The 144,179-nt window shown below is 44.6% G+C and overlaps 1 protein-coding gene and 1 pseudogene across 1 annotated transcript; both read right to left on the reverse strand.

Moving 5' to 3' along the window:
• Positions 1-9,722: 9,722 nt before the first annotated feature.
• Positions 9,723-27,409, reverse strand: LOC130044237 (sulfotransferase 2A1-like). Its single transcript, XM_056136892.1, has 6 exons — positions 27,303-27,409; positions 23,594-23,802; positions 17,492-17,618; positions 12,881-12,975; positions 11,650-11,830; positions 9,723-9,835 (listed from the first exon to the last, which is right to left on the reverse strand). The coding sequence occupies exons 1-6, from the start codon at positions 27,370-27,372 to the stop codon at positions 9,723-9,725; spliced, it is 795 nt and encodes a 264-aa protein (XP_055992867.1). The 5' UTR covers positions 27,373-27,409.
• A 4,154-nt stretch (positions 27,410-31,563) lies between these two features.
• Positions 31,564-95,956, reverse strand: LOC130044047 (myosin regulatory light chain 12B-like; annotated as a pseudogene).
• Positions 95,957-144,179: the final 48,223 nt, after the last annotated feature.

Raw genomic sequence — 144,179 nt, forward strand, 5'->3', positions numbered from 1 at the left:
TTATGCGTGAGGCTCATCCAAGTGTGTGGAGAGTGCTCCCAGCATGGCCTTGGCTGGGCCTCGGTGGTCTTCAGCTGTTGGGCCCTGGTGGAGACAGTCAGGCATAGGGTAGGAGACTCTGCCTTGTTCTCTCCCAGGAGCTGAGTGTCATGATCTCTGGATCCTGGCCGTTGTTGGAGTTACACGGCAGTTGGTGGGTGTAACTGTCTAGTTACTGGCAGGTCCAGTCCCAAGCTGTGCAGGCTTGGAGATCTCAGCCCCGGGTCCCACACACCTGGGTTCCTCTGTCAGTTCTTTTATGCGTGAGGCTCATCCAAGTGTGTGGAGAGTGCTCCCAGCATGGCCTTGGCTGGGCCTCGGTGGTCTTCAGCTGTTGGGCCCTGGTGGAGACAGTCAGGCATAGGGTAGGAGACTCTGCCTTGTTCTCTCCCAGGAGAGAACATAGCAGTAGTAATTAAGACAGCATGGTACTGGGCTTGAAACAGACCTGCAGACCAATGGAACAGAGTTGAATATTGTTTCACAGACCCTCAAATATATGACCAATTAATCTTTTACAAAGGAGAAAGAAATGTGAGGTGGAACAATGAAAGCCTCTTCAACAAGTGGTGCTAGGAAAACTGAATAGCTACCTGCAAAAAAACGAACTCTGACCTCTATCTTGTGCCAGGCACAAAAGTCAGAACAAAGTGGATTAAAGACCTCAATATTATACATGAATCCAAAAGGTACACAGAGGAAAATGTAGGCAGAACTCTCCACGACAGTGAAACTAAAAGCATCTTTAAGGATGAAACAACACTGACCATGCAAGTGGAAGCAAACATAAACAAATGGGACTACATCAAACTAAGAAGCTTCTGAACCTCAAAAGAAACTGTGACCAGAAAAAACAGAAAGAGCCCACAGAATGGGAAAGAATATTTACCCAATAATCATCTGATAAGGGATTAATATCCAGGATATACAAGACACTAGTAGAATTGTACAAGAATAAAGCTTCCAACCCCATCAAAAAATGGGGAGAAGAAATGAACAGAACTTTCATCAAAAAAGAAATATAAATGGCCAAAATGCACATGAAAAAATGCTCCACATCGCTAGCCATCAGGGAGATGCAAATCAAAACAACAATGAGATATCATTTCATACCACAGAGACTGGCACACATTAAAGGAACACATTCAAAAGCAACCAATGCTGGCGTGGATGTGGGGAAAAAGAGACACCCTTTCACTGTTGGTGGGAATACCCACTAGTCCAGCCTTTCTGGAAAACAATATGGACAGTCCTTCAAAAACTAGAAATTGAGCTTCCATATGACTCTGCAATACCACTTCTGGGAATATATCCCGAGGATGCAAAAATGCACAGTAGAAATGACATCTGTACCTATATGTCCATTGCAACACAGTTCAGAATAGCCCACATCTGGAAACAACACAAGTGCCCTAGAACGGATGAATGGTTAAAGAAACTTTGGTACATCTGTCACTGTCACTGTCCTCCCATTGTTCATCAATTTGCTCGAGTGGGTCCAGTAACATTGTGAGACTTGTTACTGTGTTTGGCATATCGAATACATCACGGGTAGCTTGCCAGGCTTTGCCATGGGGGCTAGATACTCTCGGTAGCTTGCCGGGCTTTCTGAGAGGGGCGGAGGAATCGAACTCGGGTAGGCCTTGTTGGCTGCGTGAAAGGCAAACACCCTACCTGCTGTGCTATCGCTCCAGCCATGGTATATCTACACAATGGAATACTATGCAGCTGTCAGAAGAGATGAAGTCATGAACTTTGCTTATACATGGATAGACATGTAGAGTGTCATGCTAAGTTAAATGAGTCAGAAAGAGAGGGACAGACATAGAAGGACTGCACTTATTTGTGGAATATAAAACAAAATAACACGAGGCTGACACCTAAAGATAGTAGATACAAGGTATAGGTAGATTGCTCCATAGCTGGAAGCCTGCCTCATGAGCAAACGGGAGAAAGCAGCTGAAATAGAGAAGGGATCACTAAGAAAATGATGGCTTGAGGAACCGGTCGGGATGGGAGATGTGTGCATAAAGTAGATAAAGAACCAAACATGTTAACCTCATTATTGCAAACCACAATGCCCAAAGTAGAGAGAGAGTATGGGGAATATTGTCTGCCGTGGAGGCAGGGGGGAGGGTGGGAAAGGAGGGGTATACCGGGGATACTGGTGGTGGGGAATGTACACTGGTGGAGGGATGGGTGTTTGATCATTGTGTGATTGTAATCCAAACATGAAACCTTGTAACTATCTCACGGTAATTCAATAAATTTTTTTAATTTCCTTTTCCCTTGAGTCTTGATTAAGTTTCACAAGAAAATTTTGAAAGTGATAAGTAACTAAATAACTGTCAGGAAAATTCCTTTCTGGATGAAAACCTAGTCAGAGGATGAACAGGAGAGGGTATAGAAGGAAATATAGGTGTTAGGAATGCATTGTTGGGAAATAGAAAATCCCTGCAGAAGCATCTGAGCAACTTTCACACACAGTCCATCACACACAGCCCATCATTCCTCACCCCCATGAGCAGTACATCCAGGGGTGACAACAGTGGAGGACTCAGTGCCAATGTGACTCTCATGCATCGCCCATCTCTGGGGGGGGGGGGGGGACATGTCTTTTCAATATTCTCGAAAGGGGACAAGAACTACGATCATGAGTAAGGTTGTCTGAGGAGTGCTCATCCCAAGTGGGGCACCCCTGGCATGAGCTGTCCTTCCCCTAGGGACCTAACGTATGTCTGCAAAGATGTTGGTTTGAGACACAGAGGAGGAGGAACCGTTAATAAGGTGCCGATAGTTTTGGGGTTCCGACCATAAGAATCAGAGTTACCCTTTTCAGCATAACTTCATAACTCAGCAGCAGGAAGTTCTCCCGATCTCTCAGGGGTATCCAGCCATGGGTATGGTCGAACCACAATTCATGGGGCACTGCAGAGTGGGGAGGCAGAGGAAGGAGTGCGTCCCCAAACCATGGTGGTTAGAATCTACTGAATGTCAGAACTCAGGAAACATTGCTCAAGCCTCTGCATTCTGGGGCCTTCCCTAGGAGTCACTGGTTGAACAGGAAGAAGTGGCACACCATGCTCCAACATGCTGGGGGTCTCCTGCCCAAGTCAGATCTGCAACAACTTTTTATTCTCTGTAAAGTTCCTTCCCAGAAACCCATCCACGGATGGAGGGACACGGTTGTATTCTTGACCCTTATGTCTACTGTCCTTGGGTGTCAGTCTCATATTATGTTATGGTTTTATTTTTATATTCCACAATCTTGAATATATTGTCTCTCTTATGGCTTTGACAGTTGCTTTGATAATTATTTTCTCTTAGGAAATGATCTCTCTATATATCTCTCTTGTCTCTCTCTGTCTCTTTCTGCCTGTCTTTTTCTCCTATTCTGCTCTGATATCTCTGTCCTATGTTCAACTACTGTTTCCCAGGGAAATGTCTAATGTGTCTATGCAATAATGGTGGGCTTCCAGCTCCATTGATTCAGGACTTTTTCAGACATGTTTCCTTGGGAAATGACTTTTCTCGTGTATCATGTGACTTTGGAAGGTCCAGCATCCCCTAAGGGTTACATCGAATGACTTGTACATTCCTTGTTGGGTTGTCAGTAGGTCACATCCTGCAGTGTTTAGGGATTACTTCTGGATCTACTCTCAAGGCTTGAGGAGCCACATAGGCCTTCGGATCACATCAGAGTTGGCTGCATGCAAGGCCAGTTGCTTCTCCGCTAGGGTGTCTCTCCTCCAGTCCTGACGGCACTTGGTTCAGTGGCTATCGACCATGTCTGAGCTCTTCTGCTGATGAATGCTGGTTGAAATCACTGTGCCTGCAAGGAAATTGACACTGTAATCAAAAGTCTTCCTAATAACAAAACCCCGGTCCAGATGGATTCACTAGCGAATTTTACAAGACATTTAAAGAGGACCTATTACCAGTTCTCAAGATTTTCCAGGAAATTGAAAAAACAGAAACTCTCCCAAACAGTTTCTATGAAGAAAATATCTCTCTAATATCAAAAGGAAACAAAGACACCAAAAGAAGAAAAAACTACAGGTGGATATCCCTGATGAACACGGATGCGAAGATTTTCAACAAAATACTAGCAAATAGAATTCAACAACACATCAAAAAAAATCATACACCATGACCAAGTGGGATTTATCCCGGAGATACAATGATGGTTTAACATTCTGGAAATCAATCAACGTAATTCATCATATCAACAAAAGAAAAGATAAAAACCATATTATCATATCAATAGATGCAGAAAAAAGCATTTGACAAGATCCAGAACCCGTTCATGATGAAAACCCTCGCCAAAATGGGGATATAAGGGACTTTCCACAATATAGTTAAAATCATCTACCACAGCCTACAGCAAGCATGATTCTCAATGGGGAAAAACTGAGTCTTCGCCCTAAAATCACGGACGAGACAAGGATGCCCGCTCTCTCCACTGCTGTTCAATATAGCACCGGAAGTACTTGCAATAGCGATTAGGCAACACAAAGATATTAAGGGCATCCAGGTAGGAAAAGAAGAAATCAAGCTCTCACTATTCGCAGATGATATGATACTATACATAGAGAACCCTAAAACCTCTACCAAGAAACTCCTAGAAAGAAGAGACTTGTATAGTAAAGTTGCAGGCTATAAAATCAATGCCCAAAAGTCCTTGGCTTTCCTATATGCAAATAGTGAGAGAGAAGAAAGTGACATGAAGAAAACAGTCCCTTCACAATTGTGCCACAGAAAATCAACTACCTAGGAATTAGCTTAACTAAAAAGTAAAGGACCTGTACAAACAAAACTATAAAATGCTACTTCAGTAAATAAAAGAGGACACAAGAAAATGAAAAGATATCCCCTGCTCATGGATCGGGAGCGTTAATATTGTCAAAATGGCAATACTACCCAAAGCATTGTATAAATTCAATGCAATCCCTATAAAGACACCCATGACATTCTTCAAAGAAATGGAGCAAACACTCCTGAAATTTATATGGAACAATAAGCCTCCACGAATAGCTAAAGCAATTCTAGGGAAAAAAGAAAATGGGAGAAATAAATCTCCCTAACTTCAAACTCTAATACAAAGCAGTAATAATTAAAACAGCATGGTACTGGAACAAAGACAGAGCTGCAGACCAATGGAACAGGGTTGAATATACTGACATCTCCCCTCAAACATATGGTGATCTAATCTTTGATAAGGGAGAATAAAATGTGATGTGGAGCAAGGAAAGCCTCTTTAACAAATTGTGCTGACAAAACTGGACATGCAAAAAAATGGGCTCAGACCTCTGCCAAACACTATGTACAGAAGTAAGATCAAAATGGATTAAAGGCCTCAACATCAGACCGGAATACATAAGTACATTGAAGACAAAGTTGGCAAAACCTACCATGACATTGAAGCTTATGGTATCTTCAAAGATGTCACACCACTGGCCAAGCTAGTGAAAACAGAGATAGACAAATAGAACTATCTTAAAGTAAGAAGCTTCTGCACATCAAAAGAAACAGTGACCAAAATACAAAGACAGTCTACAGAATGGGAAAGGATATTCACCCAAAAACCACCTGACAAGGGGTTAATATCAAGGATATACAAAGTACTGGTTGAACTCCACAAGAAGAAAACATCCGACCCCATCAAAAAATGAGGCGACGAAATGAACAGAAACTTTCTCATAGAAAAAATCCTAATGGCTAAAAGGCACATGAGAAAATGCTCTACATCATTAATCATCAGGGATATGCAGATTAAAACAACAATGAGATATCATTTCACACCACAGAGACTGGACCACTTCCAAAAGAACAAAAGCAACCTGTGTTGTCACGGATGTGGCAAAAAATAGACCCTCATTCATTGCTGATGGGAATGCAGAATGGCTCAGCCCTTTTGGAAAACAGTATGGATGATTCTCCAAAAATTAGAAATTGAGCTCTTATTTGACCCGGCAATGCCACTCCTGGGAATATATCCCAGAGAGACAAAAAAGTTTGGTCGAAGTGACATCTGCTCTTGTTTGTTCATTGCAGCACTGTTTTCAATAGCTAGAATCTGGAAAAAACCTGAGTGCCCGAGAACAGAAGACTGGTTAAAGAAACTTTGGTACATATACATAATGGAGCACTATGTAGCTGTTTGAAAAGAGGATGTCATGAAATTTACATACAAGTGGTACTACATGGAAAGTATCATGCTAAGTGAAATGAGTCAGAAAGAGAGGGACAGACATAGAAAGATTGCATTCATCTGGGGACCATAAAGTAACAAAATAGGAGACTAACACCCAAGAATAGCTGAGATAAGTACCAAGAGGTTCACTCCATGGTTTGAAGGCCAGCCGCACATTATAGGGGGAAAGGCAGCTCAGATAGAGAAGAGATCACCAAATAAAGGGTGTTGGGAGGATCCTCCCAGGATGTGAGATGCATGCTGAAAGTAGAGTATAGACAGAACATGATTGCCACTCAATGCCTCTTTTGCAAACCACAGCACCCAAAAGGAGAGAGAGAACAAAAGGGAATGCCCTGCCACAGAGGCAGGGTGAGATGGGGGGATGGGGGGTGGGAGGGCTACTGGGATCATTGGTGGTGGAAAATGGGCACTGGTGGAGGGATGGGTCCTCGATCATTGTATAACTGAAACCCAAGCACAAAAATTTGTAAGTCTACAACTGTACTTCATGGTGTTTCACAAATAAAAATTAAAAATTAATAAAATAAAATAAAATTCCACTGACTTCCTGAGAATAGAGCACAGATTTTAGGACGATGTGACAATCCTGACTTGATTTTGCTCTTGTGATTTGTAACTCTCCCTGTGACTAGTTACTCAGTTTCTGGAGTTAATTTCGAGAGGGGGTGAGCAAAACTGGATGTGTTTAGGCATTACTCTTGGCTCTGCACTGGCAGTTCCCAGGCTGCCATAAGCTATATGAGAGATAAAAAGCTAGTCGGTCAAATGCAATGCAAGTGCTTGACTTAAAAATATTATTTTTTAATGTTTTATACCTATCCATTGAAATTTTTATTTATTTTTTTTGAAGGAGAAATTGGGACCACACCTGGTGGAGGGCAAGGAATACTTCCAACTCTGTGCTCAGGAGTGACCTCGAGCCATGCTCCTGTGAACGTATCTCATGCCTGAGATCTACTAGGGTTTTCCACATGCAAGGCAAGTGCTATCTCTCTGGCCCTAGTAATGAAGAAATTTTATTTGCTTGTTTTTAGGATACGGATCAAAATCAGCACTGAACACATGCAAGAGACGTGTTCTGTGAATGATTAACAGTCCCTGACTAATGGAGCGATAGCACAGCGGTAGGGTGTTTGCCTTGCACGCAGCCAACATGGCCGACCCGAGTTCGATTCCTCCGCCCCTCTCGGAGAGCCCGGCAAGCTACCGAGAGTATTCGATATGCCAGACACAGTAACAACAAAGTCTCCATTGGAGACGTTACTGGGCCCGCTTGAGCAAATCGACGATCAACGGGAGGGCCTTAATAACATATAATTTGGTTAAATTTTTCTGGGAAGTACACTATTCAGTTTGGCCAACTGACCGTGTAGCATGTGGCATTGGGACAGAGAATCCCACGAGTGCAGCCTGAATGGACACTTTGTAGTGGATTTGGGTAAATCCCATAGTCTTTGTGCATCTACCGCCAACCAACTTTCTGTGATGTTCTATATGATTTTCATTTCTAAATATTTGATTTGATTTCACTCTCACAAGCCACATTTAAGTGCTCAATTGGAAAGGAAAAGTGTTCCTAATTTGAGAGAATAAAATTATGCTCTTCTGTCTTGTGGCCCTTTTCTTCTCAACCTGAACACATAGGAGGCAATGACAAGGCAAAGCACGTCAATCTGGGGAGCAGTCAAAGGCAAGCTGGGGTTCATAGATTAAGGCAGACAACAGAGAAAATTCTTGCTGGAGGTTTTGTCAAGTCAGAGATTTCTGGAGGACACAGAAAAGTAAAAAGTAAAAGAAGGAAGTGAATGACTTGAATAGACTTTCATTCTGCTCCAACGGTGTGGGGTTCTAGGAAGCATGAACCCTGTTCCAAGATATCCCCTTCAATTCTATAGCAATTGATGCCTGATAGTTTTATCTTTATCTTTTTTTACTTTTTGATTGAATCACTGTGAGATAGACCCTTACAAAGCCGTTCATGATTGGATTTCAGTCCTATACTATAACAAACCACCTCCCTCCACCAGTGTATATTTCCCAGCACCAGTGTCCCCAGGTTCCCTCCCATTACACCCCACCCCCTACCCCTGCCTGCCTCTCTCTCTCCCCCACATCCCTCTCTCTCTCTCTCACCCCTAGGGGAAGTATAGTTTTCTATATTGATACTGAAAGGTTATACAGATTATCCCTTACCTGCTTTTAGCCCTCACATCTTGTCCAACATAATCATTCACAGCTCTTGTTGTCATGCAGATCTCTTCTGTCTCACCTACCCTCATCTGTGGTTTCTTAAGGCAAGAGCTTTTGGTCTAATTCAAAGAAAAAGACTTCATCTGGCTCTTGGTACCATTCTAAGTGACCTCACAGAGTAAAAGACAGAGCAGATAGCATTATCCTGTCTATGTATATAAAGAGAATTTACAAAAACGGTGTTTCTCACAAAAATGATTATCTCCAGTCCAGTGTGCCTTCCTCTTCACTTTGATCTAACCAGGACAGAGAATTTTGATGGGAGCACATGAGTCTATCTTGCCAGTCTGAAATTCACAAATTTCAGAATATAGGCATGCTTGTTCCCCAATTAAAATACAATCTTACGCTCATAGATATTTTGATATAGTCATGACCAAATGGGTGACTTTGCATTGATTTGTGAGTCTGAGTGTGAAAGTTGATGAGCATTGCTGATATGGTGGCTGACCATGTGGAAGAAGGGGGAGTTTCCGTGTCTAAGAAGACCTACCAGTGAGGAGTGTATGTGAATGTGTGTTGTGGGGTGGGATTGAATTTATTTTATTCTGATGTTCTTTGCAAATTGTGTCAAAATACCCTTTTAATTTTACTCTTTTTTATGGGGTCCTCACCTGGAAATGCTCTGGGCCTCTTTCTTCCTCTGCGATCAGGAGTGACTCAGGGTGGTGCTCAGGGTATCGATGATGCTGCAGATTTGAAAGTGGCAACCACACAACTAGCAAGCACTTCCTCAGCCTGGACACCTGCAATATTGGGAAAGGTCTTCCTCACGAGCCCCCAACACAACTCTCTGATCTTCGCACCTTGGTTTAGCCACATTTAGAATAAAACAATATTAACACCATTACTTGTAATATTTTTTAATATATCTCAGGATTCACTTTGTGATTTATTTACGGTTGCAATAATGTTTTACTTCAGAAAATGTCAAACTAAAATAAACAGGTTGTTCATTGGCTTCCCTGAACTATTGACATTTCATGTTTTCTCCGTCTAAGAAACATCCATCCATACTTCTTTTTTCAAAGTGGGTTGCATTATATGCAGAGCAGTACACAAATCAATGCAAGCAACGTCACCAAGATGCAATGACTAGTTCATTAGGGTACCAGGGAGAAATGAATGATCATAAACAATCATCCCCCTGGCATGCAGTTTTGCAAAGACTGAACGATGATCAACATCTATGTGAGATCCAGAACAATCTAGAACTTTATTCCCATGGGAACAGCTCTGAAGGAAGATCTTTCATCTTCTCCTGGTATATTTCATCAAAGGTTTCTGCTTGCGCAACTGTGAGGTGATTTTTCCAGTCTCCACATACACCTGATAAACATAAAAAAGAGACTCTGATTAGATGATTTCAGCTCTGCTGACACCAAGATGTCTTCTCCTGGCTTGGGTACAAAACTTACCTCTGTCATGTACTGATGCGAAAAGGAAAACTAAGATCAAACACTGTCATGCTGTCCTAGGTTTCTTCACTTTACTGAGTGTAACTGGTTAGGAATGTGAGAGAACCATTTCTCATTTTTTTATTTGTTTGTTTCTGGGCTACAACTGGCAATGTCAGGGTATCCTCTTGGGACTCTCTTCAGGAATCACTCCTGGCTCAACTCAGGTAGACGTTGCTGCACCAACCTTAGGTCGGCTGCATGCTATGCAAGTGACTGCTATCTTGTGTTTTCTCTCAAGTTTCTTCTGTTTCTTTAAAATACTAGATTAATTTTTCTTCAGACTAATCTTGGCCTGGAGGTCACTGACCAGGATTTCTATGTCATAATACTTGGGGATCTGAGGGATATTGCTCTCCATGACAGGAAGTGATCCTTCCAGTAATTACCTGGACATGCTTTTGTCCACTATCTGCTTATAAGGATATAAGTCGTAGCAGTCTAGGGCTGTGTCTTACTATCTCCTTGTGGTAATGACTCCTTACAGAATATATCTCCAAATCTAGTTCTAAAGTCCTGAACAGGGAACGGGAGTCACTTCAAAGAAGAAATTAGCCTGGAATGTGCCTCATTCTGCTCTCCACAAAATTATCGTCCTTCTCACACCAGAAAAAAAGTATTCTCACCCAGCTGCCAAAATGTTCCCACCCTCTAAAGCAACAGCTTTCCTCAAGTGGCCTGTGATTCATGTTACCTTTTTTCATATGCAACATCATGAACTGCAGAACACAGGTCTCTTTTCCAAAGGAAAGAATCAGAATCAAGCCAGACATTGCAGAAAAATAGTAGTTGACTAGGAGTCACTGAGCAGGGGCCAGAGCCATAGCACAGGGGTTAGTCCTTTGCCTTCCACATGGCCCTACCAGTTTCTATGTCTGGCATCCCACAGGGTCCCCCTGAACCACTAGGAGTAATTCCTGAGTGAAGTGTCAAGAGTAAATACTGAACATCACTGGCATGGCTCACACCATCCCTCATTTCCACCCACCCCCAAAAAAGAGAAACACATCAAATTCTCCTAGAGTTTAAGCATCAAGGAAAGCCTCTTATTCCTGCACAACCTCTAGGCCACCATGGTGTGTCACCTGACACCACAGCCCTGGGTGACAGCCTGGCCTGGCTGAGTATGGAAATCATTTCCTTCCTTCTTCTAGCCTCACATCCTTGAAGCTGGAATTTTCCAAGTCTATGCCTGAGAAACCCTTCATCTTGAGCCCGAGGGTAGGGAATTCATCAAATTTTATTACACAGGGTCTGACAAACTTGTAGGAACACAGCCTTTTTGCAGAGTAAAAAACCTAAACTGTCCTCTCAAAGGATGAAAACTCTAGACATTTATTAGTTCAGGACAGTGACAAGACCATGCCCAATTTCACTCTCTTCCCCAGGTCTTTCAGACTGGTCTGTTTAATTTTGGTCAGGAATTCACTAGGACCCCTTTGTAAGCTGAATATCTGCATGCCAATTTCTTAGAAGAGAGATAGATCTACTGACATCACAGAACTCAGATGATCCCAAAGCAGGAATCAGCATCTGCCAGTGCCTTTAGCCCACGTCATAACTATGAGAGATCTTCACCCAGGTCAGGGAGAGGGGCAATGAGTGATTGACAATGTCCATGCATGAACTTAAACTATTCTGCTATCAACCCTGTTGTCCTGCCATACACACAGCATTTTGCTTTACCTTTTCTCATCATGGTTGTTGTCTTTAGATCAATAGCAATGCCATCCATAAGAGAATAATTGGACATCTTATTGTCTTTCATAGCCTGGAAGGAAGAATTCTCGAGGACTGAATCCAGGGCTTCTGGTCTTAATTCCATGCCCAGAAATTGGCAGATCTTCTGCACACTGCTTCTTGTGTCCTTGAAGGAGATCAGATAAGAGCAATGATTTGAAAGATGCCAGAGAGGAGATGAGAGGGCAGAAACCCCAAAGAAAAATGGGGAGTAGGAGCAGAAGAGCACTTTGAAATTTGACCACCCAGGAAGTGGACAGGCTGGAAACAGTCAGAGGGAACACAGGGAGAGCGAAGAAGGCAGGTCCCCTCGGTTCTCTGAGGGGTAGGTAAGCCTTCCTGCTAAACAGGGTCCAGAACACAAGATGCTGAAAAGACTTTAGACAACTGTGGTCAGAGTCACTCAAGACAGGTCCAGTGAGAAGCTGACACAGTGAAAGGGATAAATTGCAGCTCTCGAGGTGCTGTCAAGGCTGTCCAGAAACCCCAACTGAGGAACATACATGTGCACAGTGTCATCCTATACAGTGTCAGTCATTGGACTGGGCGCATGAAGCACCAGTGGAAGATGATGAGGAAAACGATGCATCTCTGGAAGGACTTTGTTGTGACTAATGGACCTTACTTCTTCCCAGAACTAAGAAGCATTTTACTTTCTTTTTTCCATGAGTCTTGATTATGTTTCACAAGGTAACTTCTGTCATGAGAAGTGATGTCAAGAAAGTTGTTTTGGTGGATGGAAACTTCTCCAGGGGATGAGAGGGAGTGGGTGTCAGAAGGAACCCTCTGTTAGGAAAGTATGTTGGGTAATAGGAAATAACTGCAGATGCATCTGGGAAGCTCAAGTTGCTTCCACAGCCCAGCATTCCCACCCCCATGAGCAGCATTCCCAGTGGTGACCACATTGGAGGATTCAGTACCTATGTGACTATCACGCATCACCTGTCTCTGATGGGGCTGACACTCTTTGAATGTTGTTAAAGGGAGCATAGAACCACGGTCAAGTGTAAGGAGTCTGGGGAGTGCTCTTCCAAAGGGGGGCACCCCTGACACAAACTGTCCTCCCCCGGGGACCTACCATATGTCTACAGAGATGTTGGTTTGAGACACAGAGGAGGAGGAACAGGTCATAAGGTGCAAATAGTTTGGGGGTTCCGACCATAAGAACCAGATTTACCCTTTTCAGTTCTTCATAACTCAGCAGCAGGAAGTTCTCCTGGTCTCTCCTGGGCATCCAGCCATGGATATGATCGAACCACGATCCATAGGGCACTGCAGAGTGGGGAGGCAGAGAAAGGAGTTGGTCCCACACTATGGTGCTTAGGATCCTCTGAATGTCAAAACTCAGGCAACATTGTTCGCTCCACTCCATAGTGTGGCCTTTCCTAGGAGTCACTGATTGAACAGGAGGAAGTGGGGACACAGTACTCCAACATCCTGGGGGTCTCCTGCCCGAGTCAGCTCTGCAGCAGCTTTTTGTGTTTCTACGAAGTTCCTGCCCTGCGACCCGACCAAGGATGGGGAGACACAGAAGTGGATCTTGAATATATTGTCTCTCTTATGGCTTTGACTGTTGCTTTAATAACTACTTTCGCTTAGGAAATGATCTTTGTCTATGTATTTCTGTCCCTCTCTGTCTCTCTGTCTCTATCTCTCGGTCTCTTTCTACTTGTCTATCTCCCCTATTCTGTTCTGGGAGCTCTGTTCCATGTTCAACCACTGTTTCCTGGGAAATTGAATAATGTGTCTATGTGATAGTGTTGGGCTTTCAGCTCTGTTGATTCAGGATTTTCTCAGACGTGTTTCCTTGGGGAATGACTTTTCTTGTATATTATGTGATTTTGGAAGGTCGAGCATTCCACTAGGGGTTACCTCAAATGTGGTGTACTTTCTTTGTTGGGTTGTGGTGGGGAGGAGGGGAGACAGTCACATCCTGCAGTGCTTAGAGGTTACTCTGGATCTGCATTCCAGGCATGGGGAGCCATGAAGAACTTTGGATCACATCAGAATTGGCTGCATGTAAGGCCCGTTGCTTCCCTGCTGGGGTGTCTCTCCTCTAATCCTGACTGCACTGGGTTCAGCGGGTGTAGAGCATGTCTGAGCTATTCTGTCTGATGTGTGCTCTTGGGAATCCCTTTGCCTGTGTCTTCTGCTCACTCTAGTTGTCCTTTGAGAAAGATCCTAAATAAAGGCTCATTTTTCAAGTAAAATATAGACAGAATATCTCACTCTTCCAGAGACCAAGACATTTTCAGAAAAATACTATGAAACGTGGGCGGAAGTTTCATTGTTCTCCTTCCTGAGCACATTTGAGACTCAAAAGCCACTCTGAGAATTTTGTTGAGTGTAATCCATGTTTATAAATTCATTTTGAGAACATTTAAAAATGAGTTAATCATTCATTAAAGCATGTATCTTCCAAAATCTTGGATCCAATTGATCCCCATAGGCAATTTGACCCAACTTTGATTTCCTTTTGCAAATTAAGTTTTTCTGTGCACAGAGATATTTGCGTACTAATTTCCTGTCAGTAATTGCACATCAGAGTTGTGCATCGGACAATATAATGTCGATTGAGGAACAAGTCATCCTGGCTTCATTACAGAGAGTCTGCAGATGTCTGCCTTGGCCACAGTAAAATGGAAATTGATGGAGTAACTGACACTCAAGTCTGAGCAAAAAGCAAGCAACATAGCATGAGGAGTTGTGTAGGTAACATGCTTAGTCGAAGTTCTTGGGACCTGGGAGTATAGGATCTTAAAAATATGACATTTAGAAATGACTGGGGAAAAGGAGACGAAGAACTTTCCATTCATGTCGAAGAATCGAGGGGATAAAGGCAGGTGCAATAGTACAGCTGTTCGGCTGTTTCAAAAACAAACCCCCTCCCAAAACATAAAAAGAAACTAGAAATGAGGGGAGAGAGGAGAATGAAAAGTGTTTAGAGAAAAAAAATGGAGCAGACATAAAAGAAATTCCTCATATTCCTAGAACAAAATGCATATAATTGTTCAAGTTTCCTAGTAAATAATATAATCTTTTGACACTAAAAGATCTCTGTCCTGGCCCTAGGAAGTGACACAACTAAACATGATTGTTGCAAAATGCTATCAGAAAGGCACAGACAAGTGCTTTCCATGCTGGGGCCTGTGCAACTGCGCCTTTGCCATTTAAAGTCTGTCTTGACATAGGAAATCTTGTGTGTGCATCAGTTCCTTCCCTTCAATTCCTTACCTGCATCATTTTTCTCTCTTCACTTCCCACCTAGCATCACAATGAGCTTGAGCACAGAACTGTGTCACTTTTAAAACTAAGACAGAACCACATCATATTCCTTTGATGAGTATCTATTTATAGTTTTTCTACCTTGTGGTTATTTGGATTGTTATCTCTTACTGAGCTCATTTAAAATTAACTTGTATCATTGGCGTGAATGCATACATTCATTTATAGTTACCCTGTATCATCACTGTGAATGACTATGTTCGTTTATAATTAACTACTATCATCGCTCTGTGTAGAGGAATGAGGATCATTGTTGAGAGGTCATATGAGGCAAGCTAGCACGCATAGGGGCATTTATTGTCCCATAATGTATTGATAAGTATAGATTTCTGGGCATGTGTTTTCTCATGAACACAGCAATCTCAGAACAGGTGGCTTCCAAATATTAATATAAATCTTTTATGATTTATTAAAAGTGGACTGTTGAATGTAAAGGAGAATTCTGATTTGTTAAAATATGAAAGAGATCAGGAAGATAACATGACTTGTTTGTCATCACTGTCATCCCATATTCATCAATTTCCCCGAGCAGGCACCAGTAACGTCTCCATTCGTCCTAACCCTGAGATTTTAGCAAGTGCCACATTGGAGGCTCCTTCGGGGTCAGGGAAATGAGACCCATTATTGTTACTGGGTTTTGGCATATTGAATACGCCACAGGGAGCATGCCAGTCTCTGCCGTGCTGGCAGGATACACTCGGTAGCCTGTCAGGTTCTCCAAGAGTGAGAACTAGACGATAAATTAAACTGGGACCGGGGTTTTATAGTCCCTTGGTCTTGGCCATTGATGCGATAACAAGGCGCCAGGGGCAATTGGTGGGTGTAACGCCTAGCTACTGGAATATGGGGGATCTGGGTGAAGGAGACCCAGTCCCGATCCGAGAAGGATTGAAGATCTCAGCCCGGGGTCCCGCACACCTGGGTTCTTCTGCCAGTTCCTTCATGCGTGAGGCTCGTTTGTCATACTTGCACCCAATTATAGTTTCCAATAGTCAAAAGCTACTGCACTGCACTGTCCTCCCGTTGTTCATTGTTTTGCTCAAGCGGGCACCAGTAAGGTCTCACAACAAATTGTGAGACTTATTGTTACTCTTTTTGGCATACTGAATACATCACGGGTAGCTTGCCAGGGTTTGCTATGTGGGCAAGATACTCTCGGTAGCTTGCTGGGCTCTCTGAGAGGGGAGGCCATGTCAGCCACGTGCAAGGCAAACGCCTTACCGACTGTGCTATTGCTCCAGCCCAAAGCTACATCATTGATAAGAAAATAAATAAGCAGCTCATATTAACACCAGAAATATTGCATCCTATTTCAGCTATACCAGACAGATAGCAGGATGACAAAACTAGGAGCAGAGATGTGGCTCCTGTTTTGAATTGACACTCCTAGCACCTCAAAAATAAGCAGGTACAAAGGTAGTGAGGACAGAGGTCATTTGGCCAACATGAGGTGTAAATTTAGACTAATAATATGAGGGCAGATAGGCATGAAAATCACTGATCAGTAATATCAATTCTAATGTTCTGTCATTAAATGCAGAGGACATCAATTTTCTATATCAAAGCAATGAATTGTGTTAGAGGGAAATGAAGAAACAAATCCCATTTCAGGAATACCCAGAGAATAAGAGTATGTCAAAGACATGTGCAGTTAAGACAAGACACTGATGTGAAGGAAACAAAAATCAATAAAAATACACCTGTGTTCTTGGATCTTCGGGAGAATTGCTGTGGTGGATGTGTGCAGAGTACAGAGGGATCTAGAGAATCAGTGCAATTCGTTTCAAATTTCCATGACATTTCTGCAGACATAGAAATGTGTTTCTACAATATGCAAAATAGAAAATGCTCTAAGTAACCCGCTATTTCTCTCTCTCAAAAAAAAAAGAAGAACAAAACTAGAGGCTTCACACACCATGATTTCTACTCTAATAATAAACTTATGGCATGAATACGATACAGTACTGGCCTCAAACACGCATCTCATCTGGTAGGCTCAAGAGAAAGCAGACATCATTCAGTCAGCAGCATTTAGTGTTCACACATCAGAGTCATAAACAAGAGCAGCAAGAGTACAATAATGGCTCAGATCATTGTTCGATCAGTGTTGCTGCAAAAAGTGGATTTCAGGGTGAAAAAGTATGAACCCAACGTCTCCCTTACATCACTGAAAATCTTTGAGACAAAATGGGTCCAAAATTTGAGTTTTGATTGACATCTGGAGTACTCAGGGCTTAGTCCTGTTTCTGTGCTCAGTATTCACTCCCAGCAAGCTCATGGAACATGTGGACTAATACTCCAGTGTGTCCAACAGGTCCTGACGCTGGAGGTTTGTGAGACTGCACTCCAGCAGAGAATTGGGTCCTAGATAATTGGGTTTCTAACTGACAAACTGGGTGCTCATTTGTTGGGAAATCAATGAGTTATCATCAGGGTGTAACATGAGATCTCATAAAGGACACTGACATCATCTACCCAATTACTGTATTTTACAATCACTCACCATTTCCTTGAAGGAACCAATCAAAATATTGTTCCATTGATTCTGCTCCTTGAACATATTTTACACCTTTCCAGAACAAATGTCCAGACACAATAACATCTTTGGGATTTCTAATGACATAAATCACCTTCAATAGAAAGAGGAGGTAAAAATCAACCATTGGAATGATGTTCTATCCTTCCTTTGAAAATTCATTCATATAGAGGACATCAGTTTAGAATATGACCGTGTTTCCAGTGTGCTACAGAGGACATCCTTGCATCCGAGCATCCACACATCACCAAACAATCCCTCCCATTACCTGAACTTACCCCCTACTGAGGTGATCACCAATATTATTAATAGTAATTTTTTTCTACCTAAAGTCTTATTTTCATTGATCATTTGAGGTGGATGGGTGGAGACTGTGTGGGACACACATCAATTGCTTAGGGCATACTCCTGGCTCTGGTTTCAGGAATCTTTCTGGTTGGGCGTAGGGGATCATATTGGGCACTGGGGATTGAAGTTGGCACTCGTAACAACCAAACACCTTCCTTCTGCATTATTGATCCTGCTCTCTTTGCTCATTTTTTATTTTATTTTTTAATTTTTTTTATTTTTTGGTGAATCATCATGTGATACAGTTACAGACTTATAAACTTTCGTGCTTATGTTTCAGTATACAATGATCAAGTACCCGCCCCTCCATCAGTGCCCATTCTCCACCACCAATGTTCCCAGTATCCCTCCCACATCCCCACCCCCCCACCCCCGCCTCTGTATCAGGCGGACTCCCTTTTTACTCTCTCTCCCTCCTTTAGGGTGTTGTGGTCTGCAATGCAGGTGTTAGGTGGCCATCATGTTCGGTCTATAGTCTACTTTCAGTACACACCTCCCATCGAAGCAGGTTCTCCAAGCATTCTTTACTTGGTGGTTCCTTCTCTATCTGAACTGCCTTTTTCCCTAGCAGGTGAGGCCAGATTCAAAGCCGTCGTCATCATAAGTTACTTGTCTTTGTTGTGTGATTTGCTTCATAGAGCTTAAAACTGTCACGCTTCATATTCGACAAAACAAAACATTTGCTATTCTTGAGTTTGGTCGTTTTCCATTCTAAATGTTCACCTCTCTTCTTATATAATCCAAGAAAACACCATACAATACAAAATAAACATGGGTGGGGTGGGCGGGTGATGGAAGAAGATGGTGACTGCATGTCTCCAAGAGGCCAGAGCTGATAGAGCTCTCAACTCTGACAGTGGTGTGCTGCGATCACAAAATTTCTGCCTGAAAGAACATAAGTGTCCTTTTAATATTCTCCTCAAACACTGACCTTCGGAACCAGCCTGGCGCCCACTGTGGAGCACTGCCCAGGAATGTGCCCCTTGAAGAATGCAGAGGCTCGGCAGTTATGTGTGCTATGTCAGCAGGCTGCTGCAGTCACAGAACTTCTATGGAATAAACAGTGATCTTCAGGTCCTACCTGGCAACTCTGTGGCACATGGGCCCTTGAGTAGATGGCTCACACAAGTTCCCACCATGGAGGGGAGGCTTGATGGCCTCAGCTGCTCGCTTCCGCCAGGACTTTTCCACCCCCGCAGCACTGTCCCACCAGATCAGCTCAGGAAGCAGTGGCCATCAGTTTCATATCTTGGAGGAAAATCTTCCTGAGCTCCAACTGCCTGGAGACTTGACTCAGTACAGGGGCAAATGCCCCCTGGGAAGGTGCTCCTAGATTGGTTGTGGCCTCCTTCCAAGAGTATCCAACCCACAGAGTTTCTGGCCAGGGTTGCTACTGCCACCACCCCTGGGGCCCAAAGGCTGCAGCGCTGCTCTTGGGGCAATCTGGACCTGCTGGACAAGAGTATCAGTAGCCCGGTGGTGCCCATGGGCTTCCTGACATCCCAAACTTCGGCGCTATGCCTCTGGCCAGACTCCATCAACTAAGGAGATATTTTTCTGACAAATAGGTTGCCAAAAATAGGTAGACATGCCCACTAACCACCTCTGGTGCTGCCACACAAGGTCATTTATCAAGCTTGCTCCAAAGACTCTCTAAATAAATCTCAAAAGAGATTTTTTAAAAGCTTCAGTAAATTAAGACAGGTGCTTGTAGCATCATCCTCAATGGGGAAAAACTGAGAGCCTTCTCCCTAAGATCAGGAATGAGAAAAGGATGCCCACTCTCTCCACTACTGTTCAATATAGTACTGGAAATACTTGCAATACCGATTAGGCAAGAAAAAGATATTAAGGGCATCTAGGTAGAAAATGAAGAAATCAAACTCTCACTATTCGCAGAAGATATGATACTATAATTAGAGAGCTCTAAAACCTCTGTCAAGAAACTCCTAGAAACAATATACTTGCATAGCAAAGTTGAAGGCTATAAAATCAATACTCAAAAGTCCATGGCTTTCCTATACGCAAATAGTGAAAGAGAAGAAAGTGACATGAAGAAAACAAATCCGTTCAAAATTGTGCCCCAGAAAATCAAGTACCTATCCCTATTACGATACCCATGACATTCTTCAAAGAAATGGAGTAAACATTTCGGAAATTTATATAGAACAATAAGCCCCCACTAATAGCTAACGCTTTCGATTCCTCCGCCCCTCTTGGAGAGCCCGGCAAGTTACCGAGAGTATCTCGCCCGCATGGCAGAGCCTGGCAAGCTCCCCATGACGTATTCGATATGCCAAACACAGTAACAACAAAGTCTCCAATGGAGACGTTACTGGGCCCGCTCGAGCAAATCGATGATCAACGGGAGGGCCTTTACTTTATTACTTTATTAATAGCTAACGCAATCCTTGGGAAAAAGAAAATGGGAGGAATCAACCTCCCTAACTTCAAACTCTATTACAAAGTAGTAATAATTAAAACAGCATGATCCTGGAACAAAGGCAGAACTATAGACCAATAAAATAGGGTTGAATATACTGACATATCCCCACAAGTATATGATCATCGATAAGGGGGCAAGAAAAGTGAGGTGGAGCAAGGAAAGCCTCTTTAACAAATTGTGCTGGCAAAACTGGATGGCTACATGCAAAAAGGTGGGCTCAGATCTCTGCCTAACACCATGTACAAAAGTAAGATCAAAATGGATTAAAGATTTCAACATCAGACTGGAATCCATAAGGTACAATGAAGGCAAAGTTGGCAAAACCCTCCATGATACTGAAGCTAATGGTATCTTCAAAGATGTCACACCACTGGCCAAGCAAGTGAAAACAGAGATAGATAAATGGGACTATTTAAACTAAGTAGCGTCTGCACGTCAAAAGAAACAGTGACCAAAATACAAAGACAGTCTACAGAATGGGAAAGGATATTCACCGAATACACATCTGGAAAGGAGTTGATATTAAGGATATACAAAGTACTGGTTGAACTCCATAAGAAGAAAACATCCAACCCAATAAAAAAAAAAATGGGGCGACGAAATGAACAGAAACTTTCTCAAAGAAGAAATTAGCCACCACGGATCCCAGTTGGGCACTGGTAAAGGGATGGGTATTTGATCATTGTATAATTGAAACCCAAACACAAAATTTGTAAGTCTACAACTGTACCTCATGGTTTCTCACTAATAAAAATTTTAAAAATATATACATATAATAAAAAGAAGAAGAAATCAGAATGGCTAAAATGCACATGAGAAAATGCTCTACATCATTAATCATCAGGGAGATGCAGATCATAACCACAATGAGATATCATTTCACACCACAGAGACTGGCCCACATCCAAAAGAACAAAAGCAATCGATGCTGGCACGGATGTGGCAGAAAGGGACCCTCATTCACTGCTAGTGGGAATGCCGACTGGTTCAGTCCTTCTGGAAAACAGTATGGATAATTCTCAAAAAATTAGAAATTGAGCTTCCATTTGACCCAGCAGTACCACTCCTGGAAATATATCCCAGAGAGGAAAAAAAGTTTAGTCAAAGTGACATCTGCACTTGTTTGTTCATTGCAGCACTGTTTACAATAGCCAGAATCTGGAAAAAACCTGAGTCCCCGAGAATAGATAACTGGTTAAAGAAACTTTGGTACATCTACACAATGAAGTACTACATAGCTGTTAGAAAGGATGAAGTCATGAAATTTACATACAAGTGGTACTACATGGAAAGTGTCATGCTGAACGAAATGAGTCAGAAAGAGCGTGATAGACATAGAAAGATTGCATTCATCTGGGGAACATAAAGTAACAAAATAGGAGACTAACACCCAAGAGTGGACGGATTAGTAAAAGGATTTTTGCTCCATGGCTTGGAGGCCAGCCACACACCCTAGGGGAAAATGGAGCTCAGATAGAGAAAGGAGCGCCAAGTAAAGAGTGTTGGGAGGATCCTCCCAGGATGGGAGAAGCATGCTGAAAGTAGACTATAGACCAAACATGATTGACACTCAATGCCTCTTTTGCAAACCAAAATACCCAAAAGGAGAGAGAGAACAAAAGGGAATGCCTTGCCACAGAGGCAGAGTGAGTTGGGGAAATGGGGGTGGGAGGGATACTGGGACCCGTGGTGGTGGAAAATGGGCACTGATGGAGGGATGGGTGTTTGATCGTTGTACAGTTGGAAACCAAGCACAAAATTTTTTAAATCTACAACTATACCTCATAGTGTTTCACTAACAAAAATTTTTAAAAAAATGTAAATGATGGAGAATGGGCACTGGTGGAGGGATGGGTACTGGATCATTGTATAACTGAAACCCAAGGACAAAAATTCATAAATCTACAACTGTACCTCATGGTGTTTCACTAATAAAAATTTTTTTTAAAAAACAGGCGCATGATTGAATCCTCCCATGCATCTGGGAGTGAGGGAGTTAGCCCAGTGCATTCCCAAACAGAGTCTTTGGCAGCCACTTGCTCCCACAATCTAAAATCACCACCGTCCCCTGGACCAAACTTCAACATCTATGGACGAACCTCACCAAGATATTAATCTGCTGGAACTTTGGGTATGTTGGTTTAATGACTGAAATCTCCAGGCTCTTTTGCAGTTGGTATGTGCTAACTCTCCCCACTTTGCTGTAATTCCAGAAGCCCTGGCAGTTATGTTCAACCCAAAGCTACCAACCATTTAAAAATCCACTCCAGTTGTAGTTTCTCCAAATACTGAACTTCTTGAACAAACATATTTCTTCTCAGTGCCCATATAGTAAAGCAAAATGCTCAAAAGGAGAAAGAGATAGAAAGATTGAGACATTGTTGGTGAAAAATGTATACTGGTGAAGGGATGGGTGTTGCAACATTGTATGACTGAAATCCTCTAATAAAAAGGGGGGAAAGAATTAGCTCATCCCAACAAGGTTTCAAAGATACCCTGTCCTGGATCTCCATGCTACTGAATGCCAACTTTGATACTCAGAGTTTCCCCTGAACTGAGTTTGGGAGACAGAGGGGCTTCCAGGAAAACAAAAATCAGAAATCCCAAGACCCAAAACACCCTTCACTTCTCCATTGTTTTATTTAAGGAGGAAATGAGGGGATTGTGAGTTCAGGAGACATAGAAGAGGCCCAGAGATGAGAAGGCAAAGTTGCACCTCTCTATCCATAGAGACTCACTCTTCCTCACTTGGCTCTATTGTTCATCTCAAACTAACTCCTGTCTACATATACACAGTATATTACATTTTTTTATGATCCCTGTGGATCACCTGTCATTCCCATGACAGATATGTTAGACCTTTGGACTTAACAGACATTGACAATTAGTAGAGACAAAGGGGCAGAAAATTCAGGAAGGGGTACCAACCACTCATCCTGGCTTGAGGCTTATTCATGAGTGTTCCTAGTAGGCTCCTATGGATAGCTCTTTGGGCTTCGACCTTACTTAATTTAAGTTGCAACTTAAACAGTGGAATGACATAGCACAGAATAGAACTCTTTATTTGCATTTTAACTTGGCTACCAGAAATCCTGTGGAATGATTGACAGAATGCACTCAGAAATGCAAAGTAACATCATCCAACACAGAATCACAGACCCCACTCCAGGCCCTTGAAAGAGATTTTGCATCTCCACCACAGTCTTCGTTAACCTTTGGGCATAGCGAGATTTAAAAACCACCGATCACATATATGAGGACCATCAGGCACTCACCTTCACTTTGGCATTGGAGAATGACTTGGGCATAAATTGAATTGGAAGGTGGGAAGACATAAATCGTGGGCCTTTCTGATCCTTTAATACCTTAAACCCTTTGTTTGTCTCTAACCAGGGGGAACGGTCCCAGATCGGCACAGATTGAATCCACTTGGGATCGCCTTTGAAACGAATCAGGCAAAGAATCTCCACCATCCAGTGTGTTCCTAAATAAAGGACAGAAAATGACGATCAGACATTTTCTTTTATTTTTAAAAATGCATTGTACTAAATATGTAACAAAAACGACACCATTATCACATGTATACTGTAGTTCTATCAACAAAAATTGATATCTGAAGCACCAAATAAAGGGTGTTAGGAGGATCCTCCCAGGATGAGAGAAGAATGCTGAAAGTAGACTATAGACGAAATATGATTGCCAGTCAATTCCTCTTTTGCAAACCACAACACCCAAAAGGAGAGAGAGAGAGAACAAAAGAGAATGCCCTACCACAGCGGCAGGGTGCGATAGGAGGGATGGGGGATGGGAGGGATACTGGGACCTGTGGTGGTGGAAAATGAGCACTGGTGGAGAGATGGGTACTTGATCATTGTATAACTGAAATCCAAGCACAAATGTAAGTCTACAACTGTACCTCATGGTGTTTCACTAATAAAAATTTTTTTAAAAATTGAGATCTGTAAGCAACCAAATTCCCACTAACAGATAAGTGAATGAAAAAGAAGAGAACTGTACAGATAGTGAGGAATCGTAGTCATCTGGGAGATTAGATGAAGTCCAATTGTTCTCATCTCATGAGGGAGTAATGGAGAAATTAAATACCAGGTGACAGAGATGCAGCATTGAAATCCGGAAGACTACAGCCCGCCCGAGTTCTCTCCAGACCCTGTACAGAGTCAGTTCCACCAAGGCACCTCAGATGGACTGTGTCTGCCCTCTCTGCCTGCTCCAGATGAAACCCTGGTGGCTATGAGCTTCCAGAAGAAAAACCCAGGTGCTCGAGTTCAGGGACTAAGACTCCAGGTCACATGGTAGCATGGAGATTGGCCCTCCCTTCCTGACTCACTGCCTGCTTGGGGTCCTGGCCTGTCACGCCCACGGATCTGCCTCCTGGTGCCATCTCAGGGCATCATAGGCCTTGATCCATAGATGCCCAAATGAATCTCAAAATGGATTAGCTCCCTACAGAGATGCATCTGGACCCCAACCATTTACAATATTAGAATTCCAGAAGTATGTGGCCGCTTTCACAGCCGAGTTACCTATCATGATATTCATAATAAAACACTGTCCTCCTGTTGTTCATCGATTTGCTCTATTGAGCGGGTCCAGTAACGTCTCCATTTTGAGACTTGTTGTTACTGTGTTTGGCATTGCCGCACAAGCGAGATACTCTCAGTAGCTTGCCGGGCTCTCCGAGAGGGGTGGAGGTATCGAACCCAGCTCGGCAAGGCAGAAAATAAATTATCTAGCATCTGCATCTGTCAGGAGGTCTTGACTGGTGGTGGGAAATTTTGAAATAATGGTGGTGTGCGAAGGTGTAATGGTGGTTAGATTGGTATTGAAATATCGAATGTAATGAACTAATGTGAACAACCTTATGAAAATAAAATTAAAACAATAATAAAAATAAAATTAATGAATAAAAATAGATACCAGGAGATATTGCTGATAGATAATCAATCAAGAAAATATGAAAATAAAACAGTAAGACTCAGGAAAAGGTACCCCATAGCCTGCAGTCACAGTTTTGATGTTACAGAGGGACCAGTGGGTGAGCAGTGGTACAGGGGTGTTGGCAATTAGTGTTGGATTTGGAATGGTGCAGTGTATCTCCAAACAGAAACATTTGTACTCTTGAAACACTCTGGTACCTCAGTAAGCAAAGAAACAATCAAATGTCTCAGTGTTCAGGACATGTCTGGAGTTCTCCGCCCATTTCCCCATAGTTCTCTTTATAAGAAAGTCTTGACTTACGAGAACGAACTTCATACCTGGTTATAAACATTCAAGCAGGACCTTATACTAAATCCATATAAACTCTCCCTTTACATGCACTTTTAAATATACATATATTTAAATATATGTGTGTATATATATATAACACCATTATTACCATGTTTTTCACAATACAATTGTTTCAGGCATTAAATGTTCCAACAACATGCCTTCCTCCAGTATGACCTTTCCTCCACCAATGTCCCTGATAACCCACCCACCATCTCACCGTATCGCTTAGGAGGTAAATCAATTTTACTTTCTATGTTTTGTTACAACACAAAGGCTAATGAAATGATCCAAACTAAGGTCAATAAAAGTTCATTGGTTTTCCAATATGGACGATTCTCTAAAAATTAGAAATTGAGTTTCCATTTGACCCAGCAATACCACTCCTGGAAATATATCCCAGAGAGGAAAAAAAGTATAGTCAAAGTGACATCTGCACTTGTTTATTTATTACAGCACTGTTTACAATAGCCAGAATCTGGAAAAAACCTGAGTACCCGAGGACAGATGATTGGTTAAAGAAACTTTGGTACATGTACACAATAGAGTACTACGTAGCTGTTAGAAAAGATGAAGTTATGAAATTTACATACAAGTGGTACTACATGGAAAGTATCATGCTAAGCAAAATGAGTCAGAAAAAGAGGGATAGACATAGAAAGATTGCATTCATCTGGCGAACATAAAGTAACAAAATAGGAGACCAACACCCAAGAATAGCCGAGATAAACACCAGGAGGTTTATTCCATGGCTTGGAGGCCAGTCACACATGCTAGGGGAAATGGCAGCTCAGATAGAGAAGGGAGCACCAAATAAAGGGTGTTGGGAGAATCCCCCCAGGATGGGAGAAGCATGCTGAAAATAGACTATAGACCAAACATGATTGCCACTCAATACCTCTTTTGCAAACCATAACACCCAAAAGGAGAGAGAGAGAGAGAGAGAGAGAGAGAGAGAGAGAGAGAGAGAACAAAAGTGAATGCCCTGCCACAGAGGCAGGGTGGGATGGGGAGATGGGGGGTGGGAGGGATACTGGGATTGGTGGGGGTGGAGAATTGGCACTGATGGAAGGATGGGTATTTAATCATTGTATAATTGAAACCCAAGCACAAAAATTTGTAAGCCTACAACTGTACCTCATGGTGTTTCACCAATAAAAATTTTTAAAAAATAAAGTTCATTGGTTTTCACTGTTATAATTTCATAATGGTTTTACTGAATCATTGAAGATTTCCAGAGCAGGTTGGTGCTAGTTGCTCACATTCATTCTTAGCATCTCAAATTGATGAAACTTTTCTTCTCTTTAAATTGTCTTTATTCCACCTCACGACTGAGAAGTGATACTCTACTTACAGGACACAGCCTGATCACGGGACTATATGTAGTGTGTAGAGATGCTGTTACAGTCCCTGCAAATCAACAATCAAACTCCACTCTAGGTCTTTGATGAGCTCCCTTTAGATTTCTGCATCTTGTCCTTAGTTAAAACACTTGACATGGTCTTAGGATTCTGTCCTATCAGCTCCCCTAGAGCCTGGGTATCACCCACCCCAGCCCTGTTAGGATGTGTATGTAACAGGCCCACGTCTAGTTCCCTGAGCACTAGTGGTCTGGCCTATAGAAAGTCTCTCTTCTTTCCTAATACCCACAGACAGAGCCACAATCTGTCTCTGCACCTGCTCCAGCTGCCTTACCTGATTTAGGGTAGGTTAGCAGCAAGACATCTTCATCCGTAAATAAAAAATTATGCCACTCTTCTGTCATGAAAGCAGGTGTTAAAGTTGTCGGGAAAAGTACACCATTAATTATTTTATTTTCAAGAGACATTCTGGTTTCTTGTCTTTAGAGGAAAGTGTTATCCACAGTTGGAGGTTGCTCCATTTATTGCAAGATCCACATTATAATTAAGTCCAAAAATCCTTAGGGCTGGTGCAACGGTCATGATATTATGTAACTGTGAGGTCACTCAAAAAACATTAAGTGGAATCTGAGTATGAATTTTAATAATGTTATTAATAATTAATAATAGACTTAATTATTTCAAGTTCATAAGGTCTATTTCTTCTCTCCTCTGAATCCTCTTATTCCCCATCTAGCTCTTTTCTTTTAGTCTGAGAATTTTGTTTTGTCAGTTTATTTGCTTGCTTATTTATATATACAATTGAAACTGTCCCACAATGTCTTTTTTCTTTTTTTGTAAAAAAAAATATTTATTGAATCACCGCGAAAACTGTTACAAAGCTTTCATGTTTATTTTTTTAATTTTTATTAGTGAAACAACATGAGGTACAGTTGTAGACTTAGAAATTTTTGTGCTTGGGTTTCAGTTATACAGTGATCGAGTACCCATCCCTCCACCAGTACCCATTCTCCACCACCACTAATCCCAGTATCCCTCCCACCCCCCCATCTCCCCATCCCACCCTGCCTCTGTGGCAGGGCATTCCCTTTTGTTCTCTCTCTCCTTTTGGATGCTGTGGTTTGCAAAAGAGGCATTGAGTGGCAATCATGTTCAGTCTCTGGTCTACTTTCAGCATGCATCTCCCATCCTGGGCGATTTTCCCAACACCCTTTATTTGGTGCTCCCTTCTCTATCTGAGCTGCCTTTACCCCTAGAGTGTGCAGCTGGCCTCCAAGCCATGGAGTAAACCTCCTGGAACTAATCTCAGCTATTCTTGGGTGTTGGTCTCCTATTTTGTTACTTTATGTTCCCCAGATGATTGCAATCTTTCTATGTCTATCCCTCTCTTTCTCATTTCGCTTAGCATGATACTTTCCATGTAGTACCACTTGTATGTAAATTTCATGACTTCATCCTTTCTAACAGCTACATAGTACTCCATTGTGTACATGTACCAAAGTTTCTTTAACCAGTCATCTGTTCTCGGGCACTCAGGTTTTTTCCAGATTCTGGCTATTTTAAACAGTACTGCAATGAACAAACAAGTGCAGATGTTACTTCGACTACACTTTTTTTCCTCTCTGGGATATATTCCCAGGAGTGGTATTGCTGGGTCAAATGGAAGCTCAAATTCTAATTTTTTGAGAATCGTCCATACTGTTTTCCAAAAGGGCTGAACCAGTCGGCATTCCCACCAGCAGTGAAGAAGGGTCCCTTTCTCGCCACATCCGTGCCAACACCAGTTTCTTTTGTTCTTTTGCATGTGGGAAGCTTTCATGTTTAAATTTCGGTCATACAATGATCAAACATCCAACACTTCACCAGTGCACATTTTCCACCACCAAAAACCCCAGTATATTCCCCTATCCTACCCACCCTTACACCTACCTGTGTTGCAGAAAATTTCCGCATTACTTTCTCTCTACTTTGATGATCAATATTTAAACATCAGTCCCACCATTATTATTCAGAATTTCTCCCCAAAACTCATACCTACCAAAAAGGCAACATTAGACAATTTGTTTTCTATTGTTTAATGAAACATGATGGCCACTTAGTGCCTGTATTGCAAACAGTAACACCCAAAAGCAGAGAGAGTAAACAGGAAAATGTCTGTCACAGAGGCGCGAAGAGGAGGTTATGGGGGAAGGAGGGATACTGGAAATATTGATGGTGGAAAATGGGCACTGGTGGAGAGATAGGTTCTCAATCATTGTATGACTGAAATATAATCAGAAAAGTTTGTAAGTCTGTAACTATCTCACAGTGATTCATTAAAAAAAAAGAAGAAAAACATAAAAAAGAGGCAATGTAGAAAATGTGAAGATAGAAGAGAGGGAGGATGAAGCTGAGGAGAAGGAGGAGTAGGAGGAAGAAGAGGAGACAGAGGAGGAGACAGAGGAGAAGATAATGTGAAGATCATCTTGGCTGTGAAAAATGGTTTTTTGTGTGTGTTTTAGGCCTCATGTGCTTTATGACCTATAATCTGGGCACCTGCTGATGCCCAGTGACTGAGGTAGGGAACACTGAGACCAATTGCATAGAGCCAACTGGGTCCAAAGAGAGAAGTTCAAACCAGGAGAGTGTTGGGGCAGATCTGATCATAGTTCCCTAGTCATGTTCCGAAACACTTCTGTACACAAAAAAAAATGTACACACACCTGGCATTCTCTCCAGGAACTGAGTCAGCTTCTTCCAGAAGGGGCTGAGATGTGATTGGAGGGGCATCTGTGACTCAGGGGGTGTCTCTCAGCCACCAAGTACACCTTCACCTCAGCAAGGCCTGAGTGCACTCAAGTTTCTGCCCTCCTGTCTCTCCCTGACCTCACACCTTTTATTAGTCTTGTTACCACCCAGGAAATCTGTGCCCTCAACACCTGGCAGCTTCCATGAACACATGCAACAAGAGGTCAAGGAACAGAGGAAGAATAGTATCGGGCACATCAGGGGGAAATCAGCCTCTTAATTAGAAATCCAATGTTGAGATCATCCTCTCAGTTAAATAAGTCTAGTTTAGTTACAATGAAGGCAGCAAAGGTGCAATCAGGCAAGAAGAAAAGAAGAAATTATCATGGCATGCTTTCTGTTTGGGAGCCACACCCAGAAGTGTTCAGGGTTTACCAATGGCTTTAAACTCAGAGTTGTGGTAACTCTACAGAATGCTAAAGAGTGAATCCGCATCACAGTATGCAAGCAACTGTCCTAACTGCTGTGCTATCATTCTGGCAACACAAATTATCATTTGTACTGTACTTGGAGCGATAGCACAGCGGGTAGGGCGTTCGCCTTACAAGCGGCCAACACGGCCGACCCGAGTTCGATTCCTCCACCCCTCTGGGAGAGCCCGGCAAGCTACCGAGAGTATTGGATATGCCAGACACAGTAACAACAAAGTCTCCAATGGAGACGTTACTGGGCCCGCTCGAGCAAATCGACGATCAACGGGAGGGCCTTTACCTTTACCTTTACCTTTACTGTACTTGAAGGACTCTTGCTGATGCTGCATTGCCCTTTGATCAAGTTCTGTAAATCCCCCAGACATTGCACTCCATGTACCCGGTAATGTCCTTCAGGTGTCTGTTACCAGATATGATGGATCACTGGTCTGGAACCAGAGAGACGGGGAGGGGGGTGGGGGGAATGCAGGCACTGTGTTCAACAAATGACCAGCTGGGGAACTTGCTTGGGGCTATTGAGGCGACCTTCACACCTGGATATGCCACTGCATTCATCTGTCTCATTCTTTGCCACCAACCCTGCTGGATGCAGTTCAAAGAGGCAATCCAATTGGCTTTACACTGCCACACAGATCCACTGCTCATCTTTAGGCAATGAGAATGGGAATCAGACACACATTTTTAGAACATTCTCTGCGGTTTTACTTATATAACATTGTAGAAGAGACCAAACAAATCTTCAGTGAAAAACATCAAAAACAACAGTTGGTTAGTGTTTGGTTGACTGAAGACACATAATCTGCTTTCTGAGAGGACTAAATGTTTTCAGCATGTGATTGGTACATATTGATTGTATTACATGGGTTGATCTACTTGAAAAACTTCATTCTTTTTAACAATTATTAAACAACATGATTTGCATACGTTGAGGGGAGTAAGTTCTACTTATTAAAATATTTTTTTCACACAAGCAAACACAAACACTGTCCTCCCGTTGTTCATCGAGTTGCTCGAGCGGGCCCAGTAACGTCTCCATTGGAGACTGTTGTTACTGTGTTTGGCATATCGAACGACATCATGGTAGCTTGCTGGGCTCTCCGAGAGGGGCAGAGGAATTGAACTCGTGTCGGCCATGTTGGCTGCGTGCAAGGCAAATGACCTACCCGCTGTGCTATCGCTCCTGGCTGGAGCGATAGCACAGCGGATAGGTCATTTGCCTTGCACATGGCTGACCCGACTTCGATTCCCAGCAATTCCATATGGTCCCCTGAGCACCATCAGGAGTAACCCCTGAGTGCAGAGCCAGGAGTAACAGGAGTAACCCCTGTGCGTCGCCAGGTGTGACCCAAAAAGCAAAAAAACAAAAATTTTTTTCACATTGGTTGATTTTTATTTGCAATTTCTTTTCCAACACAATTTACAAACTTGTTTCCAATACCATCTGATTATACAAGTCCTAAGTGGCAGAAAGGTCTAGAATAAATACATCAAAAAGAGAAGCAAAGTTATAGAACTAAGTTGCATGCAACAGATTTGTGAAGGTGAGGGAAAGTGTCTGGGAAATAAAACAGAGGAAGACACAGTAAAGGTTCTCTCAATCATCTTTGTCTTTTGCTCCATGTTTGAGGTTGCGTGTGAATTCAATTTAATTAAAATTTCCCTATTTATCAATAAATGCTTCTCTGTACAGCTCATCCACTTCCTCATCTGTAAACCGATCTCCCATTGTGGTCAGCAGTTCTGGTCAGCATTTCTCTCAGGTAATCTTGAATGGTTTCAGTTGCTTCTTCATCAAAGCAAGCAAAAGCATTTCTGATGACATCTTCTGGATCTGTGCCATTTAACTTCTCCCCAAACATTGTAAGGAACATGGTGAAATTTATTGGTCCTCGAGTCTCATTCATCATGGCATCGTGGTATGCACCAGTTGGATTTTTCCCCAGCAAAGCAAGCATATCATGCAAATCTTCCTTGTCAATGAAACCATCTCTGTTCTGATCAATCATGTTGAAGGCCTCTTTGAACTCCTGAATCTGTGACTGGTCAGACATCACGAATACATTGGATGTTGCACATTGAGGGCGCTTCTTGGAGGTCTTGGTCTTTGCTTTTTTGCTCGACATGATAGCAGTTTTAAGTCCCAACACTCAGATATACTAAACAGGAAATGGGAGATCTCATAATAATATGAGCCCGATCCAGTTCAAATCCTGCCCGCATGTGACTTCCTGAGCATTCCAGGTACAGCTCCCGAGGCCTCAGAGAACAACCAGTGTGACCTGGGTCACCCCTGTTACCAAAGGACCCAAGTAGCACCTCATCACCAGATAATAGCATTGAACTTTGGACAAACATTTTTTGGGGAAATAAAACTAGGGACTGGGTAAGGAGACACTGAAACGTGTGGGTTTCAAGGATGTACTCCTTAATGATCCTGACATAACATCCCCGAGAGCAATGATTTTTGAATAAATAAGGTATTTGGGACTGCCTTGATGGCCTTTAGTTTGGAAGTGTAAGGCCATGAGAAGAGTTTTCAAAAATTCACTGGATTGGTCAATGCAAATCAATATCAAGGCAGGGACAAAGCTACTGCACAGCGGGGAGGGCACTTGTCTTGCAGGTGGTCAAAGAGAGTTTGATCCCCAACATCCCATATGGTCCCCTATGCCCTGCCAGAAATGATCTCTGAGCATTGCAGGGAGTCCTTCTCTAGCACCCACCAAAAACGTAAAGATGGACATCAAAGCTAGACAATTCCACCAAGGTATCTTCAGGCTCATATATGATTTTTAAACTTAATTTTTCTAAAGCTTAAAACCTATAAATTCTCGCCCGCTCCTCTCTGGAAAGAAAGATGGCAGCCGCACGGGAGCCTTGTGGACAGCAGGTTTGAGCCGGGGGCGGGGGGCGGCAGGGGCCTCATGGGAAGGGGGGCGTTCTGGGCCGTCCTTCACGCCCCACCGAGGTCACCAGCTGCCCCCCACGAGCGGCTCTCCAGCATGGCCACGACTCCAGAGCACAGAAACTAATCTCTTAACTATCTAACTTTTAATAGAAATACTTCCAGGGTTAATAAGTAAAACAGCAGAAATCCAAAACCGCGCGGCCGCAATAGCGGCCGTGTGACATCATTTTATTCTTAAACCAAGCTGTAGAAAGCAAATCATTTCACAACGCTGTTTCAGCATATCTGATTGGGGGGGTCGTAAACTCTAAACAATAATTGTGCATCTTCTATCGAAACAATGTATCTAGTCAAAGTAGATAGAGTATTAACTAGAACTCATCTGCCTCACAGGAATTGGGAGGGGTGGGAGGTGGGGTTCTATTGGGGTTCACGGTTAAAAATAAGTATTGGTAAAGGGAAATGTGTTTGATACTTACATGACTGCGACCTAAACCCGAAAGCTCTGTAACTTTTCCCACAGTGATTCAATAAAGTAATAAACTATAAAAAAAATAAAAAAATAAAACCTATAAATTAATCACAAGCTTGAACATCTCCTGGGATATGGAAAGTATTCCAAGGTCTCCCACTGTCAAACCTGTCCACAGCAAGTTTAGAAAACCACTGGACAGTGTTTTTCAAACTCTGGGTAAAAATCTCAATCCACTGAGATCCACTCAGCAAGATTCCATAAGAAATCCTGCAGAACTGACTCCATCCTGGCATTTGACAGAGAAGTCAAAGCATCATCTCTAATACTACTGTAGACACTACTGTAACACTACTGGACAATTTGTAGAGATGCGGTCCCTTAGGATGTTTTGCATACCTGTGTGCAATACTGTATCCTAAAATGCAAACTCACTGTCAATGATGGTATTTTTTCAAACATTGCTGGACCCAGAAAGATCATGTTGATGACTCTGGAGAAATGGGTATGTCAAGAGCCTTCCTAATCAGTTATCTGAGTCTTGGGAATCTGATAGAAAGGACTGTCATTGGAGTTAACATGCTTGAATCTGTGTAATGGGCAGACGGTGCCACAGGCTGAGCTCAGCTCACTGGCAGCTATTCTTGCAGGCGCTAAGAAACCACACACTACCTAGAGTCTCAGTAACAGGGAGAGACTTTTTAGAATAACCTGCATGTCTTCTTTAGTACTCAGTCTTTGGTGCTCCTCTCATGTAATTCTTGGTGGTTAACCAGCTGTTCCAAGAAGGAGATGAAGGATTATGGATCTTGGAGGTGAGACACTGTGATATTGACCCATCTACTATTTCCCTGGAATATTTCCTAGATGAGACTTGCTGTACAGAAGAGACAGTGGTGCCTCTACCTGTCAGCCTCTCGGGTATGATTGGTCATGGAGTAGGCCTCTGAAGGTGTTGAATTGACGATATAGGTTTCAGAAATCAACTGAAGCTTGCTTGCTGAGAAGTTTCATTCCGTGAAATATTCAAAGGGCTGCGTTATGTCCTGAGTCAGGTATGGGGCAGTTCATGGATTTGTTCCCTGAATGAAGGGGAGTCTGGAGAACCAGGTAGCAAAGACAGCTGCACCACCAAAGGTTGGTCCTGTACCTGCCTTCTTGTTTGACTTCATTAAAGTGGTGATATTTTCAAGTGGGATATGGTGCTGCCAGCAGGTCAATCTGTACCTGAGGCAAGTGCATCAGCAGCCTGCTGGTGCCTTCAGACTTCTAGAGACCCCAAAATTGCTGCTGCTGTGCCTTTGACTAGACCCCAAGGACAAGGTTTACCAAGGAAATAAATGGCCAAAAGTTAGGTATTTGGGAGACACACCCACAAACCACTTCCGTCTCAGCTATATAATTGGAGGCAAGGCCTCTCTGGTTCCTGATTAAACTGCTTAATGGCCATGATCCCAGAGACTCAGAAACAAATCTCGGAACCTAGCGGCTTTTGGCAGAAATGCATCCGCAGTAGGTTACTGACTCTGGGCCACCCCAGGGGGGAAAGGATGCTATCCCTCCGCCTGCTCCCCCTTTGAGGCTCGGTGGCTGCCATCCTCCAGAGGCCATTGAACAGTCAGGTTTGGGCCCGCAGTGATGAGACACGAGGGACCTCACGGGATGGAGGTGTAGCTGGCCCTTTCCACCATGCCCCACACAAGACCCCAAGTCGCTGCCCACAAATGGCCTTTCTGACTCCTGATCAAGCTGCTTAACGGCCAAGATCCCAGGAACAAATCTCGGAACTCAGCAGGTATTGGCCAAAATAACTCCAGATTTAATTGTTAAAATTTCAGAATTCCAAAATGCATGCCGGCTACTGCAGCCACACGGCATCATATGTTATTTAAAATCGGCAACATAAAATAAATTGTCTACAGTTGCCATTTCGGCAGATCTGAGTATTACGGTAAAATCCCAAGTAATAATAGTAGGTCTGGTGTCAAAATATTGAATGTAATCAAAGTAGAGAGAGAATAATGTGGAAATCATCTGCCCCACCGGTTGGGGGAGGGTGTGGGATGGGAGTATACTGGGGTTTTTGGTGGCGGAAAATGGGCACTGTTGAAGGGACGGCTGTTTCATCATTTTATGACCGCAACTTAAACCCGAAAGCTTGTAACTGCTCTCACGGCTATTCAATAAATAAATTTATTTTTAAAAAAAAGTAAGTTGGAGTTCATGCCCAATTCAATCAGCCTAATCAATGCCTGAATAAATAGCAATACTCCTACATTAAAATAAAAAAAAAAGTGGTGATGTGTTCAGGACAGGGAAGAAAGGAAAAAAATATCTTCTCAGGCTTTGGGTCGATATAAATTTTTTTTCATTTTTTTAAAATAAATGTTTATGATGGTTTGTTACATTCAATAGTTCCACACCAATCCCATCATAATACACCTTCCCACCACCATTATTTCCAATTTTCCCAACCATCCATCTAGCCTATCCCTATACTAGCACTGTAGCACTGTCCTCCTGTTGTTAATTGATTTTCTCAAGCAGGCACCAGTAACATCTCACAACAAATTGTGAGATTTGTTGTTACTGTTTTAGGCATATCGAATATGTCATGGGTAGCTTGCTAGGCTTTGCCATGCAAGCGAGATACTCTCAGTAGCTTGCCGGGATCTTCGAGGGGGGGTGAGGAATCAAACCTGGATCAGCTACATGCAAGGCAAATGCCCTACTCGCTGTGCTATCACTCCAGTCCTATAGCAGGCACTGAGTGATTTATTTATATTGCTTGTTATACATAATTCACAAAAAAATGATCAAGAAAAAATTTTTTGGAAGAAAGTATGTGAAGATTGTCGTATCTCACCATAAAGCCCTTAAGCCCTTGTATAAGAGATTACTAACTTGTTGTTACGAGATAAGACTTGTGGGTTTATATCTTGTTGATCAAGATTGGTTTCCTTCTACTTTACATCCCATTCAATGTGGAGTGCTACTTCTGGTTTATCGTATGTAAAGTTTGGATGAATGTAAATTGCTCTCCTGTAATTCAAAATTTTGAATGGGGTGATACAGCAGAATTAAATATAGACTGGATTGTGACATTGGGTCTCCTACATCGCTCAGCCTGGTGTGGGATCTGGAAAATCTCTGTATCTTGTTGGTCTCTTTTGAGATTTTATGAGCCTCTGGATCATGGCTGGTTAATGAGATTATTGGGCACAGCAGGAAGTTTAAGGGCATGACTGCCAGGCTTCCAGAAAAATAGGAGAAGGTATCCCATTCCTGACTCCATGAGAGCCTGGAGATTTCAGTCACAAAACCCACATACATGAGTTTTTCAACAGATTCATTTCTGAGGGAGTCTCATCCAAAGCTGTGCAGTCTGGCCATGAGGTTGGTGGTGATTGGAGTGTCGAAGTTCTCAGCTGCCAAAACTCTGTTTGGGTAGGTGCTAGCTCATTCACTCCATTCTGGGGTGTCCCAGATGATTCAACCTGCTACATTCTCTGGCAGCATCTCTGCCCCAGTACAAAAATTTAGTGACTAAAATGCCACTGAATCCTGAGAATAGAGCATAATTTTAGGACAATGTGACAGTCCTGACTTGACTTTGCTCTTGTGATTTGTAACTCTCCCTGTGACTAGCTCTTCAGATCCTGGAGTAAATTTCAGGGAGAGGGGCACACAAAACAGGAGGTGTTTAGGGATTACTCCGGGCTCTGCACTAGCAGGTTTCAGGGTGCCATAAACTATACCAAAGATGGAACACTAGTCAGTCACATGCAATGCAAGTGCCCTAAACTATGTATTCCTACATCAGCTCCATTATTTTTTATTTTTTATACCTATTCATTAAAATTTTTATTTCTTTGCTTTGAGTGAGACATTGGGGACACTCTTGGTAGAGAGCACACTCCTGACTGTGCTCAAGAGTAAGCTCGGGCCATTCCCCAGGGACCATATCTCATGCTTGAGATCTATTAGGGTCTTCCACATGCAAGGCAAATGCTGTCTCTGTGGCCCTAGTAATGAAGTACTTTTACTTTGCTTGGTGTTTAGGACACAGATCAAAGCCAGCACTTCACACATGCAAGAGAAGTGCTCTATAAATTATTAACAGTTCCTGACTAATAATAGAATTTCATTAAATATTTCTGAGCCCGGCAAGCTACCGAGAGTATTTGATATGCCAAACACAGTAACAACAAAGTCTCCAATGGAGACGTTACTGGGCCCGCTCGAGCAAATCGACAATCAACGGGAGGGCCTTTACCTTTACCTTTACCTAAATATTTCTGGGAAGTACCATATTCAGTTTGGCTAACTGACCCTGTCAGCATAAGACATTAGGACAAGAGAATCCCAGGAGTGTGACCTGAATGGGCACTTTGTAATGAATTTGGATAGATCCCATAGTCTTTGTGCATCTACTGCCTACCCCCTTTCTGAGATGTTGTATATGAATTTCATTTCTAAATATTTTATTTGATTTCACTCTCACAAGTCACATGTAAGTGCTCATTTCGAAAGAAAAACTATTCCTAAACTGAGTGAATAAAACTATGCTCTTCTCTCTTGTTGTCATTTTCTTCTCAACCTGAATACGCAGGAGGCAATGACAAGGCAAAGCATGTCAATTTGGGGAGCAGTGAAAGGCAACTGGGGTTCATAGAATAAGGCAGACAACAGAGAAAATTCTTTCTGCAATATTGTCAAGTCCGAGTTTTCAGGAGGGCACAGAAAGGTAAAAAGTGAAACAAGGAAATTGATGATTTGACCAGGCTTCCATTCAGCTCCAATTGAGTGGGGTTCTAGGAAGGATGAAACCTTTTCCATCATATCACCTTCACACCTTCACTTCTCCAGCATTTGATGCTTAATGGTTTCTTTGTTTCTTTCTTTCTTTCTTTTTACTTTTTTATTGAATTACTGTGATATAGACCCTTACAAAGCCTCTCTCTCTCTGTCTCTCTCTCTGTCTCTCTCTCTCCCCCCTCCCATTTTGGGCATTATGGTTTGCAATATTGATACTGAAAGGTTATACAGTTTATTCCTTACCTGCTTTTAGCCTTCAGATCTTGTCCAGCATAATCATGCCCAGTTCTTATTGTCATAATGGACTCTCCTCTGTTTTACCTACCCTCATCGATGATTTCTTAAAGCAAGAGCTTTTGATCTAATTCAAGGAGAAAGACTTCCTCAGGCTCTTGGTTCCACTGTAAATGACCTCACAGAGGTGATTTTGTCAACTACCCTTTAAATTGACTTTCCCAGAGTAAAAGACAGCACAGGATTATCCTGCATATGTGCATATGGAGAAAATTCCAAGAACCGCATTTCCCACATAAATGATTATCTCCAGTCCAGTGTGCATTGTCTTCACTTTTATCTAACCATGACAGAGAATTTTGATGGGAGCACATGAGTCTATCCTGCCTGTCTCACATTACCAAATTGCAAAATGTAGACATGCTTGTTCCCCATTAAAATACAATCATCTGCTCATAGACATTTTGATATAGTCATGACTAAATGGGTGAGTCTGCATTGATTTGTTAGTTTGGGTGTGAAATTTGATGAGCATTGCTGATATGGTAGCTGGGGTGGGGAGGCAGGATGCATTCTGTGTCTAAGAGACTTACCAGTGAGGTGTATATGTGTATGTGTGTTCCTGGGTGTGATTAAATTGTATTTTATTCTGATGTTCTCTGCCAACCATATCAAAATACCCTTTTAATTTTACTCTTTCTTTTGCGGTCCATACTTGGCAGTACTCAGGGCCTCTTCCTTCCTCTGTGATCAGGAGTGACCCTTGGTGGTGTTTAGGGGATGGATGATACTGCAGATTTGAAAGTGGCAGCCACACACCTAGCATGCATCTCCTCAGCCTGGACACTGGCAACACTGGGAAAGCTCTTACTCACGAGCCCTAACACAACTCCCTGATCCCCACTGCCTTGGCTTAGTCTCATTTAGATTAAAATAATATTAACACCATTACTTGTAATATTTTTATCCGTTTAAGAAATATCCATCCATACTTCTTTTTCCAAAGTAGGTTGCATTATATGCATAGCAGTACACAGATCAATGGGAACAGGTTCTCCAAGGATGCAAGAACTTGTTCATCAGGGTATAAGGGAGAAAATAATGATCATAAATAATCAGCCACCTGGCATGCACCTGTGCAAATACAGAACAATGATTAATATCTGTGTTAGATCCAGAATACTGTAGAACATTAATTCCATGGGAATATCTCTGGAGGAAGACCTTTCATCTTCTCCTGGTATATTTCATCAAAGGTTTCTGCTTGTGCCACCATGAGGTGACTTTTCCAGTCCCCAGAAACCCTGAGAAACATAAAAGAGAGATTCTGATTAGTTGATTTCAGCTCTGCTGACACCAAGATGTCTTCTCCTGGCTTGGGTACAAAACTTACCTCTGTCAAGTACTGATGCGAAAAGGAAAACTAAGAGCAAACACTGTCATACTGTGCTAGGTTCCTTCACTTTACTGAGTATAACTGAATGTGAGAGAGGCATTTCTCATTTCTTTTTTTTTTTTGTTCTGGGCCACAGCTGACAGTTACAGGGTTTGCTCTTGGGTGTTTGCTCAGGAATCACTCCTGGCTCAGCTCAGGGTACCATACTGCATCAATCCTAGATCGGCTTCATGCTATGTGAGTGACTTCTATCTTGTGTTTTCTCTCCAGTCCCTCCTGTTCCTTTAAAATGCTGGATTAATTTTTTCAGACTAATCTCAGACAGAAGATCAAAGGTCAGGATTTCTATGTCAAAATACTTGGGAGTTAAAGGATATATCTCTCCATGGCAGGAGTGCTCCCTTCCCGGAATTACCCGCACACAATTTTATCCACTATCTGCTTATAAGGATACAAGTCATAGCAGTCTAGAGTCAGAGTCTTACTACCTCATTGTGGTAATGACCCCTTTATGACTTTATCTCCAAATCTAGTTCTGAATTCCTGAACAGGGAGGAGGAATCACTGATCCTTCAAAGACAGAAATTAGCCTGCAACACGCTTCCTCCTGCTCTACACAAAATCATTGTCCTTCTCACACCAGAACAAAGTATTCTCACCTAGCTTCCAAAATGCTCCCACCCTCTAAAGCATCAGCTTTCCGCTAGTGGCCTGTGAGTTGAGTTATCTGTTTCCATATGCAGTAGTATGAACTGCAGAACACAGGTCTCTTTTCCAAAGGAAAGAATCAGAATCAAGCCACAGATTGCAGAAAAACAGCAGTTGACTAAGAGTCACTGAGCAGGGACCAGAGCCATAGTAAAAGGGTTAATGCTTTGCCTTGCACATGGCCCTACCAGTTTCCATCCCTGGCATCTCACAGGGTTCCCACAGAACCACAAGGAGTAATTCCTGAGTGCAGAGTCAGCAGTAACTACTAAGCATTGCTAGGCATGCCATTCCCACCACCCAAATAAAAGAGTCACACATCAAATTCTTCTAGATTTTAAGCGTCAAGGAAAGCCTCTTTGTCCTATTCCCCAATATCTGTCACACCAGGGTGCATCACCTAACTTCCCCTGACTCCATGGCCTTGTGTGACAGCCCAGCCTGGCTGAATATGAAAATCATTGCCTTTCTTCCTTCTAGCCTCACAATCCTCAATGTGTTTAAACACCAGGTTTGGCGAAGCTTAAATTCTCCAAGTCTATGCCGGTGAAATCTTCATCTTGAGCCCAAGAGTGGAGAATTCATTGAAATTTATCACACAGGGTATCACACTAACTTGTTGCAAGACAGACAGGCTTTCTGCAGAGTGAAAAACCTGGCCTGTCATCCCACCAGATAAAAACTTTACTTCAGACATTTCCTAGTTGGGATGCACACATACCAAGCAAACACCCTTCCTTCTGCACTATTGCTCCTACCCTCTTTGCTCATTATTTTAAAAAATGAATAAAGTCATAAATATTACTTGTACTCATTGTTTGATTTGCTTCATATAGCTTACTGCTGTCATACTCATCAAAACAAAACATTTGCCATTTTTGAGTTTGTACATGTTTGTTTTCCATTGTACATGTTCACCTCTCTTCTTCTATAATCCAAGAAAACACCATACAATACAAAATAACTAGGGGTGGGGTGATGGAGGCAGGGAGAAGATGGTGGCAGCATTTCTACAAGAGGCCAGAACTGGCAGAGTGCTGACAGCACTCAAAACTCTGAACAGCGGGTGGATGCGGTCACAATATTTATGCCTGAAGGAATGTAAGTGTCCTTTGAATATTCTCCCTCAATGAGTTCCTTTCGTAACCAGCCTGGCACCCGCCGTGGAGCACTGCCTAGGAATGTGACCCCTGAAGAAGGCTGCAGTGCGGCTACAGGTCCCGGAGCTGGCAGAGGCTTGGCAGTCATGTGCACTATGTCAGCAGACCACTGCAGCCACAGCATTTCTATGTGAATGAACAGTGGTCTTCAGGTCCAACCTGGCACCACCGTGACGGATGTACCCTTGAGTTAAGGGGGCTCGGGGTTCCCGCCATCAGGGGCAGGCTTCGGGGCCTCAGCTGCTCACTGCTGCCAGGGCATCCCTGCCACCAATGCCCTTCTCACCCCCCCCCCCATATCGGTTCTGACAGCGGAGGCCAACTGTATCAAATCTTAGAGGAAAATCTTCCTGAGCTCCAACTGCCTGGAGTCTGGAATTGAGGACCGGGACAAGTGCCCCCTGGGAAAGTTCTGCTGGACTGGTTGTGGCCGCCTTCTGGAGAGTGCCCAACCCATACAGTTTCTGGCCAGGGTTGCTACTGCCACCACCCCTGGGATCCAGAGATTGCAGCACCGCTATTGGAGCAACCTCGACCTGCCAGGCGAGAGCATCAGCAGCCCGGAGGTGCCCCTGGGCACATTGGTGTTAGAAAACGCACACTGGTGAATGGATGGGTGTTTGAACATTGTATGACTGAAACCCTCTAATGAAAAAAAGGAAAAAAGAATTAGCTCATCCCAACAAGGTTTCAAAGATACCCAGCCCTGGACCTCCATGTTACTGAATGCCAACATTGATACTCAGAGTTCTCCCTGAACTGAGTTTGTGAGACAGAGGGGCTTCTGGGCAAAGAGTAATCAGAAACCACAGGACCCAAAACACCCTTCACTTCTCCATTGTTTTATTTCAGGAGGAACTGAAGGGATTGTGAGTCCAGAGCACACAGAAGAGGCCCAGAGACAAGAAGGCAGAAGTGCACCTGTCTATCCACATAGACTCACTCTTCCTCACTTTGTTCTACTGTTCATCTGAAACTAACTCCTGTCTACAGATACACAGTATATTACTTTTTTGTACAATCCCTGTGGGTCACCTGTTAGTCCCATTAGAGATGCTGGACTCAACAAACATTGGTAGAGACAAAGGGGACAGAAAACTCATGGAGGGGTGCCAACCACTCACCCTGGCTTCAGGCACTCATTCTTAAATATTTCCAGCAGTCTCCTATAGATAGCTCTTTGGGCTTCAACCTGACCTAATTTAACGTGTATCTTAAACAGAGCAGTGTAGGATAACATTGGTTTGTCCTTTCTCCCTTGTCACAGGGAGCTTAGGTTTATCGGGTCACACCCATCACAGTGTTCCCTTGTCACTCCCATTCCTTTGCTTATCTGTAACTTCTCTGTGCTCTCTTTCCCAACTAGTGTATCACCTTTTCCCCCTAATCAGACTCTGTTAACTTGTAGCGTCAGCTCCTTCTAAGGACACTTGACTTGCATTCATGACTGAAATATTGCCTTTCTCCTCTCCTTATGTCTTTTGCATAGTTTACTTTAAAACAATGTACTTTTTAATAGACACAGGAAGACCGTTAATATTATGCTTTTGCAACTTGGGAAGTAATTTACTCTGAAGAAAAATCACTCCTGGGCATCTGCTTTCTTTGCTTAAGCCTCAGTTTCCCTTAGTTCCTAGCACTCCAAAAGTAGGGTCCCAACGAGGGACTGAATGGACCTTGGGCAAGCAGTGAAGCTACCCTGGCATCGAAATGGGTCAGGAAAATGTACCACAATACTTAACTAGTTAAGAGCATGGTCATGGACAAATTCTGTCATGATTTGTAACGAGATTGGGACCCTGCTAGAGTTAGGAAAGACTAATTTGCCTGAGCACTGTAGTCTGAGATCTATAGTGAGATAGCCCCAGGACAGTAATGCTATAAGTTTAATGTATCTCTTACTGTGTCCATACAAGATAACCTATATTATGCACTTATGTTTGTTGGACTAAAGAAAGGAGAAATATACCCATAGATGGAATTTCACTCTTGATAGAGTCGTCTTACTGAACGAGAATTGTCCTAGAAGAAGCTTCCCCTGAGGAAAGGACTTAACTCTGTTGATTGTATGACCACACCTATGTGTAATTAGTACCCCAACATCCTCATGATTTGGAATTTAACCGATGTGGTAAGAGTGCACTAGGGGACGCAGAAGCTGGAAGGAGAAGTATGAAGGAGCAGGATCCAAGAGAAGGATGAGGGGGATCAGGGAAGGGGAAGATCAGGAGGAGAATCAGGCAGAAGCAGAAGGAGAATCAGAGAAGAATGGAGTTGAGACTGGAATAAACTTCAATTGAGGCCAACCAGCCTGGCCCTCGTTCCCTCCTTCATCCACCTATCACCATTGGCCACCCCTGAGTGAGGGAAGTGTTGCAAGACAACCGAACGCAGGTGGCAAGAGAGAGAGCAGTTGTGGCCATTCATGTTTTACTTTTTGATTACACAGTGTAGGGTAACATAGCACAAAAGAGAACTCTTGATTTCCATTTTAACTTGGTTTCCAGAAACCCTGTGGAATGAATGATTGACAGAATTCACTCAGAAATGCACAGTAATGGGCTGGAGCGATAGCACAGCGGGTAAGGCGTTTGCCTTGCACGCAGCCAACATGGCCGACCTGAGTTCGATTCCTCCACCCCTCTCGGAGAGCCTGACAAACTACCGAGAGTATCTCGCCCGCACAGCAAAGCTTGGCAAGCTACCCGTGACATATTCGATATGCCAAACACAGTAACAATTAAGTCTCACAATGGAGACGTTACTGGGCCCGCTCGGGCAAATCGATGAACAACGGGAGAACCGTGAACCGTGACCAATAATGAAAATAAAGTAAATAAATAAAAATACATACCAGGTAACATAGATGATAGATAATCAATCAAGAAAATAAACAAGGAAATAAAATACAGAGACTCCGGGAAAGCTACCCCTTAGTCTGGGTCAGTTTTGATGTTACCAAGGGGCCAGTGGGTTGAGCAACGGTGCAGGGGTGTTGGCAATTTGTTGTTGGATTTGGAATGGTGCAGTGTATCCTTAAATAGAAACATTTATGGTCTTGAAACCTGCTGGTACCTCAGTAAGCAAAGAAACAAGCAAATGTCACAGTGCTGGGGACATGTCTGGAGTTCTCCGCCGGTTTCCCCATAGTTCTCCTTGTAAGAAACCTTGACTTACAAGAAGGAACTTTATAACTGGTTATAAACATTCAAGCAGGACCTTCTACAGAATCCATAAAAACTCTCCCTTTTGCCTCCCTTTACTCCCTAATCTCCTCCCATCTCTTTCTGTGGTTTCGTGAGTTCCAGAACAGCTGGTACCCTTCGTAAATGAACCAGAATGATAGTTTGTCCTTGTGTGACTGGTCTTTGGACTCCGTACAATCAGGTGGACTCAATACTCAGTTGAGAGCACATAAATCTTGTGGCTGTTTCTGAACTTCACTTCTTCATAAAAGGTTGAATAATATGCCCTGAGATTTTTGTGCTACATTTTAATTACACATTTCCAAAGCACTTGATCTTGAGTTTGACTCTGCCTCTGTCTCTGTGCCCAGTGGTCATTTCTGTACAATTACCCTGTTCCTGACCTCAGCCTCAGTCCTCATTTGTTTGCCTTCCCTCATATAAATAGCATCTGGATATACATAGCAACCTAGCATCACAGCTTCGGGATCAACCACGAAAGAGATGCAAGCCAGGATACTCAGGAGTGGATGCATCTTTCGCTGAATACTAAGGGGCTCCCTTAGGATGGAGGACAGACCAAGTCCCCTCTGTGCCAAAGCCCCAGCATCTGCACCCATTCTCCAGAGCTGGAGCCATGCAAATGACCCAACTTCACTGCTTCATAACTCATCTCTGCAGAGATGCCAGGCCAATGGAAATTCCAGGTACATAGGTTTTTGGCCTGAAAACTCTGGGTTCTTCTTGGAGTGGAGGAAAACAGCCTCTTCGACCATGCTGTACTGCTGGAAGACTCACAAGTGGCACCCACATCCCACAGTCAGTTCCATATAAACAAGGCCCAGCTTTACAGTCTCTTTCTTTTGCAGGAAAGATGCAAGCCAAGCCAAGCCAAGCTGTTGAAACCAATTGTCCCACTTCGACAGATCCTAGACTTCTGGAGTATGTTATCACACAGTGGGTTGAGTGATCCAACCAAATTCCACAATACTGAAAGCCCATTAGAGCACATCAAATTAGTAGGGGATGTAACATAGAAGTCAATAAAGCTAAGTTTAAGAAATCAACAACAGAGAAACTCAACTATCAACAAACAACTTGGTAAACCCTCAGACAAACATCTTGACCCCATTGTAAGACATAACCATTTTCACAAATTTTGTTACTGCAGCATTATTTGGTAATTCCATTAATTATTAGATTGCGGCAAACAATATAAATCAATCATTTTGTGCCTACTAAAGAGCAGCCTTCGTGGGGAGGGGGGAAGCTATCTAAGAACTGTGGTAGAGGGAAGGTCGCAATGCTGAAGGGATAGGTTTGGAACACAAATGCCTGAAACAACAATACTATGAACAACTCTGAACTACATTATCTATACAAATTTTAAATCGAGAAACTAAAATTAAAAAAACAATGAATAGTATCTGGACAGGGGTGTCAGCACATTGGGCTGGATCAAATGTCAGACATGCTTGAGGCCCTGAGTGAAATAATTGCATGAACCACCCCAACACCCAGAACACCTGGGAGAGTCTCCTAGGTCCCTAGAAATGCTATGATTCCCACCAAAGAAATAACACCCTCATCATCCAACTAATTCACTCTTCCAGACCCTTCCAGACAACTGCTCACATATATACCTTTCCCTGCAAACAACCTGTTAAGTAAACAGTTTTACATGCACTTTTAAAAATATCTAAATATATAACACCATGATTTACCATGTTGTTCATAATACAGTTGTTTCAGGAATTAAATGTTCCAACACCATGTCTACCTCCAGTGTGGCCTTCCCTCCACCAATGTCCCTGATAACCCAACCACCACCATCTCAACCTACCTGCTTAGAAGGTACACAATTTTACCTCCTATGGTTTGTTACAACACAAAGGCTAATGGAATTATCCAAACTAAGGTCTATAAAAGTTCATTGGTTTTCACTGTTATAATTTCATAATGGTGTTACTGAACCATTGAGGATTTCCTGAGCAGGTTGATGCTAGTTGATCACATTCATTCATAGTATCTCAATTTAGATGAAAATTTTCTTCTCTTTAAATTGTCTTTATTTTTTTTAATTTTTTTAAAATTTTTATTAGTGAAACACCATGAGGTACAGTTGTATACTTACAAATTTTTGTGCTTGGATTTCAATTATACAATGATCAAATACCCATCCCTCCACCAGTGCCCATTTTCCACTACCACGGGTCCCAGTATCCCTCCCTTTAGGCCCTCCCGTTGATCATCGATTTGCTCGAGCAGGCCCAGTAACGTCTCCATTGGAGACTTTGTTGTTACTGTGTCTGGCATATCGAATACTCTCGGTAGCTTGCCTGGCTCTCCGAGAGGGGCAGAGGAATCGAACTCGGGTCGGCCATGTTGGCTGCGTGCAAGGCAAACGCCCTACCCGCTGTGCTATCGCTCCAGCCCTTTAAATTGTCTTTAATTCACACCTCTCAACTGAGAACTGAAACTCTATTTACGGGACACAACCTGATCACGGGACTTCATGTAGTGTGTAGTGATGCCACTACAGTCCCAGTTAATCAACAATCAAACTTCTTCTAGATCTTTGATGATCTCCCTCTGGATTTCTGCATATTTTCCTTAGTTAAAACACTTGACACGGTCTTAGGATTTCGTCTATGGACTCCCCTAGAGCCTGAATAACCCCCACCCCAACCCTGTTAGGATGTCTCTGTTCCAGCCCCATGTCCAGTTCCCTGGACACTGGTGGGAGGCCCATAGAAAGATTCTCTTCTTTCCCTGATGCCCACAGACAGAGCCACAATCAGTCTCTGCACCACTACAGCTGCCTTATCTGATTTAGGATTGGTCAGCAGCAAGACATCTTCATCCATAAACAAAAAATTATGCCATTTTTCTGTCACGAAAGCAGGTGTAAAAACCAAGGTTGGGAAAAGTACACCATTAATCCTTTTATTTTCACCAGACATTCTGGTTGCTTGTCTTTAAAAGAATGTGGTATTCACTATTGGAGGCTCCTTTGTTTATTATAAGATCCACAGTATAATAAATTACAAACAATCCCTAAGGCCGGTCCAATGGTAATTATATTATGCAACAGTGAGTCACTCAGGAGACATTATGTGGAAATCTGAGCATGAATCTTGAGAAGAAACCTGCAATTCAGTTAGAATTCCATGAAGGTAGGATATGGGGTGCTTAAAATGTTTTTAAAGAACGGTTTTAGAGGCGATGTAGATAAGTGGATTGACATGGAGCGTATCATTCTAAGCGAAATGAGTCAGAGATAGAAGGACATACATCGAATGACTGCACTCATTTGTGAATATAAAGTGCAGAATATAATGGGAGACTAACACCCAAGGATAGTAGATAATATAGATAAGGCCAGAAGGATCACTCCATCAGAAAGAGAGGGACAGGCATAGAAAGATTACATTCATCTGGGGGACATAAAGTAACAAAATAGGAGATTAATACCCAAGAATAGCTGAGATCAGTACCAGGAGAATTGCTCCATGGCTTAGAGGCCAGCCAGGCATTCTAGGGGAAAGGGCAGCTCAGACAGAGAAGGGAGCACCAAATAAAGGGTGTTTGGAGGATCCTCCCAGGATGGGAGATGCATGTTGAAAGTAGACTATGGACCCAACATGATTGCCACTCAATGCCTCTTTTGCAGACCACAACACCCAAAAGGAGAGAGAGAACAAAAGGGAATGCCCTGCCACAGAGGCAGGGTGGGATGGAGGGCATGGGGGTGGGAGGGATACTGGGATCCATGGTGGTGGAAAATGGGCACTGGTGGAGGGATGGGTATTTGATCATTGTATAATTGAAACCCAAGCACAAAAATTTGTTAATCTACAACTCTACCTCATAGTGTTTCACTAATAAAAATTAATTAAAAAAAAAAGAAGGATCTCTCCACAGCTTGGAAGCCGGCCACACATGCTGGGGAAAAAGGCAGCTGGGATAGAGAAGGGACCACCAAGTAAATGATGCTTGGAGGGCACGCTTGGGACGGGAGATGCATAATGAAAGTGGACTATAGACCAAATATGATGGCCACTTAGTACCTATATTGCAAACCATCAAAAGGAGATAGAGTAAACGGGAATGTGCCTACCACGGGGGTGGGGAGGGGGAGGGGGCGGGTCTGAGGGTCTGGTAGGGATACTGGAAACATTGATGGTGGAGAATAGGCACTGGTGGAGGAATGGATACTCAATCATTGTATGACTGAAATATAATGAGGAAAGTTTGTAAGTCTGTAACTATCGCACAGTGACTTATCTTTAAAAAAAGAAAGAAAAACAGAAAAAAAGAGGCAAGGTAGAAAAATGTAAAGACAGAAGAGGAGGATGAAGCTGAGGAGAAGGAGGAGGAGTATGGGGAAGAGGAGACAGGAGGAGAAAGAGACAGAGGAAGAAATAATCTGTGAAGATCATCTTGACTTTGAAAATGCTTTTTTTGTTTTAGGCCTCATGTGCTTTGGGACCTATAATATGGGCACCTGCTGATGCAGGGTGGGGAACAAGTGATTGAGGTAGGGAACACTGAGTCCAACTGAACAGAGCCAACTGGGTCCAGAGAGCAAAGTGTTGCAGCAGATCTAATCATATTCCAAGGCCATGTTCCTGAACACTTCTGTACACAAAATTGTACACATACCTGGGATTGTTCCCGGGAACTAAGTCAGCTTTTTCCAGAAGGGCTGAGATGGGATTGGAAGAGCACTTGTGACTCAGGGGGAGCCTCTCAGCCATCAAGTCTCCTAGGCCTGAGTGCACTCAAGTTTCTGCCCTCCTGGCCCTCATGCCCTCACACCTTTTATTAATCTTGTTTCCACCAGGAGATTCTGTGCCCTCAACACTGGCAGCTTCCATGAACACATGCAACAAGAGGTCAAGGAACACAGGAAGAATAGTATCAAGCACATCAATGGGAAATCAGTCTCTTAATTCAAAATCCAACGTTGATATCATCCTCTCAGTAAAATAAATCCAGTTTAGTTACAAGGAATGCAGCAAAGGTGCAATCAGGCAAGAAGCACTGTCTACCCATTGTTCATCCATTTGCTCAAGCAGGCACCAGTAATGTCTCCATTGTGAGATTTGTTACTGGTTTTGGCATATCGAATACACCACGGGTAGCTTGCCAGGCTCTGCCGTACAGGTGGGATACTCTTGGTATCTTGCTGGGCTCTGCGAGAGGGACAGAGGAATTGAACCTGGATCAGCAGCATGCAAGGCAAACACCTTACCCGCTGTGCTATCACTCCACATCCAGGTAAGAAGAGAATAAGAAAATATCATGGTTTGCTTTTGTTTTGCTTTCTGTTTGGGGGCCACACCCAGCAGTGTTCAGGGATTACTCCTGGCTCTAAACTCAGGGCTCTGGGAACTCTATGGGATGCCAAAGATTGAATCTGCGTCACAGTATGCAAGGCAACTCTCCTACCTGCTGTGTTGTCATTCTGGTGCCAGAAATTATTATGACTTTAGTACTATATTTGAAAGACTCTTGCTGACGTTGTATTTCGCTTTGGTCAAGTGCTGTAAATACCCCAGGCCTGTAAATACTCCATGTACCCGCTAATGTACTTCAGTTCTCTGATACCAGAAATGATGGCTCAACGGGTCTGAATCCAGAGAGCCATGATGGGGTGCAGGTACTATGTTCAGCAAATGACCATCTGGGGACCTTGTTTGGAGCTATTGAGGCTACCTTCACACATGGGTATGCCACTGCATCCATCTGTCTCATTATTTGCCACCAAACCTGCTGGATGCAGGTCAAAGAGGCCAGTCCGATTGGCTTAACGCTGCCACACAGAACCACTGCTTGTCTTTGGGCAATGAATTTGGGAATCGGACACAAATTTTTTTAGCACCTACTGTGTGGTTTTATTTATATAGCATTGTAGGACAGACCAAACAACTCTTCAGTGAAAAACATCAAAAACAGCAGTTTCTTAGTGTTTGGTTGACTGAAGGCGCATAACAGGCTTTCTGAGAAGAAATTCGTTCATGTTCATTTATATTCATTCATATTACCTGTATTCCTCGGTTGATCTACTCGCCAAACTTGATTCTATTAAGAATTTATTAAATAATATGAGTTATCAACATCAGACCAGAAACCATAAGGTACATTGAAGATAAAGTTGGCAAAACCCTCCATGACATTGAAGCTAATGGTATCTTCAAAGATGCCACGCCACTGGCCGAGCAAGTGAAAACAGAGATAGATAAATGGGACTATCTTAAACTAAGAAGCTTCTGCACCTCCAAAGAAACAGTGACCAAAATACAAAGACAGTCTACAGAATGGGAAAGGATATTCACCGAATACACATCTGACAAGGGGTTGATATCCAGGATATACAAAATACTGGTTAAACTCCACAAGAAGAAAACATCCAACCCCATCCAAAAATGGGGCAATGAAATGAACAGAAACTTTCTCAAAGAAGAAATCCGAATGGCAAAAAAGCACATGAGAAAATGCTCTACATCATTAATCATCAGGGAGATGCAGATCAAAACCACAATGAGATACCATCTCACACCTCAGAGACTGGCCCAAATTCAAAAGAACAAAAGCAACCGATGCTGGCGTGGATGTGGCGAGAAAGGGACACTCCTTCATTGTTGGTGGGAATGTCCACTGGTTCAGCCCTTCTGGAAAACAGTATGGACGATTCTCAAAAAATTAGAAATTGAGCTCCCATTTGACCCAGCAATACCACTCCTGGGAATATATCCCAGAGAGGCAAAAATGTATAGTCGAAGCGACATCTGCACTTGTTTGTTCATTGCAGCCCTCTTTACAATAGCCAGAAACTGGAAGAAACCTGAATGCCCAAGAACAGATGACTGGTTAAAGAAACTTTGGTACATCTACACAATGGAGTACTATGTAGCTCTTAGAAAAGATGAAGTCATGAAATTTACATACAAGTGGTACAATATGGAAAGTATCATGCTAAGTGAAATGAGTCAGAAAGAGAGGGATAGACATAGAAAGATTGCATTCATCTGGGGGATATAAAGTAACAAAGTATGAGATTAATACCCAAGAATAGCTGAGATCAGCACCAGGAGGATTACTCCATAACTTAGAGGCCAGCCGGGTATCCTAGAGGAAAGGGCTATTCGGATAGAGAAGGGAGCACCAAATAAAGGATGTTTGGAGGATCCTCCCAGGAGGGGAGATGCATGTCGAAAGTAGACTATGGACTGAACATGTTTGCCACTCAATGCCTCTTTTGCAGACCACAACACCCAAAAGGAGAGAGAGAACACAGGGGATTGCCCTGCCACAGAGACGGGGGGATGGGGGGATGGGGGTGGGAGGGATATTATCCATGGTGGTGGAAAATGGGCACTGGTGGAGGGATGGGTATCTGATCATTGTATAATTGAAACCAAAGCACAAAAAATTGTAAATCTACAACTTTAAAAAAAATAAAATAAAATAAAGGGGGAAAAAAAAAAGTTGAAAAAAAAAAATAATATGAGTTATATACTTTGAGGTAAGTCCGACTTACTGAAATATAGTCACTTGATCACTTGATCCCCGGTTATTCATCGATTTACTCGAGCGGGTGCCAGTAACGTCTCCATTCATCCCTGTTGCGTGCTGACGTAGCCCAGTGGCATCTGTTTGTTCTAGGAACATGCAGAGCCTCAAACCGATCATTCAGGGTCTTGACGAAGAAGTCTGACCATCTTGTAGGTGGGCGTCCACGCAATATTTGACATCCCGTGGAATCCAGTAAGTAATGGCTCTAGTCCAGCGGTTGTCTGTAAACCTCATTACGTGTCCAGCCCATCTGATTTTTGATGCCTTGGCAAATGAGACAGCGTCCCTGATTCTTGAGCGTTGACAGAGATCAGAACTCTGGATTCTATCTCTCATTTGAGTGAATCGTGATATTCCAAGCATAGCTCTTTCGATTCCTCTTTGAGAGACCCGAATAGCGTTCTCATTCTATTTTCGTAGGGCCCAGGTCTCTGAGGCATATCTTAATGCAGGAAGAACAGTGGAATCGAAGAGATGTGCTCATAGCTGGAAGTTCTTAGTCCTCTTAGTTATTTCTTCAACGCTCTTGAAGCCATTCCAAGTTGCTCTCTTCCTTCTGCGCAACTCAGGTGCCAGGTCATTCATCATGTTGATTTCTCGACCTAGGTATATATAACTGTTGCATTCGGAGATGGTGGTTCCGTTGAGAGCGAATGGAGCGTCAGGAATGAGGCTGTTTCTCATAAACATTGTCTTCGTAAGATTCAGCTGTAGTCCGATCTTTCCACACTCACGGTCAAAGTCAGTCAGCATTTGTGCCGCTTGGCTGATGTTTGGTGTTATTAGAACGATGTCATCAGCAAAGCAAAGGTGGTGTAGTTGCCAACCATCTATCTTCACTCCCATTCCTTCCCATTCTAGTCGTCGCATGATGTTCTCGAGGGTGGCACCGAAGAGTTTTGGTGAAATGGTATCACCCTGCCGAACCCCTCTCTTGACATTGATGATTACTTCTTTGTAGAATGGTGAGATCCTGGTAGTGAATCCATAATAGAACTCACGGGGGATCCTGATGTATTGAGTTTGTACGCCCTGATTGGCTAGGGCTTCTATGACCGCTTCCATCTCAACAGAATCAAAGGCCTTCTTTAAATCAATGAACGTTAGACATAGCGGCATCTTGAACTCCTGAGAAACCTCAATGAGCTTAGTAATCGTGCGGATATGGTCGATGGTACTGAATCCTTTTCGGAATCTGGCTTGTTCACATGGTTGTCCTTCATCTAGTGTTCTGCTAATCCTATTCAGAATGACTCGAGTGAACAGTTTGTAGATGACAGACAAAAGGCAGATTGGGCGATAGTTGCCAATGTCATGGATGTCTCCCTTCTTGTATAGTAGTACAGTCCTGCTGGTTTTCCATTGGAATGGAACCTTGCATTCAGACAGGTAGTGTGTGAAGAGCTGAGCCAGTGTATTGATGAGTACTGATGGTAAGTTTTTCAGGTGTTCAGATCTGATCTTGTCTGGGCCAGGTGCTCTTTATTTCTTTATTGACGAGATGGCATATTGGATTTTGGAAGGGAGAACATTGGGAACAACATATCCATCATGCAGAATGTGGTATGTGGGCAAGTGGACGTGGCTATTAAAGAGATCTGAGTAGAAGTCATGAATAATCTTCTCCATTGCCCTTCTGGAAGATGTGATAGATCCATCAGGATGTCGGAGGACAGTCATCTTGGTCTTGTAGTTGGTGAAGGACAGGCGGGCATTACGAATGCTTTTCCCAGCTTCTGCCGCATCTACCAGCACCGCTGCTCTCCTGTCTTTGAGGTCATCCTTGATGGCTTCTCTGCATTGTTTTGCCAGCTCGGACGTTCGCTTGCAGTTGCCTGAGACACGTGACAAGCCACGTTGGCGAATAAGTTCAAGAGTGTTCGAAGAAAGGCGGTTTTTTGTGGTTATCCCTCTCTTGGCATTCCTCGCACAATCATGGAGGTGCTGAATCATTCGATCGTATTCCTCATCAGTGTTGTCAATGACTGCATCTTCCCATATTGCCGCAAAAGAGCCAAAGAGCTCCCAGTTGGTGGTCGTTCTGGGAGTTCTCTTCTTAAACTTTGCATTCTTTTCTCCCCATTCTGTGAGGTAGAATTTTGCACGAAGGAGACGGTGGTCTGATCCCGTTTGGAATTTTGGGACAACAGCAACATCGGTTAGGCAAAACCGCCAATTGAATATGATGTGGTCTATTTCATTGTGGAATTGAAATATATTTATTTACTGAAATATAGTAAATAAAGAAAATATACTAAACAGGGAATGAGATATAGTACAATAATATGAGCCCGATTCAGTTCAAATCCTGACCCCACATGGCCTCCTGAGCATCCCAGGTACATTCCTAGAGACCTCAGAGAACCACCAGTGTGTCTTGGGTCACCCCTGCTACCAAAGAGTCCAACTAGACCCTCATCATCAGATCCTAGCATTGAACTGTTGAACAAAATTTTGGGGGGACCTCAAACTCAGGACTGGGTAAGGAAAGACTGAAACTTGTGGAATTTCAAGGATGTGCTCTTTTGATCCTGACATAACTTCCCAGAGGGCAATGATTTTGAATTAAATAAGGAATTTGGAACTGCCGAGATGCTCTTTGGTTTGGAAGTGGATGGCCATGAGCAGGGTTTTCCAAAATTCACAGGATTGGTCAAAGCAAATCAAAAGCTAAAGGGACAAAGCTAAAGCACAGCAGGGAGGGCACTTGTCTTGCAAGCCGTCAACCCGAGTTCAATCCCCGACACCCCATATGGTTCCCTACGCCCTGCCAGAAATGATCTCTGAGCATTGCAGGCAGTCTTCCTCTAGCATTTCACCAAAAGCATAAAGATGGACATCAAAGCTAGACCATTCAACCAAGGTATCTTCAGGCTCATATATGATTTTTAAATTTAATTTTTTTAACAGTTGAAACCTATAAATTTATCACAAGCTTGAACATCTCCTGGTATAGCACTGTAGCACTGTCATCCCATTGTTCATCGATTTGCTCGAGCTGGCACCAGTAACGTCTCCACTGTGAGACTTGTTGTTACTGGTTTTGGCATATCGAATATGACAAAAGTATTCCAAAGTCCCCCACCATCAAACCTGTCCACAGAAAGTTTAGAAAACCACTGGACAGTGTTTTTCAAACTCTGGCTAAAAATCTCAATCCACTGAGATCCACTCAGCAAGGTTCCCACAAGAAATCCTGCAGAACTGACTCCGTTCTAGCATGTGACATAGAAGTCAAGGCATCATCTCTAACACTATTGGGACAATTTGTAGAGATGCGGGCACTTAGTATGTTTTGCATATCTGTGTGCAGCATTGTATCCTAAAATACAAATTCACTGTCAATTTGACGGTACTTTTTCAAAAGTTGCTAGACTCAGAAAGTTCATGTTGATGTCTCAGGAGAAATACGGTATGTCAAGAGCCTTCCTGATGATTTATCTGAGTCTTGGGATGCTGACAGGAAGGACTGTCATTGGAATTCACATGCTTGTCTCTGTGTAATGGGTGAACAGTGCCAGGCTGAGCAGGGAAAACAAGCAGGAGCCACCAACTTCTCCCCCTTTTCTGCTTTTTCAAAGCTCAATATGCTGCCCAGTGCACACCTGCAAAGTATGCATATTGCACCATAATTGTCTGCTACTTTCAGTCACTCTCTTAAGTAAGCAAGGCACAATAATGAGAACAATACAAAGCAAAATAACAGCACTTTCCAAGCCTATCAAAGAATGCATTATCTAGTTTTGAGAAACAAATTCTGCAAGAGCCTGCATTAACTCGGTTACCAGATCTGCTTCATTCAATAGCGGAGAATTTTGTATATCAACAATTTCCTTGGGGGTATGGTGCCGCCAGCAGGTCAATCTGTACCTGTGAGGCAAGTGCATCAGCAGCCTGATGGCAACTTCAGACTACCAGATACCCCAAAATTGCTGCTGTGCCTTTGGCCAGACCCCAAAAACTTGTGGCAAAGTTTACCAAGAAAGTAAACGGCCAAAAGCTAGGTATGTGGAAACACACCCACAAACCAACTCCAGCTCAGCTATATAATTGGAGGCACGGCCTCTCTGTTTCGTGATTGAACTGCTTAATGGCCATGATCCCAGAGACTCAGAAACAAATCTCGAAACCCAGCAGCTTGTGACAGAAATGCATCAGGTCCCTGCAGTACGTTACCAGTGCTGGGCCAAAGCAGGTGGGAATAGGTTTCGTGCCTTGACCTGTTCCCCCTGGCAGCCCAGTGGCCGCCATCCTCCAGAGGCCACTGGACAGTCAGGTTTGGGCCCATAGTGACGAGACACGCAGGGCCTCACAGGATGGGGGTGGAGCCGGTCCTGTCCTCCCCACCCCAACAAGACCCCAAGTCATCACCCATGAATGGCCTCTCTGGCTCCTGATCAAGCTGCTTAATAGTCATGATCCCAGAAACTCAGAAACAAATCTCAAAACCCAGCGGCTTTTGGCAGAAATGCGTCTGGACCATGCAGTAGGTTACTGTTGCCAGGTCACCCCAGGGGGGAAAGGGTACTGTCCCTCCACCTGCTCCCCCTTGGCGGCTCGGTGGCCATCATCCTCTAGAGGCCATTGGACAGTTAGACTTGGGCCCACCGTGACGAAACTTGTTGGGCCTCACGGGATGGGGTGGAGCCGGGCCTGTCCTCCCCACCCCAACGAGACCCCAAGTTATCACCCAACAACAATCTTTCTGGCTCCTGATCAAGCTGCTTAACGGCCATGATCCCAGAAACTCAGGAGCAAACCTTGGAACCCAGCAGGCTTTGGCAGAAATCCCTCCAGATTTGTGTTAAAATTTCGGAATTTCAAAATCGCACAGCCACTACTGCAACCACGCGACATCATATGTTATTCATAACCAGCAATAGAAAACAAATTGTCTACTGTTGCCTTTTCAGCAGATCTGAGTGTTGGGGTGAAATCTCAAATAATAATGGTGGGTCTGGTGTCAAAATATTGAATGGGATCAAAGTAGAGAGAGAGTAATGTGGAAATTATCTGCCCCACAGGTAGGGGGAGGGTGTGGGATGGGGGTATACTGGGGTTGTTGGGGGTGGAGAATGGGCACTGGTGAAGGTATGGGTGTTTTATTGTATGACCGAGAATTAGAGTGTAACTGCACTCACGGTGCATTAGAGAATTAGAGTGTAACTGCACTCACGGTGATTCAATAAGCGATAGCACAGCGGGTAGGGCGTTCGCCTTACACGCGGCCAACATGGCCGACCCGAGTTCGATTCCTCCGCCCCTCTCGGAGAGCCCGGCAAGCTACCGAGAGTATTCGATATGCCAGACACAGTAAAAACAAAGTCTCCAATGGAGACGTTACTGGGCCCGCTCGAGCAAATCGACGATCAACGGGAGGGCCTTTACCTTTACCATAAAAAATGAAAAAAAATCCTGATACAATTGCAATAATTCAAGGATAAAGGTAAAGGTAAAGGTAAAGGCCCTCCCGTTGATCGTCAATTTGCTCGAGCGGGCCCAGTAACGTCTCCATTGGAGACTTTGTTGTTACTGTGTCTGGCATATCGAATACTTTCGGTAGCTTGCCGGGCTCTCCAAGAGGGGCGGAGGAATCGAACTCGGGTCGGCCATGTTGGCCACTTGTAAGGCGAACGCCCTACCCGCTGTGCTATCGCTCCAGCCCCAAGAGGATTCAGTCATCCAAAAGTGGCCACACTTCTAGTTTGTGCTCTGCTGGTGCAAGTAAATTCATGTGATGTTCTCGGAGGTGTACAGGGTGGAATTCTGTGCTGAGCAACATGGCCAGGTGGGTATCCATGCTCCTGGGTAGGAAGTTTGCACTGGAGAAGCAAGGGTCTCGACCAAAGTTGCTGGCTGTCATTCTGGATGGAAGAGGTCTAGAACATCACACCAGTAACAAGAATATGATGGTATTGAAGGAAACTAGTCCTCAGCCAGGTCCCTTGTCGTGGTCTGTAGTACACCAGAGTTCTCGGAGGCAGACATCCTAAAACAGTATTTTGTGACCTGCTGTTATGCAAACATATAGGGGTTAAATAACTAATGCCAGAAAAATTTACCGATCCCTTTTCCCAAGATAAATGAGAGGCTGAATAGCCTCCTACAATTTTGGTAGCATTAGTATAAATTAGAACCTCATCCCCGCCCCAGATAGCCGCTTGAAGAACAGGAGGATCTGGAATGAAGGTCCAATACAATTCCCCATTTATTTTAACAATTCCCAGAGCCAAGAATGCTAAAAAATCAAAAAAGAGGTGTAGGGCTGGTTCCTGCTTTATGGAGCAGCTCCATGGCCCCTTCACCATGGTGGCAACAGGCACTTCTGCAGTCAGTTGACTCAGCTTCAGGGCAGTAACTGGGCTCAGGGTCATCTTGCTCATGCTCCTTGTCCTCCTTCTCAAAGGCCATTTTCTCTTTCGTCTCCACCAGCCTGATGAATCTCTCCAATATCCATCTTGCTTCATGTTGGGATCTGGAAAATACTCAAATGTGCTCCCTGCCCCAGGTTAGCAAGGGATTGGGTCCGTGCCATTGATTGCTCCTAGGGTCCTTCCAAAGGACTTCGGGCATCTGGTACTGTCCAGGAACATGTTCCAAATTTTTTCTAGTGGCAACAGGCCATCTTGATCCAAATTAAGAATATTTAAGCTTAGGAGGGCATGACTTAACAGGTTATGTGGCATGAATCTATAATTCACCACCATATTACCCCCTTCTTTTAATTTTTGCAACATATTGGCTATCAGTATATATATTCAACCTCTGGTTAAAATTTTTAATGATAGCTAAAACTGCATGAAGTTGTGCAATCTGAGCAGCTCCCAAGGTAATGGGGAAAACTGTAGTTTCTTCACCCACAGTATAGGCAGCCATTTGAGGAACCATCAGTAAAAACAGTTAGAGCATCATTTAAAGGAACATTTACAATTATTTTAGGAAAAAATATATTGAGTTCGTAAAAAAAGCTGTAGCAATTTATCAGCGGGATAATGATTATTAATTTCTCCTAAAAAGGACAAATTATAAGGACACATTATAAGACACTTAATATCCATCTTCCAGAATTGTTGTACCATATTTGATAGCGTTCAAATATGGTTTGATCCATGGGAACACCTATAAGGGTGATTAGAGGCCGCCCCAAAAAAACCTCTATCCCTCTCGGAGAGCCTGGCAAGCTACTGAGAGTATTCTGCCCGCATGGCAGAGCTTCGCAAGCTATCCATTGTGTATTCGATATGCCAAAACCAGTAATTACAATGGGTCTCATTCCCCTGACCCTGAAAGTGTCACCAATGTGGCAGCGTTGGGAAGGATGAAGAAGGAGAGGCTGATAAAATCTCAAGGCCGAACTAGGCTGCCAAAACTAAGGAAGACAAAAATGATTGTCTGTACTTTCAATGCACGTACGCTAGCATCAAATGCATTCATCGAGGACCTGATGGTACAAGCGCGAAAGATCAAGTACGACATCATTGGTCTGACCGAGACAAGAAGACACCAATCACATCACGCCGTTTTCGACACTGGAGAAGAACTGTTCCTCGGAACATGCGATAAAAGAGGCGTCAGAGGTGTCAGTGTCCTTGTCAACACGAACTTGGCCATGAGCATTGATTCATTTGAATGCCTAACAACCCAAATCAGACATTTACACTTGAATAGATGTGGCTCACTGCAGGCATTTTCTATATTCATTGTCTATGCACCAACGTCCAATTATGATGAAGGAGAAATTGAGTTCTACATGGAGATGGAGAAGTTCTATAAAGAAGACCACACCTTCTACAAGATCATTGTTGGTGATTTTAATGCCAAGATAGGAACGAGAAGATCAGCCAAAGAACTCCACATTGGGACCCCATGGTCTAGAATGGAACGAACAGGGTGAGAGACTGTCTGAGTTCATCATGTCAACCAAGACCATCCATGGTAACTCACAGTTCCAGAAGGATGAATCTAAACGTTGGACGTGGGAGTCTCCTGGTGGACGGTTCCACAACGAAATTGACCACATGGCATTCAATCGACGGTTTTGCCTGACTGATGTCGCTGTTGTCCCAAAATTCCAAACGGGATTGGACCACTGTCTTCTTCGTGCAAAATTCTACTTCACAGAGCGGGGAGAAAGGGCTGCAAAGTTTAAGAAGAGAACTCCCAGAACGACCACCAACTGGGAGTTCTTTGGCACTATTGCTGCAACATGGGAAGATGCCGTTGTTGACAACATTGATGAGGAATACGATTGACTTGTTCAGCACCTCCATGATTGTGTGAGGAACGCCAAGAGAGAGATAGCCACAAAAAAACACCTGTCTTCTAAAACTCTTGAGCTTATTCGCCAACGTGGTTTGGCACATGCCTCAAGCAACCGCAAGCAAATATCTGAACTCACAAAGCAGTGTAGAGATGCAATCAAGGAAGACCTCAAAGAGAGGAGAGCAGAAGTGCTGGTAGATGCGGCAGAAGCCAGGAAAAGCATTCGTAATGCCCGCCTGTCCTTCGCCAACTACAAGACCAAGATGACTGCCCTCCGACATCCTGATGGATCTATCACATCTTTCAGAAGGGCAATGGAGAAGATTATCCATGACTTCTACTCAGATCTCTTCAATAGCCATGTCCACCTGCCAACCAAATTCCGCAGGATGAATATGTTGTTCCCAATGTTCTGCCTTCTGAAATCCGACACGCCATTTCGTCGGTAAAGAAACAAACAGCACCTGGCCCAGACTAGGTCAGACCTGAACACCTGAAGAACCTGCCGTCGGTACTCATCAATACGCTGACTCAGCTCTTCACACACTACCTGTCTGAATGCAAGGTTCTGTCCCAATGGAAAACCAGCAGGACTATACTACTGTACAAGAAGGGAGACATCCACGACATTGGCAACTATCGCCCAATCTGCCTATTGTCTGTCGTCTACAAGCCGTTCACTAAAGTCATCCTGAATAGGATTGGCAGAACACTAGATGAAGGACAGCCATGCGAGCAAGCTGGGTTCCGCAAAGGATTCAGCACCATAGACCATATCCACACGATAACCAAGCTCATTGAGGTTTCTCGGGAGTTCAAGATGCCGCTCTAACGTTCATTGATTTAAAGAAGGCCTTTGATTCTGTTGAGACAGAAGCAGTCATTGAAGCCCTAGCCAATCAGGGCGTTCAAACTCAATACATCAGGATCTGCCATGAGCTGTATTACGGATTCACTACAAGGATCTCACAATTCTACAAAGAAGTGATCATCGATGTCAAGAGAGGGGTTCGGCAGGGTGATACCATTTCATCAAAACTCTTCAGTGCCACCCTCGAGAACATCATGCAACGACTGGAATGGGAAGGAATGGGAGTGAAGATAGATGGTCGGCAACTACACCACCTCCACTTTGCTGATGACATCATTCTAATAACACCAAACATTAGCCAAGCAGCACAAATGCTGGTCTGCTTTGACCGTGAGTGTGGAAAGGTCGGACTCCATCTGAATCTCACGAAGACAATGTTTATGAGAAACAGCCTCATTCCTGACAGTCTATTTGCTCTCAATGAAACGACCATCTCCAAATGCAACAGTTATGTGTACCTAGGTTGAGAAGTCAGCATGATGAATGACCTGGCACCTGAGTTGTGCCGGAGGAAGAGAGTGGCTTGGAATGCCTTCAAGAGCGTCGAAGAAATAGCTAAGAGAACTAAGAACCTCTGGCTCCGGGCACATCTCTTTGATTTCACTGTTCTTCCTGCATTAACATATGCCTCAGAGACCTGGGTCCTATGAAAACAGGATGAGAATGCTATTTGGGTCTCCCAAAGAGGAATTGAAAGAGCTATGCTTGGAGTATCACGTTTCACTCAAATGAGAGAAAGAATCCGGAGTTCCAACCTCCGTCGACGATCAAAAATCAGGGATGCTGTCTCATTTGCCAAGGCATCAAAAATCAGACGGGCTGGTCACGTAATGAGATTTAAAGACGACCGCTGGACTAGAGCCGTTACTGACTGGATTCCACGGGATGTCAAAAGACCACGTGGCCGCCCACCTACCAGATGGTCAGACTTCTTCATCAAGACCATGAACAATTGGTTTGAGGCTCTTCGTGTTCCTAGAACTAACAGAAGCCATTGGGCTACACTAGCATGTGACAGGGACAAATGGAGACATTACTGGCTCCCGCTCGAGCAAATCAACAATTAACGGGAAGTCAAGCGATCACACATACAAGGACCATCGTGCACTCACCTTTACTTTGCCATTGAAGAGTGACTTGGGCATAAATTGAATTGGAAGGTGGGAAGACATAAGGCGTGGGCCTTTCTGATCCTTTAATACCTTATACCTCTCCTCTGACACTAACCACGGTGAATGGTCCAAGATAGGCACAGATTGAATCAACTTGGGATCTCTTTTGGAACGAATCAGGGAAAGAATCTCTACCATCCAATGTGTTCCTAAATGAAGGACAAAAAAACAAAGATCAGGCATTTTCTTTGACTTTTAAGAAATGCACTATACTAAATAAGGGATATAAAAGGCACCATTTTTGCACATGCACCGCAGCTCTTTCACCAAAAATTGAGATCTGAAAGCAACCAAACTCCCACAAACAGAAAAGTGGATGAAAAAGATGAGGACTGTACAGACAGTTAGAAATTCTAGTCATCTTCACGCCCAACAGAGGACATGAGTTGCCCCCCACGAGCTGCTCTCCAGCATGGCCATGGCACCAGAGGCACATGGAACTAATCTAGAGCCCAGTAGCTTGCAGCAGAAATGTGAACGGACTATGCATTAAACTCCAGTGCCATGCCCGCCCCACCCCCCAGGGAAAGGGTATCTGTCTCTTCCGTCTTCCCCTCCCCTCATGAAAAGGGAGGTGGAACCGGCTCATCATTCACGCCCAACGGAGACCAGAGTTGCCCCCCACGAGCAGCTCTCTGGCATGGCCATGGCACGAGATGCACAGAAACCAATCTCGTAATTATCCGGCTCTTGGCAGAAATCCCTGCAGACTTAATTAGTAAAATATCAGAAATCCAAAATCCATTATATGGTTTTTATAACCAGCAATAGAAAATAAATTATTTCACAATGCCTTTTCAACAGTTCTGATTGTTGGGGGGGAATTTCAAACAATAATGGTGCATCTTTTGTCGAAATAATTAATATATTCAAAGTAGAGAGAGTTAGGTAGAAATCATCTGCCTCACAGGCATCAGGAGGGGTGGGAGGTGGGTATATTTGGGTTCTTGGTGGTGAAAAATAATTACTGGTGAGGGAAGGGGTGTTTGATTATTGTATAACCAAGACTTAAACCTGAAAGCTTTGTAACTTTTTTCACGGTGAGTCAATAAATAATTTTTTTTTTTGCTTTTTGGGTCACACCCGATGATGCTCAGGGGTTACTCCTGTCTCATGCACTCAGGAATTACTCCTGGCGGTGCTCGGGAGACCATATGGGATTCTGGGACTCGAGCCTGAGTTGGCCATGTTGGCTATGTGCAAGGCAAACGCCCTACCCGCTATGCTATCGCTCCAGCCTCCAATAAATAAATTTTTTTAAAAAAGAAATCCTAGTCGTCTGAGAGAAGAGATGAAGTCCAACTCTTCACATCTAATGACAGAGTAGTAGAGAAATTAAATACTAGGTGACAGAGAAACAGCAATGAATGTCCGAAGACAAGAGATCTCTCCAGATCCCATACAGAGTCAGTTCAACTGGGGAACGGCAGATGGAGCAGATGTGCCCTCTTCCCCTGCACCAAATGAAACCCCAATAGTCATGAGCATTCAGGAGAAAAAATCCAGGTATGCGGGTTCAGGGACTAAGACTCCCGGCCAGACGGTGGCAGTAGAGACCGAATGTCCTTTCCAATTTCCCTGCCTACTTGGAGTCCTGCCTGTCAAGCCCATGATCTGCCTTCAGGCACCATCTCAGCACATCAAAAGCCTTGATCCAGAGACTCCCAGAAGAATTTCAAAATGGATTAGCTCTCTACAGAGATGTCTCTGGACCCCAACCATTTATAATATTAGAATTCCAGAAGTACGTGGCCACTTTTGCAAGGAGTACCTCTCATTATATTCATACTAAGCAAGCACTATAGCACTGTCCTTCCATTGTTTATTGATTTGCTCGAGTGGGCACCAGTAATGTCTCCATTGTGAGACTTGTTGTTACAGTTTTTGGCATATCGACTACACCACAGGAGCTTACCAGGCTCTTCCGTGAGGGCAGAATACTCACATAAATTATCTAGCATCTGCCCCTGGCAGGCATGGTGGTGGGAAAATTTGAAATAATGATGGTGGGAAGGTGTAATGGTGGTGGGATTGGTGTTGAAATATTGAATGTAATCCACTAATGTGAACAACCTTATGAAAACAAATTAAAATAATAATAATAATAAAATGAATAAATAAAAATAAATATCAGGTGATATAACTGATAGATAATCAATCAAGAAAATAAACAGGTAAATAAAATAGAGGGACTCCGGGAAAGCTAACTCTTAACCTGTGGTCACAGTTTCGATGTTACCTAGGTGCCAGTGGGTGAGCAGTGGTGCAAGGGTGTTGGCTATTTGGTGTTGATTTTGGAATGGTGCAGTGTATCTCTAAACAGAAACATTTATGCTCTTGAAATCCTCTGATACCTCTGTAAGCAAAGAAACAAGCAAATTCCACAGTGATAGGGAAATGCTGAGAGTTCTCCACCGGTTTTCCCATAGTTCTCTTTGTAAGAAAGTCTTTGTAAGAAAGTCCTTAAAAGAAGGAAATTTATACCTGGTTATGAACATTCAAACAGGACCTTCTACCAAATCCATATAGACTCTCCTTTTTCCTTCCTTTTACTCCCTAATCACCACCCATCTTTTTCTGTTATCATGAGCTCCAGAACAGCAGGTACTCTGCCTAAATGGACCAGAACGATAGCTTGTCCTTGTGTGACTGGTCTTGGCCTCAATACAGTCAGCTGGACTCAATACTCAGTTGAGAGCACAGAAAATCTTGTGGCTGTTTCTGAACATCACTCCTTCACAAAAGGTTGAATAATATGCCCTGAGATGTTTGCGCTACATTTTAAATACACATTGCCAAGGCACTTGATCTTGACTTTGACTCTGCCTTTGTCTCTGTGCCCAGTGCTCATTTCTGTGTACTTACCCTGTCCCTGACCTCAGCTTTGGTCCTCATTTGTTTGCCTCCCCTCATATAAATAGCACTGGATATGCATAACAGCCTAGCAACACAGCTTCAGGACCAACCTCAGAAGAGGTGCAAGCCAGGATAAATCTCAGGGGTACACACATCTTTCGCTGAATACTGTGGGGCTCCCTTAGGATGGGGGACAAGCCAAGTCCCCTCCCTGCTGAAGCTCCAGCATCTACACCCACCCCCCAGAGCTGGAGCCATGCAAATGACCCAACTTCACTACTTTACAACTCATCTCTGCAGAGATGTCAGGCCAATGAAAATTCCAGGTACATAGGTTTTTGCCTGAAAACTCTGGGTTCTTCTTGGATTGGGGAAAACCAGCCTCCCCCACCCTGCTGTGCTGCCGAAAGCCTCACAAGTGACACCCAAATCCCACAGTCACTTCTTTATGAACAAGGCCCAGCTTTACAGTCTCAGGAAAGATGCAAGCCAAGCCAAGATGCTAAAACCAATTGGCCCAGTCCTACAGATCCTGAACTTTTGGAGTGTGCAGTCACGTAGGGGGCTGAGATATCCCTCCAAATTCCACAATACTGACAGTCCATTAGAGCACACCAAATTAGATGGGAAAGTAACATAGAAGTCAACGAAGCTCAATTTAAAAAGTCAATAACACAGAACCTCAACTATCAACAACCAACTTGGTAAACCCTCAGACAAACATTTTGACCCCATTGTAAGACATAACAATTTTCACAAATTTTGTTACTGCAGCATTATTCGGTAATTCCATTAATTATTGGGTTGCAGCAAACAATACAAATCAATATAACATAAAATTAATATTATAAATTAATATTAATATAAAGAAATCAATACAATATAAAATTATTTTATGCCTGCTAAAGGGGAGGGATTCCACGGGATGTCAAGAGACCGCATGGTCGCCCACCTACCAGATGGTCAGACTTCTTTGTCAAGATCATGAACGATCGGTTTGAGGCCCTCCATGTTCCCGGAGCGAAGAGATGCCATTGGGCTACACTAGCACGCGACAGGGACAAATGGAGACGTTACTGGCGCCCGCTCGAGCAAATCGATGACTAACGGGAAGTTAAGTGATTAAGTGAAAGGGGAGGGGGGAGCAATCTAAGAACTGTGGTAGAGGGAAGGTCACAATGGTCATGGGATAGGTTTGGAACAAAAATGCCTGAAACAACAGTGATATGAACAACTCTGTGAACTTTAGTGTCTATATAAATCTTTTTTTTAATTTATTTATTGAATCACTGTGGGAAAGGTTACAAAGCTTTCAGGTTTAGGTCTCAGTCATGCAAATATCAAACACATTTCCCTTTACCAATACTTATTTTTTACCATGAAGAACCCCAATAAAACCCCACCCCCCACCCCTCCCAGTCCCTGTGAGGAAGATGAATTCTAGTTAACACTCTATCTGCTTTGATTAGATTCACTGTTTCAATAAAAGATTTACCACTATTATTTAGAGTTTACCCCCCCCCCAAATCAGACATGCTGAAAAAGTATTGTGAAGTGATTTGCTTTCTACAGCTGGGTTCAAGAATTAAATGTTGGTTTTGGATTTCTGCTATTTTACCTCTTGACCCTGGAAGTATTTCTACTGAAAGTCAGATAGTTAAGAAATTGGTTTCTGTGTTCTGGAGTCGTGGCCGTGCTGAAGAGCCGCTCGTGGGGGGCAACTGGTGGCCTCGGTAGGGCGTGAAGGACGGACCGGAACGCCCCGTTTCCCATGAGGTTTTAGTCGCCCCCACACCCCCGGCTCATATTTGCTGTCCACAAGGCTCCCATGCGGCCGCCATCTTTCTTTCCAGAGAAGAGAGGGCGAATGGGACAACACCCTTTCCCCTCTGGGCAGACATGATGGCCTGGATTAACGTATAGTCCATTCACTTTTCTGCTCCAAGCTGCTGGGTTCTGCATTAAGTCCTTGTGTTTCTGGGGCTGTGGCCGTGCTCCAAACTTAACTCTGATTTTCAGGGAGAAAGGTTGGGTGGTTTACTTCCCATTGATCACTTTGTATATAGAGAGATGTCGCGCGCCCGCGTAAGCGGCCGCGCGGTTTTGAGAAAAAGTCCCAGTTCCCGCATACTCGAGCTGTGCTTGTAGAGGCTTCTGGTCACCGGGGTTCCATCTGGGGGAGGTGGGATGCAGTACCTACCCCATCTGGGACTTCCCAGTGATCTTGGCTCATTTTGGAACCTGTTTTTTTTTTCCCCCTCCGGGATCTGTGGTTCCCGCCCTCCATGTGGTCCTTCTCTTGGGCTGTATATTGTAAAGATGGTGCTGGGGGGCAGGCTGTGGGCGTGACTTCCGGAATCAGAGGTTACCTGGGAGCTGTAGTACCGGCAGATTTGAGAAAAAATCCCAGTTCCCGCATACTCGAGCTGTGCTTGCAGAAGCTTCTGGTCACCGGGGTTCCATCTGGGGGAGGTGGGATGCGGTACCTACCCCATCTGGGACTTCCCAGTGATCTCGGCTCTTTTTGGAACCTATTTTTTTTTTCTCCAGGATCTGTGGTTCCCGCCCTCCATGTGGTCCTTCCTCTATATAAATCTTAAGTCAAAAAACTTGATCACTTGATCACTTGACTCACCGATTTGCTTGAGTGGATGCCAGTAACATCTCCATTCGTCCCTGTCATGTGCTAGTGTAGCCCAATGGCATCTGCTCATTCTAGGAACACAAAGAGCCTCAAACGGATTGTTCCGGGTCTTGATGAAGAAGTCTGACCATCTCGTAGGTGGGTGGCCACACGATCTTTTGACGTCCATGGAATTCAGTCGGTAATGGCTCTAGTCCCGCAGTCATCTCCAAATCTCATTACATGTCCAGCCTATCTAGTTTTCGACGCCTTGGCAAACGAGACAGTGTCCCTGATTTTTGATCGTCGAACAGAGGTCGGAACTCCGGATTATTTCTCTAATTTGAGTGAAGCGTGATACTCCAAGCATAGCTCTTTCGATTCCTCTTTGTGAGACCCAAATAGTGTTCTCATCCTGTTTTCTTAGGACCCAGGTCTCTGAGGCATATGTTAATGCAGGAAGAACAGTGGAATCAAAGAGATGTGCCCAGAGCTGCAGGTTCTTCGTCCTCCTAGCTATTCTTCGGCTCTCTTGAACGCGTTCCAAACCACTCTCTTCCTCCTGTGCAACTCAGGTGCCAGGTCATTCGTCATGTTGGCTTCTCGACCTAGGTACACATAACTGTTGCATTCAGAGATGTTCGTTCTGTTGAAAGCGAATGGACTGACAGGAACAAGACCATTTCTCATAAACATTGTCTCATGACAAAAAAAAACTAACAAAAAAGTCACTGTCACTGTCACTGTCCTCCCATTGTTCATCGATTTGCTCGAGCGGGCCCAGTAACATCTCCATTGGAAACTTTCTTGTTACTGTGTTTGGCATATTGAATACCTCGCGGGTAGCTTGCCAGGCTCTGCCGTACGGGTGAGATACTCTCGGTAGCTTACCAAGCTCTCAGAGAGGGGCGGAGGAATCGAACTCGGGTAGGCCATGTTGGCTGCGTGCAAGGCAAATGCCCTACCGCTGTGCTAAAAGTCAAAAAGCTAAAATAAAAAAACAATGAATAGCAACTGGACAAGGGTATCAGCACAGTGGGCTGGATCAAATGTCAGACATGCTTGAGGCCCTGAATAAAATAACTGTATGAACCACCCCAGCCCCCAGAACACCTGGAGAGCCTCCTAGATCCCTAGAAATACTATGATTCGCACCAAAGAAATAACACCCATATCATTGACTAATTCACTCTTACATACCCTTTCTTCATTTCCTGACCACTGCTTACATGTATATCTTTCCCTGAATAAAACCTGTTCAGTAAAGAGTTTTACATGCACTGTCTGTGTACTGTAGCACTGTCCTCCTGGTGTTCATCAATTTGCTCGAGCAGGCACCAGCAACGTATCCATTGTGAGACTTGTTGTTACTATTTTTGGCATATCGAATACAGAGAGCTTGCCAGTTTCTGCTTATCAGAAGGAGCTCATCAAAGACCTTGAGGGGACTTTGATTGTTGATTTGCTGGGACTTTAGCAGCATCACTTGATATCCTGTTACTCATCTATTTGCTCGAGTGGGTGCCAGTAACGTTTCCATTTGTCGCTGTCTTGTGCTAGTGTAGCCCAATGGCTTCTGCTCGCTACAGGAATACAAAGAGCCTCAAACCATTTGAACCATGCGAACGGGATACTCTTGGTACTTGCTGGGATCTCTGAGAGAGATAGAGTAATGAAACCCGGGTCGACCGCATGCAAGGGAAACGCCCTACCCACTGGGCTATCACTTCATCCAGTTTTACATGCACTTTTAAGTATACATACATACATAAATATACATATATAAAACACCATGATTTACCATGTTGTTCTAAATACAGTCATTTCAGGCATTAAACAATATGCTACCTCCAGTGTGACCTTTCCTCCACCAATGTCCCTGATATCCCACCCACCATCTCAACCTACCCACTTAGGAGGTAAAACAATTTTATTTCCTATGATTTGTTACAACACAAAGGCTAATGAAATTATCCAAACTAAGGTCAATATCAAATTATCAACTAAGGTCCCAAAGAAGAATCGAAAGAGCTATGCTTGGAGTATCACACTTCACTCAAGTGAGAGGAGGAATTCGGAATTCCGACCTCCGCAGGGACACTGTCTCATTTGCCAAGTCATCAAAAATCAGATGGGCTGGACACGTAATGTGATTTGAAGATGACCGCTGGACTAGAACTGTTAAGGACTGGATTCCACATGACTTCAAAAGAACGCATGGCTGCCCACCTACGAGAAGGTCAGACCTCTTCATCAAGACCCTGAACAAATGGTTTGAGGCTCTTTGTATTCCTGTAGCGAGCAGAAGCCATTGGGCTACACTAGCACAAGACAGGGACAAATGGAAACGTTACTGGCACCCACTCGAGCAAATAGATGAGTAACAGGATATCAAATGATCAAGTGAGGCTGCTAAAGTCCCAGCAAATCAACAATCAAAGTCCCCTCAAGGTCTTTGATGAGCTCCTTCTGAACTTCTGCATCTTCTCCTTAGTTAAAACACTATACAGGGTATTAGGATTTCATCTTATAGGCTCCCCTAGAGCCTGGATAGCCCTCACCCCAACCGTGTTAGGATGTCTCTGTTCCAGGCCCATGTCCAGTTCCCTGGACACTGGTGGTCAGGCCTATAGAAAGTCTCTCTTCTTTCCCTAATTCCCGCAGACAGAGCCACAACCCATCTCTTCACTTGCTCCAGCTCCTGATTTAGGGTAGGTCAGCACCAAGACATCTTCATCCGTAAACAAAAAATTATGCCACTCTTCTGTCATGAAAGCAGGTGTGAAAACCACGGTCGGAAAAAGTACACCATTAATCCTTTTATTTTCAACAGACATTCTGGTTGCTTGTCTTTACAGGAATCTGTTATCCACAGTTGGAGATTGTTTCATTTATTGTAAGATCCACATTATAATGAAGTCCAAACAATCCCTAAGGCAGGTCCAAGGGTCATGATATTATGCAACTGTAGGGTCATTCAGGAAACTGTGTGGAAATCCGTGTATGAATCTTTGTTTTTGAATAATGATAGACTTTATTTATTTCAAGTTCATACTGTCTATTACTTCTCTCTTCCGGACCCTCTTATTCCCCATCTAACTTTTTTTTTCAGTCTGAGAATTTTGTTTTGTCAGTTTATTTGCTCATTTATATATACAAGTGGAACTGTCCCACAATTGTCTTTCTTTCTTTTTTATATAAATTTATTTCTTGAATCACCGTGAGAACAGTTACAAAGCTTTTGTGTTTAAGTCTCATTTATACAATGATCAAACACCCATCACTTCATCAGTGCTCATTTTTCACCACCAAAATCCCCAGCATATCCCCCATCCCACCCCTACCCCTACCTTTGTGGCAGATAATTTCCACATTACTCTCTCTCTCTCTCTACTTCGATTACATTCAATAATTAGACAACAGTCCCACAGTTATTATTCCCCCAACACTCAGACCTGCTGAAAAGGCAACATTAGACAATTTGTTTTCTACTGCTATTTATGAATAACATATGATGGCACTATTGGAATTCTAAAATGTTAATAATTAGGTCCAAAGAGATTTCTGCAAAGAGCCACTCAGTTCAAAGATTTGTTTGTGTGTCTGTGGAATCATGACTGTTAAGGAGCTTAATAAGTAGCCAGAGGAGCGGTTTCTGGGCAACACCTCGGGGTCTCCTCAGGTCCTGAGTATGAATCTTGAGAAGGAACCTGCAACTCAATAACATGCCAAGAAGGTAGGATATGGGGTGCTTAAAATGTTTTCAAAGAATGGTTTTAGAGGCAATGTAGATAAGTGGATTGACATGGAACGTTTCATTCTAAGTGAAATGAGTCAGAGAGAGAGATATATAGAATGACTGTACTCATTTGTGGAATATAAAGAATATAATAGTAGTCTAACACCCAAGGATAGTAGAGATAAGAACCAGAAGGATCACTCCACAGCTTGGTAGCCGGCCTCCTCACATTCTGAGGGAAAGGCAGCTGGGAGAGAGAAGGGACCAACAAGCAAATGATGCTAGGAGGACACACTCGGGATGGAGATGCATGATTAAAGACTAGAACCAACATGATGGCCACAGTAGCGTGGGGGTGGTGGGAACATTGGTGGTGGAAAATGGGCACTGGTGGAGCGATGGGTACTCAATCATTGTATGACTAAAACATAATCAGGAAAGTTTGTAACTGTAACTTTATCTCACAGTGATTCATTAAAAAAAAAGAAAGAAAGAAAAACGTAAAAAAAAGAGGCAATGTAGAAAAATGCAAAGATTGAAGAGAAGGAGGATGAATCTGAGGAGAAGGAGGAGTAGAAGGGGTAAGGGGAGATGGAGGAGGAGGATATGGAAGAGGAGATAATCTGTGAAGATCATCTTGGCTGTGGAAAATGCTTTTTTGTGTTTTAGGCCTCGTGTGAATTTTGGACCTGTAATCTGGGCACCTGCATCAGTGATGGAGATAGGGAACACTGAGACAATTGCACAGAGCCAACTGGGTCCAGAGAGCAAAGCTCAGGGCAGGGGAGTGTTGGGGCAGATCTGATCACAGTTCCCTGGTCACGTTCCCTGCGGGGCGCCCGCAAAACCACTCTCCGACCTGCGGAGCTGGCCCTAGGATCCGTAGGTGCAGGGAAGGACTGACCTAATGAACACAAGACACGAGAGACAGAATGCAGCTTAGAAACAAAGAGAAAAAGGGACAGACTTTATTGAGGGCGATGGGGGTATATATTAGTGAGGCAGCTACACAAAGGGTCGTGCCCAAATGTGGTTAGGAAAGTTACAGAGTCTATAAGTTTGACCTACCATACATTATAAAGCTTATACTAAGTTAATCATTGTCAGTTACAGCCATGACAATTGTTTTCTCAGGATAACCATACAAAGCACAGGCTTTACCTGCCGAGGGTCACGTAGGTCAGGATAGCCATACCTAGCACAGGCACGTAGGCCCTTGGTCAGTTAAAGGGCCAGTTTCCCACATCTCCCCCTTCCTTTATTATAAAAGATGCCAGCTAGGGGGAGCATTGACTGGGCCCCTCCAGGATATCAAGAAGACCTCTGTTTTGTGGAGGGGAGGAGAGTAGGCAGAGCCCGTTTTCCCCTGCCCACACTACTTGCGGAGGGGAGCCATGGAAAAAGGCCGGCATTAGGCAGAGGAAACCTCCATGCAGGCCCAGTGTACGCCACAGGGAGTCGGAATCAGCCATGAGGCCTCCCTTGCAGTGCTTTGCCAGACACCTAGCGACTGAACAAAATGGAATAGGGTAAAGTCCGACTCTTTCATACCCAGATTGTCAGATCAGAGAGGGGAAGGGGAGCTGGCCATGTTGACTCAAGGTTGGGTTCAACCAACCACGACCCGCGAACCATCCTCTGCAGCAGCAGATTTTGCGGCCGCATAGTCCAGGGAAGCATCTTCCATTGCCAGGCGGTGGTAATGCACTCGTATGGGGTTGGCAGATAGAGAAGCTATCTGTTGTTTAACAAAAGCGATAATCCGGTTAAAAATGCAGGGGCCCACAGTAGCAATCAATAAAAGGGCAGTCAGGGGACCCGAGAGTGGCAACGAGTAAAGGAGTAGAGAGTGCAGGGTCCACCCAGACTCACGTTCCCGTCGTCTCCGCTCCAAACCTTCCCTTAGTTCTTGCATGGAGTTTTTAATCACTCCACTGTGGTTAACATAAAAGCAACACTCCTTTCCTAAGGCAGCACACAATCCCCCCTCTTTCATAAAGAGCAAGTCCAGTCCTCAGTAGTTTTGAAGAGCAACCTCTGAAAGAGACGTCAGCAAATCCTCGAGGTGAGAGATGGATTGGGAGGGAGCATACCTTCACAGAAGATATTCTACAGATTACCTCTTTTACTGGAGCCACAAGGTTTGGTGAGAAGGAACCTTGTGGGGGCCAATCCACACCAAAGGAAGGCCATTTTGATGAACACTAAATGCCAAACTTACCTTTCTTGACCCTCAAGCCCAGATCCTGAGCTTTCCTGTGGATCTCAGAGAATCACAAATCACAAATCACAAATCATCTTGTTAGTCGTCGATTGCCTCGAGCAGGCCCCAGTAACGTCTCCTTCATCCTAGCCCTGAGATTATATTCAAGGCTCTTTAGGAGAATGAGACCCATCATTGTTACTGGTATTTGGCATATTGGGTACGCCCCAGGGAGTTTGCCAGACTCTGCCGTGTGGGCAGGCTACATTCGGTACCCTGCCAGTTTGTACAAAGTAGGAATGAGATAATAAGATGTCATAATAGGATGTCGCACGGCCGCATTTGCGGCCGCGCGGTTCCAGGAGCTGGTTTTTGTAGTCTCTGAGTCTTGGCCGTTGATGGGATTACACGGCGCCAGGGGGCCAGTTGGTGGGTGTGACCCCTGCCTACTGGAATTTGGAGGATCTGGGTAGAGGATGCTCGGCCCAAATCTGAGTAGGCTTGGAGATCTCGGCCCCAGAACCCGCGTGACTTTGTCCCTCTGCCAGTACCTTCATGTGTGCAGAGAGTGGTCTCAGCATGGTGGTGGCTGGTCCTGGAGGTCTCTGGCTGCCGGAGCCCTGGTCGGGGCGGGGAGGAAAGCTCAACCCGCTCCCCTCCAAGGGGCCCTGGCAGCGAGGACAGTCAGGCGCGGGGGCAGGAGACTGCACTGTTCTTCTTCCAGGAGCTGGTTTTTATAGTCTCTGAGTCTTGGCTGTTGATGGGATTACACGCGGGTTCCGGGGCCGAGATCTCCAAGCCTACTCGGATTTGGGCCGAGCATCCTCCACCCAGATCCTCCAAATTCCAGTAGGCGGGGGTCACACCCAACCAACTGGACCCCTGGTGCCGTGTAATCCCATCAACGGCCAAGACTCAGAGACTATAAAAACCAGCTCCCGGAAGAACAGTGCAGTCTCCTGCCCCCGCGCCTGACTGTCCTCGCCACCGGGGCCCCTTGGAGGGGAGCGGGTTGAGCTTTCCTCCCCGCCCCGACCAGGGCTCCGGCAGTCAGAGACCTCCAGGACCAGTCACCACCATGCTGAGACCACTTTCCGCACACATGAAGGTACTGGCAGAGAGACAAAGTCACGCGGGTTCCAGGGCCGAGATCTCCAAGCCTACTCGGATTTGGGCCGAGCATCCTCCACCCAGATCCTCCAAATTCCAGTAGGCAGGGGTCACACCCACCAACTGGCCCCCTGGCGCCGTGTAATCTCAGAGAAGTGATCAAGAATTAAAGCTTTGGGGGTCGATCGATTCTGACCCATGTTAAACAATCTTAATAAACAGAACTAGGAGAAAGATATTAAGACAATACACACACACACTAGGAACACACTCACAGATCACACTCCTACACTCGCTCGGACCGGTCCTCCACTTACATGGGTGCGCACCACACTCACCAGTCACACAGAGATTTCCGAATTTGCCCAAAGGGTGCGATTTTCACCTTCGGGGGTTCAGTTCTTCCAAGTCTTCTCCTGGCGCCAGGTTTTCCAGATCAAGTTACTAATTAGCAGCGCTTAGCTCTGGAATTCTGTAGCCAAAGAGGGGTCAATTGTCTCTTGTAAATACATTTTAGGGTTGTAAGCGGGAGGTCAGGAAGAAAAGGTAGGGAGGTGTGGGGGCCATTTGGGCTCTTGATATCAGGCAGCCTCCTGCTGGAGGTCTGCCTCATCCTCTGGGGATAGGACAGAAGGGGAGTCGTGGTGGGGAGCAGAGGGTGGATCTGTAGGATTGTCTGCAGTGCTAGTAACTGGAGCCCAGAGGGGGTCCTTAAGACTGACAAAAAAAGAGTTTCCTTTTGCTAAGCGAATTTCCCATTGTCCTAAGAAAGGAGGGCGGAGGGAGAGGGAAAGAGAAAAGCGACGTTTTCAAATGTGGGGACGTGGATGTGCTTAACTGACAGTACCTAATGATGCACAGTTTTTTCTTCTGCAGGGGACGCGATTTTATTCTGGGAATCGCGGCTGTGACCCCCTCATCCTGTCACGGGAGACTTCTAGCGGCGAGCGCCCTAGCAGCCCGTGCCCGAAGGGAGGAAACGCCGGGAAAGGGGGGGTGGGGAGGAGCGGAGAAAGTGATGAGAGAGTGAGAGGGAGAGAGATCGGCCCACTAACCGGGCCACCCGAAACAAGATTGGGCTGATAGAGGGGGAGGGGATAGAGGGAGGCCGAGAAGGGCTGGGGACTGTAGAGCAGAAAGGCCTTAGCCCTTTAAGAAGGTCTCTTAAGTTTCATTGCCAGTAGGAAAAGGCCTGGACGGGGATTTAAGACAGGCCCCTACGTTTCTTATATACACATTTTCAAGAAGAAGAAAGAAATTGACAAGGTCCTTTTTCTTTACCTAGATTCCTTGGTGCTTAAGGGAGGTCTTTAAACCATGAACAAACAATTCCTTCTTGCTTAGTTCAAAGATACAGATATACATGAATATAGAAAATGAGAAATATAGGAAGGAGAGAGGGAGTAAGACAGACGAAAGGAATAGAAGGCAGACAAAACATAAAGATTGACGAGACAGGAGATGGGTCACTGGAAGGCTGTACCCTGCGTGAATACCTGGGAAAAACAGACACGAGACTTGGGGAGGCCCCGACAAAGAGGCCCACTCAGATTCCGTTGCCTTTCGGGGACCTTAAGGGTGCCCAGCCCTGGAACCACAGACTCGAATCAGAGGCGAGGACGCCTCTGACCGCTCATTCACTCACACACACATTCCACAGAGGACACAACAAAGGGGCGCGGGGGGGGGGGGGGGGGGGGGGGGGGCCTTATCCAACCCAGTGACCGTCTCACATACCTCATATGAGACTGAACATTCAATTCTCCCCTGATGCCGCCCCGTCGACCTCTATAACGAGGCAGGGGCTAGTACCCACTCAGCCTCGAACGAGACGGGGATCTGCCCACTCGGCCTCGAACGAGACAGGAATTTTTGATTAGGCGCGCACTTACCTTTCCGTGCGTCCCAGTGGCCACCGCTTCCTGAAGGGGAGTTCGGCAGTCGTCTCCCAGACACCGCCCCTTGTGGGCACCAGTTGCGGGGGCCCGCAAAACCACTCTCCGGCCCACGGAGGTGGCCCTAGGATCCGTAGGTGCAGGGAAGGACTGACCGAATGAACACAAGACACGAGAGACAGAATGCAGCTTAGAAACAAAGAGAAAAAGGGACAGGCTTTATTGAGGGTGATGGGGGTATATATTAGTGAGGCAGCTACACAAAGGGTCATGCCCAAATGTGGTTAGGAAAGTTACAGAGTCTATAAGTTTGACCTACCATACATTACAAAGCTTATACTAAGTTAATCATTGTCAGTTACAGCCATGACAATTGTTTTCTCAGGATAACCATACAAAGCACAGGCTTTACCTGCCGAGGGTCATGTAGGTCAGGATAGCCCTACCTAGCACAGGCTTTACCTGCTGAGGGTCACGTAGTCAAGATAGCCATACCTAGCACAGGCACGTAGGCCCTTGATCAGTTAAAGGGCCAGCTTCCCACAGTTCCTGAACACTTCTGTATGCAAAAAATATACACACACCTGGGATTCTCCCCGGAAACTGAGTCAGCTTCTTCCAGAAGGAGCTGAAATGCGATTGGAGGAGCAGATGTGACTCAGGGGGAGCCTCTCTGCCACCAAGTCCACCTTCACCTCAGCAAGGCCTAGTGCACTCAAGTTCCTGCTCTCCAGACCCTCCCTGCCCTCACACCTTTTATTATTCTTTTTATCACCCAGGAGATTCTGTGCCCTCAACCCATGGCAGCTTCCATGAACACATGGAACAAGAGGTCAAGGAACAGAGGAAGAATAGTATCAAGCACATCAATGGGAAATCAGCCTCTTAATTTGAAATCCAACGTTGAGATCATCCTCTCAGTAAAATAAATCTAGTTTAATTACAAGGAGGGCAGCAAACATACAGTCAGGCAAGAAGGTAAAGGTAAAGGTAAAGGCCCTCCCGTTGTTCGTCGATTTGCTCGAGTGGGCCCAGTAACGTCTCCACTGGAGACTTTGTTGTTACTGTGTTTGGCATATCGAATACATCACGGGGAGCTTGCCAGGCTCTGCCGTGCGGGCGAGATACTCTCGGTAGTTTGCCAGGCTCTCCGAGAGGGGCGGAGGAATCGAACTCAGGTCGGTCATGTTGGCTGCGTGCAAGGCAAATGCCCTACCACTGTGCTATCGCTCCAGCCCTCAGACAAGAAGAGAATAAGAAATTAGCATGGTTTGCTTTTGTTTTTCTTTCTGTTTGGGGGGCACACTGAGCAGAGTTCAGGACTTACTCCTGGCTCTAAACTCAGGGATCCGAGAGCTCTATGGGATGCCAAAGATTGAATCTGCATCACAATATTCAAGGCAACTGTCCTACCTGCTGTGCTATCATTCTGCCAACATAAATTATCATGACTTAAGTACCATACTTGAAAGGCTTGCTGATGCTTTCAGCAAGAGAGAGTAATATTGTGCTTTGGTCAAGTGCTGTAAATACCCCAGGCCTCCGTGTGCCAGTAATGTACTTCTGGTGTCTATTACCAGAAATGATGGCTTACGGGTCTTCATCCAGAGAACCAGGGTGGGGTTCAGGTATTGGGTTCAACAAATGACCAACTGGGGACCTTCTTTGGGGCTACCTTTACACCTGTACATGCCACTACATCCATCTCTCTCATTCTTTGCCACCAACCCCACTAGATGCAAGTCCAAGGTGCCAATCCGGTTGACTTTACACTGCCACAAGAACCACTGCTCATCTTTGGGCAATCAGGCTGGGAATCAGATACACATTTTTTGTAGCACATATTCTGTTATTTTACTTATTTAACATTGTAGGACAGACCAAACAACTCTTCAGTGAAAAACATCAAAATAAGCATTTGGTTAATGTTTGGTTGACTGAAGGCACATAATTACTCCTGGCAGTGCTCGGGGGACCATATGGGATGCTGGGAATCAAACCCGGGTCGGCCGCGTGCAAGGCAAACGCCCTACCTGCCTGGTCTTTTCAAAAATTTCATGGCATTTCTGAAGAAAGCTATGGCATCAAAATGGTACAATTTTGACTTCAAACAGGCATCTCATCTGGTTGCGTTTGATAGAGAATACAGACATCGTCCAGTCATCAGCCTTTAGTGCTCACACATCAGAGTCATAGACAAGAGCTGACTGCACTCATTTCTGAAATATGAAATAACATAATATGATATTGAAACCCAAGGACAGTAGAGGGCCAGGAAAATTGCTCCATAGTTGGAAGCCTTCCTCTTGAGCTGGGAGATAAGGAAGCTGGAATAGAGAAGGGATCACTAAATCAATGAGGGTTGAAGGGATCATTTGGATGAGAGATGTGTGCTGAAAGTAGATAAAGGACCAAACGTGATAGCCTCTCAGTAGCTATATTGCAAACCATAAAAGCCCCAAAGTAGAGAGACAATATGGGGGAAATTATCTGTATAGAGGCAGGGGGAGGGTTGAGATGGGGGGTTGTATACTGGGGACATTGGTGGTGGAAAACGTGCACTGGTGGAGGTATGGGTGTTTGATAATTGTATGACTGAAACTCAAACATGAAAGCTTTGTGACTGTATCTCACGGTGATTCAATTTTTTAAAAAAAAAGAGCAGCAAGAACACACTATGGGTTCAGATGACTGTGTGATCAGTGTTGCTGCAAAAAAGTGGGCATACAGGGTATACCCACTTTTCAAACTATGAACCCAACATTTGTCTTACACCACTCACAATGTTTGACTCAAAATGGATCAGAAATTACTGTTTCTAATTTGGGAACACAAAGGCAGTGCTCAGGATTCTCTCCTAGCAAGATCAGGTGACTAGATGGGGTGTCAGTATCAATCGCTGATCAGTCATGTGCAAGGCAAGTGCCTCAATGCTGTATAATTTCTCCAGTACCAAAATGGGTCAAATATTAAATATAAGACTCCAAACTATAAAATTCCTCCATATGGAACAAAAGATTATAGGAGCTTTACAAATATACACCCAATGATGTCCTAGGAAGTCAGGATTCTTTTGTCCAGTCATTGGATAAAAAGCCTACCCCAGACTCTGCCCCCAGGGGAACAGAGAAGGTGAAGACTAATATTCTGGCTGTGTCCAATAGTTCCTGAGGCTCAAAAGATTCTGAATACGGTTTGTGATAGTTGTGAGATTGCTCTGCATAAAATAATGAGAACCTGAGAAATTTGGGCTCCATAGTGACGAGTCAGGTGCTCAGTGGTTGGGAAAACATTGAGGTACCAGCTGGGTGTAGCATGAGAGTTCATAAAGTACTCTGTAACACACACCCTCTCCCACTTCTGTATTTTACATTTACTCACCATTTCCTTTGATAAGTCAATCAAAATATTGTTCCATTGATTCTGCTTCCTGAACATATTTTATGCCTTTCCAGAACAAATGGCCAGACACAATAACATCTCTGGTTCACCTTCAATAGAAAAAGAGGGTTTAAAAATAGCCATTATGGAGTACTATGTAGCTGTTAGAAAAGACAAAGTCATGAAATTTACATACAAGTAGTACTACATGGAAAGTATCAAGTTAAGCGAAATGACTCAGAAAGAAAAGGATAGACATAGAAAGAGTGCATTCATCTGGGGAATATAAAGTAACAAAATAGGAGACTAACACCCAAGAATGGCTGAGATTAGTACCAGGGATTTTACTCTGTGGCTTGGAGGACAACCACACATGCTAGGGGAAAAGGGAGCTCATATAGAGAAGGGAGAACCAAATAAAGGGTGTTGGGAGGATCCTCCCAGGATGGGAGAAGCATGCTGAAAGTAGACTGTAAACCAAACATGATTGCCACCCATTGCCTCTTTTTCAAACCACAACACCCAATAGGAGAGAGAGAACAAAAGGGAATGCCCTGCCACAGAGGCAGGGTGGTATGGGGGGAGGATGGGGGGTGGGAGAGATACTGGGATCCGTGGTGGTGGGAAATGGGCACTGGTGGAGGGATGGGTATTTCATCATTGTATAATTGAAACCCAAGCACAAAAATTTGTAAGTCTACAACTGTACCTCATGATGTCTCACTGATAAAAATTTTTTTAAATGTTTTAAAAAATAAAATTTTTCTCTATTAAGAAAAATATATTGGCTGCGTGCAAGGCAACCACCCTACCAATGTGCTATCGCTCCAGCCATAGCACAGCGGTAGGGCGATTGCCTTACAAGCGGCCAACATGGCCGACCCGAGTTCGATTCGTCCACCCCTCTCGGAGAGCCCGACAAGCTACCGAGAGTATCTCGCCTGCACGGCAGACCCTGGCAAGCTACCCGTGACGTATTCGATATGCCAAACACAGTAACAAGAAGTCTCATGATGGAGACGTTACTGGGCCCGCTTGAGCAAATCTATGAACAATGGGAGGATCGTGACCGTGACAAGAAAAATATAGCCATTTTGGTGGAAAATGGGCACTGGTGTACGGATGGAAGTTTGATCATTGTACAATTGAAACCGAAGCACAAAAATTTGTAAATCTACAACTGTACCTCATGGTGTTTCACTAACAAATATTTTTTTTAAATGTAAGTGATGGATAATGGACACTGGTGGAGGAATGGGTACTGTTTCATTGTACAATTGAAACCCAAGCACAAAAATTTGAAAGTCTACAACTGTACCTCATGATGTTTCACTAATAAAAAATAAATAAATAAATAAAAATAAAAATAGCCATTAGGTTTGTGTTTTATTCTTATTAAAATTTATTCATATTCCCTAATGAACACGGATGCGAAGATTCTCAACAAAATACTAGCAAATAGAATTCAACTACTCATCAAAAAGATCATACACCATGACCAAGTAGGATTCATCCCGGGGATGCAAGGCTGGTTTAACACTCGGAAATCAATCAACATAATCCACCATATCAACAAAAGAAAAGATAAAAATCATATGATCATATCAATAGATGCAGAGAAAGCATTTGACAAGATCCAGCACCCATTTATGATGAAAACCCTAGCCAAAATGGGGATAAAGGGGACTTTTCTCAATATAGTTAAAGCCATCTACCACAAGCCTACAGCAAGCATCATCCTCAATGGCGAAAAACTGAGAGCCTTCCCTCTAAGATCAGGGACAAGACAAGGATGTCCACTCTCCCCACTGCTGTTCAATATAGTACTGGAAGTACTTGCAACAGCGATTAGGCAAGAAAAAGATATTAGGGGCATCCAGGTAGGAAAGGAAGAAATCAAACTCTCACTATTCGCAGATGATATGATACTATACTTAGAAAATCCTGAAACCTCTACCAAGAAACTTCTAGAAACAATAGGCTTGTATAGTAAAGTGGCAGGCTATAAAATCAATACCCAAAAGTCCATGGCTTTCCTATATGCAAATAGTGAAAGAGAAGAAAGTGACATGAAGAAAACAATCCCATTCACAATTGTGCCCCAGAAAATCAAGTACCTAGGAATCACCTTAACTAAGGAAGTAAAGGACCTGTACAAAGAAAACTACAAAACGCTACTTCAGGAAATAAATGAGGACACGAGGAAATGAAAAAATATCCCCTGTTCATGGATCGGGAGAATTCTCTCGGAGAGCCCGGCAAACTACCGAGAGTATCTCGCCTGCACGGCAGAGACTGGCAAACTCACCGTGACGTATTCGATATGCCAAACACAGTAACAACAAAGTCTCCAATGGAGACGTTACTGGGCCCGCTCGAGCAAATCGGGAGAACTAACATTGTCAAAATGGCAATACTTCCCAAAGCACTGTATAAATTCAACGCAATCCCTATTAGGATACCCATGACATTCTTCAAAGAAGTGGAGCAAACACTCCTGAAATTTATATGGAACAATAAGCCCCCATGAATAGCTAAAACAATTCTTGGGAAAAAGAAAATGGGAGAAATCAACCTCCCTAACTTCAAACTCTACTACAAGGCAGTAATAATTAAAACAGCATGGTACTGGAACAAAGGCAGAGCTGTAGACCAATGGAACAGGGTTGAATATACTGACATCTCCCCCCAAGCATACAAGCATCTAATATTCGATAAGGGGGCAAGAAAAGTGAAGTGGAGCAGGGAAAGCCTCTTTAACAAATTATGCTGGCAAAACTGGATGGCTACATGCAAAAAAATGGGCTCAGATCTCTGCCTAACTCCATGTACAAAAGTAAGATCTAAGTGAATTAAAGACCTCAACATCAGACCGGAATCTATAAGTACATTGAGGAAAAAGTTGGCAAAACCCTTCATGACATAGAAGCTAATGGTGTCTTCAAAGATGTCACACCGCTGGCCAAGCAAGTGAAAACAGAGATAGACAAATGGGACTATCTTAAACTAAGAAGCTTCTGCACCTCAAAAGAAACAGTGACCAAAATACAAAGACAGTCTACAGAATGGGAAAGGATATTCGCCAACTACACTTCTGATAAGGGGTTAATTTCAAGGATATACAAAGTACTGGTTCAACTCCACAAAAAGAAAACATTCAACCCCATCAAAAAATGGGGAGATAAAATGAATAGAAACTTTCACAAAGAAGAAATCTGAATGGCTAAAAGGCACATGAGAAAATGTTCCACATCATTAATCATCAGGGAGATGCAGATCAAAACCACAATGAGATATCACTTCACACCACAGAGACTGGCCCATATCCACAAGAACAAAAGCAACCGGTGCTGGAGCGGATGTGGTGAGAAAGGGACACTCCTTCACTGTTGGTGGGAATGCCGACTGGTTCAGCCCTTTTGGAAAACAGTATGGATGATTCTCAAAAAATTAGAAATTGAGCTCCCATTTGATCCAGCAATACCACACCTAGGAATATATCCCAGAGAGGCAAAAAAGTATAGTCGAAGTGACATCTGCAATTGTCTGTTCATTGCAGCACTCTTTACAATAGCCAGAATCTGGAAAAAAACTGAGTGCCTGAGAACAAATGACTGGTTAAAGAAACTTCAGTACATTTACACAATGGAGTACTATGTAGCTGTTAGAAAAGACAAGTCACGAAATTTACATACAAGTGGTACTACATGGAAAGTATTATGTTAAGCGAAATGACTGAGAAAGAAAGGGATAGACATAGAAAGATTGCATTCATCTAGGGAACATAAAGTAACAAAATAGGAAACTAACACCCAAGAATGGCCGAGATTAGTACCATGAATTTTGCTCCATGACTTGGAGGCCAACCACACATACTAGGGGAAAAGGGAGCTCAAATAAAGAGGGGAACACCAAATAAAGGTGTTGGGAGGATCCTCCCAGGATGGGAGAAGCATGCTGAAAATAGACTATAACCAAACATGATTGCTACTCAATGTTTCTTTTGCAAACCACAACACCCAAAAGGAGAGAGAGAACAGAGGGGAATGCCCTGCCACAGAGGCAGGGTGGGATAGGGGGGTTGGGGGGTGGGAGGGATACTGGGATCCGTGGTGGTGGGAAATGGGCACTGGTGGAGGGATGGGTGTTTGATCATTGTATAATTGAAACCCAAGCACAAAAATGTGTAAGTCTGCAGCTGTACCTCATGATGTCTCACTATTTAAAAACTTTATAATAAAAAAAATTATTCATATTGAAGGAGTATTGGTTTAGAATATGACCTTGTTTCCAGTGTGCTGTCATACATCCTTATGAGCTCTCCTCAAACTCAAGCTTCCATGCAGTACCAAACAATCACCCCTTTAACCCAAACCTACCCCCACTGAGTGACCACCAATGTTACAAACATTATTTTTTTCTATTTATCTGAAAGTTTATTTTCATTTTGTTTTCACTGTTCTTTTTTGGATTGTTGGGAGGGCACACCTGGTGCTGCTTAGGGCTTACTCCTGGTTCTGGTTTCAGTGATCACTGCTGATCAGGTTTAGGGGACCATTCATGGCGCAAGGGGTAGAATTTCAGCTGGACACATACAAAGCAAATACCTGACCCTCTGAAGTACTGCTCCTGCTCTCTTTGCTCGTTTTTAAAACAAATAAATAAAGTCATATGTTACTTGTCTTTACTGTCTGAATTGCTTCATAGAGCTTAATGCTATCAGGTTTCATACTCATCAAAATAAATCATATCCTATTTTTCAGTTTGGTCGTTTCCCATTCTACATGTTCACCTCTCTTCTATAATCCAAGAAAATAGCATAAAATCAAAAATAACTGAGGGGGGAGGCTAATTTTTATCTTCACTACCCCAACCTGCCCACTTAGGAGTTACAAACAAATTTATTTCCTATGATTTGTTATGACAGAAAGACAAATTATCCAAACTTCGGTCAATAAAAGTCAATTGGTGTTTGCTGTTATAACTTCACAGTGGGGTTACTGAATCATTAAGGATCTGCTGGGCTGGTTGGTGATTGTTGATCACATTCATTCTTAGCATTTTAATTTAGATAGGATTTTTCCTCTTTTTAAGGGCACGACCTAAGGCAGGGACTGCCTATAGAGTGCTACAGGGGTGGAGTGATAGCACAGCGGGTAGGGCATTTGCCTTGCACATGGCTGACCTGGGTTCGATTCCCAGCATCCCATGTGGTCCCCTGAGCACCGCCAGGAGTAATTCTTGAGTGTAAAGCCAGGAGTAATCTCTGTGCATCTGTAGATGTGACCCAAAAAGGAAAAAAAAAGAAATGCAGCTACAATCCAGCTAATCAACAATCAAGCTCCCTTCTAGATCTTTGACAAACTCCTTCTGGGCTGCCTCATCCTGTCCTTAGTCAAAACACCTGACAAGGTTTAGGATTTCATCATGTGGGCTCCCCTAGAACCTGGATAGCCCCCACTCCACACTGTTAGGATGTCTCTGTTCCAGGCCCATGTCCAGTTCCCTGGACACTGGTGGCCTATAGGAAGTCTCTCTTCTTTCCCTAATGCCCACAGACAGAGCCAGAACCCCCTCTCTGCACCTGCTCCAGCTGCCTTACCTGATTTAAGGTAGGTCAGTAGCAAGACATTTTCATCCATAAATGCAAAATTATGCCACTCTTCTGTCATGAAAGCGGTGTGAAAACCACAGTCAGAAAAAATACACCATCAATCCTTTTATTTTCACCAGGATTCATAACTATGTCTTTGTAAGGTATCTTGGGATCCACAGTTGGAGGTTCCATCACTAACTGTAAGATCCAAGTTAGAATAAAGTCCACACAATCCTCACTCATCTACATTTTTGATCCCTATCCATCTCATGGCAGTCCAAAATTAATATTATGAAACTGCCAGGTCGTTTCAAGGGCATTTTGTGGAAATGTGAGTATGAATCCCTAGAAGGAACCACAAGTTCACTAACTAGCCCAAGAAGGTAGGATACAAGGTGATTAAAATGTTTTTGACCAACTCCTTTTTTTTTTTAATTTTTATTAGTGAGACACCATGGGCTGGAGCGATAGCACAGCGGTAGGGCGTTCGCCTTACAAGCGTCCAACATGGCCGACCCGAGTTCGATTCCTCCGCCCCTCTCGGAGAGCCCGGCAAGCTACCGAGAGTATTCGATATGCCAGACACAGTAACAACAAAATCTCCAATGGAGACGTTACTGGGCCCGCTCGAGCAAATCGACAATCAACGGGAGGGCCTTTACCTTACCTTTTAGTGAGACACCATGAGGTACAGTTGTAGACTTACAAATTTTTGTGCTTGGGTTTCAATTATACAATGATGAAATACCCATCCCTCCACCAGTGCCCATTTCCCACCACCACGGATCCCAGTATCCCTCCCACTCCCCCATCCCCCCCACCCCACCCTGCCTCTATGGCAGGGTATTCCCTTTTATTCTCTCTCTCCTATTGGGTGTTGTGGTTTGAAAAAGAGGCAATGGGTGGCAATCATGTTTGGTCTATAGTCTACTTTCAGCATGCTTCTTTCATCCTGGGAGGATCCTCCCAACACCCTTTATTTGGTGCTCCCTTCTCTATCTGAGCTCCCTTTTCCCCTAACATATGTGGCTGGCCTCCAAGCCATGGAGTAAAATTCCTGGTACTAATCTCAGCCATTCTTGGGTGTTAGTCTCCTATTTTGTTACTTTATGTTCCCCAGATGAATGCAATCTTTCTATGTCTATCCCTTTCTTTCTGAGTCATTTCATTTAACGTGATACGCTCCATGTAGTACCACTTGTATGAAAATTTTATGCCTTCGTCTTTTCTAACAGCTACATAGTACTCCATTGTGTAAATGTACCGAAGTTTCTTTAACCAGTCATCTGTTCTCTGACCAGCTCCTTTTTTTAAAGAATTGTTTTAGTGGCAATGTGGAAAAAGTGCAGTGAAAAAAGAGGACACATCCCAAAGTCACCGCCAGCCAGCCTCCATCGCCACAGGACTACTGAGGCTCATAGCAAACTTAACCTGCTGAAACCTCAAATACTCAGGTCCCTATGGCTGAAAGCTCAAGATCTTCTCGAAATCAGGATCCCAAGAGTCCCATCTATAATCACCTCCACTACCAAGTAAACTGTCAAAGAACTGAACTCCATCCGACTGACCAGTTAAAAGCTCTGGAATTTTTCTGGAGCACACAGTGGCAGCTGTGGCCGCATAACATCTCCAAACTCTAAAACACTGACAATTCAGTAGTAGCACATCTGTTTGAATGAGGTGTAATGTAGAATGTATAATGTAGAAGACAACCAAACCAATTTTAGCTAATAAAAACGTTACTACAGAAGCTTAACTTGTAATATATTTGTAATCTCTCAGACAAGGACTTAATATTCACGTGGTGAGATACAACAATTTTCACTAATTTTCTTCTAAGGAAATAATTTTTGATCATCCTATTAGTCATTTATTGGTAACAAGAAATTTACAATATATTCTTGTGAACCTGCCATGGGGGCAGGCTTGAGGGATGGTTGAGAAAATGGAGACAATGATGGAGGGAAAGGATCCCTCAAGCACCACCAGGAGTAATTCCTGAGTGCATGAGCCAGAAGTAACCCCTGTGCATCACCAGGTCTGACCCAAAAAGCAAAAATAAATAAATAAATAAATTCTGAAGAACTGAATCCATCCCTGTATGTAGCAGAGAAACCAATATATCAATTCTAATACTTTGGGTTCAATTTTGTAGAGATGGGACAAGTGTTGGAATATTTAATGTCTGTAACAAATCATTATGAACAACTCTGTAAACGGTGTTTTAAATAAATTGGGGGCTCGGGTGGAGATAAAGAAGAGGAGAAGGAGAAAGAGGAGAAGGAAGAGATCATCTGTGAAGATCATCTTGGTTGTGAATAAATGCCCTGTTTCGTTTTTTGTTTGTTTGAAATATATAACTTTATCACAAGCTGAACATCTTCTAGTTTATGGAAAGTATTTGAAGCACACACACACACACACACACACACACACACACACACACACTCCCAGCACTACTGTAAAACCATCCACAGCAAGTTCAGAAAACTATTGGACAGTGTTTTTCAAACTCTGGGTTAAAGTCTCAGTTTACTGAACTCTACCCAGCAAGTTTCCCATAAGAAATTCTGCAGAGGGGCTGGAGCAATCGCACAGAGGGTATAGCACCGAGCAATAGCACAATCCCCAGCGTCCCATATGGTCCCCCGAACACTGCCAGGAGTAATTCCTGAGTGCATGAGCCAGAAGTAACCCCTGTGCATCTCCAGGTGTGACCCAAAAAGCAAAAAAAAAGAAATTCTGTGGAACTGAATCCATCCCTGTATGTAGTAGAGAAACCAATGCATCAATTCTAATACATTGGGTTCAATTTTGTAGAGATACATGCCCTTATGATGATTTGCATACCTCTGTGCCACCCTGTATTCTAAAATGCATCTTCACTGTCAAGTATGGTATTTTTTCAAAAGTCAATGGACCCAGAAAGTTCATGTTGGTGTCTCTGGAAGAACAAGGTGTCTCAAGATTCTTCATGATTAGTTGTCTGAGTCTTGTGGTGCTGACAGGAAGGACTGTCTTCAGAAATAATGTACTTGTCTCTGTGTAATGGCAGACATTGCCAGGCTGATCCCAGCTCTCCAGAAGCTGTTCCTGTAGGTAAGAAGCACCCCAGGTTCTACCTTGAGTCAAAGTCACAGGGAAAGAGACATGGGGGTGGGGGGTGGGGGGCGGGAAGCCATATGCCTTCATTCTTTCTCAGGCTTCATGCTCCTCTGTTTCAATTAACCTCTCCTGCTAATTCTTGGGGGTAAACCAACTTTCCCAGGAGAGAGATGAAGGATTATGCTTCTTGGGGGTGAGAAACTGGGATATTGACCTTTCTTCTGTTTCCCTTGTATATTTCTTAGGTGAGACTTGTGTTCTGATAGGACAGGGATGTCTCAGGAATGGTTGGGCAGGGAGGCATCTGGGGGTGATGAATTGATGATACAGGTTTCAGAAATCAACTGAGTGCTTGCCGAGCATTTCATTATCTGGAATATCCAAGGGGCTGTGTCACGTACTGGATCACTGAGTTCTTTCTCGCTTACAGGCACAAGGCAGTTCATGGATTTCTTCCTGAGTGTAGGGGAGGCTTGGAGAACCAGAAAGCCAAAGGCAGCTTCACCACCACAGACTAATCTTGCACATACCTTCTTGGTTCACTTTCTTAAAGGAGCAACATGATCAGGGCAGGGGGAAAAGGGAAATATGTATTTTCCCAGGCTTTAGCCAATATGAATTTTTAGTAACTAAAATTCCACTGACTGAAATAGAGGGACAGACATAGAATGTCTGCACTCATTTGTGGAATATAAAATATCATTATATGAGACTAACACCCAGGGACAGTATAGACAGGGCCAGGAAGATTGTTCAATGGTTAAAAGCCTGCCTCATGAGCTGGGGGAGAAGGCAGCTGGATAGAGACAGGAACACTAAGTCAATGATGGTTGGAGGGATCACTCGGGATGGGAGATGCATGCTGAAAGTAGACTAAGGACCAAAAATGATGGCCTCTCAGTATCTGTATTGCAAACCATAATTCCCATAAGTAGAGAGAGAGTAAGAAAAAATGTACCTACGACAGAGGAAGGGGGAGTGATGGGTGGGAGTGGCAGGAAGGATACTGGGAACATTGATGGTGGAAAATGTGCACTGGTGGAAGGATAAGTGCTCAATCATTGTATGACTGAAACTTAATCATGAAAGTTTGTAACTTTATCTCACAGTGGTTCCACTTTTTTTTATTTTTTTTTTTGCTTTTGGGGTCCAGCACAATCCCTGAAGCCCAAAAGCAAAAAAAAAAATTAAAAATTGAATCGCCATGAGATACAGTTACAAACTTTCATGATTAAGTTTCAGTACCTGAGTTCGATTTTGCATCCCTCTCGGAGATCCCAGCAAGCTACCGAGAGTATACCGCCCACATGTCAGAACCTGGCAAGCTCCCTGTGGCATATTCCAATATGCCAACAACAGTAACAAGTCTCACAATGGTGATGCTACTGGTGCTCGCTCAAGCAAATTGATTAAAAATGGGACGACAGTGCTACAGTCACACCTGGTGATGCACTGGAATTACTCCTGGTTCTGCACTCAGGAATTACTCCTGGAGCTGCTCAGGGGACCATATGAGATTCTGGGAATCAAACCCAGGTCGGCCGCATGCAAGGTAAACGCCCTACCCTCTGTACTATCGCTCCAGCCCCAAAATTTTAATATAAATAAAGGTAAAGGTAAAGGCCCTCCTATTGTTCGTCGATTTGCTCGAGCGGGCCCAGTAACGTCTCCACTGGAGACTTTGTTGTTACTGTGTTTGGCATATCGAATACGTCATGGGTAGCTTGCCAGGCTCTGCCGTGCGGGCGAGATACTCTCAGTAGCTTGCCGGGCTCTCCGAGAGAGAGCTGGAGCAATAGCACAGCGGTAGGGCGTTTGCCTTGCACACAGCCAACATGACTGACCCAAGTTCGATTCCTCCGCCCCTATCTCGCCCGCACGGCAGAGCCTGGCAAGCTCCCCGTGATGTATTTGATATGCCAAACACAGTAACAATATAAATAAATAAAATAAAATTCCACTGACTTCCCATGAATAGACCACAGATTTTAGGACGATGTGACAGTTCTGACTTTATTCTTGTTGTTATGTCAAACACTCCCTATGATAAGTTACTCAGATCCTGGAGTAAATTGTTTTTCTGGCAGATGCCACATCTGGAGGTTCTCAGTCATCCAGTTGGTTGATTTTTGTTATGGCAGGCTTTGAAAATCACATGCTCTGTGATTAGGCTTCTCCAAACCTTTATCATCTTCTCTCGTGACTGATATCATATCTCCAATGTGTGAAGGCCAATTCACCTGTGATCTCAACACAGAATTCATCCTTTGTATCCTTTGGGATCCTTGAACTACCTAAACCCCCCAAAAAAGAAATTGACATACAGTTGTAGCATTGGAAAGCTACTCATACCAATAGACTTTGCCCCAGAATGCGTAGAATAAGCAGACAATCATACTGGAAGTTTAGAAGTGTTTAAATGTCTCAGCAGGGAGTTGGACAGGTAGAGAGAAAGCCTGGGGCTGTACCTGTCCCCAGGCATCAGTCATGAACCATTTATTTGAACGTGCACAGAGAGTTCCATCTTTACTCTGAATAAAATGTTCAGGCACCTGAGAGGTAGAACGTTATCAAACACAACTCCTGCCTTATTGGCCTCGATGATGCTATTTCTCAGGCATTTCTCCTCAGCACAGAAACATGTAGATATTTGAGAACAGAAAGGACATTTTGTCACATTTGATCAAGCTTTCCACCCTCAGCAGCAGACTTGGGAAATTCCAGTGTGCCTGCTTTCTCCAGAATTTTCCCTGAATTTTGTGCTCCGTGCCACAACTGTATCCCATGCCTTTACCCACCCCTCTGCACTGCAAACCAGGGGGGTCTTTTTCTTTTCTCTTTTGTTTGGGGAAACACTCCTAGTTCTGCCCAGATCATTCCTGGTGGGGATCTGGGAAACCTCTGCAGTACCGAGGATCCAGTGCATTGATTACCTATAGGCTCTGCTTCCCCAAGGACTGCTGCCAGGCTGGAAGGAGAAATCCCACCACCGTGCCACAGTCTTGCACTTGAGTCTATGCTTATCAGTGCTTTTTCTAGGCTGGCCAAGTGAAGTCCACCCCTAGCTCTTTCTAGAGCAGGACATTCACCATCAGGCACCACACCCCAGTGGCAGGAGTGGGAACCCCCACTCCCTCACAAATTTCATACCAGCTTCTGAATCCTGTTTGCGATACCATAAATGTGGTCTGAGTCCTGCCCGATGGCACAAACTGTCTTTCACTGTTGGGCTCACACCCCACCAAATCCTTTCAGCTCTATACCTCAGGCCTCTGGCAGAGCTGTGGGCTCTGGCAGGGCTGCTGTCATTTGACTGATGCTGGAGTACCCGGTCATTTCTGAGAGTGGAAGCTGCCCACGGTGGGAGGCAGCCCTGGGGAAGTGATGTAATACTCTTTCTTGTTTGTTATATGGGTGGGGACACACTAGGTGGTGCTCAGGGCTTACTCCTGGCTCTGTGTTCAGAGATCAATTCTGGTGGGGCTCAGGAAATCAATTCCAGGTCGGCTGAGGAAGACAAATGCTAGGTAAACTGTCCTCAATGTCTCTGTCAACTGGACAATGGCTCATAGAGAGATAGTACAGCAGGAAGGGTGTTTGCCTAGCATGTGGTTTGATCGCCGGGACCTATATGGTTCCCCGATCACACCAGGAGTGATCTCTAAATGCAGAACTAGGAGTAAGCCCTGAGTAGGGCCAGGTGTGACCCCCAAATAAAAATAAACAACAATGGCACTTGTGATGGGAGCCCTGGTGGGGGAGCAATAATGGTATCTGTAAGTTCTGAGGCACCCACCCAGGGACACCAGATGTGAGGAAAATGTGTCAGGGGACCCCTTGGGACAACACTTTTGGTGGCCAAGAGCCTCCTTTCAGGCCTCCCCAGAGGAGAAACAGAGAGACAGGGACCACGGGCTGATTCAGGTCAATGGACAGTAGACATTTAATTCAGAAAGGAATAGCATACTTACAGAACATCTGAGGAGGTTTGAGATATAGAACTGCATGTAGGTGTGATTGATCATTTACAAAGATAAAGAGTTTCGACAGAGGTCATTCTTTGGGGGGATTAACTCAAGGAGAAGCTCTGTCTAAGACTGAGAAATTTGCTCAGAGGTGACAAGCCATCTATATTGTTTTTCTCTCTCCCTGGCTGCTAGTACATATTAAAGAATTAAGTTTACTTCTTATCAATATTTGCAGTTATTTGGATAAACATAGTAAGAAATATAGATCCCAAAACTTAGTTCTCTGGGATCTGGGGGCTAAGGTTAAAAGGCAGCTTTGCTTTTACCATAAATCCCAGACCAAATCCTCAAGCCAGTATAGCTTTTCATACACCATTAGGGTCCTGCCATTTAGGTCATTACAGATTGAATTAAGACCATGCTTTATGATTTTGAGATTGTCCCATATTGAAGCCAAGGTAGCTTTCCTTCTTGTCCCAGATCCATTCAGAGATCCCTCTGTGAGACCCAGTCTTTGGAGGTATTAGGAACTACAGCTTCTGAAGCTTAAGTTAGTTAACTATGACAGATGCCCAAGAGTAGTTATATTTCAGAATCAATTAATTCCCAAGTACTAGTAGCATAGCATTAATGTTCTTTCTGTGTTTAAGCAAAGAACATTGTTCTATAGCAAAATATTAAAAGGTTAGGGGGTATGGTGCCGCCAGCAGGTCAATCTGTACCTGTGAGGCGAGTGCATCAGCAGCCTCATGGCGCCTTCAGACTTCCAGATACCCCAAAATTGCTGCTGTGCCTTTGGCCAGACCCCAAAGACTTGGGGCAAAGTTTACCAAGAAAGTAAACGGCCAAAAGTTAGGTATGTGGGAAACACACCCACAAACCACCTCTGGCTCAGTTATATAATTGGAAGCAAGGCCTCTTTGGTTCCTGATTGAACTGCTTAATGGACATGATCCCAGAGACTCAGAAACGAATCTCAGAACCCAGTGGCTTTAGGTAGAAATGCGTCTGGTCTCTGCAGTAGGCTACCGGTGCTGGGCCAACCCAGGTGGGAATAGGTTTCGTGCCTTGGCCTACTCCCCCTGGCGGCCCAGTGGCCGCCATCCGTCTGAGGCCACTGAATAGTCACATTTGGGCCCCCAGTGACGAGACACACAGGGCCTCACGGGATGAGGGTGGAGCCAGGCTTGTCCTCCCCACCCCAACAAGACCCCAAGTCATCGCCCACGAATGGCCTCTCTGGCTCCTGATCAAGCTGCTTAATGGCCATGATCCCAGAGACTCAGAAACAAATCTCAAAACCAAGTGGCGTTTGGCAGAAATGCATCCGGACTCCACAGTACGTTATTGTCGCCGGGCCACCCCAGGGAGGAAAGGGTGTTGTCCCTCTGCCTGCTCCCTCTTGGCGACTTGGTGGCTGTCATCCTCCAGAGGCTATTGGACAGTCAGGCTTGGGCCCGCAGTGACGAAACTTATTGGGTCTCACGGGATGGGGGGAGGGGGGGGAGGTGGAGCCGGGCCTGTCCTCCCCACCCTAACGAGACCCCAAATCATCGCCCACAAACGGCCTCTCTGGCTCCTCATCAAGCTGCTCAATGGCCTTGATCCCAGAGACTCAGAAACAAATCTCGAAACCCAGCGGCTTTTGTCAGAAATGTGTCCGGACCCCGCAGTAGGTTACTGTCACCGGGCCACCCCAGAGGGGAATGGGTGCTGTCCCTCCGCCTGCTCCCTTTTGGCGACTTGGTGGCTGTCATCCTCCAGAGGCCATTGGACAGTCAGGCTTGGGCCCGCAGTGACGAAACTTGTTGGGTCTCACGGGATGGGGGGGAGGTGGAGCCGGCCTGTCTTCCCCACCCCAATGAGACCCCAAGTCATCGCCCACAAATGGCCTCTTTGGCTCCTCATCAAGCTGCTCAACGGCCATGATCCCAGAGACTCAGGAGCAGATCTCTAAACCCAGTGGCTTTTGGCAGAAATCCCTCCAGATTTAAGTGTTAAAATTTCAGAACTTCAAAACCACATGGCCCTACTGCAGCCACACGACATCATATGTTATTCATAACCAGCAATAGAACACAAATTGTCTATTGTTGCCTTTTCAGCAGATCTGAGTGTTGGGGTAAAATCTTAAATAATGGTGGGTCTGGTGTCGAAATAGTGAATGTGATCAAAGTAGAGAGAGAGTAATGTAGAAATCATCTGCCCCACAGGCAGGGGGAGGGTGTGGGATGGGGGTATACTGGGATTTTTGGTGGTGGAGAATGGGCACTGGTGAAGGTACGAGTGTTTCATTGTATGACTGAGACTTAGACCCAAAAGCTTTGTAACTGCTCTCACGGTGATTCAATAAATAAAATTATAAAAAATGGAAAAAGAAAAAAAAAGTAAGGTGGAGTTCATGCACAATTCAATCAGCTAATCAGTGGCTGAATAAATAGCAGTATTCCTACAAAAAAAATATTAAAAGGTTATAGGGGAAAGAAAATAAGCAAATAATTCACTACCTATACAAAGTCTACAGTCACCAGAAGGTTTGATTTTATAAGTAACCAAGGCTGACTTGGGGAATTTAATAGCTAACAGACAGAAAGCTAAAGCACAAAGGAAAGGTTAAAGATAAACTTGGAGGATTAGGAGTACTCTAAGAGCACTTTAAGCTTCTCTGGGGGAAGAAAAAGGGGCAGTTCACTGATGAAGCCTAAAATACTTAGGGTTAATATCCAACAGTATAGAATACATGACCAGCCTCTCAGACCAGTGCTGAGTGCTGCCCAGGCCCTTAAGCTTTTACAGTTCATGTGCGTGTGTCTCCTAATGTGTCTGTGTCATTCTCTACAACCAACTCTCACTGTATGGAGGTCAAAGGTGTCAGTCCAACTAGGATTAGACAGGAGTTTAAAAAGAGGGGCTGCGCACAAGAGACTAAATCCGCTGACAAACCCAGGTATGTAGGACCAGTGACTGAAAATGTCAGGCCTCATGGGGTCGGGACTGGGCTGTCCCTTTCCATCTCCCTGCCCTTCCGGGGCCCTGACTGTCACACCCACGAACTGCTTCCAGGTGCCATTTAAGCGCATTAATGGCCATGATCCAGAGACTCATGAATGAATCTAGGAACCGAGCAGCTGCTTGCAAGGATGGCTCTGGGCCCCACTCATTTCAATTTTTATGATCCCAGGAGCAGGCCACCACTTTTGCGGCCATGCTTATACTATTTTTTTCTGCTTTTTTTTAATCACTATGAGATAGACACTTACAGACATCCTATACTATTCATAACAAGCAATACAGAATAAATTATCTAGCATCTGCCTATGGGGCAGGTTTGAGTGGTGGTGGGAATCTTAAAGATGTTGGTGGTGGAAAGGTGTAATGGTGATGGGATTGGCGTTGAAATATTGAATGTAATCAATCATTGTGAACAACTTTATGAAAATAAATTTTAAAATAAATGAATAAAAAGAGGGGCCGGAGTGAGAATACAGCAGATAGAGCATTTGCCTTGCACATGGCCAACCTGGGTTTGATCCCCAGCATCCTAAATGGCCCCCTAAGCACCACGAGGAATAATTCCGGAGTGCAGAGCCAGAAGTAACCCCTGAGCAATGCCAAGTGTGACCCAAAAAGAAAAAAAAGTAGATGTCAGGGTAACATGGTGACATTTAGTGTCAGGCATTTGAGAACTGGCTTTGACTAGCACTTCCTACAGCAATCAACCCTTGACATGGACATCTTCCACAAAGGGACCTTAACAAGACAGCAGTCCAGAAAATCGATTCAAGATCAGTCTACTCTCCTTGCCAAAAAGGAAATAAGCAATTTATACAAATGACAGTTTCCCAGTGTTAAGTCAGAAAGCCTCAGAGTATGCAAGAGAATTAGCCAAGAAAGTCTTGACAGAGATAAACAGGAGCCTTGGACTTTGGTGAGGATTTGGAATGCAAATCCAAAGAGTGGTGAGTGGGATCAAAAGGTCCCCTTAGGAAACAGGAAGAACATGCTCCTAGAGGGACAGCAAGTGTAGGTGAAGTCGCATAAAGCAAGAAAAAACTCACGTCTTTCCAAGAAAAATCAGCCTCTGCCAGAGCTCAGGTTCTGGAATGACCCTGTTCCATGGCTGTGACCTAATAGCTATGAACTCAGGACCATAGTAAAGTCATTGGCAGATTCTTCTCTTTATTGGGGCCAGAGTGATAGGACAGCAGGTAAGGACAGCAGGTAAGTTTCTTGCCTTGCATGCAGCTGACCCAAGTTCAATCCCCAGCACCATATATGGTCCTCCAGCAACACCTGAGCATGGATTCAGGCGCACTGAGCACTTCCAGGTGTGGTGTCAAAACAAACAAAAAAAAGCCAAAAAATAAGTAAAATGAAAGATGGTTCTATTTTGTTCTCAGGACTGTATCATCCAGTTCCCCTAAACCATACTGTAGACTAAGCCAGGAAGACAAATATGATTCTGACATCTGCTACAAGGGGAATCACTTAATCACTTAATCACTTAACTTCCCGTTAGTCGTCGATTTGCTCGAGCGGGCGCCAGTAACGTCTCCATTTGTCCCTGTCGCGTGCTAGTGTAGCCCAATGGCATCTCTTCGCTCCGGGAACATGGAGGGCCTCAAACCGATCGTTCATGATCTTGACAAAGAAGTCTGACCATCTGGTAGGTGGGCGGCCACGCGGTCTCTTGACATCCCGTGGAATCCAATCAGTAACAGCTCTAGTCCAACGGTCGTCTTTAAATCTCATTACGTGACCAGCCCATCTGATTTTCGACACCTTGGCATATGAGACAGCGTCCCTGATCCTTGATCGTTGACGGATGTCAGAACTCCGGATTCGTTCTCTCATTTGAGTGAAACGTGATATTCCAAGCATAGCTCTTTCTATTCTTCTTTGGGAGACCTGAATGGCGTTCTCATCTTGTTTGCGTAGGGCCCAGGTCTCTGAGGCATATGTTAATGCAGGAAGAACAGTGGAATCAAAGAGATGTGCCCGGAGCCGGAGGTTCTTCGTCCTCTTAGCTATTTCTTCGACGTTCTTGAAGGCGTTCCAAGCCGCTCTCTTCCTCCTGCGCAGCTCGGGTGCCAGGTCATTTCTCATGTTGACCTCTCGACCTAGGTACACATAGCTGTTGCATTCGGAGATGGTCGTTCCATTGAGAGCGAATGGGGCGTCAGGAACAAGGCTGTTTCTCATAAACATTGTCTTCGTAAGATTCAGCTGTAGTCCTACCTTTCCACACTCACGGTCAAAGTCGGCCAGCATTTGTGCCGCTTGGCTGATGTTTGGTGTTATTAAAACAATGTCATCAGCAAAGCGGAGGTGGTGTAGTTGCCGACCATCTATCTTCACTCCCATTCCTTCCCATTCCAGTCATCGCATGATGTTCTCGAGGGTGGCACTGAAGAGTTTTGGTGAAATAGTATCACCCTGCCGCACCCCTCTCTTGACATCAACGATCACTTCTTTGTAGAATGGTGAGATCCTGGTAGTGAATCCGCAATACAGCTCACGGAGGATCCTGATGTATTGGGCTTGAATGCCCTGATTGGCTAGGGCTTCAATGACCGCTTCCGTCTCAACAGAATCAAAGGCCTTCTTTAAATCAATGAACGTTAAGCAGAGCGGCATCTTGAACTCCCGAGAAACCTCAATGAGCTTGGTTACCATGTGGATATGGTCGATGGTGCTGAATCCAAGGGGAATAAACCTCAAAAACATTACAGTGAGGGGCTGGAGTGATAGCACAGCGGGTAGGGCGTTTGCCTTGCACGCAGCCAACATGGCCAACACAGGTTTGATTCCCAGCAACCCATATGGTCCCCTGAGCACCGCCAGGAGCAATTCCTGAGTGCATGAGCCAGGAGTAATCCCTGAACATCGCTGGGTGTGACCCAAAAAGAAAAAAAAAATACAGTGAGTCAAGAAGTCTGACATAAAAGGCAAAAATTGCATCATTCAGCTGACCAGAAATTTGGACAATAGGCCAAGCTAAGGCAACAGAGAGAAGATTAGTAGTTGCAGAACCAGGAGAAGGAAGAAATAGGCAGTGACTGTGTATTGATCATTGGTTTTTGTAGTGTTCAAGAAAAGATATTGAAACTAGAGAGAACAAATAATTGACTGTTATGTCTGTAAGTGATTGACTGTTATGGCTGTACTATGTTCCTGAATTCCTTTTTTAAGATGGTTGTCATAAATTTTATCACACAAAAAAATTAAAATTCCATCAGAAACATTTATTTTACTGTGTTGGGGTGGGGTGCACACCTAGCTGTGCTTAGGTGTTACTCTTAGCTAGGTACCTGGTAATCAAATTTGTTGGTCATCTGAGGAACATGTAGTGCTGGGGATCAAATCTGGGCCTCCTTTATATAAAGCATGTGCTCCATCCCATTGGACAAGCTCCCTGACTCTGTTTCATTTCAAAACATTTAAAATTGTATGAACACGGGGTTGGAGTGATAGTACAGTGTGTAGGATGCTTTCCTTGCATGTGGCCAACCCGGGTTTGATCCATGGAACTTTATAGGGGCCCCCTATACTTTCTAAGAGTGAGTCTTAGCACAGAACCAAAAATAATCCTTGAGCATTGTCGGGTTTGGCAAAACAGACAGACAGACAAACAGAAAGAGAGGGAGAGAGAGAGAGAGAGAAATAAAAACAAAATTTTATGGGCAGAAACTCAACTTTCTGAGAAAATTTAATCAACTTTCCAAAGACGATATAATTAGAAATTCATCAAGATCTTGATTTTCTACAACTCCTGCCCCCAATCAGCCCCACAGGACCAGCAGACTCTGGATCTACTTCTGTTTCCAGGTGAAGGGCTCGGAGAAGAGATCAGATCTCAACAGATCAGCATGATCAGATCAGAGAAAGCTGGTTTCGGGGAAACACATGATGAACCCTAGAATATCAAGTACCATCTAGGTACTGGACAGAAAAAAACAGATTGAATCAGCAGTATAGCCTTCCACAACAGCAAGAGTCATCCTTTTTTCTCCCCTCTTGGCGTGGCTGATGTACCTCTGAGAACTAATTTATGTGCACCAGTCAGACAGAGAGTCAGAGAGTGCAGATGAGAGAATATTAAAGAGGAGCTCCTGGGGGCCAGAAAAGCACAGTGGGTAGGGTGTTTGCCTTGCACATGACCAACCTGCATTCAATCCTCAGCATCCCACATCCCAAGCACCACCAGGAGTAATTCCTGAGTGCAGAACCAGAAGAAACCCCCGAGCATTGCCAGGTGTGACCCAAAAAGCCAAAAACATTTTTAATAAAAAGGGTTTCTCTCTCCTCAGAAGGCTGTCAATAGGCTTTTCTTTGATTATGTAAACATAGGCTATTTATCATCATTGAAACAAATTTATTACATTAGTATTTAAGTGAAGGTAGTTGTTTAAAAGACCTGTCTTCAGTAGGAAACATGCCACTTGGGGGTCTGGAGGGATTGGATAGGGAGAGGGCAACAGCTATGGTAGACAGAAGTGTTCAACAGAGAGGAGGGGGTGGTGTTGAGAGGTAAGGTGTTATGTTTGAAACCCTACAAGCAACAATACTGTCAACCACAGTGCAAAGACTCAGTTTAGAAAAGCACCACTCTGGGGCCGGAGTGATAGTACTGTGGGTAGGGCATTTGCCTTGCATGCAGCCAACCAGGATTCAATCCCCAGCATACCGTATGGTGCCCCAAGCATCACCAGGAGTGGTTCCTGAGAGCAGAGCCAGGAGTAATTCCTGAGCATCGCTGGTGTAACCCAAGAAGCAAAAAAAAGAAAAGAAAAGAAAAGAAAAGAAAAGAAGGGAGGGAGGGAGGGAGGGAGGGAGGGAGGGAGGGAGGAAAGAAGGGGGAGGGAGGAAAGGAAGGAAGGAAGGGAGGGAGGGAAGAAGGGAGGGAGGGAGGGAGAGAAGGAGGGAGGAAAGAAGGGGGAGGGAAGGAAGGAAGGAAGGAAGGAAGGAAGGAAGGAAGGAAGGAAGGAAGGAAGAAGGAAGGGAGGGGGAAGGAAGGAGAGACGGAGGGAAGGAAGGAATGAAGGAAGAAAGGAAAGAAGGAAGAAGGGAAGGAAAGAAGGAAGGAAAGAAGAAAGAAAGAAAGAAAGAAAGAAAGAAAGAAAGAAAGGAAGGAAGGAAGGAAGGAAGGAAGGAAGGAAGGAAGGAAGGAAGAAGCATCTCTCATAGAAGCAGACTGATGGGGAAGGTAAATGGGGAGGGGGAGGTGCACTGGTGGAGGGAAGTGGTGAAGGGTGAACAGAATGGTGTTGAAGTATCGTAAACCCAAAACCCAATCACAAATAAGTTCATAATTTCATGGTGACTTAATAAAATAAGAATTTTAGGGGCCGGAGCAATAGCACAGCGTGTAGGGCGTTTGCCTTGCACGCGGCCGACCTGGGTTCAATCCTCGGCATCCCATATGGTCCCCCAAGCACCTCCAGGAGTAATTCCTGAGTGCAGAGCCAGGAATAACCCTTGAGCATCGCTTGGTGTGACCCAAAAAGCAAAAAAAAAAAAATTTAAAGATTCATAATTTTTCCCAAAAGGCACATGCTCACAAGGCTGCTTGAGGACAACCTGATATCATTTGTCAGTTACCAAACGTACCCACACTTAGTCTGCACAGCACCTTGGGCCTAGTGAGGCACTCAACTCTTTTTTTTTTTTGCTTGTTGTTGTTGTTGTTATTGTTGTTGTTTTTAATTTTTATTAGACACCATGAGGTACAGTTGTAGACTTTCAAATTTTGTGCTTGGGTTTCAATTATACAATGATCAAATACCCATCCCTCCCTCCACCAGTGCCCATTTCCCACCACCACGGATCCCAGTATCCTCCCACCTCCCATCTCCCCCATCCCACCCTGCCTCTGTGGCAGGGCATTCCCCTTTGTTCTCTCTCTCCTTTTATGTGTTGTGGTTGGCAAAAGAGGCACTGATTGGAAATAAAGAGATCACAAAACTAGCGCAGAAATCAATGACATGGAAACCAAAGAAACAATACAAAAGATCAATGAAACCAAGAGCTGGTTCTTCGAGAAAATAAACAAGATAGATAAACCACTAGCCACACTCACAAAGAAACAGAGAGAGAGAACCCTAATAAACCGAATCAGAAATGAGAAGGGGGATATCACAATAGAAATCAAAGAAATTCAAAAGATCATCAGAGACTACTTTGAAAGTCTGTATGCCACGAAAAAAGAGATCCTAGAAGAAATGGATAAATTCCTGGATTCCTATCATCTCCCAAAGCTGAATCAAGAAGATCTAGAGTACTTGAATAGACCTATTAACATCAAGGAAATTGAAACTGTAATCAAAAGTCTTCCCAAAAACAAAAGCCCAGGTCCAGATGGATTCACTAGCAAATTGTTCCAAACATTTAAAGAAGACCTACTGCCAGTTCTTCTCAAGCTTTTCCAGGAAATTGAAAAAACAGAAACTCTCCCAAACAGTTTCTATGAAGCCCATATCTCTCTAATACCAAAAGGAAACAAAGACATCACAAGAAAAGAAAACTACAGGCCAATACCCCTGATGAACACTCAGCTCTTTTAATACTCAGTTTAACCTTACCCACAAATTCACATATCAGTGCAGAAGGTACCAATTAAGTCCTGACAATAGACCTATGTTAAAGTCAATTGGCGCATACTTGATCACGTGACTCTCATATCCACAAAATGAATTTTGGTTAAAGGCTAAGACAGGAAAGGTGGATTTGTCCCCTTCCCATGGAAATTCTCTACACTGAATAGATTAAAATGCAGACCAAAACTGTACGGCTACATGCAAAAAAGTGGGCTCAGATCTCTGCCTAATGCCATGTACAAAAGTAAGATCAAAACGAATTAAAGACCTCAACATCAGACCGGAATCCATAAAGTTCATTGAAGACAAAGTTGGCAAAACCCTCCATGATATTGAAGCTAATGGTATCTTCAAAGATGTCACACCACTGGCCAAGCAAGTGAAAACAGAGATAGACAAATGGGACTATCTTAAACTAAGAAGCTTCTGCACCTCAAAAGAAACAGTGACCAAAATACAAAGACAGTCTACAGAATGGAAAAGGATATTCGCCAAATACACATCCGACAAGGGGTTGATATCAAGGATATACAAAGTACTGGTTGAACTCCACAAGAAGAAAACATCCAAACCCATCAAAAAATTGGGCGATGAAATGAACAGAAACTTTCTCAAAGAAGAAATCTGAATGGCTAAAAGGCATATGAGAAAATGCTCTACATCATTAATCATCAGGGAGATGCAGATCATAACCACAATGAGATATCATTTCACACCACAGAGACTGGCCCACATCCAAAAGAACAAAAGCAACGGGGGCTGGCATGGATGTGGCGAGAAAGGGACCCTCCTTCACTTCTGGTGGGAATGCCAACTGGTTCAGCCTTTTTGGAAAACAGTATGGACAACTCTCAAAAAATTAGAAATTGATCTTCCATTTGACCCAGCAATACCACTCCTGGGAATATATCCCAGAGAGGCAAAAAAGTATAGTCGAAGTGACATCTGCACTTGTTTGTTCATTGCAGCACTGTTCACAATAGCTAAAATTTGGAAAAAACCTGAGTGCCCGAGAACAGATGATTGGTTAAAGAAACTTTGGTACATTTACACAATGGAGTACTATGTAGATGTTAGAAAAGATGAAGTCATGAAATTTACATACAAGTGGTACTACATGGAAAATATCATGGTAAGCAAAATGAGTCAGAAAGAGCGTGATAGACATAGAAAGATTGCATTCATCTGGGGAACATAAAGTAATAAAATATGAGACTAACACCCAAGAGTGGCTGAGATTAGTACCAGGAATTTAGCTCCATGGCTTGGAGGCCAGCCACACATGCTAGGGGAAAAGGGAGCTCAGATAGAGAAGGGAGCACCAAATAAAGGGTGTTGGGAGGATCCTCCCAGGATGGGAGAAGCATGCTGAAAGTAGACTATAGACCAAACATGATTGCCACTCAATGCCTCTTTTGCAAACCACAACACCTAAAAGGAGAGAGAGAACAAAAGTGAATGCCCTGCCACAGAGGCAGGGTGGGATGGGGGGATGGGCGGTGGGAGGGATACTGGGATCCGTGGTGGTGGAGAATGGGCACTGGTGAAGGGATGGGTACTTGAACATTGTATAACTGAAACCCAAGCACAAAAATTTGTAAGTCTACAACTGTACCTCATGGTGTTTCACTAATAAAAATTTTTTTTAAAAATGCAGACCAAGAAGATGATTTTGTTGGAAAACAGCTCTCAATGCGCCTATTTTGGCAGATGTGTGGAACAAACCTAGGAGAATGCACCCCAATCTGTAGATTGTTTGTTATTATTGCTGTTAGTAAGCAAGTAGCAAGAGAAGTTGATAACCTGACATGTGTGAGCCTGTTTCCAACGGAGCCAAGAGCCTTACAAAAAGAAGTTTCACCTGTAGTTTTAGAAATGGGTGGTCAAAAGCTGTTACTTTAGTGGGGGGTGGGGGGTTGATAGCACAGTGGAGAGGGTATTTGCCTTGCAAGTGGCCCACAAAGATTCTATCCCCAGCACCACATATGGTCCCCTGAGTCCACCAGGAGTGATCCTGAGTGCAAAGCCAGGAGTAAGTCCTAAGCATTGTTGGGTGTGGCCAAAATAAAAAAGCTATTGCAGGGGCTGGAGCGATAGCACAACAGGTAGGGCGTTTGCCTTGCACACGGCCGACCCAGGTTCAGTTCCCAGCATCCATTATGGTCCCCTGAGCACCGCCAGGAGTGATTCCTAGGTGTATGAACCAGGATTAACTCCTGTGCATTGCCGGGTGTGACCCAAAAAAAAAACAAAAAAGACAAACAAAAAAAAAGCTATTGCAACTAAGATATGGAATCAACCTAGGTGTCCAACTGACAGATGAATGGATTATGAAGATGTGGGATATATACACATGGAATACTATGCAGCTGCAAGGAATGATGAAATCATAAATTTGCTGCAATCTGGTTAGAATTTGAAGATATAATGTTGAGTGAAGTAAGCCAAAAGAAGAAAGACAAGCACAAGATAATCTCACTTATCTGTGGTATATAGATGATGAGGATGAGGAAATGTACTGTAGTAAAAGGGGAATGTCTAGACCCCAGTGCTTAGAAAGGATATGGATGGATTAGGAAAAACCAATGTGGAGGGCTGGGGAGGGGGGGGAGAGAATGGAAAGCAATGGGTGAACAGGCATCAAGACTTCAGTGACACTGGTGTTATGGGTGAGTGGTATACTATATATCCAAAACACAGACTCAACAAAACTAAAAAGGAGATCTAAGCTACAACCACTGAAACTTTGTAACGTGCCTTCCAAATTGACAGGTGGTGATTGGGGGGGCAGGGGTTGGGGTGGGAAGGGAATCTAGGAGCTCTGGTTGAGGGAAGTTGACACTAGTGGTAGGACTGGTGTTGAAATATTGTATGCCTAAAACTCAATTCTCAATAACTTTGTAATTCATAACTCTTTAATTAAAAAAACCCTTGCTATTGCATTCATCTGGGGAACATAAAGTAACAAAATAGGAGACTAACACCCAAGAATAGCTGAGATAATTACCAGGAGGTTCACTCCATGGCTTGGAGGCCAGCCGCACACTCTAGGGGTAAAGGCAGCTCAGATAGAGAAGGGAGCACCAAATAAATGATGTTGGGAGGATCCTCCCGGGATGTGAGATGCATGCTGAAAGTAGACTATAGACTGAACATGATTGGCACTCAATGCCTCTTTTGCAAACCACAGCACCCAAAAGGAGAGAGAGAACAAAAGGGAATGCTCTGCCACAGAGGCAGGGTGGGATGGGGAGATGGGGGGATGGGAGGGATACTGGGATTAGTGGTGGTGGAGAATGGGCACTGGTGGAGGGATGGTACTTGATCATTGTATAACTGAAACCCAAGCACAAAAATTTGTAAGTCTACAACTGTACCTCCTGGTGTTTCACTAATAAAAATTAATTTAAAAAAAAAAGATGAACTTTGAGCTGGAGTCTAGATTAAGGCAGTTCAGTCTCCTCTGAAGCCCCCATGAAGAAGCAGTTAGACAGAGGATGGAAAGATGCTCAGACAAATCAACTCTCTCTCCATCTCACTTTTTCATCTTCCTCTACCCAACCCAAACCCTAGATACGATAAAACAACTCAGGGGAACAATTTCAAAGACCCAAAAAACCTTGGAAAGCATCATGATATACAAAATAAGTCAGAGGTGCTGGAACAAATACCACACGATCTCTCTCATATAGGGGCTAGAAAGAAACAAAGCAACGGGGTGGACAGCATCAGATGCTACAGACCCTGGGCTTTGACTACAAAACTGAGGTTTCCAAGCTTTGTGGGGGAAATTGTTGAAAGGAACGGAGGTTCAGAGGTGATCGTCGGGACAATTGTGGGAGGCCTCTGGCATTCTGGTGGTAACCAGCTATAAGCCTTCATGCTTTGATACTCATATTTATCTCAACAACAATAAAATATTATAAAATAAAAAGTCTCTAAGACACAACCTCAGTCCCCAGCCTCCTTCTCCTCCTCCTTCCACTTACTTGAAAGGAGAACATTGTTTCCATTTTCTGTCTGCGTTGAAATTTCTGGTCAGTGAGCACCAAGACCGATTCAGAACATAGTTTACCTTGGTACAGCTATAAAAGAGGGTTTTCCCATACAAGAAAGGGAATACGCAGTAAGGTATATCTGCAGAAAAAGGGAGAAGGGTGTGCAGAGAAGGGCTCTGCAGAGCCACGTTGGCCACAGCCCTGGCTGCCACTTTCACAACCCAATGACTTTCCAAGTGGATCCCAAGGGCAGCAAATCAGGGCTTTATGACCCTCTGGGCCAGCTGACATCCCCCAATGTGGAGCCAGCAGCCTCTCCATGGCCTCATAAGCAGGAAGGAGCCAGCCCTGGGAGGGAACTCACCATCAGCAGTGCAGTAGCGCCAGTGACCTTTGAATTCTTTGTGGTAAGAACACCAGCTGTAATCACTGTGCTTGAAGGTGCACGTGTAGTAGGTGACATCCTTATAGGAGAAGGGAAAGACACAGTCTTCTGTCCCTGCAACAGGTGAAGCACGACGCCCAGGGTGGGCCCAGGTGGACAGGAAGAGTGTGGATTGGCTTCCCTGACCCCTGCTTGCCCTCCCAGCCCCATAGCCGCACAGCACGGTGGTTATGCAGAGGTGAGCATAAGCAGAGGTGAGTATAAGCAGAGGAGAGTGGTAGAGGGAGCCGAGTCCAGCCCAGACCAGAAAACTGCAGTAACTAACTTTCTTCTCCTAGGCAGCTGCTCTCTGTCACATGCTTCCCAACTTCCCAAATGGCACTTCTGGAGTCCTCCTCGGGGTCCTTGTCTGCTGTCCTGGCCTGCTCCCACCAGCTCTGAGAATCTCTCCAGGCTGCAAATGGCTCCGTCAGCTAGTGACCCCGAGCATGGCACCTTGCCTTGATAACACTGAAGCTTTATTCTGGATGCTTTCAAACTGGGTGTCCTATCCTCTGATCTGGCCAGGAGATGGGTTCTCCAAAACACTGACTCATCCCTTTGACCTCCTCTCTGCTGGATGGAAAAGAAATAGGTGTTTTGACTCATATGTGCTGTGAGTGATCACTTCACTGGATTGTCTCTGTCAGAGCTTGTCCAGGGGGTTCCATAGTCTTTCTTGTCTTGAGGCTTTACCCCAGTGATTTTTGCATGCCTTGCCTATTTATTCTCCTCTTTGACCTTGATGTGAATGTCCATGGAACTTTCTAGAATATTCTTTCACATTCCCTTTTCTTAGTTTAAGATGAGATGCTTCCATGTGTAGGAAATGTCCAGAAAATTCCAATCTAAATAAAAGTATGACAAGTGGTGCTGAAATGGGCATATATCCCTGATACAGGGATCATTCTGGTGGAGATGGATATATGGAACTAGCAACCTTCTTCAGGGTGGTAGGAATATTTGATAATCAGAGACTTAAATGGTGGAATTTCTAGAATCTAGGAGTTGCTTGCACTTCATGTCCTAGAATCAAAGATGTTCTTGGGGTCCCTGGAATATCCTAGTCCCATAGGGCAGTGATGTTTGCCCCACTTTGCTCTTGTCCTAAGATCTATCCAGTGGAACAGGTGATGTGGATAACATTTTAGGTAGACAGGAGCTCCAGATTAGAGACTGCTGAGCCCCAAAAAACAATGTTCCCAGTGAAAAATGTGAGAGAAGTGCAGAGAAGAGAGATGCTTCTGAGGGGTTGACACGAGTGAGTGGAAATTTCTGGCGTGGCCTTGTGGCCAGGAAGCCACATACATTTAGAAGAACAAAGACTAGAGTGAGGAAGCAGGAACCAGCAAGACCTTCAGGTGCACAACCAGGTCAGAGGGAGATGAGCACTGGCGGGGTGAGTCATGTCTGAGAGCACACCTACATGTTTTCATGCGAGGCTTATGTGGAGCAAAATCTGAAAGACAAAAACAAGCAGTGACGTGAAGACCATTCCTGAAATACCTTCTAGAACCTGCAAATTCCTTTCATGAACTGGTCTCCTGTTCCTGTGTCGTCCCATTGGGGTGACCCATGATTCCTTCCGACTGGGCATTTCCAATGTCTCCAAGACCAGCCAAGTCTGCAAGACACATGTTACTCCTTCCAAGGTCCTTTGAAGGAAGTGAGAGAAATCTGTCCTTGTGGAGGTCACTGGCTTTTAGAACCCCCAAGTTCTAATTCCACAGAGCTGAAGGCAGGGGGAACAGTCTGTTTTTACCCCCACGGGAGCATTTCAGGAAAATCATCTGTTGTTCTAAGACTTCCAACAGGCTCTTCTGGAGTATATAGAATTAAGGAGAGAGGGGGGCCAAAGATATAGTACAGTGGGTAGGGTATTTGCCTTGCACATGGACCACCTGGGTTTGATCCTGGCATCCAATGTGGTCCCCCAAGCACCACCAGGAGTAATTCCTGAGTGAAGAACCAGGAGTAACCCCTGAGCATTGCTAAGTGTGGCCCAAAAAGCCAAAAAAAAAAAGAGAGAGGGATTGTGACTCTGTGACTCTCAGGGGATGGGTTCCATTTTGGAGAGTTCATTCTATGATGTTTCAACAACTGTAGAAAGCAGAGAGGCCCATAAGGTCATACTCCTACCATCATCCCATCCTTTCAGAGAAATAATTCTATCTTTGGAAACTCGAGAGAGATGAAGAGCTGCTGAGATTCTGTTCTAAGTTAAGAGTTCAGCCCTCGCACCTTATAACACTTGTGTTCCCAACCAAAAGTCCTTGGAGTTTAAATACACTTCCTCTTTTGAATGGTGGGTAGATTGTGAGACCTGGGATCTACCTTCTTCACAGACTGTATCATAATCCACTCTGTGCCTGCAGCAGCTCTGCCTTCCCCAGGCCTGATGTGAGTGACAAGTGTAACAGACTCCATCTTACACAGTTTCTTACCATCTCTCTTTCCCCCTTAGTCTTTGCCTTTAATACTCAGGGATATTCTTGGTCTCTGTGCATTTGATGATGATGAAGATCCAGTTATGGATGGAGAAGGTAGGGAAGAGAACATCAGGAGCTCAGAATGCTTCCAGCAAGGCCGAAGCAATAGTATAGCAGGGAGAATCCTTACTGCGCACACAACTAACTCAAGTTCAATGCCTGGCATCCTGTATTGTCCCCCTGAGCATGACCAGAAGTGATTCCTAAGCACAGAGCCAGGAGTAATCCCTGAGCACTGTTGGATGTACCCTTCTCCCCACCTCCACCCCCCAAAAAAGAACACATCCGGGTCTTATCATACTCAAGGATTCCTTTCTCCCATGAAGAAGAGACAACAAAAGTTCCTTTAGAAGGGCCCTTCAAGGTGATCATACCTGGAAAAAAGGAGCATTACCTAGTAGCCTGCAAGCAGCTACTGAATCCTGGAAATGTGAGACAATTTTCCAGCACCTAGGGTAACAAAAGCTCAAATGTTCCCATGCACAGGATAACCAAGACAAAGTCACCCACCAGGGTCATATGACAAAGCTTATTAGGGAAAAGCAATGGTTATACAGGGGCAGGAAAGGATGCCATACATGCAGATCAAGAGACAAGAAGAAGGGATGAAATCTATGGTTTTGTGGGCTAGATGGGTTCAAGTTTGCCTTTGACTTGTCTCAGTATTTCTCTGAGATAATGTGGAGGTGGAACAATAAGCCTTACAGACACCACAGGTGTCAGCTCTACCTGCTCCAAGTCCCGGCTGTTGGCTGTTGCAAGGCCATCAAGCCATGCTAATTGTCAGAGAATGACGGGTTGCCTGGCAACCTCGCCCCCACCAAGGCTGGGTTTCAGGGATTTTACTGTATAAGCCCAGCAACCTAGAGGGTCAGGGAATTGTGCCAGAAGAACCCAATATCACCAGACCTGAGACCTAGTACGGCAGTTAGGTCAATTACCTTGCACACGGCCAACCCAGGTTTGATTCCCAAGACCCCACATAGTCCCCTGAATCTTCTAGGAGTGATTTCTGAACACAGAGCCAGAAGTAATCTCTGGGCAGCACCGTTGTGTCCCAAAACAGCCAAAACTTAGAAAGAAAGAAAGAAAGAAAGAAAGAAAGAAAGAAAGAAAGAAAAGACAGATGACCTAGCCATGCCCCAGGGAAAAGATGACATATCCTAAGGGGTCCATTAAGCCAACCTGAACAGTCTCAAGATAGGACCATCTCCAGTTCTGCCCCAATCTTCAGTTTTTAGTTTTTTTGGTTTTTTGCTTTTGTTTTTGTTTTTGTTTAGCCTGTTTTCTTAACCAGTCTTATCTACACTCCTAGTTCCCGGAGGATAAGAAGCTTTTTTTTTTTCTGAGACATGAGTCGGCCATATTCTCAGGTTGCTAGTCCCTGAATCAGTTGCTTATTCTCACATCAACCCTTGTCTCTCTCACACAGCCTTGAAACAACAAGAACCCAGACTTGGGTTTGGTAACCAGAATTTGGTGAAGCCAGCCAGGAGACGCCATGGCACTCAGGGCAGGCTCACCTTCTCCCTGGTTGCTGTGGATCAGAGGTGCCTGCAGCCATTCTCCTTAGGCTCTTGGTCAAGCCTGCAGGGAGCGGAAATGACTATTGATAATATCTGTGCCCATTGTGTGCAATGAGCCAGCCCCAGTTGCATGAGCAGTCAGACCCCCAGCAGCTGCTGAGAGAGATAGTTTCATTTCTGAGAACCTTCATACTCTTCCTTGGTGGCATCAAACTGCCCTAAGTGACCATCTATGGAAATAAAAGGGGGAAGGGACTGGAGCAATAGTACAGCCAGGAGAGCATTTGCCTTGCATGCAGCCAACCCCAGTTCAATCCCCAGCATACCATATGGTCCCCAAGCACCACCAGGAAAAATTCTTGAGAACATAGGCAGGAGTAAGCTCTTAGCATTGCCAGGTATGACCCAAAAAGAGAAAGAAAGAAAAAAAGAAAGAAAGGAAGGAAGGAAGGAAGGAAGGAAAAAGGATGAAGGAAGGAGGAAGGAAGAAATAAGAAAAAAGAAAGAAAGGAAAGAAGGAAGGAAGGAAGGAAGGAAGGAAGGAAGGAAGGAAGGAAGGGAAGGAAAGAAGGAAGGAAGAAAGGAAGGAAGGAAGGAAGGAAGGAGGAAGGAAGGAGGAAGGATGAAGGAAGAAAGAAATAAGAAAAAAGAAAGGAAGGAAGAAAGGTAGGAAGGAAGAAAAGGAAGGAAGGAAGGAAGGAAGGAAGGAAGGAAAAGAAAGAAAGAAAGAAAGAAAGAAAGAAAGAAAGAAAGAAAGAAAGAAAGAAAGAAGAGAGAGAAAGAAGAGAGAGAAAGAGAGAAAAGGGAAGAAATAAATTGACATTGGTTGGTGGTACTGGTACTAGAGCATGGTATGCCTGAAAAGTCAACTGTGAATAACTTTATAAATCATAGAGTCATGTTCTAAGAATATGTGAGTCCTTGGTGTGTACTTTTGTAAGGGCTCTGTTTTCACCATTTGGACTCTTTGTCGTGGTGGACCCCACCTGTCCTTTCATTGCTTAGGGAAAATTAAGGAGGCTTTGTAACCTTAATTTGGCTGCGTTTGTAGAGGCTCCTTTCTTGCATTTTGGGGTGTGTGTGTGTATGGAGTTTGATTTTATTCTTTGTTTTTCATTTCATTTTACTTCATTTTTTAAAATTTTTTATTTATTGAATCATCGTGAGAACAGCCACAAAGCCTTTCAGTTTAAGCTTCGGTTGGGGCACCAGAACTATTCTTCTGAACCTCGAGGCCGTGTCCTGATATGCAAAGTGAACAATGAAAAGTAAATGATCTAGCATCTGTCCCTGGAAGGCAGGCTTGAATGGTGGTGGAAAAATTCAAGCAAACTACGGTGCCATCTCGCCCCAGGAGGGAAGGGTGTTTTTCCCTCATTTTACTTCATTTTGTTCATCTCAGCACCCAGTCCACTTGAACCTTAGAATTGTCTGCCTCAAGCCAGCAGTCACCTCCTATTTCTCTGCCCTATGTACCACATGTTGCTGTTGAGTCTGACCATTCAAGGTGTCCCCAGAGGAGGCCCATGCAGAGGCGCCCTGTGATGGGAATTCTCCCAGCCCAGCTCTGGGAATTGCTTCTGGAACTTGCCAGATACTACTCAAATACTGTGGTTACCATTCAGGTCCGCTGAGGCTGAAGCATAAAGATAAGCAGAGTCCCTTGCCCAGATCCCCAACTTGTAACAGAAAGAACCAGACTGAACTCAAGCCGCCACCCAACCACACATAGACCAAACCAGAGCCATAGTACAGTGGGGAGGGCGCTTGCCTTGCATGGTACCAAAGCGAGTTTAATCATTGGCATCCCATATGGTCCCCCAAGTACCACCAGTAACAAGGGGCTGGAGTGATAGTACAGCAGGTAGGGCATGTGCCTTGCAAGCGGCAGACCCGGGTTTGATTCCCAGCATCCCATATGGTCCCCTGAGCACCACCAGGAGTAATTCCTAAGTGCAAAGCCAGGAGTAACCCCTGTGCATCACCGGGTGTGATCCAAAAAGCAAAAAAATAATAATAAAGTACCACCAGTAATGATTCCTGAGCAGTCAGGAGTCAACCCTGAGTGCAGCTGGATGCAGCTCCAAACTCATTAATTTATTAACTATTAAATTAGTAAGAGCACTTCACAGATCATGCAGACAATCCATCGTTTTCCTGTTTCTCCTGCAGACCCAGAGTCTCCAGGTAGCCCCTTTCTCTGACTCTCCCTCTCACCTGGCTTTATCAGAGAGCTGCAGGCCAGCAGGATCACACAAATCCCCAGCGCCCTCTTCACTGTCATGCTGCAGACTGACTACCCAGTGTCCACAGAGCCTCTGGGCTTCTGTTCTCCAGCACCGCCACCTCCTACTCAGGAAGGTCTCAGCGCTGCAGTCGCCCTAGCATGCTCGCTCCCCCCACTGGCCACGGAATGCTCCCAGAATCAAGGTATACCGGTCCAGAATGAAGCCTCACCTTCAAACTCCTTAGAAATGGGAATTGCTAGACCCCCACAGACCTCCTGGTTGGGGAATGGGGCACAAGGGGAGTCATATAAATTGGTCTGATCTTTTCTCTCCTTTTTTTAGTAGTAATATTTTATTGTATAATTTTTATTGGGATTCTGTAGCTTGTAGTTCTATTAATATTGGTTTCTCGTGCACATAGCTCCAATTATGTGCATAGCTCCAACACCACAATTCACATCAGTGTAATACTTAGTACAATAGCCAAGATACGGAAACAACCCAAATGCCCAACTATAAGTGAATGGGTCAAGAAGTTGTGGTCCTGGGGCTGGAGCCATAGTACAGTGGGTAGGGCATTTGCTTTGCATGCAACTGGCCCGGGTTCAATTCCCAGTACCCCATATGGTCCCCCAAGCACCGCAGGAGTAATTACTGAGTGTATGAGCCAGGAATAACCCCTGTACATTGCCGGGTGTGCCCCAAAAAGCAAAAAAAAAATTTAATTAATTGTTGGGGGCCTGCTATGGAGGTAGGCTTAAAGGGTGGTTGGGAAGGTGTAGTAGTGTTGGGATTGGTGTTGGAATATTGAATGCCTGTCACAAATCACTATGGAACAACTCTGTAAACCACAGTGTTTATATAAAGTGTAGGGGGAAATTGGAAAACATAAATTAATTAAATGGCAAAAAATTGTGATTATAGATAGATAGATAGATAGATAGATATAGATATATAAAGGAATACTGTGCAACTATAAGAAAGAACACAATCATGCAATGTGCAGCAACCTGCATGGAACTAGAGGGTATCATGCTAAGTGATGTCAATCAGAAGGACTGGAAGGACAGTACAACAGTACAGTGGGGAGGGCGCTTGCTTTGCATGCAGCCTACCTGGGTTCAATTCCCAGCATTCCATATGTTCCTTCAACTTCACCAAGAGTAATTCCTAGTGAGATCCAGGAGTAATCCCTTGAACTTGCCAGAGGTGGCCCAAAATATAAGTAATTTTTTAAATAAATAAATTGTTTAAGAGAAGGGAAAGAATAGATTCAGAATGATCTCTCTCCTGTGTGTGTACACTGGGCTATTCTTTTCAAACTAGAAAACCAGCGATCTGGAATTTCCCCCCAACACTTTGAAATCTACCCTGTATCGCAGATTTATTCTGTCCAGAGCTTTTTCTAGACTGATTTTTATTGATTTTTAGCAGAAATCCAGGCTCCCATTTGACCTCTCTGAGAAGCACGGTCCAGAGGGGCCACACTGAGTGATCAGGGTTCACAGAGGGAAGACAGACCAGGCTGGAGGTCAACTCAGAAGCTGTACGTGATCTCTCCTCATGGGTCAGTCCCTGCTCCATCCCTGTGGGCACTGGAGAGCACAGAGGGTAGGCACGGAGAAAGGATGGGTGGGGTGGAAGTGTGAGCACACACAGAGTGGACCCAGGACCCCTGCATGCTGGGAGTCAAAGGTGTTTTAGAGAGACTCAGGGCCCTCAAGGGGAAGCCTCAGGCACAGTCTGTGGGTTGATATTCTTGTCATTATGTGACTCACTTATGTGACTTTGTTAATACAGGGAACAAAGGTGGGACAGTCTTGGGGCCTTTTCCTGTTGAGAAAAAAAATTAAGCAAAAGGCAGGAGAGGAGAGGTTTCTGTGATGTGACTTGAAGACTTTTCATGGGGGCATCATGCAGAGGAATACGTTTTCTTCCTGCTGCCACCTTACTCCATGGTAGGTGGGGAGACCCCATCCGTTGGGAACGTGTCACCTGTTTCCCAGTACTTCCCAACAGGGCCTGAGAGAAGCCTCATGTGACCTCCTCTTGTGGGCTCAGAATGCTGGGTGAACATCTGAGGAAATGGGACTCCGGTGCCTGGCTGATGTGGAGTAGGGAGCACAGTTGGAAATCCCAGCTTTTCCCTGCCAAAATATGCCCAGTGCAGGAGGCACCATGGAACTGGCAGCCTGGAGAAGTCTGTTGCCTTCAGAGACTTCGTGGACCCCTGCACAGACCCCAGCAACAGGCTTGCCATCACACCACCCTCTCAGCCCAAGCCTGGGCATCAGAGCGATGTGAGAACAGATATTTTCATAGACTCTTATTCATATTTTCTTTCTTAGACTATTATTTGTTCTGATCCCTCCTTCATTTTTAGGGAGGATTCATGCTCTCCTGGCTTTGATTTAGTGGGGGTTGGTTTGGTTTGGTTTGGGTTTTTTTTTTTTTTTTTTTTGGTTTGAGGGGCACATCCAGCAGTGCTCAGGGCTTATTCCTGGCTCTGTGCTCAAGAATCACTCCTGGATTTTTGCTCAGGGAACCCTTATGGGTAACCAGAGATCAAACCCAGGTTGGGTGAATACAAGGCTGGAAGAAACTTGCCCACTGTAGTATGTCTCCGGCCCCTGATTTTTTTTTCTTATATTTTCCTCTTTTCTATATTCCCCTGCTCTTAATTCTAATTTCTCCCAAGACCGTGACAAGCTGTATTTCTTCACAGTCAGGAGATCCTGAAGGTGGTGAGAAATGTGCAGATTTGGTAATGTCCATTCCAGATGTTCACCCCAAAACCAGGGCCCAGACATGCAGGCACACGCATGCCCTCCCTCTGCCTTGTCAGAGAGAACCCATTATTCCTTTCAGATATATCCGAAAGTCACTCTGTCCCAGGGCACTCAACCATCATCAAATTCTTTCATGACTAAAGATGGCCTTACCTCAGGGTTTGGAGGCTGGGATGAGGCAGAAAGAATATGCTGAATGTGGGGGTGGATCCCAGAAGAAAATTCTGGAGTCCTCAGGAGTGTGGATCAGACTCTACTAGTTCTCTCCTGCATATTGTCTCCTCTGGGGTTCCCCAAGGACCTAGGCAGTCCCTCCAGCCATCTGTCAATGGAGTATATAACAATACATGGCTTATTCATGTATCTTCCAACAACTTTAGATTGCAACTGTGTCTGTCACTCTGAGACACTGTCTTTTGATTGTGTGACATTGAATTATGGACATCCACAGAAATACACAGCATGCACTCAAGTATAAACATGTATATAAAATATACATGGCACACTACAGAGCACATTTTTGAAGCAGAACGAAGCAAGGAACTAGATTTAGAGTGCCAAGTGGGCAATGGGTTATAACCTCTGTGATGTGGAGGGTAGACACATGGGTGATCATGCAAGATGACATCAGAGAAATAGCGTGGAGCCAAATCAACTGGTGCCGTGCAGGCCATCATGAACGTTTCTCAATGAGTGAAACCAGAGGGCCTTGGAGAATTTGGCCTTATATCATTAGAACCAAAATGGTGGACAAATAACTTAAGCAGGGCAAATAACTTCATAAAGAATAGCAAAATGGAATGTTCTGCCACAGAGGCAGGGGGATTGGGTTGGGGGGGAGGAATACTGGGATTATCGGTGGTGGAGAATGGGCACTGAGAGAGTAATGGGTACTCAAGCATTGTATGACTGAAACACAAGTACAAAAATATCTAAATCTGTAACTGTATATCACGGTGATTCACTAATAAAAAAATTTTAAAAAATAATAGCAATCAAAAGCAGAAAAAGAATACAATGAAGCTGAAGCAATAGTACAACTGGGTGGGCACTGGTCTTATCCAGATTCCATCTTTAGCATCCATTATAGTTCCCTGAGCACCGCCAGGAGTGATTCCTGAGTGCAGAGCTAGGAGCAACATTTGAGTATTGTCAGGTGTGACCCAAACCACCACCACCCACCAAAAAAGAAGAAAACAGAAGAAATAGATCCAGATGATCCACTGGGTTCAGGTGCCTTACGCTTAGATCCAATCTGAGTCTCTATTGTTTAATTTGTCGGGAGTTCCTGGGGACTGGGAAAATCATGTCACAGTAGCTCAAGCTGAAACTTTGGATAAAATATTCCAGGAGAAAATGGAAGCTCCTCCTCTAGAGCTATTTCCATGACGATACTGTCCAAAACTTTCTCTAAAATATGTGGATGTTGATCATCATTCTCCTGTCACGGCATATGTGTGTGGCTGGGGTTGTTGTCTAAAATTACTTATTTCATCCTGGAGCCCTGACTTGACAATTCAGGGCATCTGTAGGATAACATTGATTTGCCCTTTCTGCCTTGCCACAGGGAGTTTAGGTTTTCTGAGTTACTCCCACCACAGTGCTCCCATTTCTCTGTGTTTACTTGTAACTTCTTTCTTTGTGCTGTTTGCCCAACGTGTCTACCTTTGCCTCCTGATCAGACTCTGTTGACTTGTATTGTTTTTCTCTTCTCCTTAAGTCCTTTGCATAATTAATTCAGAGCAATGTCCTTTTCATATAGACACTGAAAGACAGTTAATGTTATGCTTTTGTATCTTGGGAATTAATTGACTCCAGATAATATTACCTCCTGGACATCTGTTCTCTCAACTTAAGCCTCAATTGTCCTCACTTCCTAGATCCCCAAAAGCAGGGTCCCAACGAGGGACTGGATGGACTCAGGGTAAGTTGTGAGATATGAGCTACTGGCATCGAAATGGGCCTGGCCAAAGTACCATAATACTTAACTATAAGTTAAGAGCATGGTCATGAACAAATTCTGTCATGATCCAAAAAGTAATAACTTGAGTAGGGCCCTGCTAGGGTTAGGAAAGATTAATCTGGCCTGAGCACTGTAGTGTGAGATCCATAGAGATGTTCCCAGAGAGCCACCCTATAAGCTCAATGTATGTCTTACTGTGTCCATACAAAATAACTAATATTAAGAAGTAGAATTGAGGGGCTTGAGCTATTACGATGTTAATTAAGTTATTGAACTAAAGAGAAGAGAAACAGCCCTAAGTGATATTTCCACCCTTGCACCTCATGGGCGATCAGGAAGGGCCTTTGATATGTTGATTTTGCTACCTTACCGAGTGTGGAGGCTACCCCCAGTGCTGGGGAGTTGGTGAGAGACTAGATAGAGACCAGAGCAGCAAGATGGAGCGCAGAGAGACTAGCTAGGGGCATAGAGGAGGAAGAATGCTGGAGCAGGTGTGTGGAGAAACGAGAGAAGCAGCTGCGAGAGGGAGAGTGTAGAGATGAGCAGGAGAGACAGGAGGAAACAGGAAAGAAGGGCAGTGTGAGACTAGAATGGGGAGCTTAGTGAGACTGGAACAGGCGCATGGGAAGAACAGAATAAATGGCAACTGATCATCAACCAGCCTGGCCTTTGTTTCCTCCTTCATCCGCCCATGGCATTGGTTGTCCTGAATGGGTGAGTGTCTGAGTCCACCGAACACAGGTGGTGAGAGGGAGCGCCACCAGGATCTCCCTAGCTGCCCCAGAGATTACACAGGTATCTATGATCATCAGCGGTAGGGTGTTTGCCTTGCACGCAGCCAACATGGCCGACCCGAGTTCGATTCCTCCGCCCCTCTCGGAGAGCCCGGCAAGCTACCGAGAGTATTCGATATGCCAGACACAGTAACAACAAAGTCTCCAATGGAGACGTTACTGGGCCCGCTCGAGCAAATCGACGATCAACGGGAGGGCCTTTACCTTTACCTATGATGATTTCATTAAAACTTTGTTTGGATACTCCCCACTGATCTCATGGCACCCTAGCTTAAGGAAAACGTGCTTGCATATTGTGTATGTTTAGAAAGAAATCATTTGGGCCGGAGCAATAGTATAGTGGGTAGAGGCGTTTGCCTTGCATGTGGCCAACCCGGGTTCGATCACCAGCATCCCATATGGTCTCCTGAGCACCATCAGGAGTAAGTCCTGTGTGCAGACCCAGGAGTAACCCCGAGCATCACCAGGTGTGACCAAGGGAGAAAGAAAGAAAGAAAGAAAGAAAGAAAGAAAGAAAGAAAGAAAGAAAGAAAGAAAGAATTACCCCAAAGTGTATAAAGTATTTTTCCATTGAAAAGTGAAGATCAAGGACCAGAAAGTTAATCTAGCGGGGAGGGTGTTTGCCTTTCACATAGTCAACCCAGGATCCCCTATGGTTCCCCCAAGCATAGCCAGCAGTAATTCCTGAGTGCAGAGTCAGGGGTAAATTCCTGCTGGGTGTGGCCCCCACACACACATTTAAAAAAAAAATAAAGGAAGAAATTCATGTACCCCCACAGAACTGCAGAGGCCCTGGTTCTGGGGGATGATGTCGGTATGACCTCTTCAACCTGGGAACCCAGTTCTCTACAGTCCCCCCAACATTTTGAAATTCACATCATCTCATTGGTGATTACTTCTGTGACTATTTTCCAGTTAGTGCTTTTTCAGCCAAAAGTTCAGCTTTTTCATACTAAAAGGGGCTTCCATCTGGCTTCCTTCAGCAGTGAAGCAGCTTCCTTAAGTTCAGAGAGGCCATACCAAGTCATGATCTAAAGAAACCAGCTTGTAAATTGGACTTGGTCCCCCACCCCCACCCCAGGTCAGGGATCAATTCCTGCTCCATCTCTACTGCCTTGGGGGACAGTTAGTCCTTCTGACTGAGTTCACTCAGAATAAGACTCTCCAACTCCACCCACAGAATAGCAAATTACATGATTTTTATCTGTTCTTTATAATCACAACAATCACAAATCATCCTGTTAATCTTCGATTGCCTCGAGCAGGCCCCAGTAACGTCTCCTTCATCCTAGCCCTGAGATTATATTCAAGGCTCTTTAGGAGAATGAGACCCATCATTGTTACTGGTATTTGGCATATTGAGTACGCCACAGGGAGTTTGCCAGACTCTGCCGTGTAGGTAGGCTACATTCGGTAGCCTGCCAGTTTGTCCAAAGTAGGAATGAGATAATAAGATGTCATAATAAGATGTCGCACGGCCGCGAATGCGGCAGCGCGGTTCCGGGAGCTAGTTTTTTATAGTCTCTGAGACTATCTGTTCTTAGGGCAAAGTAAAATTCCATTGTGTACATGTACCATAGCTTCTTGAAACAGCTCTTGGACTGATTCCAGACTGTGTTTGTCTGTTTGGGGAGCCACAGACAGTGATGTTCGGGCTTGCTCCCTGCACTGCACTCAGGGATCACTCCTGGCAGGCCTGAGGGATCAAACCCAGGTCAGTCACAGGCAATGCAAATGCCCTCCCTGCTAACTATGGCTCCAGTCCCCTGTTGCTAGAGTTTGACTATAGTAATTAGTGCTGTGAAGATACATAGGAACACAAATATCTTTTCTTTTTTTTTTTTTTTTTTTTTTTTTTTGCTTTTTGGGTCACACCTGGCAATTCACAGGGGTTACTCCTGGCTCTGCACTCAGGAGTTACTCCTGGCAGTGCTCAGCGGACCATATGGGATGCTGGGAATCGAACCCGGGTGGGCCGCGTGCAAGGAAAACGCCCCATACGCTGTGCTATCTCTCCAGCCCCACAAATATCTTTTCTAAATAGGGTTTTGGAACCCTTGGAGTAGATGCCTCGAAAGTGGAATTCTGGTTTCCTTTCCCATTAGTTTGTTTTGGAGTTTAAACTGCTATTTTGATGATGCTGTGAGATTCATCATTCCTCATTCCTTGATTACTTGAGCTTCAAGCATAGTTCTCTGCCAAGTTTCTTCATGTCAATATGAGGCAACTGGTTCGAGCTCTTTATATGTCTCACAGAGGAAGGTACTACTGCACTACTGTTCAAGAAGGGAGACATTCATGACATTGGCAACTATCGCCCGATCTGCTTATTGTCTGTCATCTACAAGTTGTTCACTCAAGTCATCCTAAATAGGATTGGCAGAACACTAGATGAAGGACAACCATGCGAGCAAGCAGGGTTCCGCAAAGGATTCAGCACCATCGACCATATCCACACAATAACAAAGCTCATTGAGGTTTCTCAGGAGTTCAAGATGCCGCTCTGTCTAACGTTCATTGATTTAAAGAAGGCCTTTGATTCTGTTGAGACGGAAGCAGTCATTGAAGCCCTAGCCAATCAGGGCATTCAAGCTCAATACATCAAGATCCTCCGTGAGCTGTATTGCGGATTCACTACCAGGATCTCACCATTTTACAAAGAAGTAATCATCAATGTCAAGAGAGGGGTTCGGCAGGGTGATACCATTTCACCAAAACTCTTCAGTGCCACCCTCGAGAACATGCGACGACTGGAATGGGAAGGAATGGGAGTGAAGATAGATGGTCGGCAACTACACCACCTCCGCTTTGCTGATGACATTGTTTTAATAACACCAAACATCAGCCAAGCGGCACAAATGCTGGCCGACTTAGACCGTGAGTGTGGAAAGGTAGGACTACAGCTGAATCTTATGAAGACAATGTTTATGAGAAACAGCCTCGTTCCTGATGCCCCATTCACTCTCAACGGAATGACCATCTCCAAATGCAACAGCTATGTGTACCTAGGTCGAGAAGTCAACATGACAAATGACCTGGCACCTGAGCTGCGCAGGAGGGAGAGAGTGGCTTGGAATGCCTTCAAAAGCGTCGGAGAAATAGCTAAGAGGATGAAGAACCTCCGGCTCCAGGCACATCTCTTTGATTCCACTGTTCTTCCTGCATTAACATATGCCTCAGAGACCTGGGCCCTACGCAAACAGGATGAGAACGCTATTCGGGTCTCCCAAAGAGGAATTGAAAGAGCTATGCTTGGAATATCACGTTTCACTCAAATGAGAGAAAGAATCCGGAGTTCCGACATCCGTCGACGATCAAGAATCAGGGATGCTGTCTCGTTTGCCACGGAGTCAAAAATCAGATGGGCTGGTCATGTAATGAGATTTAAAGACGACCGCTGGACTAGAGCTGTTACCGACTAGATTCCACGGGATGTCAAAAGACCGCGTGGCTGCCCACCTACCAGATGGTCAGACTTCTTCATCAAGATCATGAACGATCGGTTTGAGGCTCTTCATGTTCCTAAAGCGAACAGACACCATTGGGCTACACTAGTACGCGACAGGGACAAATGGAGACGTTACTGGGGCCCGCTCGAGCAAATCACCGATTAACGGGAAGTCAAGTGATCAAGTGATCAAGTGACGGAGGAAGGTAGATTCAGAAGATCGGGGTCCAGAGAGATAGTACAACTGGTCAGTATTCAAGACCAGGATCTGCCTGGAAGCAGGATAATGAAAGCTGGCAGTGATCATCTTTACAAGAACTGAGTGCTGAAAGGAGGTAAAGGAATACATGATAACCTTTCAGTAACAGTATTGCAAACCATAGTGCCTAAGGATGAAAACTGGGGACATTGGTGGTGGGAAATGCTGAAGAGATTGGTATCGGAACATTGTAACACTGAAACTCAATCATAAACAACTTTATACCTATATATCTCATTTGTTAAACTTTTATTACAATTTTGATACAATTGTTAAAGCTTTTAAATATGGGATAAATGCTTCCTTGAGAGAGACTTGGGAGGGGAACAGCTGACACAGTTCTGTCAGGGGCACTCTCACTCTTCCAACAACCACAAAATTATTTGTTGTAGAACATCCCCTGAGAAAAGACTGCTCTCAGATCCTAACAAACCTGAAGGAACATTTCACACAAGCACAGCAGAGCAGACAGTCCTCTGAGCCCAGAGACCTTCCGCCCACCACTCGTGCTGTCAGTCTTATGCCAATCTCAATGTGCTGTCAGCCTTATGCCAATCTCAATGTATTTCTAAGGCTTCAAGTAGTACCAAGATGAAATTAGATTTTAGGAATTAAATTATAAATCAAATCTACAATAGTGATAGCTGAGGGTATCCCTAAATACTTGCTAATGGAAACATGTACTAAACAATTTTTTTTATTTTTTATTAATGAATCACCATGGGGTACAGTTACAGACTTACAAACTTTCGTGCTTGCATTTCAGTCAGACAGCGTTTGAGTACCCGCCCCTCCACCAGTGCCTCTTCTCCACCACCAATGATCCCACTATCCCTCCCACCACCCCCACCCCAATTCCCCCGCAAACCACCCCACCTCTGAGGCAGGGCATTCCCTTTTGTTCTCTCTTTCATTTTGGGTGTTGTAGTTTTCATTAGAGGCATTGAGTGGCCATTGTGTTTGATCTATACTCTACATTTGGCTCGCATCTCCCAACCCGAGCTGGTCTTCCATATACCCTTTACTTGGTGATCCATTTTTTATCTGAACTGCCTTTTTTCCCCCAGCATTTGAAACCAGTTTCCAAGCACTCATCTGTGGTATATAAAGTAACAGAATGGGAGACTAATACCCAAGAATAGTACAGATAAGGACCGGGAGGTGCTAAACAATTTGTGAGTTATACATGAAATTCATATGGTGCTTAGAGACCAGAATGACAGTACAAAGAGTAGGGTACTTGCCTTGCACATTGCTGACCTGAGTTTGATTCCCAGCACCCTATATGGTCCATGAGCCTTGCCGAGATTTATTCCTCATTGTAGAGCTGAGAGTAATCCCTGAATACTGTTGGGTGTGGCCCCAAAGCAAAAAGAAAACCATCCTTAAAATGCAAATTCAATAAAGAAGTATTGTGAGATACAGTCAAGGTAGTACTTGGCTCTGGCTCTAGATTCCTTAATGAGACAGATAAAGAGCTTGAACCAGTTAGCTCAGCTTGATATGAAGAAACTTGAAGAAATTTGGCAGAGAACTGTGCTTGAAGCTCAAGTAATCAAGGAATGATGAGAGAGAGAGAGAGAGAGAGAGAGAGAGAGAAAGAGAGAGAGAGAAGAAACTAGTCTGCCACAGAGGCAAGCAGAGGGTGGTGGGGGGCAGAGATGATGAGAGGGAACCTGGGAACACTGGTGCTAGGAAATGTACATTGGTGGAGGGATGGGTGTTGGAATACTATATGACTGAAATCTAATCATGAACAGCTTTGTAAGGGTCTGTCTCACAGTAAATCAAGGAACAATGAATGTCAACTTGCATCATCAAAATAGGAGTCTAAACTCCAAGACAAACAAATGGGAAAGGAAACCAGGATGCCAATATTACCAACAGCTACTTACCTGAGATGATCAACAAAAATCAGACACTTCTGGGGCTGGAGAGATAGCACAGCAGGTAGGGCATTTGCCTTGCACGCTACCAACCCGGGTTCGATTCCCAGCATCCCATATGGTCCCCTGAGCACCACCAGGAGTAACTCCTGAGTGCAGAGTCAGGAGTGACCCCTGTGCACTGCCAGGTGTGATCCAAAAAGAAAAAAATTAAAATTAAAAATAAAAATTTAAAAAAAATCAGACACCTCTGTGCCAGAGAGATAGTACAGTGGGTAGGGTGTTCGCCTTGTACACAGTTGACATAGATTTCATCCCCAGCACCTCATAGGGTCCCTTGAGCCCACCAGAAGTGATCCCTGAATTTAGAGTCAGAAATAAGGCCTAAACACAGTCTAGTATGCCACCCCCCCTAAAAAAAGAAAGGTACATACACACCAGAAGAAAATGAACCAAGAGGACAGAACTAATACTTAAATATTTGGACTTAGGAAAAATATCCTAGATCAGAAATTTTAAAGAATTAAAATGGATTTTAAGAAAACAGGGGAGATTAAAGCAATAATCAGCATAGAATGTAACTAACAATTTTGAAGTCATCATAGGATAGGAGAGGATAGTACAGTGGGTAGGGTGCTTGCTTGCACACAGTTAACACAGGTTTGATCTCTGAAACTCTATGTGGTCCCCTGAGTCTTGCCAGGAGTGATCACCAAGTACAGCCAGGTGCAGTTCAAAAACAAAAAAATTTTAGGAACAGGAGAAATAGTACATCAGGTAGGGCACTTGCCTACAGGCGGCCAACCCCAGTTCAATCCCCAGCATCCCATGCGGTTCCTGAGTGCCACCTAGTATTTCCTGAGTGCAGAGCCCTGATCATTACTGTGCATGACCCAAAACCATATGAAAGAGTTAAAATTGAACACATATAAGAAACATGATTATGCAAAAGCGATAGTACAGCAGGTAGGGCACTTGCCTTGCCCCTCGACCCAGGTTCTGTCCCTGGCCCCTCATATGATCCCCTGAGCACTGCCAGGACTGATCCCTGAGCCCTGAGCACAACTGATGAGCTCCCTGCCAAAAAAAAAATGTTCAAAACATTGAAATAGTTCAGGATGTTGAATGTTTCATCAGAAAGATGAACCAAATTCATTAGAGGTGTTGCCAGTGTAGATTTGACCTCCCACCAGTGGAGGAGTCAGGTTATTCCTGCAGACATCTACTACTTCCTTCTCTCCTCACCTTTGCAGCCCCAGGAATGTCTTGAGGATTCAGGACTGGTCAAGCTGCTCCTGATGTCTACTTGCTTTGCACAGGGTTGACCTGGGTTCAATTCCCAGCATCCTATATGGTCCCCCCCCCCCCCCCCCCGAGCCTACCAGGAGTGATCCTTGAGGGCAGAGTCAGGAGCAAGCCTTGAACACCATTGGTGTGGCCAAAACAAAAACCACTTCTCAACATCAGAGCGATAGTCCAACGGAGAGGATAATTGCCTTGCCTGTGGCCAAACTGGGTTCGATCCCCAGCATTCCATATGGTCCCCTGACAATGCCAGGAGTGATTCCTGAGTGCAGTCAGGAGTAACCCCTGAGCATCACAAGGTGTGACCCAACATCATATATATAAAATCATATATATATATATATATATATATATATATATATATATATATATGCTACGGGAGTTCAAGATGCCGCTCTGTTTAACGTTCATTGATTTAAAGAAGGCCTTTGATTCTGTTGAGACGGAAGCAGTCATTGAAGCCCTAGCCAATCAGGGCATTCAAGCCCAATACATCAGGATCCTCCGTGAGTTGTATTGCGGATTCACTACCAGGATCTCACCATTCTACAAAGAAGTGATCGTTGATGTCAAGAGAGGGGTGCGGCAGGGTGATACCATTTCACCAAAACTCTTCAGTGCCACTCTCGAGAACATCCTGCGACGACTGGAATGGGAAGGAATGGGAGTGAAGATAGATGGTCGGCAACTACACCACCTCCGCTTTGCTGATGACATTGTTTTAATAACACCAAACATCAGCCAAGCGGCACAAATGCTGGCCGACTTTGACCGTGAGTGTGGAAAGGTAGGAGGACTACAGCTGAATCTTATGAAGACAATGTTTATGAGAAACAGCCTTGTTCCTGATGCCCCATTCGCTCTCAATGGAACGACCATCTCCGAATGCAACAGCTGTGTGTACCTAGGTCGAGAGGTCAACATGACAAATGACCTGGCACCCGAGCTGCGCAGGAGGAAAAGAGCGGCTTGGAACGCCTTCAAGAACGTCGAAGAAATAGCTAAGAGGATGAAGAACCTCCGGCTCCGGGCACATCTCTTTGATTCCACTGTTCTTCCTGCATTACATATGCCTCAGAGACCTGGGCCCTACGCAAACAAGATGAGAACGCTATTCAGGTCTCCCAAAGAAGAATAGAAAGAGCTATGCTTGGAATATCACATTTCACTCAAATGAGAGAGAGAATCAGGAGTTCTGACATCCGTCGACAATCAAGAATCAGGGATGCTGTCTCATATGCCAAGGTGTCGAAAATCAGATGGGCTGGTCACGTAATGAGATTTAAAGACGACCGCTGGACTAGAGCTGTTACCAACTGGATTCCACGGGATGTCAAAAGACCGCGTGGTCGCCCACCTTCCAGATGGTCAGACTTCTTCGTCAAGATCATGAACGATCGGTTTGAGGCCCTTCATGTTCCCGGAGCGAACAGATGCCATTGGGCTACACTAGCACGTGACAGGGACAAATAGGGACATTACTGGCGCCCGCTCGAGCAAATCGACGACTAATGGGAAGTTAAGTGATTAAGTGATATGCTACAGTCACTGTCACTGTTCTCCCGTTGTTCATCAATTTGCTCAAGCGGGCCCAGTAATGTCTCCTATATATAAAATTATATATATATATATATATATATATATATATATATATAAAGGTAAAGGCCCTCCCGTTGATCGTCGATTTGCTCGAGCGGGCCCAGTAACGTCTCCATTGGAGACTTTGTTGTTACTGTGTCTGGCATATCGAATACATCACGGGGAGCTTGCCAGGCTCTGCCGTGCGGGCGAGAAACTCTCGGTAGCTTGCCGGGCTCTCCAAGAGGGGCGGAGGAATCGAACTTGGGTCGGCCATGTTGGCCGCTTGTAAGGCGAACGCCCTACCCGCTGTGCTATATATTCCATAGCACTGTAGCACTGCCTCCCGTTGTTCATCAATTTGCTCCAATGGGCACCATTAACGTCTCCATTGTGAGACTTGTTACTGTTTTTGGCATAACAAATACGCCATGGGGAGCTTGCCAGGCTCTGCCGTGCGGGAGGTAGCTTGCCGGGCTCTCTGAGATGGACGGAAGAATAGAACCCCGGGTCGGCCGTGTGCAAGGCCCTACCCACTTTCACTCCACTTTTCCTATCCACTATATATATATGTATGTATACATATATATATATATATATATATATCCCCACTCGCAGCATGTAAAAGGTACCCCCACCTGGTCCATTGCTAGGGTGGTTGCCAAGGAGGAGAATTTGAAGCAGTTGATGATCACTTGATATTCTTTGCATGGCCTTTGTCCCAGCCCTTGGAGCCTCTCTTCCCAGGGGCTAGAGAGACTGCTCCCTCAGATATTCATTCTAGTTCAGGTTTGGAATTGTGCATTCTTTGGGTTTCTGGGCTCCTCAGATGAGTCATTTTTTTAAATGTTTAGTTTATTTTTTTAACTTTTTATTGAATCATAGTGAGATATACAGTTACAAGGTTGTTCATGATTGGGTTTCAGACATATAATGTTCCAACACCCATCCCTTCACTGGTGGACATTTCCCACCACCAATGTTCCCAGTTTTCCCAGCCAGTTTCCCCAGTTTCCCTCGCCCCCTATTTCACTCTCCCCTCGCCACCTGCTTCTATGGCCAACACTTTTCTTCTCTCTTTCTCTCTCTCTCTTTCTCTCTCTCTCTTTCACTCTCTCTCTCTCCTTTTGGGCATATGTGGTTTGCAATACAGATAATGAAAGGTTATCATGCATAAGGTTATCCCTTTAACTACGCTCAACACTCAATTCTTGTCCAAAATGATCATTTCTAACTATTAGTGTCATATTGGTCCCTTCTGAGATGGATCCTTTGTGTAAGAGGCTTCCATGCCTTCTACCCAGTTCAGCTTTTATACCCTGTTTTTTCCTAATTTATAACCCCAGGGGCCCACTCTATTCCTGCCTGCAACAGAGACAAACATGATAGAAAAGGAATAAATGGATCTTTATTTGCAGTAAGCAATGCGCAAAGGGATATAGACAGTTTCTTCCACTTTTATTTAAAATGAAGAGCTGGGGGCCGGAGCGATAGCACAGCAGGTAGGACTTTTGCCTTGCACGCGGCCGACCCGGGTTCGATCCCCAGCATCCCATATGGTCCCCCGAGCACCGCCAGGAATAATTCCTGAGTGCAGAGCCAGGAGTAACCCCTGAGCATTGGAGAACCCGGCAAGCTACCGAGAGTATCTCGCCCACACGGCAGAGCCTAGCAAGCTCCCCGTGACGTATTCGATATGCCAAACACAGTAACAACAAAGTCTCCAATGGAGATGTTACTGGGCCTGCTCGAGCAACAAAAAAATAAAAAAAGAATAAAATGAAGGGCTGTCAGGGATGCAAGGATGGTTTAACATTTGCAAATCAATCAACATAATCCATCATATGAATAAAAGAAAAGATAAAAACCATATGATTATATGGTTTGATTATATTAGATGCAGAGAAAGCATTTCTTTCCCAGATGCTTTCCCAGCACCCGTTTATGATGAAAACTGGGTGGGCATTGAAGGAACTTTCCTCAATATAGTAAAAGCCATCTACCACAAGCCCATGGCAAGAATCATTCTCAATGGGGAGAAGCTAAAAGTCCTTAGAGCTTAGAATCTCTAAGATCAGGAACAAGACAAGGTTGCCCACTCTCACCACTCCTAGTACTAGAAGTTCTTGCCATAGCAGTTGGGCAAGAAAAAGATATCAAGGGCATACACACAGGAAAGGAAGACATCAAGCTATCACTATTTGTGGATGATATGATACTATACTTAGAAAATCCTGAAGACTCTACAAAAATGCTCCTAGAAACAATAGATTTGTATAGTAAAGTGGCAGGCTACAAAATCAACACAAAAAGTCCATAGTTTTCCTATATACAAATATTGAAAGAAAAGAAAGAGATACTAAAAAAAAATTCCTGTTCACAACTGTGCCTCAGAAAATCAAGTAACTCAGAATCAGACTAGCTAAAGAGGTGAAGGGCCTATACAAAGAAAATTACAAAACACTACTCCAAGAAATAAGAGAAGACTCTAAGAAATGGAGGTGCAGCCCCTGCTCATGAATAGAAAGGATCAACATTATCAAAATGTCAATACTCCCTAAAGCATTATACGGATTCAATGTGATCCCTATAAGGATACCCATGTCATTCTTCAGAGAAATAGATTAAAAAAAAAACACCTCCTGAAATTCAGATGGAACAATAAACCCCCATGAATAGCTAAAGCAATTCTTGGGGAAAAGAAGATGGGTGGCATCACCTTCCCCAACTTCAAACTGTACTACAAAGACGTTACTGGGCCCGCTTGAGCAAATCGATGATCAACGGGAGGGCCTTTACTTTATTACTTTACTAATAGCTAACGCAATCCTACAAAGCAGTAGTAATTAAAACAGCATGGTAGGGACTGGAGAGATAGAACAGTGGGTAGGGCGTTTGCCTTGCACACGGCTGACCCAGGTTCGATTCCCAGCATCCCATATAGTCCCTTGAGCACCGCCAGGAGTAACTTCTGAGTGCAGAGCCAGGAGTAACCCCTGTGCATCACCAGGTGTGACCCAAAAAGCAATAAATAAATAAATAAATAAATAAATAAATAAAACAGCATGGTATTGGAGTAGAAACAGACCCGCAGACCAATGGAACAGAGTTGAATATTCTGTCATAGACTCTCAAATATATGATCACTTAATCTTTGATAAAGGAGCAAGAAATGTGAAGTGGAACAAGGAAAGCCTCTTCAACAAGTGGTGCTGGGAAAAGTGGACAGCTACTGCAAAAATATGAACTCTATCTAACACCAAGAACAAAAGTTAGATCAAATGGATTAAAAACCTCAATATCATACTTGATTCCATAATGTAGATGGAGGAAAATGCAGGCAGAACCCCCCCATGACTTTGAAGCTAAAAACATCTTTAAAGATGAAACACCACTAACTAACCAAGAAGTGGAAATAAACATAAACAAATGCCACTACATTAAGAAGCTTCTGCACTTCAAAAGAAACAGTGACCAAAATACAGAGACCCCACATAATGGGAAAATATATTTACCCAATATTCACCAGATAAGGGGTTAATATCCAGGATATACAAGATATTAGTAGAATTGTACAAAAAAAAAACCTCCAACACATCAAAAAATGGGGAGAAGAAATGAACAGAAGCTTCCTCAAAAAAGAAATACAAAAGGAGAGAAAGAACAAAAGGGAATTCCATGTCATAGAGGCGGGATGGGATGGGGGGTATGGGAGGGGTGAGAGGGTTACTGGGATCATTGGTGGTGGAGAATGGGCACTGGTGGAGGGATGGGAACTCGATCTTGTGTATGACTGAAACCCAAGTACAAAAACCTGTAAGGTCAACAACTGTACCATATGGTGTTTCACTAATAAAAATAAATAAATAAATAAATAAATATGATATCTGGCAAAAAAAAGGAAATACAAATGGCCAAAAGACAAATGAAGAAAAGAAAAAGAAAAAATGCTCTAAATCGCTAATGCTAATCATCAGAGAGATGTAAATCAAAGCAACAATGAGATGCCATATGACACCACAGAGACTGGCACACATCAAAAAGGACAAGAACAACCAGTGCTGGTGCAGATGTGGGGAGAAAGGTACTCTCTTTAATTGTTGGTAAGAATGCCAACTGGTTCAGCCTTTTTGGAAAACAATATGGGCATTCCTTTAAAAAACTAGAAATTGAGCTTCCATATGACCCACCAATACCACTTCTGGGATTTTATCCCAAGGGTTAAAAAAAGCAGTAGAAATTACATTTGTACCCATACATTCATTGCAGCACTGTTCACAATAGCCATAATCTGGAAAAACACCTGAGTGCCCGAGAACAGACAACTGGTTAAAGAAACTTTGGTACAGCTACACAGTGGAATACTTCACAGCTGTTAGGAAAGATGAAGTCAAGAAATTTGTTTATAAGTGGATGGTCATGCAGAGTATTATGCTAAGTGAAATGAGTCAGAAAGAGAGGGACAGATATAGAATGACTGCACTCATTTGTGAAATATAAGATATCGTAATATGAGGCTGACACACAAGGACAGCATAGACAAGGGCCAGGAAGATTGCTCCATCGGTGGAAGCCTGTCTTATAAGCTGGGTGAGAAGGCAGCTGGAATAGAGAAGGGATCACTAAGTCAATGATGTTTGGAAGGACCGCTCGGGATGGAAGATGTGTGATGAAAGTAGATTATGTACCAAACGCGATAGCCTCTCATTATCTGTATTGCAAACCATAATGCCCAAAAGTAGAGAGAGAGTAAGAGGGAAATTGTCTGCCATAGAGGCAGGGGGAGGGCTGTGACAGGGCAAGGGGATACTGGGGACATTAGTGATAGAAAATGTGCGCTGGTGGAGGGATGGGTGTTTGATCATTGTATGACTGAAACTCAAAAATGATAGCTTTGTAAGTGTAGCTCACAGTGATTTGATTTTTTAATTAAATAAAATAAAATAAAAGGCTGAGACATTTGTGGATGGAATTGCACCCCCGGAACAGCCAACAGTGGCTTGGGTAAAACTGCATGGATCTGTTACCTGGATAGAATGGGTGCACAGTAGGGGCCAGACCGACAGTACAGCAGGTAGGGCATTTGCCTTGCACGCAGCTGGCCTGTGTTCAATCCCCAGCATCCCATATGTTCCCCTGGGCACCCCCAAGAGTAATTACTGAGAGCAGAGCCAGGAGCCACCCCTAAGCATCACCAATGTGACCCGAAGAGACAAAAAAGAATGTATGTGCAGTCAATTCTGTTCCCATTACCGCTCTGCTAATTCTGTGTACCAGCCTTTTCTCCAGCTTCAGAGTCAGATAACAAGCTTCTCTAAGGTCCTGGGGAACTCGAGTCTCAGCCAATGAGAGGAATTTAGAACAGCAGCTATAAATGCTTCCCCATTTTGATGACATGATCTTAACTCACAGTCACTTCTTGAGCCCTGGTTAGTCTTTTCTGCTGTTGCACTGAGTAAAATGAGTAAGGTTGAAACAATGGTATTTCAGGTGATTTGAGGCAAGTCACTGTCCTCAGCAACTCCCAAAGAATCTATTTCTTTGTACAGACCCCTCAGAAGACCAGCTACAGGGCACACCTGTGACTCAGGATAGCAGCAACAGATGGTCAGTGGTCAGGAGGAAGATCTGAACAGGAGGTGCCATCAAAAACCACCAGTTACATTTCATTACTCCCGGGTCTGAGAATCAACTGCTTGACATCACGCAGGAGCACATCAAAGGGAGGTTCTCTTGTTCTCCTAGAATCTGTGTTCTAATAAGTTCATCTCAGTAATTACTTTAGTCACTGAAAATTCAATTTGGGGGCCGGAGCAATATTACAGAAGGTAGGGTGTTTGCGTCCTGAGCATCACCGAATGTGACCCAAAAAGCAAAAAATAAAAATTTAAAAAATTGTAATTCAAAGCTAATATTAGGTACCCCCTAGAAAAATTTCAATTTCCATTTCTTCTGTGCACTGAACCTACCTCTGCCTCTTTAGTAAAGTCAATCAAGTAGAATGTAAAAGGTTAACCTTTACTATTACAGCCACCTCTAGCTGCCCCCCACCTTCCAGACCCCACTTTATTTAGAAAACATGAATCTGTGAATTGTTGTGCCTGCAAATTAGGAGAAAGCAAGTGACCCCCAACATGGTGACCCCCAAGTCCCTTGGATCTTTCAAGTAATGAAAGCTTTCAGCAACCCCTTGATTTGGCTTCTCAGCAATGTTTGTGGAGGGGCAGTTAGCGCTGAATGCCAGTACAGCGGGGAGGGTGACTGACCCGATTGGATCCCCGGCAATCCCATATGGTCCCCAAGCAGTGCCAGGAGTAATACCTGAGTGCAGAGCCAAAGTAAGCCCTGAGCATCGTCAGGTGTGACCCGAAAAGCAAAAATACAAAAACAAAAAGCGAAAAAACAAACAAAACGATGTTTGATTCCTTCTTCACCACCAGATGTCTCCCTCTGTCAGTGGTTACGAAGTGTTTGCTAGGTAAGTCTGTGGTGGGTAGAACCAAGGCTGCTTTGGCCCTAGGGGATTGACTGGTTTGAGGTCAGCTCTCACACAACAGGATCTCGCCAACTCCGTGGAGGAGTTTGGTTCATTCCAAAGTCAGCATAGGGGCTGGAGAGATAGCACAGCGGGTAGGGCGTTTGCCTTGCACGCAGCCAACCAGGCTTCAATTCCCAGCATCCCATATGGTCCCCCGAGTACCGCCAGGAGTAATTCCTGAGTGCAGAGCCAGCAGTAACCCCTGTGCATCTCCGGGTATGGCCCAAAAGGAAAAAAAAAAAAGTCAGCGTAGCTAGAGCATGACATCTGACTCCTGGGATAGCATGCTCATCAGTAAGGAGTCCTGCCCACTGCAAAAGAAACTAGAGCCTGAGCTGAGAGGTTACTCATCCTCAGGAAAGTCGGTGATCCCAGGTGGGATGTTTGGAGAGTACTATAAATTGTTGGCCAGAAGGCCATGAACACAAAAGGAAAATGGTAATCTTTCAAGACAGCCAGTGTTGGGGCTGGAGTGATAGCACAGCAGGTAGGGCGTTTCCCTTGCACACGACTGACCCAGGTTTGATTCCCAGCATCCCATATGGTTCCCTGAGCCAGGAGTAATTCCTGAGTGCATGAGCCAGGAGTAACCCCTGTGCATTGCCAGGTGTGATCCAAAAATTAAAAAAGAAGAAAGAAAGAAAGAAAGAAAGAAAGAAAGAAAGAAAGAAAGAAAGAAAAAGACAGCCAGTGTTGGTCTTGTTCCAGCCCAGTGTTTTGCAAAACTGGGTGATACTTCCTCCTAGGGGAACTAAAAGGATGCAGGGGGGCTGCAGTAGCTATGGATGCAGTGGAGGAGAGGGGAGGCTTTCTTCCAAGTTTACTTTGAGATGGGGGGGAGCTTTGTTGTTTTTCAGGATTTGGGGGCCCACCAAGTATACTCAGGCCTTATTTCTGCCTCTGCACTCAGGTATCACTGCTGATAGGATCAGGGAACCATATGAAGATCCAAGGATCAAATTTGGTCAGTTGCATGTAAGGTAAACGTCCTCCCAACTGTAGTACTGCGTTGGACCGGTGCTTATACTTCTCTTATTTTGTTTTGGTTTGGTTTTGGGGTCACACTTGACAATGCTCGAACCCAAGCTGTCTGTGTGCAAGGCAAATGCTCTACCCTCTGTACTATCGCTCCCGGGTTTTGTTTTTGTTTTTGTTTTTGTTTTTTGCTTTTTGGGTCACAGCTGACATTGCACAGGGGTTACTCCTGACTCTGCACTCAAGAATTACTCCTGGCGGTGCTTGGGTAACCATATGGAATACTGGGGATCAAAGACACTTGACAATGCTCAAGAGTTACTTTTGGCTCTGCACTCAGGAATTACTCCTGGCAATGCTCAGAGGACCATATGAGATGCCAGGGATTGAACCCAGGTCAGCCTTGTGCAAAGCAAATGCCCTACCCATTGTACTATCTTTCCGAGATCACTTTGTTTCTTAAAGAAAGTTTATTTCCAAGCAGTTGCTAAGACACTTCTTTTCTGCAAATGTGGCTGTAGACCAAGTGTGTCGGGGATTCTCTGCTGTAAACAAAGACAGCGCACCCCAAACTCAATATTCAAGCACAACATGGAGGGTTGGAGAGCACAGGACTCATGTTCAAATGCTTAAGTATGATATTTGTGGTCCCACAGGAACATTCCATCATCCCAGCGGGGAATCCCAGTCCTAACTTTTTTTTTTTCTCCCAGTCCTAACTCATGCATTCATCACTTTTCAAATCATAGCGAGAAGAAGCAGACAATGTCCCAGTCAGTGATGTGAACATGTTATTTTACATTTAGTGTATCAGGCAGCAAGTTCCACTATTCTTATTCCCCTATTTCTGTTGCAGGGGAGGGGAGTGAGACCACAGGAAAATACCGATGGTTCTCAGGGGATGGAGAGATTGTATATGCAAGTGAGGGGAACCAGCGACCCCGAACTCGCCCTCACCACTCTGTTTGGGATCATAATACACTAGACCCCAGTTGATCCGACCCCAATCAATCCAGGATCAGTACACACTGCAACAGCTAGTTAAAATGAGAACTGTATTGACTGAGGGAATGTGTAAAGAATAGCTCATAGGAGGAAAGGAGAGGGGAGGAATTTGACCTCGCTGAGAATTTGCCAGACCATGGGAAGAAGGTGACACCATATTTGAGGCAGAGTCAGAATACCCAACTGGGGGCCAGAGTGATAGCACAGCGGGGAGGACGTTTGCCTTGCATGATCCAACCTGGGTTCCATCCTCAACATCACAAGATCCTCTGAGCACTCCCAGGAGTAATTCCTGAGTGCAGAGTTTGTAGTAATCCCTGAGCACTGCCAGGTGGGGCTTCAAAGCCTAAACAAAAACAAAAACAGGGTGGGTGGGTGGGTGGAGAAAAAAGAAAAACAGAAATAGTGATTAGAAGTCTTATGTAATAATCCAGGTGGGAAATGACACCAACATCCAGGTGACAGAAAGAGACGTGGTGGGAGAAGTGGCAGAATTTTGATGTATCAGAAAAGATAGTTGGAGGCTGGAGAGGTACGACAGCGGACAGGAGGACAGGACGCAAGGAACTGGTGGAGCAAAGTTGTGGTGGTGACATGGGTGTTGACTTATTATATGTTGGGGACAGAGTGATAGTACAGGTGTTAAGGCACTTGTCTTGTATGCAGCCAATCTGGGTTCAACCTCCTGCATCCTATATAGTACCCTGAGAACTGCCAGGAGTAACCCCTGAGCATCACTGAATGTGGCCCAAATCCTCCCCCCAAAAAAAGAAATACAGTATGCCTAAAACTCAACTATCAATAATTTGTAAATAATAATTACTTCATTAAATAAAAAATTATTTTTGAGAAACTGAAATTCTGTTCAAAGAATATTTTATTCAGTTATGATAATGTCATTAGAATGTATAATAAAATACGTCTTCTTTGTGTATCTCAATATTTTAAATCATTGCTTTATGTTGAATCATAACTGTATTGCATAATTTTATATTTTATACCATGTCTTATTATGCAACATACATGATCTTCAAATTAAATTTTCCTTTAATGGCAAGAAAAGTTTTACATCTTTAGAAATTTTATTAGAATTTACCAAAGTAGAGACCTGAAAGATAGTACAGCAGATAAGTTGTTTGCCTTGCATGCAGCCAACAAGGAATCCATCCCCAAGCCCCCCCCCCCCATGTCATCCCTCAAGCCCTCAAGGAGTGATCCCTGAGGGCAGAGCCAGGAATATATCTAAGGATCAATGCATGTTACCCCAAACCAAACAGTAACCCATAAAAGACAAATTGTGTTTTAAAAATTAATGCATTCTAAAAAAAATCAATGCATTCTAGACCAGAGTGAGCACAGTGGGCAGAGTGCTTGCCCTGCTTGGTTCTGGCACCATAATAGGTCCCCCAGGAAGAGCACAGAGCCAGGAATAAACCCTGGGCATCAGGGGGGCTGGAGCGAAAACACAGTGGGTAGGGCGTTTGCCTTGCAGGTGGCCGACCCAGGTTCCATTCCCAGCATCCTATATGGTCCCCCGAGCACCGTCAGGAGTAATTCTTGAGTGCATGAGCCAGGAGTAACCCCTGTGCATCACCAGGTGTGACTCAAAAAGAAAAAAAAAAAAATCCTGAGCATCGCCAGGACTCAAACAATTAAAAAAATGCAATGCGCAATGAAATTAAGAGATTAATGTGGGGAGTGGGGTCCAGGGAGGGGGTGGAAGGGGGGAATCTTTTTCTTAATTTATTGACTTTCTCTTCAACTACTGGGGACAAAGGTATATCGGTCCAAAAAGTAATCCATTCAAGCTGGAAGAGTTCATACCGCTTGCCTCGCCTAAAGGTAAAAGGTAAAGGTAAAGGCCCTCCCGTTGATCGTCGATTTGCTCTAGCGGGCCCAGTAACGTCTCCATTGGAGACTTTGTTGTTACTGTGTCTGGCATATCGAATACTCTCGGTAGCTTGCCGGGCTCTCCGAGAGGGGCGGAGGAATCGAACTCGGGTCGGCCACGTTGGCCGCTTGGAAGGCGAACGCCCTACCGCTGTGCTATCGCTCCAGCCCTAGCCTCGCCTAAAAACAGCTAAACTAATCCATTCTCCCTTTCCTTCAGGTCCTCCCCAGACTAGAGCCCTCCCAGGGCCACCACCCCACCTTGCCCACGCCCAGGAGGACATCTTACCTCCCTCCCCACCGTGCTTGGTGAGCAGCCCCTGCTCATGGGAGACAGAGTGTGGATGTCTCCCCGCCCCCACCAGCTGAGTGAGGGTCTCCTAGGGTGGGATTTCAGTGGCTGGGCTGTGAGGGAACTGATGGGGGCTGTGGGATGAGCAGAAGGGCTGTCATAGATTCTGGCAATCCCTCCTCCCCCCATGCCAGGCGCTGCCCTCAACGCCTGTCATGTGAGTCCAAATCTGCTCTAATTCTGTCCTCTCTGCTGAGGCTGGCCTGGACTAAGAGGATTGGAACCTTTGCTAAGTGGGCCCAGGATGGGGGGCTGAAAGGCAGCCGTGAGAGGCAAAGAGAGGGGTGAGGGGTTCCGGATATAAAAGAAGGCTTTCTGATCACCGGCTCTGCGAGAAATGACATAATGGGGCCAGAGGATGGTACAGAGATGGTACAATGCATGCGCTTGTCTTAAGTGCAGCCGAGCCGAGTTCGATCCCCAGCACCCCATAGAGTCCCCGAGCCCCATCAGGAGTGATCCCTGAGCACAGAGCCAGGAGTCAGCCCTAAGCACTCCCCAAATGCAAAAGAAATAATAAATGATATAATAGATCATGAACTTTATTTTAAAATGACAGATCCCAGAGCCTTGTCCAGACAAGTCAGCATGATCCAGAGAGGCAGGTTCTTGCCTTCAAAATAAATATCTCAACTGAACCCCATCAGACAGGGCTCCAAGGGGGGCCGGGAAGGGTGGTATGCCATCAACAATGTCCAGAGTAAAGGGAAAGAAAAAGGGCTATATGCCTGAAGAACGCCAGAACCAAAGGCTGAATCCACCACCATGATCATCATCATCATCTCATCTTGGACTGGAATGCACTGCTGCTAATAACTGCTCGATATGATTACTCTGCAGGACTAATCGAGTAAGTCTTTGTTGAAAGGCTTGATAGCTCTAAAACTGACAGTCATCAATAAATCTTAGACCAGAATGCCCAGTCAGTTCAGGCTTTCCCCAAGCACTGGCGGCTTTCATTCAATTCCAGCAGAAGTCCCAACATGGCCGAATGGTCCCTAAGGGGAAAGCAAGCTGTATCCCCAGACAGCAAGTGCTCCCCTCAGTCCCTCAGGGATGGAGGACACAGGTCTACAAATCCAGAAACTGTGGCGCCTGTGAGTCCTCACCCACGGGGTCACCTTCCTCTTGGTAACCAGACACAGAGGAGGACGATGAGCAAGAGGGGTCCTGAGAGTGGGCTCGGGAGGATTCAAACACCGCAGTGAAATCAGGAATGAACAGCGACTCAGACAGGAAGGCAGTGTTGTACATGTCAGCAGGCAGAGCTGGAGCTGGAGCTGGAGCTGGAGCTGGAGCTGGAGCTGGAGCTGGAGCTGGTGCTGGACTGGCCTGGACCTCCTCCTGAAGGCACCCCCAGGCCTGGGCCTGGCTGTAGTAGTAAGAATTTTCCTGGAAGTAGCTTGCAGAGGGCCCAAGTAGAAGATCTCCAGAAAAACTTCTAGAAGGCCCAAGTAGAGGCTCTTGGGAGAAGCTTGCAGAGGGCCCAAGTAGAGGATCTTGGGAGAAGCTCGCAGAGGGCCCAAGTAGAAGATCTCCAGAAAAACTTCTAGAAGGCCCAAGTAGAGGATCTTGGGAGAAGCTTGCAGAGGGCCCAAGTAGAAGATCTCCAGAAAAACTTCTAGAAGGCCCAAGTAGAGGATCTTGGGAGAAGCTTGCAGAGGGCCCAAGTAGAAGATCTCCAGAAAAACTTCTAGAAGGCCCAAGTAGAGGATCTTGGGAGAAGCTTGCAGGGGGGCCATTGCAAAAACCTGGGTACTCTGGGAAGCTGGGGGGAACCGGTGCCCCAAGATTGTAGAAATATGGGGCCTTTGAGAACGTGGGGCCCTTGAAGGTGGGTTCATAGGCAGCTGTGCCCAGGTCTTGGGAAGTCATGGCCCCTGGGACCCGGGGTCCCTCAAGTGCAGGGCCCCCTCCCAGAGATCCTGAGCGCTCAGCTGCCCCCGCTTTCTGGTCTCCACCCTGGTCCTGTTTCCTGAAGAGTCTGGCCACTTTGGCCCGGTGGTTCTTGAACCATACCTGGGGACAGAAGAGAGAAGAGGGAGTGAGGGGAAGGTATCTGCCAAGCCCAGCCCTTGTCCTGAACCCGAAACCCAATGCGGTGGGGTAGGAAGTTCAAGCACCAAGCGGCTTTAGAACCAGGGAGAGGGTGACCATGGGGTCCCTCCAACCCCAGAAGTGCTGAGGTGAGGGGTGAAGGATTTGTGAACATCGGCCACGCAGACCACCTGGACCAAGGCGGAGCTGGATTGAGGTGGGGGAGTGCCCACTCCCTCTTCCTTCATCAGCCTAAGGGGCACCAGGCTTCCTGCCTGGCCTGTGCTAAGCTGGGGGCGTTTCCGCTTCCGCTGGGGAGGGGAGACCTACCTGCACCTGATGCTCCTGCAGCCGCAGCCTGCGGGCCAGGGCCAGTCGCTCAGCGTAGGACGGGTACTGGTTCTCCTTGAAGAAATCGCCCAGTGCCTCCTGCTGGTCCTTCCTGTACACAGTGCGCTCCTGACGCCGCCGTTTCGGGGCCTGTAACCTTCCTGGGGAAACTGCTGGGGGCAGAGAAAGATTCTGGAGAGTCACCCCGGCAGGCACTCGCACCCGCGGGCGTCACAGACTGAGCACAGGCTCTGCGCCCAGGGAAATGACCCACCCTGAGCACCAGGACAGGTGTGGTGTGGCACCGAAGAAGAAAGGAGAGGGGTGCTGGGGCTCAAGGAGAGCGCTTTCCATCTCCGGCACCCCATATGGTCCCTGAGCACCGCCAGGAGTGATCCCTGAGCGCAGAGCCAGGGGTCAGCCCTGAGCATCGCCAGGTGTGACGCGCACCCCCGCCCCTGGAAAAAAATAATAATAACCCCAAGGGCAAAAGTAGAATTTTAAAAGTAAACGAGGGCCGGAAAAACAGTGCAGCAGGTCGGGCTTTTGCCTTGCTTGCAGCCCACCCAGGCTCCATCCCCGGTACCCTGTATGGTCCCCCCAGCACCACCAGGAGTGATCCCTGAGCGCGGAGCCAGGAGTCAGCCCTGAGAACCGCCGGATGTGGCCTCAAAACCGAAGAAATAAAATAAAAAATAAGCCGCCCTGACAATCCTAGTCAGCACCCAACGCCCCACGGACTACCCTGCAGCCCCAGGCTCAGCTGGGCGCCCCCCACCCTCGACACCCTCCCCCATACACATGGGGTTCACACATTGGACTACCCGGGAGCCAGGATTCCCCCCGCCAAGGTCCCGCCAGGCTCACCGACAGGAGCACGAGAGCTGGAGTCTTCCATGGCAACTCTGGTCCTGGCCAGCGGCCAGAGTGGGGAGGGGGTGTCTATACTACCCGCAGGCCCCGCCCTGGAAAACACCCTGTGACCCGCCCTTTCCAGCCCCTCCCTCAGCACCGCCCAGTTCTGGACACACAATTACTTTTTCCCTTTTCTTCCCCCACTTTATTTATACACCGTGGTTTACAAACTTGTTCATGATGAATTTGCTACAGGCACTCGATTTTCCAGCCCCGATCCTGTCACCTTCCCTCCACCATTGTCCCCATTTTCCCCAACCATCCCCCAAACCTGCCCCTTCCGAAGTAGCAGGCCCAAAATAATGTATCTCATTTTGCTTGTTATCACCAAATGGATAATGGAGATATCCAAAAATACTTTCAGTAAAAGAAATTTATGAAAATTCTTATATCTTACCTCGAGTTTGGTGAATTGGGAGGGCATGAGCGCTGGCCCTGCACACTGCACTCAGCCTGGAAGCCCCCCACTTTCCTCCTCTGTGGGCTCCACATCAGGCCACACCCCCAGCCAGCACTGCCCAGGGGTCCTGCTCCCTTTTGGGTTGGAACACCCTTTCCCCTACATTCTCTTCCCAATTCACCCAGCAACTTCTCCTGGTCCCCAAGCCTTCCTGCCCTGGTTGAACGCAGCCTTGCCCCAGATCTACACAACGGACTGATCCTGAGTTAGGATCAGCAAGAAGACAATGGTTGTGCTCATGCACGGAACATTTTATTCTGAAATGAAATAAAGTGTGGATGAATGAAATGAAACGGTGAGGCCATTCCTGGACCTCAGAGGCTGTTTTCCATCCAGTATCCTCGAAAGCAAATGTGGGGGCTGGAGCGATAGTATAGTGGGTAGGGTGTTTGCCTTGCACGCGGCCCACCCGGGTTTGATTCCCGGCATCCCATATGGTCCCCTGAGCACCGCCAGGAATAATTCCTGAGTGCAAAGCCAGGAATAACCCCTGTGCATTGCCAGGTGCAACCCAAAACACACACACACACAAAAAAAAAAATTAGAAAGAAAGCAAATGTGAAGGCCAAAGAGACGGTTCGGTTTGAGGGCTGGAGGGCGTGATACGCGGGTGGAAGATGCCAGTGCTCCTCGTGGACCCTTTAGTGCCTCCAGGAGCAACCATTGACAATGAACTTGAAATGGTCCCTGCAGCCTGCCGGTGTGGCCACAAAAACAACAACAAAAAACAAAAATCAAAATGAAATCATGCCAAGTTGCCGTCCCTGGTTTGCTGATTTGTGTTTTATGGGGCCAGCTAGGGGCTCATTGAGTACCCAGACAGTCTGCCATGCTGTTGTCCAAATGGGTTCTTTTAGCCATGTTCTTGGTCAGGAAGATGCAAAACTGGCCACATTCACACCACGGTCAGAAGGGAATTAAACGTCACCTTTGCTGGTTAGACCTCTGCTACAGGGTTGAGAAATATAGTGGAGAGGGACAGGAGTTTGTCACGCATACAGCCAATCCCAATTCCATCCCTGACACCTCATGGGGTCCCCCTGGCACTTTCAGGAGTGATCCCTGGGCACAGAGCCAGGAGTAAGCCCTGAGCACCATCTGGTGTGCCCCCCCCCCCAAAAAAATATTTTGAAACCTGGAAGCGACCTGGGCTTGTAGGGGTCAAATATAGCACTGCACTGTCCTCCCACTGTTCATCGATTTGCTCGAGCGGGCCCAGTAACGTCTCCATTTTGAGACTTGTTGTTACTGTGTTTGGCATATCGAATACGTCACGGGTAGCTTGCCAGGCTTTGCTGTGCGGGTGAGATACTCTCAGTAGCTTGCCGGGCTCTCCGAGAGGGGCGGAGGAATCGAACCTGGCTCATCTGGGCTGGCTGTGCACAAGACAAATGCCCTACCGCTGTGCTATCACTCCAGCCCCGGGCTTGTAGGGGAGCATATGGAAATGGGACTCTCATGCTTGAGGGGGAGGGACATGGAAATGGACTTGGTGATGAAAGAGTTCCAGGAGTGGCAGAGGGGAGTTTCAGACCAGGAGTTCAGAAGGACCCAAATGATGTGGGTGGGGTCAAAGCAATAGCATAGCAGAGAGGACATTTGTCTTGTATGCAGCCGACCTGGGTTTGATCCCCAGCATCCCATCTCATATGGTCCTCTAGGAGGCTAGAAGTAATTTCTGAGTGCAGAGCCAGGAGTAACTCCTGAGCATTACTGGGTGTAACTGAAATATATATATATATATATATGTAAATATATATATAGCTTTGTTTTGGGGACATAACACCTAGTAGTGATCAGAGGACCATGTGGGGCCAAGGATTGAACCTGGAGTTCCTGCAAGCAAATTATGTGCTCCTGCCCTTTGTGCCTCTTTCCAGTCTCTGTGAAAAATGCAAAAAATACCTGGAGCAGGCAAATCCCTAGAGACTGAAAGTGCAATCATAGTCACCAGAAACCCACTGG

The sequence above is a fragment of the Sorex fumeus genome, unplaced genomic scaffold (assembly GCF_029834395.1).
Source record: "Sorex fumeus unplaced genomic scaffold, SorFum_2.1 ptg000122l, whole genome shotgun sequence".
NCBI lineage: Eukaryota > Metazoa > Chordata > Mammalia > Eulipotyphla > Soricidae > Sorex > Sorex fumeus.

Coding starts and splice junctions, on each gene's coding strand:
- LOC130044237 (XM_056136892.1), bottom strand. CDS start 27,372: ATGACAGAAGAGTGGCATAATTTTTTATTTACGGATGAAGATGTCTTG. Junction 23,803..27,302: donor GCTAACCTACCCTAAATCAG/GTAAGGCAGCTG, acceptor TCCTTTATTTAG/GAACACACTGGATGGTGGAG. Junction 12,976..17,491: donor TTGGTTCCTTCAAGGAAATG/GTGAGTGATTGT, acceptor CCCACTCTGCAG/TGCCCTATGGATCGTGGTTC.